Source organism: Bos mutus, chromosome X (genome assembly GCF_027580195.1).
Source record: "Bos mutus isolate GX-2022 chromosome X, NWIPB_WYAK_1.1, whole genome shotgun sequence".
Taxonomy (NCBI): Eukaryota; Metazoa; Chordata; class Mammalia; order Artiodactyla; family Bovidae; genus Bos; species Bos mutus.
Window position 1 is genome coordinate 131,734,748 of NC_091646.1, and position 124,629 is coordinate 131,859,376.

The 124,629-nt window shown below is 51.2% G+C and overlaps 2 protein-coding genes and 2 long non-coding RNA genes across 11 annotated transcripts; 2 read left to right on the forward strand and 2 right to left on the reverse strand.

Annotated features, from left to right (window-relative positions):
- Positions 1-4,106: 4,106 nt before the first annotated feature.
- XG (Xg glycoprotein (Xg blood group)) lies at positions 4,107-40,251 on the reverse strand. 4 transcript variants are annotated; one of them, XM_070365310.1, is made up of 17 exons: positions 39,989-40,249; positions 32,540-32,584; positions 32,126-32,149; positions 31,086-31,148; positions 29,444-29,500; positions 29,042-29,101; positions 26,924-26,965; positions 25,575-25,619; positions 23,350-23,391; positions 22,007-22,051; positions 19,788-19,829; positions 18,448-18,492; positions 16,230-16,271; positions 14,881-14,925; positions 12,653-12,688; positions 10,184-10,294; positions 4,107-9,034 (listed from the first exon to the last, which is right to left on the reverse strand). In XM_070365310.1, the coding sequence occupies exons 1-17, from the start codon at positions 40,047-40,049 to the stop codon at positions 9,018-9,020; spliced, it is 822 nt and encodes a 273-aa protein (XP_070221411.1). In that variant the 5' UTR covers positions 40,050-40,249; the 3' UTR covers positions 4,107-9,017. The 4 variants fall into 4 exon arrangements, with proteins under 4 accessions (XP_070221411.1, XP_070221414.1, XP_070221413.1 ...); XM_070365313.1 differs by lacking the exon at positions 14,881-14,925 and having other exon boundaries at positions 39,989-40,251; XM_070365312.1 differs by lacking the exon at positions 25,575-25,619 and having other exon boundaries at positions 39,989-40,250.
- A 5,622-nt stretch (positions 40,252-45,873) lies between these two features.
- On the reverse strand, positions 45,874-73,384 carry CD99 (CD99 molecule (Xg blood group)). 2 transcript variants are annotated; one of them, XM_070366025.1, is made up of 10 exons: positions 73,216-73,378; positions 61,941-61,970; positions 59,783-59,821; positions 58,054-58,101; positions 57,138-57,203; positions 55,730-55,777; positions 54,678-54,746; positions 52,044-52,157; positions 46,670-46,723; positions 45,874-46,474 (listed from the first exon to the last, which is right to left on the reverse strand). In XM_070366025.1, the coding sequence occupies exons 1-10, from the start codon at positions 73,280-73,282 to the stop codon at positions 46,449-46,451; spliced, it is 561 nt and encodes a 186-aa protein (XP_070222126.1). In that variant the 5' UTR covers positions 73,283-73,378; the 3' UTR covers positions 45,874-46,448. The 2 variants fall into 2 exon arrangements, with proteins under 2 accessions (XP_070222126.1, XP_070222127.1); XM_070366026.1 differs by lacking the exons at positions 45,874-46,474; positions 46,670-46,723 and adding an exon at positions 47,358-49,247 and having other exon boundaries at positions 73,216-73,384.
- On the forward strand, positions 63,862-71,429 carry LOC138986392 (uncharacterized). The gene is made up of 3 exons (XR_011463239.1): positions 63,862-64,147; positions 70,338-70,584; positions 71,278-71,429. It is a non-coding gene; the product is annotated as an uncharacterized lncRNA (long non-coding RNA).
- LOC138986391 (uncharacterized) lies at positions 72,282-88,671 on the forward strand. 4 transcript variants are annotated; one of them, XR_011463238.1, is made up of 3 exons: positions 72,282-72,999; positions 75,228-75,369; positions 82,146-86,162. It is a non-coding gene; the product is annotated as an uncharacterized lncRNA (long non-coding RNA). The 4 variants fall into 4 exon arrangements; XR_011463237.1 differs by lacking the exon at positions 82,146-86,162 and adding an exon at positions 86,175-86,394 and having other exon boundaries at positions 72,283-72,999; XR_011463236.1 differs by lacking the exon at positions 82,146-86,162 and adding an exon at positions 86,401-86,978 and having other exon boundaries at positions 72,284-72,999.
- Positions 88,672-124,629: the final 35,958 nt, after the last annotated feature.

Consider the following 124,629-nt stretch of genomic DNA (forward strand, 5'->3'; position numbering starts at 1 on the left):
GCAGATTGCTTTGGCCCAGAGGGAAAGAGAGGGTTAAAGAAGCCACATTCCGGGCTGGCGAAGGGGTTGCGGGGTGGTTCCTGGCACTTTCTCCTGCCTTGGGGGAGAAAATGAGACCCTTCCAGGCCAAATGCAAACGCAGTCCTGGAGAAGGCAGATTCCTTCCTGCCTCATCCCTGAACCCACCCTTTCATTACTGTTCAGAAAGCATCCTAGGAATTCCACGCTCTACCCAGCCCTCGGGAAGTCCAGGAAACACCACGAGGCGGGCTGATAGGTTTGGAGGAAGTAGATATCACCCCCTCCCACCCGCAGGAGCTGGACACCCTAACCTGTGCTGCACTCCAAGCCCTCCTCCCCCAGCTTTTGCTTCCACGGGTCACAGCATCTTCCAGGGCGTTCTGACAAACAGTCCCAGGTCTCGTTACACCCCTAGCCTCAGGAAACTGCGTGTTGGGGTCTTCCCTCTTGTACCAAGCTTCCCTCCCCCTGGTGGGTTCTGATTGCTGACTTGTGGGCTTGGGATGGCTGGAGCACCCTGTGGCTAGAGAGCGGGGGAAGTAGGTGGGAGCCAGAGAAGCAACTGAGGGAAACTGGAGAAATGTTTGTGTCTGTTCTTTTTTCCAGTTCTCATGTTTATTTCATATTACCTGCGAGTGTACTGAGTGGTTTCAGTCATGTCTGACTCTCTGCAACCCCGTGGACTGTAGCCCGCCAGGCTCCTCTGTCCATGGGATTCTCCAGGCAAGAATACTGGAGTGGGTTGCCATGCCCTCCTCCAAGGCATCTTCCTGACCCAGGGATGGAACCCCAGTCTCCAGCACTGGCAGGCGGGGTCTTTACCACGAGCGCCATGTGGGAAGCCCTTATTTCATAACTTCAAAAAAAAAAAAAAATGTAAGTCTCTGTTAGAGTATAATAGATGAAGGGCTTCCCTGATGGCTCAGTGATGAAGAATCTGCCTGCCAATGCAGGAAACAACCGATGTTCGGTCCCTGGATCGGGAACATCCCCTGGAGGAGGGCATGGCAACCCACTCCAGTATTCCTGCCTGGAGAATCCCATGGGCAGAGGAGCCTGGAGGGCTACAGTCCATGGGCTCACAGAAGAGGGGGAAATGGCTTAGCGTATAAACAGCAGCAACAACATGCTGTTTCAGGTGTACGGCAAAGTGATTCAGTCGCACATATACACGTGTCTATTTTGTTCATGGGTTCTCATTAGTTACCTATTTTATACATAGTGTAATAGCGTGTATGTGAAGTGAAAGTCGCTCAGTCGTGTCTGACTGTGACCCCATGGACTGTAGCCCACCAGGCTCCTCTGTCCACGGGATTCTTCAGGCGAGAATACTGGAGTGGGTTGCCATGCCCTCCTCCAGGGGATCTTCCTGACCCAGGGATTGAACCCCCGTTTCCTCCATGGCAGGCAGATTGTTTACCGTCTAAACCACCAGGGAAGCCCAGTGTGTAGAATCAATCTCAGTTTCACATTTTACCCCACTCTGGATTTCTGCTTTGCAAATATGTTCATCTCTGCCATTTTTCTGGATTCCACATATACGCATTAACATATGATATCTGTCTTTCTGACTTCACTCTGTATAGACCGTCTCTGGGTGCACCCACATCTCTGCAAATGGCACAATTTCATTCCTTATTATGGCGGAGGTATTTAGTCCATCCAAAAGGAAATTAACCCTGAATATTCACTGGAAGGACTGATGCTGAAGCTGAAGCTCCAATCCTTTGGCCATCTGATGGGAAGCACTGACTCACTGGATAAGACCCTGATGCTGGGAAAGATTGGGGGCAGGAGGAGAAGGGGACGACAGAGGATGCAATGGTTGGATGGCATCACCGACTCAATGGATATGAGTTTGAGTAAACTCCAGGAGTTGGTGATGGACAGGGAGGCCTGGCGTACTGTGGTTCATGGGGTCTCAAAGAGTCGGGCACGACTGAGCGACTGAACAACAACAGCAAACAGAGCCGAAGGCGGTCAGCCACAGGCCATCCTCCCGGATCTCCGGGCAAAAGCTAGGTCCATTTTTAAACCAAGAGCAGACATCCTGCCATGGGCGCAACTGGGTTCCTTTGGGGGTGGGGGGCGCTAGCCAGGAAGCCAGGTGACCTGTGGGCGCCGTGAGCCCAAGGCGGTCTCTGCTCTCGGGTGCCTCACAAAGGATGTTTGTCTATTGCAAAACTGAGCCTGCCTTCTCCCAAGACGTTGTTTGGAGAAAATGAGTCTTTGGTTGCTACATCAGATGCAATGTTGTTAGCAAGTTACAGGGCCCTTTGTGAGACATAGTTCAAGCCCACAAGCTAGAAAAGTATGCCAACCGGCTGGATTGCTTGCCACATTTTTGTGACTAAAGCCTCGTGAGGAATCTTGAAAGGCAAGCAAGACAATGAGAACAGATTCTGCAGTATATCTATAAATACATCCTTCTGTGTGCATCACGATTGCAATAATATATGCACGTTTTAGGGCTTCCCCGGTGGGTCAGCAGTAAAGAACCCACCCGCAATGCAGACTCAGGAGACGCAGGTTCAATCCCTGGGTCGGGAAGACCCCCTGGAGGAGGGCATGGCAACGCTCCAGTCTTCTTGCCTGGAGAATCCCATGGACAGAGGAGCCTGGCAGGGTTACAGTCCATGGGGTCGCAGAGATTCAGACTCGACTGAGCAACTTTCACTTCACTGCTGTTTGCCACTCATGGTTCTAGGAGTTACAGATACATCCATGTTTTTCCAAATGTATATTCTAGTCGGGGAGGTGGGGAGAAGCCAGGCAATAAACAATTGAAAGTCACACTTTATACGGTGTTGGAAGTGGATATGGGAGACAGAGAGAGAGAACAAAAGTCTGAGCAGAGGAGGTGGGCAAGAAAGTGCCCTTGGCTATGATTGCAATGGTCTCATCTCTAATTAATGCCCCTCTGGTTTATAGCCAAAGGTGAGAGAGCCAGCTGGTGCCCCCAGCCCTCCACTCCAGTGGCAAAATGTTCTCTGCTTGTCAGTCCAACTTGTTCAGTCGCTCAGTCGTGTACGTCTCTTTGAGACCCTACAGACTGCAGCCTGCCAGGCCTCCCTGTCCATCTCCAACTCCCGGAGTTTGCTCAAACTCAGGTCCATCGAGTCGGTGATGCCATCCAACCATCTCATCCTCTGTCGTCCCCTTCTCCTCCCGCCTTCAATCTTTCCCAGCATCAGGGTCTTATCCAATGAGTCAGCTCTTCCCATCAGGTGGCCAAAGGATTGGAACTTCAGCTTCAGCATCAGTCCTGCCAATGAATATTCAGGGTTGATCTCCTTTAGAATGGACTGATTGGATCTCCTTGCAGTCCAAGGGACTCTCTAGAGTCTTCTCCAACACCACGGTTCAAAAGCATCACATCCAAGCACTGCTTTTATTTTCGGCTGAGGGGAGTTTGGGGCATCTGTCCAACCATGGACCATTTATGGAGCCCCAGCTATTTGTGGACAGGCAGCTATCTTTGCCGCACACCTGTTCTAGAAGGGCAGGGAGGGAGGTGGCCAGGATAAAGGAGAGACGGCTGCAAAGCGCAGATGTGCTCACAGCTCTGCTGGATTCCGGGGAACGCGCTGCGTTTATATTTGGAACTCCTGGGGACAAGCCTCCGTTAGGAAGGCGGGGCTTGGGGGACGCCAACCCACACCCACTGAAGCCTGTCAACACCCAGGCCCAGAATAGTACGCGATATGAAATCAGTCAAGCTAATTCTACTATTCCCTCTGGAGTCTGATCTGCAAATAAGCACTCACGGGAGGGGACTGGCTCTTGGACACCTTGATCCTTTTTTCACTTTTCGCTGCATCTTCTGTGCTAGGAAATCTCGGGAGACTTTTCACCAGTGAGAGTGGGCTTCTTGTGGCTCAGACAGAACTTGCGTTTGAGCACATTGTGACTCCAAGAAAAGCAAAAGGGTTGCCCAGTGCTTAGCGATCTCTAATGGAGAGGACGCAGGTTCGATCCCTGGTCAGAGAACTAAGACGCTACATGCCGTGGAACAACCAGACGGCCCGAGTGCCACAGCTAGAGAAAGGCTGAGCACTGCAACAAAGACTCACAGCAGCCAAAAGTTGAAAAAATATATATTTTTTAATTTCAAAGAAACAAAGCAGAAAAGGCACTGAATTACCCCACCAAGACTAACGCTTATTCTAAAACCACATGGCAGGTGATGACTGTTTCCAGATGTATGGTCTTCCCAGGTGGCTCCGCGGTAAAGAATTTGCCTGCAATGTAGGAGACTCAGGAGACACAGGTTCGATCCCTGGGTCGGGATGATCCCCTGGAGGAGGAAACGGCAACCCACTCCAGTATTCTTGCCTGGAGAATCTCATGGACAGAGGAACCTGGCGGGCTACAGTCCATGGGGTCTCAAAGAGTCGAACACGACTGAATGGCTAATACTTTCACTTTCAAAGGAGTTTTTATAAGAAGCCAGACGGTTAATGCTGTTTGCAGTGAAATGGATGGGCCTAGAGAGTGTCATGCTGAGTGACGTGAGTCAGACAGAGAAGGAGAAACAGCATATGACATCCCTTACACGTGGAATCTGAAAAGATATGATACAAATGAACTTACTTAGAAAACAGAAACAGACTCAGAGACTTAGAGAGTGAACTTATGGTTGAGGCGTGGTAAGGATGGGGAAAGGGATAGTCAGGGAGTTTGGGGTGGACATGGACACACTGCTGTATTTAACATGGAGAACCAGCAAGGACCTGCTGGACAGCACAGGGAACTCTGCTCAATTTCATGTGGCAGCCGGGATGGGAGGGGAGTTTGGGGAGAATGGATACATGTATATGTATATAGTTGAGTCTCTTTGCTGTCCGCCTGAAACTATCACAACATTGTTTGTTAATTAGCTATACTCTAATACAAAAGTTTTTTTTTTTTTTTAAATAATGAAGCTAATGTTTTTTTTTGGAGGGGGGGATAAAAGAAGCTAGAGGGTACAAAGAAACAGAATTAAACAACAAAATGTTAAGAAACATTTGCTGAAAGTAAAGATAATTCTGCTACACATGGTGGCTCCTTCAATGTGAAATACCGAAGATGCTGGAAATCTTGAACGTGGATCACAAGAAGTTTAAAGGAAATTGACTTCTGAGCACAGATAAAGGAGTCCTCCAAACCTACGCAAGAAACAGCCACCAAATCTACACTAAATTACCCGAAGGAAGATAAAAGAACAGATGCACGCACATACCCTCTGAAACAGTCCTCGAAATGAACAAGACCCGCGGCAGTCAGAAGAAAACACAATTTGGAAGTGAGATTCTATCACGTCAGCAGAAACATATGGTCACTAAGACAGCTGCTCTGTCCCAGATATATACGTGTGTATACAATGTGCTGTCACAGAATATTCAATGTCTAGTGAATTTTCCGTGGAAAGAAAGAGGAAAGTCTCGCCAGAGCCACTGTATGGATCAACTATGCTCGTGGCATGCCACACGCCTACAGAATCCAAGCAAAAATACTCACAGAAAAATTCACAAAGAATTCTTCCCCCCAGCTTTACTGAGACATAATGTACACGTAGCATTGTAGAAGGTTAAGGTGTACATTGGGACGATGATACATTTCAGTAGGACGAGGATACATTTCAGTGGGATGATGATACATTTCAGTGGGATGACCATCGCAGCTATGCTTCAGTGGGATGACCATCGCAGCTATGCTTCAGTGGGATGACCGTGGCGGCTACTTTTCAGTGGGATGACCGTGGCGGCTACTTTTCAGTGGGATGATCACCGTAGCCTTGTCTGACGCCTCCACCGTGTGACATAATTCTTTCTTTCTGAGGTGAGACTATTTAAAATCTTTCAAAATATAGGATACAGTTCCTTGGTGGCTCCAGGGGTAAAGAATCCGCCTGCCCATGCAGGAGACTGCAGTTCAAATCCCTGGGTTGGGAAGATCCCCTGGAGAAGGAGATGGCAGCCCACTCCAGTGTTCTTGCCTGGAAATTTCAATGGACTGGGGCCCCTGGAGGGCTATAACCCATGGGGCTGCAAAGAGCTGCACACAACTTAGCGGCTGAACAACCACAGCCTCACCACTGTTTTGGAAGACAGATGCCAGAAGTCAGTTTCCTTGAAACTTCTTGTGATCCACGTTCAAGATTTCCAAAACACTCATTTTTCAGATGAGATGACGGACACCCAGAGAGGTTGCCCAACTTGCCTAGGGTCACACAGCTTGACCTGGAGAAGCCAGACTGTGATCTCACGCTTTGGGCCTGAGTCCAGAGTTTAATCATGCCTGGCTTCCCGTACCACCTGTACAGACAAGCTAGATGCATTCCTCATTCTCGCGTTTAAATTAGAAAAAAAAAAAAAACCCTCACCACTATGTACCCCAAATATATTCATCTCTGTATGACTTTTTAAGGATGCCTTTAACAGAATCCCACAAACTGGGCAGATGAAATAAGAAATATGTATCTTCTCCCAGTTTCAGAGTCTGGAAGTCCAAGTCCAAGGGATGGGCAGGCGGGCCCGCCCTCTGAAGGTTATACGGGGCTCTGTCCCGGCTTGCGATAGCTCTTTACCTTGTGGCTGGGCTGCTCCAAGCCACTCAGGTTCCTTTCCTGGTGTCTCTCTGTGTGTATCTGAATTTCCCCTCTTATACAGACACAGCTCATATTGCCTCAGAAGCCATCCTCCTGTTCTGACTCATCGTCTTAACTGATCACAACTGTCCCCGATCTTTTGACACATAAGGTTCCACTCTGAGATGCCAAGGGTCAGGACATCAGTGCATGAATTTTGATACCTGTGTGTGTGTGTGTATGAGAGAGAGAGAGACTTGCTTTCCCCGCATTAGGAGCTGGCGGCGGGTCAGCAGCCTTGCATACAGTGGTTTATCCTTGGAGAAACGGTGTTCTCTTCTCTCTTCTGTTTCACTGTAGCTGGTTTACAATGCTGTGTTTGTTTCCGGTGTCGTCTTCCCTGGTGGCTCAGTTGGTAAACAATCAAATGCCAATGCAAGAGACCCAGGTTCCATCACTGATCAGGAAGATCCCCCGGAGGAGGGCGTGGCAACCCACTCCAGTATTCTTGCCTGGGGAATCCCATGGACAGAGGAGCATGGTGGGCTACGTACGGTCCCTGAGGTCACAAAGAGCCCAATATGACTGACCGACTGACACATAAGGCAATTTCAGTTATTCATGGAGATATACATATATTCTTTTCCAGTATCATTTATTACCACATTTTGAGTAGAGATCCCTGTGCTATCAAGTAAGACCTTGCTGTTTATCTATTCTACATATGGTATCACGTATCTCTTCATCCCAAACTCCTAATTTATGCCTCCACGCTCTCCCCTTTGGTGACCAGGAGTTCGTTTTGTATGTCCATGAGTCTATCCCTGTTTTGTAAATAAGTTCATTTGTATCCGTTTTCTTAGATTCCACACGTCAGCGATATCATAGGGTATTTTGTGTTCTGCAGACTTACTTCACTTGCGGCAATACTCTCCAGGCCCACCCATGTTGCTGCAAATGGCATGGGTTCATTCTTGTTCACGGCCGAGTAATATTCCATCTGTACACACGTACCACATCGTCTTGAGCCATTCCTCCATCGATGGACTCTTAGGCGTCCCGTGCCTTGGCTACTGGAGATACTGCTGCAGTGAACACCGGGGTGCAGGTATCTAAGGGGGAGCACCCACACATGAATATCTAGGATTTCCGTGCATCATCTTTCTGCGTTCCAGACTCTAATGACCATCTTCCTCTCTGGTTCCGATACTCAAACCCTAAACGTTCTATCAGCGTTGATCTCAGTCCATCAGACTACACTAGTCTGCCCAAACTACCCATTCTCTCCTCTCCCCTAAAGAATGACTGAAACCCAAGCAAGCAGCTGGTCTACTTTTTAGATGCTGAGGGTAGACAGTTAGTCCAGGACAAAGAAAAGTATACACCAAGGAAAGCGCTGACATTGTGTTAAGAACTGGTACCCACAGAGGATCCAAGGCCAAAAATAATACAAAAAGGTCTCGACATTTCAAAATCTCTATCCCACGTTCTGAAAAAAAAAAAAAGTAGAACCATACAATTTCATGGCAAAAACAAAAAACACCCCAAGATCTCTCCCCAAGCAGGTTTCCACATCATGGGCCTTGCACTTAAATTTCCAGAAATCCAGCCTCATCCTCTGCAGGTGATAATACTTTTGTGAGCTGAGATAAAGTTAAATGCTGCCCCTAGGGTAGAAACACATTCATTCCTGATTCACAGGCGGTGGTGAACTGGTCCGGATTCCTGACGTTAACTAAAGGTGCTTAGTTTCCCCTGGTGGCTCAAATGGTAAAGCATGTGCCTGCAATGCGGGAGACCCAGGCTGGATCCCTGGGTCAGGAAAGATCCCCTGGAGGAGGGCATGGTAACCTACTCCAGGATTCTCACCCGGAGAATCCCCATGGACAGAGCAGCCTGGTGGGCTATAGTCCAGGGGGTCGCAAAGAGTCAGTTGCCACTGAGTGACTAACACTTTCACTTTTGCAAGGAAGCTGTAGCATGAGCTAAGCTTGTCTCCCCAGCTTGCTAGAAACCCAAGCAGCATCCATCCTTTGGAAGTCCTCCACGGCATCCCCACCCGAGACCCCCAGCTATTCTCCTGGCTCCTGTGTTCTCTGACCACGTCAGTGGCCCGTGGTCTCAGCAGGACATACTCCAGAGCTCAGACCAGAGTCGGAACCTCTCAGGCCGCATGGCTGATGGAACCCACAGATCAAGCAATCTCTTTACAATCCAAGATCCAGCTGTCCACCTCGTTCCCATGGGTGTATCTGAGGAATTAGGAACCCCCTTCTTTGTGGGGCAGCACGTCTATTGCAAACAGAAGAGAAGACCCTCCAGGGCAGCGAGTGAAGCCAAGAATGAAAAGGAACGTTCCACAGAATCGACAGGGTTGTCATCTGAAGAGAGGTTTTCTCAGAGTGGTGGGTGGATTTTGAAGACCTCAGATGGTCCGTGGTTCTGCAAGGAAACATTGAAAGCAAGACGTCATACTTATAAAAAAAACAACAACAAACCATACACACACTTCAGTGGATTGATCTTCAAGCACTGTTAATTTTTTTCACTGTACAGGCAGCAGAGGATGAGATGGTTGGATGGCATCACTGACTCAATGGACATGAGTCTCAGTAAACTCTGGGAGTTGGTGAAGGACAGGGAAGCCTGGCATGCTGCAGCCCACGGGGTCGCAAAGAGTCGGACACGACTGAGTGACTCAACAACAACATCTGTGATGAGGCATGTGGTCCAGAATGTAAGTGGTTTTATTTTTTTCAGAAACTCTTGCTTCCCCCCTCCCAAACTTTCAGGCTGGGGTGTTGTATAGACCCAGGCGCTTCCTGGCCAGGGTGTAAGTCAAAACCACCCAACCACCAGCAGAGGGAGGCAGAGGGCAGCTACTGAGATGTTGAAGTTTCCCAAATCCAGAACAAAAACACGATTGGTATAGACTTCTGTTTCATAGCTTCCCTCAGGGGCAGTGGAAACCTCACTCTGGCAAAACCCAGATAGATCCCGACATGAGTGGTCTCAGGACCAAAGCTTGAGAGAATCTAGATTAACGTCTGAGCTGTTGCTTCTTCTGCAAGAAAGCGTCTCTGCCCCAGCCACCTCTTTAGCGACGTCTCTAGGTATTTCCTGGATCAGCAGCCAGGATCTCTGCTCCCAAGGGCAGCTCCCTGCGCTTGTAATTCTGCAAACCCAGGAGCTTGGACCCAAAGTTGAAGCAGAAGCCCTACCTCGCCCCCCACCACCCGCTGCATAAACTCGTTTCCCTGGAGGTCGTGTGTGTGTGCGGGGTCGTTCAGTAACGTCTGACTCTTTGCGACCCCGTGGACTGCAGCCCAGCAGGCTCCTCTGTCCATGAGGTTTTCCAGGCAAGGAGACTGGAGTGGGTTCCCGTTTAGCTGGTTCTTTTTAATCCCCTCCCCTCCGTCTAACCGCTGCCCTCTACCATCTCCCCACTGGGAACGACTAACTTGTTGTCTGTATCTGTGAGTCTGCCTCTTTTTCATTCATTCACGTATCTATATATCTTTTTAAAATCGGGCTTTACCAGTTAAGGCAGACACAATTGGGGGCGGGGGCGGGGGCGGGGGGAGGACTTGCCGTTTGTCCTGAGAGAGTTTCTCCTCTGGTTATAGTACCTGACCGCCAGCCCGATCAGCGTCACCACCACCATGGAGACGATGGGAGATACAATTTTTGCTATCATGTTGCCTGTGGGAATGCAAGGGAACAAGACGGTCTCAGGAAAAACAGCGCCAGCGTGTATTCCCAGCAACTCCCCACTCACCTCCGCCCCTGGCCCTCCCCGCCCTCCTATTCACTGGAAAAAGATGGAATTCATCGAAGAAGCCCAAGGGAGGCATCCTGCTTTATGTAAGGGGCGCTTACTAACCACGTCTGATCAGTCTGGGGCATCCAACGGTTTTGTACAGAAAATATATATATATATTTAATTTAATGGGTGTGTTTGGATGAATTTGTATCTTTGGGGACAGAAAAGCTTGACTCATGTTCTTCAGTCGCTCAGTCGTATCCGACTCTGTGTGACCATGGACCGCAGCATGCAAGGCCTCCCTGTCCATCACCATCTCCCAGAGTTTGCTCAGACTCATGTCCACTGAGTGGGTGATGCCATCCAACCATCTCATCCTGTGTTGTCCCCTTCTCCTCCTGCCTTCCATCTTTCCCAGCATCAGGGTCTTTTCCAGTGAGTCAGCTCCTCGCATCAAGTGGCCAAACTATTGGAGTTTCAGCTTCAACATCAGTCCTTCCAATGAATATTCAGGACTGACTTCCTTTAGGATGGACTGGTTGGGTCTCCTTACAGTCCAGGGAAATGCATGTAGAAAGTTCAGAGCAGCCCAGGGGTCACCCGGTCAGTTACCCCTGTAGCCCCCACATCTGTTCCATTCCATACTCTGGCCCCACAGATAATACAGTTCCTGGGGCTCCGTTCAGTCAAAGCTAGCACAACACCTCTGTCTCCTGTCCTGCCCGATGCCCACACATCCGTAGACTGTGCCTTGGAGATGTCCCATCCAGGAGCAGTCATTCTGTCTTCCAGCCCACCCCAATCTTGGGTGAGTCCTCTGTCCTGGCGAAAGTGAAAAAGTCTTAGCCGCTTCATTTGTGTCCAACTCTTTGTGACCCTACGGACTGTAGCCCCACCAGGCTTCCTCTGTCCATGGGATTCTCCAGGCCAGAATACTGGAGTGGGTAGCCTTTCCCTTCTCCAACGGATCTTCCCAACAACGGAATCAAACCAGGGTCTCCTGCATTGCAGACAGATTCTTTACCAGCTAAGCCACCAGGAAAGACTGAGAATACCAGAGTGGGTAGCCCATGCCTTCTCCAGGGAATCTTCCCAACTCAGGAATCGAACTGGGGTCTCCTGTATTGCAGGCAGATTCTTTACTAACTGAGCTATCAGGGAAGCCCCCTGTCTTGCCACGGACTCCATGAATCTGTGTGTCAGACCTGAATCTTGTCTGGGGAGCACCTCTCCTCCTCTACCTCCAGTCCACGAGAAGGAAAGCACCCGTGGCCTTCACAAACGTCCCGTAAACACCCAGGCCCCTGGGAAATGGCAATACGTCCTGCAAACAGCGATACCATGGCCCCGCCCGGGTCCTAGGCCTGACGGGTTAGAAAGACAGCTCTGTCCCTTCTTTCTCCCCCAAAGCCTTGGGGTCGGCCGTGCGGCTCCAGCATCGCCCTGCACTCGTGTCAGCCTACAGATCCCCAAGAGGCTGGCCTCCGCCGTCCCAGCGACACACGGCATACCCTCGCTGGCCGGACCCCAGGCCTGCCCTGCGGACCCGTGACGGGGCGGGCGGGGCCCCGCTGGGGGCTTCTCAGGGAGTGAAGGCCGTGTTTGCTCTGCTGCTCTCCTTTGAGGCTTGAGGTCAGCTGTGGTCAACGAAACGGGCACCGGCGGTGGGCAGCAGGAGCTCCAAGCACCGCAGCCGCCCTCGCAGAGCCTCAGGCGTCTTTCAGCTCCGAGTTGGTCCCCAGAGCATCAGGCATCTGTCAGCTCCAAGTCGGTTGCCAGAGCCCCAGACATCTTTCAGCTCCAAGTTGGTCCCCACAGCCCCAGGCATCTTTCAGCTCTGAGTCGGTCCCCAGAGTATCAGGCATCTTGCAGCTCCAAGTTGGTCCCCACAGCTCCAGGCATCTTTCAGCTCTGAGTCGGTCCCCAGAGCATCAGGCATCTTGCAGCTCCGAGTCGGTCCCCAGACCCCCAGACATCTTTCAGCTCCAAGTTGGTCCCCAGAGCATCAGGCATCTTGCAGCTCCGAGTGAGTCCCCAGAGCATCAGGCATCTTGCAGCTCCGAGTGAGTCCCCAGAGCATCAGGCATCTTGCAGCTCCGAGTCAGTCCCCACGTCTCCTTCTCTGACCCCCGTGGGACAGACCCCGCCTGGAAGGAGCTTCTGAACGCCCACACACAGAGAGAAGGTGGTCCCTGAAAGCCCTCCGTGGAAACAATACCTCGCCTGCCGGGGCCCCTCTGCAGCCACGTGGGGAGCCCGCCCCTCAGAAGGCCGGGAGCCCCGCCCCCGGGCCGTACCTTGCTGGTTGCCGGCTGTGGAGTGGCCGGCTCCACCTGGAAGGGGACAAGCGCACAGTCACATGGTATTCGGAAGAGCTGGTCACGGGCTGCCTGCTGCTGGGAGGCGGGCATTACACGTCCAAGCAGGGGAGGGGACGGGGGTGAGGCTGTCACCTCAGGGTGTAGGGATACACACAAAGGCGTGCACAAGAAGCATGCGCACACACCCATATACACACATGCGCACACACACACCCACACCCACACCCATATACACACATGCACACACACACCCATATACACACATGCACACACACACACCCATATACACACACACGCACACACACCCATATACACACATGCACACACCCACCCATATACACACATGCACACACACACACCCATATATGCACACACACACACCCATATACACACATGCACACACACACCCATATACACACACGCGCACACACACCCATATACACACACGCGCACACACACCCATATACACACATGCACACACACCCACACACCCACCCCATATACACACACACGTGCACACACACACACACCCATATACACACACGCACACACACACACACCCATATACACACATGCGCACACACACCGATATACACACATGCACACACACACCCATATACACACACGTGCACACACACCCATATACACACATGCACACACACCCACACACACACCCCCATATACACACACGCGCACACACACACACACACCCATATACACACATGCACACACACACCCATATACACACACGCGCACACACACCCATATACACACATGCACACACACCCACACACCCACCCCCATATACACACACACACACCCATATACACACACGTGCACACACACCGATATACACACATGCACACACACACCCATATACACACACGTGCACACACACCGATATACACACATGCACACACACCCACACACCCACCCCCATATACACACATGCACACACACACACACACACATATACACACATGCGCGCACACACACACCCATATACACACATGTGCACACACACATCACACACACACACAATACACACCCATATACACATATGTGCACAAACATCCACACACACACACCCATATACACACATGCACACACACACATCACACACACACACCCATATACACACATGCACACACACAACATCCCACACACACAACACACACCCATATACATGTGTGTTCATACATGCAATACACATACATCCCATACACACACACACAACGCATTGACACACCCATATTCATGAATGTACATACATGCAACACCACACACAACACAACACACACCCATATACACACATGCACACATATCCCACATACAACACACTTATACACACATGCACACACCACACCCATATACACACATGTACATACACTCAACACACACAACACCCCACAACACACATCCATATGCATACACATACACACAGCCCACACACATGAACATACATGCAAACCCCACACACATACATGCACACACACAAAACACACCACCACACATGCAACAACCCACATACATACAGACACGCACATACAACACACGGACACACCCATATGCATACATGCACATCTGCGTATACACATATGCACACATGTACAACACAAGCACACGTCCACACACACACATCGGCACAGCCATGTGTGCACACAGGCAGGCGTGCACACTAGCATCACAGGCACTGTGCCTGTGTGGACATGACCGTGGACACACACGTGCATATCTCCACATGTGTGTGCGCAGTACACGCCCACACATGTACACATGAAGACACAAGAGCTGCACATATTTCCACATGCACACATCCGCCCTGACCCACACACCCACAGCACACACACAGGCACGTGTGTCTCAAATTCATACTCACATATGCACAGACACACAGCATGAAGGCACATGTGAACATATGTCCACATGTATAAAAGCAAGCGCCCTCCCAGCCACACGCACACACATGCATGTGCAGGGACACACACATGCCACATGCGTGTGCACAGGCAGTAACATGTGTGAGCGACCCTTCATTTCTTGGACGGATTGCAACCCGTGTCCCATGCAAACCCCTCCCCAGCTTCGGTGCGCAGTGAGGACGCCGATCAGAAACCCAGGCGGTCAGGCAGCGCCCACGCGGGGGTTAGCTCCTCAGCAGGAGAGCTTCTCCTGCTTTGGCTTTTATGAAAGACCTCCTTTACCATAATTAATGCCAGGGAAGGGGAGTCTGTTGCGCCCTCCTTGCCCTGCAGGAAAGAAAGGCCACGTGAAGAGGAAGGTAAGGCCCAGAAATGCCGGAGACATCCCCAAAGGAAGTTTCAAGAAAGACAGGACCCTGAAGCAGAGGCTGTGACATCCGGGCAAAAGCCCCACCCGGATCTTCCCGAGCCAGAGGAAGAGACAAGCGTATCCCGGGACATTCGCTGGCCGCACCGAGTCGGGCTGAGCTCACCTTGCAAGTTCAGCAGGTCTGCTAATGCCAGGGGCACGCTGACCCCCAGCTGCAGAGAGAGGGGGCTTGCCTGAGCTCAAAACCCCACTTCCTGGCGCTGCCAGGGAAAAGTCCAGTCCCCAAGGCCAGGAAGCATGCCCCACAGGCAGCAGACAGTCATCTCAGCGACTGAGAAATAACGGACCTTTCTCCACACCTTCTTATGTCCAGAGGGCAATTTGCTTTTGTTTTTGTTTTTGTTTTTTTCCTGTTTTTGGCTGCATGCAGGATATGCAGGATTTTAATTCCCTGACCAGGCACTGATCTCAGATCCTGCCAGTGAGAGCCCACCGTCCTAATGACTGGATCACCACGGACGTCCCCAGGGAGTAATTTTTAAAAAGCGATTCCCTGGGCACTCAACATGGTAAAGAATCCGCCTGCAATCGCGGGAGACCCGGGTTCGATCCCTGGGTCAGAAAGATTCCCCTGGAGGAGGGCATGGCAACCCACTCCAGTATTCTTGCCTGGAGAATCCCACGGACAGAGGAGCCTGGAGGGCTACAGTCCACGGGGCCGCAAAGAGTCAGAGACGACTTAGCGACTAAACAGCACCAACATCTATATTGACAAAGTATCACATGACTACTTTGTACAATGTTTCATGGGGATTCTATCTCAGTTTAGAAACATGGATCCAGTGCCTTTTGCTCTTCTGGCTCAATTAGCTCCCGAGTTCACTTTACAGCACCAGAGACCCTCTGGAGATTTCTAGATCCACCCCTCGCTTTGAGAAAAGCTCGGTATAGACAAGAATGGAGTTTATCCCAGGGTAAATTCCTTTCTTTCTTGGCATGATGTACTATCTACATAAAGAGTCCGCAATTCCTGGGCTGTTCTCTGCCTAATGAGCTTGCAGCCCGGGGCTCTGTGTCTTGTTTCCTGGACAGAGGGGTGTGGGGTCAGCCCCTGGACACCTGGACGAAACCAAGCTGATGGTCAGCAGTGAAGCGGCCCACACCCGAGACCCAGGAGGAAGCTCTAATGGGAGCCCCGGAAAAGCCCACCCAGCCCCGCCAGCCCCACGGGCCCCAGCGCTGCATGAAGCCAGCCTGTTACCGTAGCCGTCGTGCCCCGGCTGGAACCCGCCACCGCCGCCTCCTGCAGGAGAGAAGAGGGATGTGACAGCCATTCGCAGCGTGGACCTTGGGGTCCAGCAGGCATCCGCCCGGCTGGCACCAAAGCCGGACCCAATAGTCACCCCCAAAAGACTGCTTGTTGTCCAGTGGCTCAGTCGTGTCCGACTCTTTCGACCCCATGGACCGCAGCACGCCAGGCCTCCCTGTCCATCACCAACTCCCGGAGCTTGCTCAAACTCATGTCCATCGAGTTGGTGATGCCACCCACCCATCTCATCCCCTGTCGCCCCCTTCTCCTGCCCTCAATCTCTCCCAGCATCAGGGTCTTGTCCACTGAGTCGTCTGGAGCCCTATGTAGTGGAAAAGCTCAGGACCTTCCAGAAAATGCTCTAAGGAGTCCCTCCCCCAGAGGCATGGCTTCTGGATGGAAAAACTCATGCCACAGAGAGCCCTTCAGAAAGCGGTGTGTTTTCAGAGATTACTCATGCCCCCCACCTATGCCGATCTAGGGCTTCAAGGTAACACAGGCTTACCCCCACCTCAAGGGACGCAGTTCTATCATGCTAGAAGTCAACTGCATCACATTAAACATACATTTTGGGGGGGGAAGATACACAGAGACACTTCTGCAAAGGTTGGTATAGACACAACATCTGTGTAAAGATAGGTGTGTGTGCGTGACAGGCACTCATTCGTGTCCGACTCTCTGTGACCCCGTGGACTACAGCCTGGTAGGCTCCTCAGTCCGTGGGATTCTCCAGGCAAGAATCCTGGAGTGGGTGGTCATGTCCTCGTCCAGGGGATGTTCCCGACCCAGGGATGGAACTCAGGTCTACTGCACTGCAGGCGGATTCTCTACTCCTGAGCCCCCTGGGAAGCCCAAAGATAGCAACTTAGGACTATAGCTAGATATAGATAAAGATACAGATATGGATGCAGGTAGAGGAGTAGACAGATATAGATACAGAGATAGAGAAAGATACAGATATAGATGCTGGTATAGCTGTAGACAGATATCGATATACAAATAGGTACAGATATAGATATATAGGTGGGCTTCCTTGATAGCTAAGTTGGTAAAGAATCCGCCTGCAATGCAGGAGACCCCGGTTTGATTCGTGGATGGGAAGATCTGCTAGAGAAGGGATAGGCTACCCACTCCAGTATTCTTGGGCTTCTTGTGTGGCTCAGCTGGTGAAGAATCTGCCCGAAATGCGGGAGACCTGGGATCGATCCCTGGGTTAGGAAGATACCCTGGAGGAGGGCATGGCAACCCATTTCAGTATTTTTGTCTGGACAAGAAGGCTTGCCTGGGATACTCTGTCCAGCATCAAATGCACAGAGGAGCCTAGTGAGCTAGAGTTCATGGGGTCGCAAAGAGTTGGACACAACTGAGCGACTAACCACAGCACAGATATAGCTATAGATATGCATGTGCATATATACAGACATAGATGTACATATACCAATAGATAAACAGATATATAAATATATATTCAGAAATACATACAGGTAAACATAGATGTAAATCGCTGTACTTGTAGATATAGGTATAGATATAGATAGATATACATATGGCTATACATATAAATATATATACAGATATCGATATAGATATGCATATAGATAAACATAGATATAGATATAAATACATATAGATCCAGGTAACATATAGCTGTAGATACAAATATATATGCAGGTATGGATATATTTCTGCATATAGATAAATATAGATATAGGTACATATACATACAGATACACATGGATCGAGGTCTAGATACAGATATACACAGAGACACACATAGATACAGATATAGCTACGCCCTGACCCGCACATCCACAGCGCACACACACGTGCAAATTCATACTCACGCATGCACAGACAGACAGTGCAAAGGCACATGTGAACATATGTCCACATGTATAAAAGCAAGCGCCCTCCCAGCCACACACGCACACATCCACGTGCAGGCACACACACATGCCACACGCGTGTGCACAGGCAGTAATACGCATGAGCAAGCCTTCATTTCTTGGATGGATTGTGTCCCGCGTCCCATGCAAACCCCTCCCCAGCTTCGGTGCCCATTGAGGACGCCGATCAGAAACCCAGGCGGTCAGGCAGCGCCCACGCAGGGGGTTAGCTCCTCAGCAGGAGAGCTTCTCCTGCTTTGGCTTTTATGAAAGACCTCCATTACCATAATTAATGCCAGGTGAGCCGGGTATGTTGCGCCCTCCTCGCCCTGCAGGAAAGAAAGGCCACGTGAAGAGGAAGGGAAGGCCCAGAAATGCCGGACACATCCCCAAAGGAAGCTTCAAGAAAGACAGGACCCTGAAGCAGAGGCTGTGATATCCGGGCAAAAGCCCCACCCGGATTGTCCCCCAGCCAGAGGAAGAGACAAGCGTACCCCGGACATTCCCTGGCTGCACCGAGTCGGGCTGAGCTCACCTTGCAAGTTCAGCAGGTCTGCTAATGCCAGGGGCACGCTGACCCCCAGCTGCAGAGAGAGGGGGCTTGCCTGAGCTCAAAACCCCACTTCCTGGCGCTGCCAGGGAAAAGTCCAGTCCCCAAGGCCAGGAAGCATGCTCCACAGGCAGCAGACAGTCATCTCAGCGACTGAGAAATAAAGGACCTTTCTCCACACCTTCTTCTGTCCAGAGGGCAATTTGTTTGTTTGTTTGTTTTTCCTGTTTTTGGCTGCATGCAGGATATGCAGGATGTTAATTCCCTGACCAGGCACTGATCTCTGATCCTGCCAGTGAGAGCCCACCATCCTAATGACTGGATCACCAGGGAAGTCCCCAGGGAGTAATTTTTAAAAAGCGATTCCCTGGGCACTCAACATGGTAAAGAATCCGCCTGCAATTGCAGGAGACCGAGGTTCGATCCCTGGGTCAGAAAGATTCCCCTGGAGGAGGGCATGGCAACCCACTCCAGTATTCTTGCCTGGAGAATCCCACGGACAGAGGAGCCTGGAGGGCTACAGTCCACGGGGCCGCAAAGAGTCAGAGACGACTTAGCGACTAAACAGCACCAACATCTATATTGACAAAGTATCACATGACTACTTTGTACAATGTTTCATGGGGATTCTATCTCAGTTTAGAAACATGGATTCAGTGCCTTTTGCTTTGCTGGCTCAATTAGCTCCCAAGTTCACTTTACAGCACCAGAGACCCTCTGGAGATTTCTAGATCCAACCCTCGCTTTGAGAAAAGCTCGGTATAGACAAGAGTGGAGTTTATCCCAGGGTAAATTCCTTTCTTTCTTGGCATGATATACTATCTACATAAAGAATCCACAATTCCTGGGCTGTTCTCTGCTAATGAGCTTGTTGCCCGGGGCTCTGTGTCTTGCTTCCTGGACAGAGGGGTGTGGGGTCAGCCCCTGGACACCTGGATGAAACCAAGCTGATGGTCAGCAGTGAAGTGGCCCACACCCAAGACCCAGGAGGAAGCTCTAATGGGAGCCCCGGAAAAGCCCACCCAGCCCCGCCAGCCCCACGGGCCCCAGCACTGCATGAAGCGAGCCTGTTACCGTAGCCGTCGTGCCCCGGCTGGAACCCGCCACCGCCGCCTCCTGCAGGAGAGAAGAGGGATGTGACAGCCATTCGCAGCGTGGACCTTGGGGTCCAGCAGGCATCCGCCGGCTGCTGCACCAAAGCCGGACCCAATAGTCACCCCCAAAAGAGTGCTTGCTGTCCAGTGGCTCAGTCGTGTCCGACTCTTTCGACTCCATGGACCGCAGCACGCCAGGCTTCCCTGTCCATCACAAACTCCTGGAGCTTGCTCAAACTCATGTCCGTAGAGTCGGTGATGCCATCCAACCACCTCATCCCCTGTCACCCCCTTCTCCTCCTGCCCTCAATCTCTCCCAGCATCAGGGTCTTGTCCACTGAGTCGTCTGGAGCCCTATGTAGTGGAAAACCTCAGGACCTTTCAGAAAATGCTTTAAGGAGTCCCTCCCCCGGAGGCATGGCTTCTGGATGGAAAAACTAATGCCACAGAGAGCCCTTCAGAAAGCTGTGTGTTTTCAGAGATTACGATGCCCCCACCTATGCCGATCTAGGGCTTCAAGGTAACACAGGCTTATCCCCACCTCCAGGGACGCAGTTCTATCATGCTAGAAGTCAACTGCATCACATTAAACATACATTTTTTGGGGGGAAAATACACAGAGACGCTTCTGCAAAGGTTGGTATAGACACAACATCTGTGTAAAGATAGGTGTGTGTGCGTGACAGTCACTCATTCGTGTCCGACTCTCTGTGACCCCGTGGACTACAGCCTGGTAGGCTCCTCAGTCCGTGGGATTCTCCAGGCAAGAATCCTGGAGTGGGTGGTCATGTCCTCGTCCAGGGGATGTTCCCGACCCAGGGATGGAACTCAGGTCTACTGCACTGCAGGCGGATTCTCTACTCCTGAGCCCCCTGGGAAGCCCAAAGATAGCAACTTAGGACTATAGCTAGATGTAGATAAAGATACAGATATGGATGCAGGTAGAGGAGTAGACAGATATAGATACAGAGATAGAGAAAGATACAGATATAGATGCTGGTATAGCTGTAGACAGATAACGATATTCAAATAGGTACAGATATAGATATATAGCTGGGCTTCCTTGATAGCTCAGTTGGTAAAGAATCCGCCTGCAATGTAGGAGACCCCAGTTTGATTCTTGGTTCAGGAAGATCTGCTGGAGAAGGGATAGGCTACCCACTCCAGTATTCTTGGGCTTCCCTGGTGACTCAGCTGGTGAAGAATCTGCCTGCAATGCGGGAGACCTGGGATCGATCCCTGGGTTAGGAAGATCCCCTGGAGGAGGGCATGGCAACGCATTTCAGTATTTTTTCCTGGACAAGAATGCTTGCCTGGGATACTCTGTCCAGCATCAAATGGACAGAAAGGAGCCTAGTGGGCTAGAGTCCATGGGGTTGCTAAAAGAGTTGGACACAACTGAGTGACTGACCACAGCACAGATAAAGCTATAGATATGCGTGTGCATATATACAGACATAGATGTACATATACCTGTAGATAAACATATATATATAAATATATATTCAGATATACATACAGGTAAACATAGATGTAAATCGATGTACATGTAGATATAGGTATAGATATAGATAGATATACATATAAATAAATATATATACAGATATGGATATAGATATGCATATAGATAAACATAGATATAGATATAAATACATATAGATCCAGGTAACATATAGCTGTAGATAAAAATATATATGCAGGTATGGATATATTTCTGCATATAGATAAATATAGATATAGGTACATATACATACAGATACACATGGATCAACGTCTAGATACAGATATAGACAGAGATGCACATAGATACAGATATAGCTACGCCTGACCCGCACATCCACAGCGCACACACGTGCAAATTCATACTCACGCATGCACAGACAGACAGTGCAAAGGCACATGTGAACATATGTCCACATGTATAAAAGCAAGCGCCCTCCCAGCCACACACGCACACATCCACGTGCAGGCACACACACATGCCACACACGTGCGTGTGCACAGGCAGTAACACGCATGAGCAAGCCTTCATTTCTTGGACGGATTGTGTCCCACGTCCCATGCAAACCCCTCCCCAGCTTCGGTGCCCATTGAGGACGCTGATCAGAGACCCAGGCGGTCAGGCAGCGCCCACGCGGGGGTTAGCTCCTCAGCAGGAGAGCTTCTCCTGGTCTGGCTTTTATGAAAGACCTCCATTACCATAATTAATGCCAGGTGAGCCGGGTATGTTGCGCCCTCCTCGCCCTGCAGGAAAGAAAGGCCACGTGAAAGAGAGGAAGGTAAGGCCCGGAAACGCCGGAGACATCCCCAAAGGAAGCTTCAAGAAAGATAGGACCCCGAAGCAGAGGCTGTGATATCCGGGCAAAAGCCCCACCTGGATTGTCCCCGAGCCAGAGGAAGAGACAAGCGTACCCCGGACATTCGCTGGCCGCACCGAGTCGGGCTGAGCTCACCTTGCAAGTTCAGCAGGTCTGCTAATGCCAGGGGCACGCTGACCCCCAGCTGCAGAGAGAGGGGGCTTGCCTGAGCTCAAAACCCCACTTCCTGGCGCTGCCAGGGAAAAGTCCAGTCCCCAAGGCCAGGAAGCATGCCCCACAGGCAGCAGACAGTCATCTCAGCGACTGAGAAATAAAGGACCTTTCTCCACACCTTCTTCTGTCCAGAGGGCAATTTGTTTGTTTGTTTGTTTTTCCTGTTTTTGGCTGCATGCAGGATATGCAGGATGTTAATTCCCTGACCAGGCACTGATCTCTGATCCTGCCAGTGAGAGCCCACCATCCTAATGACTGGATCACCAGGGAAGTCCCCAGGGAGTAATTTTTAAAAAGCGATTCCCTGGGCACTCAACATGGTAAAGAATCCGCCTGCAATTGCAGGAGACCGAGGTTCGATCCCTGGGTCAGAAAGATTCCCCTGGAGGAGGGCATGGCAACCCACTCCAGTATTCTTGCCTGGAGAATCCCACGGACAGAGGAGCCTGGAGGGCTACAGTCCACGGGGCCGCAAAGAGTCAGAGACGACTTAGCGACTAAACAGCACCAACATCTATATTGACAAAGTATCACATGACTACTTTGTACAATGTTTCATGGGGATTCTATCTCAGTTTAGAAACATGGATTCAGTGCCTTTTGCTTTGCTGGCTCAATTAGCTCTCAAGTTCACTTTACAGCACCAGAGACCCCCTCTGGAGATTTCTAGATCCACCCCTCGCTTTGAGAAAAGCTCGGTATAGACAAGACTGGAGTTTATCCCTGTAAATTCCTTTCTTTCTTGGCATGATATACTATCTACATAAAGAATCCACAATTCCTGGGCTGTTCTCTGCTAATGAGCTTGTTGCCCGGGGCTCTGTGTCTTGCTTCCTGGACAGAGGGGTGTGGGGTCAGCCCCTGGACACCTGGATGAAACCAAGCTGATGGTCAGCAGTGAAGTGGCCCACACCCAAGACCCAGGAGGAAGCTCTAATGGGAGCCCCGGAAAAGCCCACCCAGCCCCGCCAGCCCCACGGGCCCCAGCACTGCATGAAGCGAGCCTGTTACCGTAGCCGTCGTGCCCCGGCTGGAACCCGCCACCGCCGCCTCCTGCAGGAGAGAAGAGGGATGTGACAGCCATTCGCAGCGTGGACCTTGGGGTCCAGCAGGCATCCGCCCGGCTGGCACCAAAGCCGGACCCAATAGTCACCCCCAAAAGAGTGCTTGCTGTCCAGTGGCTCAGTCGTGTCCGACTCTTTCGACTCCATGGACCGCAGCACGCCAGGCTTCCCTGTCCATCACAAACTCCTGGAGCTTGCTCAAACTCATGTCCGTAGAGTCGGTGATGCCATCCAACCACCTCATCCCCTGTCACCCCCTTCTCCTCCTGCCCTCAATCTCTCCCAGCATCAGGGTCTTGTCCACTGAGTCGTCTGGAGCCCTATGTAGTGGAAAACCTCAGGACCTTTCAGAAAATGCTTTAAGGAGTCCCTCCCCCGGAGGCATGGCTTCTGGATGGAAAAACTAATGCCACAGAGAGCCCTTCAGAAAGCTGTGTGTTTTCAGAGATTACGCATGCCCCCCGCCTATGCCGATATAGGGCTTCAAGGTAACACAGGCTTATCCCTACCTCCAGGGACGCAGTTCTATCATGCTAGAAGTCAACTGCATCACATTAAACATACATTTTTTGGGGGGAAAATACACAGAGACGCTTCTGCAAAGGTTGGTATAGACACAACATCTGTGTAAAGATAGGTGTGTGTGCGTGACAGTCACTCATTCGTGTCCGACTCTCTGTGACCCCGTGGACTACAGCCTGGTAGGCTCCTCAGTCCGTGGGATTCTCCAGGCAAGAATCCTGGAGTGGGTGGTCATGTCCTCGTCCAGGGGATGTTCCCGACCCAGGGATGGAACTCAGGTCTACTGCACTGCAGGCGGATTCTCTACTCCTGAGCCCCCTGGGAAGCCCAAAGATAGCAACTTAGGACTATAGCTAGATGTAGATAAAGATACAGATATGGATGCAGGTAGAGGAGTAGACAGATATAGATACAGAGATAGAGAAAGATACAGATATAGATGCTGGTATAGCTGTAGAAAGATACAGATAAGATGCGATATTCAAATAGGTACAGATATAGATATATAGCTGGGCTTCCTTGATAGCTCAGTTGGTAAAGAATCCGCCTGCAATGTAGGAGACCCCAGTTTGATTCTTGGTTCAGGAAGATCTGCTGGAGAAGGGATAGGCTACCCACTCCAGTATTCTTGGGCTTCCCTGGTGACTCAGCTGGTGAAGAATCTGCCTGCAATGCGGGAGACCTGGGATCGATCCCTGGGTTAGGAAGATCCCCTGGAGGAGGGCATGGCAACGCATTTCAGTATTTTTTCCTGGACAAGAATGCTTGCCTGGGATACTCTGTCCAGCATCAAATGGACAGAAAGGAGCCTGGTGGGCTAGAGTCCATGGGGTTGCTAAGAGTTGGACACGACTGAGTGACTGAGCACAGCACAGATAAAGCTATAGATATACGTGTGCATATATACAGACATAGATGTACATATACCTGTAGGCAAACATATATATATATAAATATGTATTCAGATATACATACAGGTAAACATAGAGATAGATCGATGTACATGTAGATATAGGTATAGATATAGATAGATATACATATAAATATATATACAGATATGGATATAGATATGCATATAGATAAACATAGATATAGATATAAATACATATAGATCCAGGTAACATATAGCTGTAGATACAAATATATATGCAGGTATGGATATATTTCTGCATATAGATAAATATAGATATAGGTACATATACATACAGATACACATGGATCAACGTCTAGATACAGATATAGACAGAGATGCACACAGATACAGATATAGCTACGCCCTGACCCGCACATCCACAGCGCACACACACGTGCAAATTCATACTCACGCATGCACAGACACACAGCATGAAGGCACATGTGAACATATGTCCACATGTATAAAAGCAAGCGCCCTCCCAGCCACACACGCACACATCCACGTGCAGGCACACACACATGCCACACACGTGTGCACAGGCAGTAACACGCATGAGCAAGCCTTCATTTCTTGGACGGATTGTGTCCCACGTCCCATGCAAACCCCTCCCCAGCTTCGGTGCCCATTGAGGACGCTGATCAGAGACCCAGGCGGTCAGGCAGCGCCCACGCGGGGGTTAGCTCCTCAGCAGGAGAGCTTCTCCTGCTTTGGCTTTTATGAAAGACCTCCTTTACCATAATTAATGCCAGGTAAGCCGGGTATGTTGCGCCCTCCTCGCCCTGCAGGAAAGAAAGGCCACGTGAAGAGGAAGGTAAGGCCCGGAAACGCCGGAGACATCCCCAAAGGAAGCTTCAAGAAAGATAGGACCCCGAAGCAGAGGCTGTGATATCCGGGCAAAAGCCCCACCTGGATTGTCCCCGAGCCAGAGGAAGAGACAAGCGTACCCCGGACATTCGCTGGCCGCACCGAGTCGGGCTGAGCTCACCTTGCAAGTTCAGCAGGTCTGCTAATGCCAGGGGCACGCTGACCCCCAGCTGCAGAGAGAGGGGGCTTGCCTGAGCTCAAAACCCCACTTCCTGGCGCTGCCAGGGAAAAGTCCAGTCCCCAAGGCCAGGAAGCATGCCCCACAGGCAGCAGACAGTCATCTCAGCGACTGAGAAATAAAGGACCTTTCTCCACACCTTCTTCTGTCCAGAGGGCAATTTGTTTGTTTGTTTGTTTTTTCGTGTTTTTGGCTGCATGCAGGATATGCAGGATGTTAATTCCCTGACCAGGCACTGATCTCAGATGCTGCCAGTGAGAGCCCACCATCCTAATGACTGGATCACCAGGGAAGTCCCCAGGGAGTAATTTTTAAAAAGTGATTCCCTGGGTGCTCAACATGGTAAAGAATCCTCCTGCAATGCAGGAGACCCAGGTTCGATCCCTGGGTCAGAAAGATTCCCCTGGAGGAGGGCATGGCAACCCACTCCAGTCTTCTTGCCTGGAGAATCCCATGGACAGAGGAGCCTGGAGGGCTACAGTCCACGGGGCAGCAAAGAGTTAGAGACGACTTAGCGACTAAACAGCACCAACATCTATATTGACAAAGTATCACATGACTACTTTGTACAATGTTTCATGTGGATTCTATCTCAGTTTAGAAACATGGATCCAGTGCCTTTTGCTTTTCTGGCCCAATTAGCTCTCAAGTTCACTTTACAGCACCAGAGACCGACCCTCTGGAGATTTCTAGATCCAACCCTCGCTTTGAGAAAAGCTCGGTATAGACAAGACTGAAGTTTCTTACTCCCGCTGTAAATTCCTTTCTTTCTTGGCATGATGTATTATCTACATAAAGAATCCGCAATTCCTGGGCTGTTCTCTGCCTAATGAGCTTGCAGCCCGGGGCTCTGTGTCTTGTTTCCTGGACAGAGGGGTGTGGGGTCAGCCCCTGGACACCTGGATGAAACCAAGCTGACAGTCAGAAGTAAAGCGGCCCACACCCGAGACCCAGGAGGAAGCTCTAATGGGAGCCCCGGAAAAGCCCACCCAGCCCCGCCAGCCCCACGGGCCCCAGCGCTGCATGAAGCGAGCCTGTTACCGTAGCTGTCGTGCCCCGGCTGGAACCCGCCACCGCCGCCTCCTGCAGGAGAGAAGAGGGATGTGACAGCCATTCGCAGCATGGACCTTGGGGTCCAGCAGGCATCTGCCCGGCTGGCACCAAAGCCGGACCCAACAGTCACCCCAAAAAGAGTGCTTGTTGTCCAGTGGCTCAGTCGTGTCCGACTCTTTGCTACCCCATGGACCGAAGCATGCCAGGCTTCCCTGTCCATCACCAACTCCCGGACCTTGCTCAAACTCATGTCCATCGAGTTGGTGATGCCACCCACCCATCTCATCCCCTGTCGCCCCCTTCTCCTGCCCTCAATCTCTCCCAGCATCAGGGTCTTGTCCACTGAGTCGTCTGGAGCCCTATGTAGTGGAAAAGCTCAGGACCTTCCAGAAAATGCTCTAAGGAGTCCCTCCCCTGGAGGCATGGCTTCTGGATGGAAAAAGTCATGCCACAGAGAGCCCTTCAGAAAGCTGTGTGTTTTCAGAGATTACGCATGCTTCCCCCCATGCCGATCTAGGGCTTCAAGGTAACACAGGCTTACCCCCACCTCAAGGGACCCAGGTCTATCATGCTAGACCTCAAGTGGATCACATTAAATATACATTTTGCAGGGGTGGGGGGGAAGATACACAGAGACACTTCTGCAAAGGTGTGTATAGACACAACATCTGTGTAAAGATAGGTGTGTTGCGTGACAGTCACTCATTCATGTCCGACTCTCTGTGACCCCGTGGACTACAGCCTGGTAGGCTCCTCAGTCTGTGGGATTCTCCTGGCAAGTATCCTGGAGTGGGTTGTCATGTCCTCGTCCAGGGGATCTTCCCCACCCAGGGATGGAACTCAGGTCTACTGCACTGCAGGCGGATTCTCTACTCCTGAGCCCCCTGGGAAGCCCAAAGATAGCAACTTAGGACTATAGCTAGATGTAGATAAAGATACAGATATGGATGCAGGTAGAGGAGTAGACAGATATAGATACAGATATAGATACAAATACAGATATGGATGCAGGTATAGCTGTAGACAGATATAGATACAGAAATAGAGAAAGATACAGATATAGATGCTGGTATAGCTGTAGACAGATATCGATATACAAATAGGTACAGATATAGATATATAGGTGGGCTTCCTTGATATCTCAATTGGTAAAGGATCCGCCTGCAATGTAGGAGACCCCGGTTTGATTCTTGGTTCGGGAAGATCCGCTGGAGAAGGGATAGGCTACCCACTCCAGTATTCTTGGGCTTCCCTGGTGGCTCAGCTGGTGAAGAATCTGCCCGCAATGCGGGAGACCTGGGTTCGATCCCTGGGTTGGGAAGATCCCCTGGAGGAGGGCATGGCAACACATTTCAGTATTTTTTCCTGGACAAGAATGCTTTCCTGGGATACTCTGTCCAGCATCAAATGGACAGAAAGGAGCCTGGTGGGCTAGAGTCCATGGGGTTGCAAAGAGTTGGACACGACTGAGTGACTGAGCACAGCACAGATATAGCTATAGATATACGTGTGCCTATATACAGACATAGATGTACATATACCTGTAGGCAAACATATATATATAAATATATATTCAGATATACATACAGGTAAACATAGAGACAGATCGATGTACATGTAGGTATAGATAAAGATAGATATGCATACAGCTATAGATATAAATATATATAGACATAGATATACGTATACATAGAGATCAACATAGGTATAGATACAGATACATATAGATACACATGGATAAAGTTATAGATACAGATATAGATAGATGTGCATCTAGATACAAATATAGCTATACATAGAGATATGTGTCTACAGATAGACACCTGTACACAGACATGTACATAAGTCCGCATGTCAGTGGAGGTGTGTGTATGTGTATACACAGATGCACACACACACATATTTACATGGAGACGACCCCCACTTCTAAGCAGCATCGGCCCTATGGCCGGTTCCGTCCACCTTCCAGACCGCAGGAGTGGAAAGCTTCAGGGATGCGCCTCCCTCCCGCCCCCCAGAGGTTGGAGGGGAGAGTCCACAGCCCACCACCTTCCTCGCGGGGTCTGGGGCGGGGTCTGGGGCGGGGTCATAGAAGCCCGCACGTACCTGCAGGAGGCCTGGGCGGGTAGCGGCCGCCGTCGATGAGGTCCGAGTCGCTCAGGAAGCCTGTGGACAGAGCAGAGGGCGGTCAGAGCCTGCGGTCTGGGGAGACCCCTGCACACCCAAGCCCACGCATCAGGGGCGCATGGACAGCTTATGCAGAGGGGGGGTTCCACAATTGGAGAACCTGTGCCGAAAGATCCACGAGCGGAAACCAAGGCCTGATACAGCCAACATAAAAATAAATATAGGATTCTAAAAAGAATTGCTAAAAAAAAAAGGTTCTGCATATTTTAAATGCAACCCGTCTTTCACCATCGAGGACCAAATTCTCCAAAACATATTCCGGAAGGCATTTCAGTCCTTCCAAAGATGCTTCTGAAAGTCATCTTACTCCTGAGGACTCACCTCCACTGTTACCAGGCTGCGGGCGAGGAGGCGGTGGCTTTGTCCTTGGGTAGATATCTGTCGGGAAACACGTGATTTTAGGAAAAGAGGGACAGCTTCCAGCGACAAACCATTCACACAACACAAGAGGCCGGTATACAAAACGATGTTCTGGCTAATTCATGTTTGCTGTTTATCGCTTCCACGGAATCTCTGGTGCTCAGAATCCCCAAGCATAAAGCTCTTTTTAAGCATTAGTTTTTATTGGAGTATAATTGCATCCCTGGTGGCTCAGACAGTAAAGCATATGCCTGCAATGAAGGAGACCCAGGTTTGATCCCTGGGCTGGGAAGATCTCCTGGATGAGGGCATGGCAACCCACTCCAGTATTCTGGCCTGGGGAATCCCATGGACGGAGGAGCCTGCCAGGCTACACTCCACGGGGTCACAGAGAGTCGGACACGACTGAGCGACGAACACACACACACACAGTTACTTCACCGTGTTGAGCTCGTTTCTGCTGTATGGCAAAATGAATCTACTATGCATATGTGCTAAATCCTTTCAGTCATGTCCGACTCTTTGAGACCCCGTGGACTGTAGCCCCACCAGGCTCCTCTGTCCTTGGATTCTCCAGGCAGGAATACTAGAGTGGGTTGCCATGCCCTCCTCCAGGGGATCGTTCCGGACCCAGGGATCAAACCCTCATCTCTTAAGTCTCCTGTGTTGGCAGGCGGGTTCTTTACCTGCCTGGGAAGCCCATGTAACTTACAGGAAATAGAAATTCATTACTCAGGGCCACCACCATCATTTTAAAGGCACGAGATTCTAGCAGGCTTTAAAAACAAAAGCCGGAAAGCAACCTTCCTCTGTTCTGAAATGTGCCAGCCGCTGGAGTCCTGAATCACACACCCCCAAGCCTGAGGCTGGCCCCCGCATGCTGCCGGGTAGATGAGTCTCCTGGGCAGTGACTCATCTTACGGGATGGCCGGCATCTATGATTCTCTGGGGCCCACAGGCGGGAAGCCCATGAAAATATGTTCAACTCATGTTTCCCAAAAACACTGGAGCAAGAAACATCCCCCCACTAGACAAGCAGAGACATCACTTTGCCGACAAAGGTCTATATACTCAAAGCTCTGGTTCTTCTAATGGTCATGTAAGGGTGTGAGAGTTGGACCATAAAGAAGGCTGAGCGCCAATGAATTGATGCTTTTGAACTGTGGTGCTGGAGAAGACTCTTGAGAGTCCCTTGGACTGCAAGGAGATCCAACCAGTCCATCCTAAAGGAGATCGGTCCTGAATAGTCATTGGAAGGACTGATGCTGAAGCTGAAACTCCAATACTTTGTCCACCTGATGCAAAGAGCTGACTCGTTGGAAAAGACCCTGATGCTGGGAAAGATTGAGGACAGGAGGAGAAGGGGACGACAGAGGATGAGATAGTTGGATGGCATCACCGACTCAACGGACATGAGTTTGAGGAAGCTCCAGGAGTTGGTGATGGACAGGGAGGCCTGGCGTGCTGCAGTCCTCGGGGTTGCAAAGGGTCAGACACAATTTAGCAACAGAACAATGACAAAGGCTTCATTCAGCCTCCATGACCTTCCCTGAGTTCCAGTGGGCAGGTTCAAAGCTGTTTTGAAATGAATGACCATTCTTACTTCCACCGTTGTTGGGATTTCCAGGCTGTGGCTGGTTGGGGGGCCTCGGGTTGGGGTAGATACCTATTGGGGAAAACGACATTGCATGTTAAGAAGAGAAAAATGTCCTTCCATCAGAAGCAGCTTATAAAACAAGAATATAAGCTTGACAATAGATTTTATATTTTATTCACAGTTGGTACTCATGAAATAATTATCATTGATCAGCTTAAAACGACTTAGACACTAGAAGCTGAACCTGAACATTTAGAAGTTGAAAAGACTACATACACACACTTACAAAACTGTCTAGCATTGATAAGGTATGTAAAAAGCAAACAAAAACTGCTTATTCCTTGAAGGCTTGGGTTTGATCCCTGAGTTGGGAAGGTCCCCTAGAGGAGGAAATGGCAGCCCACTCCAGTATTCTTGCCTGGAGACTCCCATGGACAGAGGAGTCTGGTGGGCTACAGTACATGCTGTCGCAAAGAGTTGGACATGACGACTAGCACACACACAGGGAAATTCTACGTGCAGCTTTCTGAGGAAATGCAAGACTGTTTTCTGTGGAGGCTGCACAATTTTCTATCCCTACTGGGAACATGTAAACGTTCCAAAGTCCCCACACCGCCATCAACACTTGTTATCATCCATATTTCGATTTTAGCCATCCTAAGGGGAATAACAGCTCACTGTGATTTTGCGATCCATTTCGTGAAGGACTTGGGCTTTAAACATCTGTCCATCAGTCACACCCTCCACGACCCTATCGTTGCTGTGGTTTAGTCGCTCAGTCCGACCCTTTGCAACACTATAGACTGTAGCCCGCCAGGCTCCTCCGTCCATGGGATTCTCCAGGCCAGAACACTGGAGTGGGTTGCCGTTTCCTCATCCAGGGCATCTTCCCGACCCTGGGGGTGGAACTCTCGTCTCCTGCACTGGCAGGCGGATTCTTCACCACGGAGCATCCTGGGAAGACGTGATAAACTCCTTCCAAAACCTCAGCTTGCGGTGGGGCAGCCTGGTTTCTGTCCACTCACCTGAATCAGGTAGTCACTCACCTGAGCTTGGCTTCTTGGTGGGCTCTGTGGAAAGAGAACATATGTGCAATAAGCCCTGAGGGGTTTTGTGAGGCTCAAAGAAACAATCATTAAAGTCCCAATTAAAAAAAAAAAAACACGAAAATCTCAAGGCACTAACAAAGATAGGATCAGTTCACTTCAGTCGCACAGTCGTGTCCGACTCTTTGCGACCCCACGCCAGGTACCAACACAAATTCCATTCCGTGTTCGAGGGGGAGGGGGACTCAAAGGACAAAAGGTCGCTTCACATGCAAGCCCAGCATTGGCCCCTGGAGCAAATGCAAGCCCACCAGTGTTCCTTTTCTCGTTAGGAAGTTGTCCTTAGGAAGGAATTCCGGCCCTACCCAACCCGGAGCCTTCCAGTAGCTGAGGCAGGCTGCCAGAAGCACTTACTGGGGTCATCGAGAGCATCAGCCAAATCAAAGTCCCCATTCTCACCTGCAAGAACACACAGGGGATCAGTCACAGCGGGATGGAACCGGCCACCCGGCTTTCCTTTGCCCCAGCTGCCCAGATATCTCCCCCCTGACCAACCCCACTCCCACCACCCCGAGCTCAGCAGAGAAGAAGAGTTACACCCCTCTCTCCAGCTCCCCAGTAGTGTGTCTGTCCAAACAACTTCTTATTCCTAGCTTTCCCGGCAGGCTCTGCCCACAGCAAAAGAGATCCGTGAAGGAAGATAACTGTACCCTCATCCTTTTTTAAATCAAACTATAGTTGATTTCTGGGCTTCCCTGGTAGCTCAGCTGGTAAAGAATCTGCCTGAGATGAAGGAGACCTCGGTTTGATCCCTGGGTCCAGAAGATTCCCCCGGAGAAGGAAACAGCAACCCACTCCAGTATTCTAGCCTGGAGAACCCCATGGACAGAGAAACCTGGTGGGCTACGGTCCACGGGGTCGCAAAGACTTGGACCCAACTGAGTAACTGAACTGAACCGAACTGAACTGAGTGACTAATACTTTCACAGTTGATTTACAATGTTGTTAGCTTCCCTGGTGGCTCGGATGGTAAAGAGGCAGCCTGCGAGGCAGCAGACCTGGGTTTGATCCCTGGGGACAGTGTACAGAAAACTGATTCAGTTATACATATATATATAAATTATTTTTCTATACACATACATGCATCTGTTCTTTTTTCACACACTGTTCAATTATAGGTTATTGAAGTGAAAGTGTTAGTCCCTCGGTTGTGTCTGACTCTTTACAACCCCATAGACTATAGCCCACCAGGTTCCTCTGTCCATGGGGATTCTCCAGGCAAGAATATTGGAGTGGGTGGTCATGCCCTTCTCCAGGGGATCTTCCAGACCGAGGGACCAAACCCAGTCTCCTGCCTTGCAGGCTGTCTCTTTACCATCTGAGCCACCAAGGAAGCCCATGCAATCAGCCCCTGACAGCTTATAAGCGTCTCTCACCAGGCTCGTCCCTGAAGCTCGAGGCAAACCCCTCAACAATCTTCTCAAACCGGAGCGTCCAGCCACTCCCTGTTCTGAGCCTCTGCTACTTATCTCGTCCTAGTCTCTCCCTAATCCATTGCACAACAGACTGGGCAGCACCTGGGCATTTTCCAAAAAGGGCATCTGGGTGCCTCTGGGGACTAGAAGCCTCCAGAGCCAGGCTGCTGGCAGTAGGAAGCCAGGGTGCGCCCCCTCTCCCACTGGCTCTGGAAACAAACCAACTGCCCCACCCCATTCCGTGTCCACTTCTCATTCCAGTGATCTCCTTCCATTTGCAGATGTTTCTCATGATAAACAATGCTGAGTGCCAAAGAACAGATGCTTTTCAACTGTGGTGTTGGAGACGACTCCTGAGAGTCCCTTGGTCAGCAAGGAGATCCAACCAGTCCATCCTAAGGGATATCAGTCCTGGGTGTTCAATGGAAGGAGTGATGTTGAAGCTGAAACTCCAATATTTTGGCCACCTGAGGCGAAGAACTGACTCACTGGAAAAGACACTGATGCTGGGAAAGATTGAAGGCGGGAGGAGAAGGGGACGACAGAGGATGAGATGGTTGGATGGCATCACCAACTCAATGGACATGAGTTTGAGTGAACTCTGGGAGTTGATGATGGACAGGGAGGCCTGGTGTGCTGCAGTCCACGGGGTCGCAGAGAGTCGGACAGGACTGAGCGAACGAATAACATCTGAGGATGACTCAAGGTCACGGGGGAAGTGGCCTCTGGTTGTCATGGGTGAGGCGCTCTTTGCAGAGCCCTGCGTGTGACTCACAGACAAGGCGGATTCCACCCAGGGGCCCCCCGCCCCCTTGGCGTGGAGCCGATCGTGTCCTGCAGGCCTGGCTGGAGTCTACCATCCTCCCTCTGGTCTCTGGAGGGGCGGCAGCCAAGAACCTACCTCCTCGACCCGCTGCCGAGCGCCTCGCGGTCTAGCCCCGCCCCGTCACGATCTAGTCCCGCCCCTACCACGGTCTAGCCCGGTCCCACTGTGGTTTAGCCCCACCCCCGCCATTGTGTAGCCCCGCCTCCACCACTTTCTAGCCCCGCCCCGTCACAGTCTAGCCCCGCCCGGTACGTCCTAGCCCTGCCCCTGCCACGTTCTAGTCCCGCCCTGTCACGTTCTAGTCCCACCCCGTCACAGTCTAACCCCACCCCATCCTGGTCTAGCCCCTCCCATCACGGTCTAGCCCCACCCCTGCCATTGTGTAGCCCCGCCTTCACATCTTTCTAGCCCCGCCCCGTCACAGTCTAGCCCCGCCCCTGCCACGTTCTAGTCCCGCCCCATCACGGTCTGTCCAAGGTCTAGGCCTGCCCCCGCCACTCTATAGCCCCGCCCCATTACTATAGCTCCGCCCTCCAAGGTTCACGTCACTCCAAAGATACCGATTCCAGGGGCTCAATGTCAGGGGGGATGGGGTGTGGAGACGCAGCTCTCCTGGAGCAGTTATTTCCACCAGCTTTGTTTTTCCCCTCAGAGCCTGAGGACGGGGCTTGGAACACAAGATCTGTTTCCCATCTGGTTCCTTTAGAAGGCCCGGCAGTTTCTAATCAACCCCACATGTGCTCTGGGCTTACCACGCGGGTCCCCATGGCTGACCTCCTGGAAACCTGGGTTTAAAAGGACTCGGGCTGGTGGGTGGGAGGTCTTAGCGTCAAACCCCCTACCCTCTTACCCTCCGAAAAGAGCTATTTAGGACGGATTTAATATATATATATATGTGTATATTTTTATTTATGGCTGTGCCAGATAGTTGGCACATGGGATCTAGTTCTCTGACCAGGGATGGGACTGGGGCCCCTTGCATTGGCAGCTTAGAGTCTTAGCCACTGGACCGCCAGGGACGTCCCAGAGGGATTTTCAAGACAAAACTAGCCTGGGTTGGGAAAAATCCCCTGGGAAAAGTGGGTGGCTCCCCACTTTAGTATTTTTGCCTGGGCAACCACATTGACAGAGGAGTCTGGCGGGCTACGGTCCATAGCCCGTAGTCACAAAGAGTCTGAAGAAGTCTCAAAGAGTCAGACACAACTGAGAGACTTAGCATGCAACAGATGGATAGATAATCGATGATAATTCGATTCATGGATCATAGGGAATAGATGATAATTAGAAAGATGAGAGATACACTTAGATGTTAGAAAAATAGGTATAGGATTGATAATAATTATATAGAGAAATAGAAGATAGGATATGTAGAAATAGATGATAGATACAGTGACAGATACACTGCTAAGCTGACAAGAGCATTGACAGATACACGGACAGATACGACAGGTACACAGGTAAATGCCGTCTCTAGCGCTCAGGCAGGATTTCTCAACCTCAGCAGTGGTGACATTTGAACCTGGATGACAGTCAGCCTGCTCTGTAGGGTGTCTGGTGTATCAGAAAACACTGAGCTGCATCCCTTCTCCAGGGGATCTTCCCAACCCAGGGATTGAACCCAGGTCTCCCCACATTGCAGGCGGATCTTTCACCGTCTGAGCCACCAGGGAAGCCCAAGAATACTGGAGTGGGCAGCCTATCCCTTCTCCAGCAGATCTTTCCAACCCAGGAATCGAACCCAGGTCTCCCGCGCTGCAGGCGGATTCTTTACCAACTGAGCTATGGGGGAAGCCCAAGGCCCCAGTGGTGACAACCAAAAATGACTCGAGACAGGGCCAAGTGTTGCCCAGGGGGCAGTGTCACCATGGTTGAGTATGGCTGGCCGCATGAAGCAACACCTGGAGCTGTGATTTCTGCACCTCCTGGGTGAGAGACGCGTCAGTACTACGGGAACCACAGAACAGACATTCTCCCTCTGGCAGAGATCCTTGAGGCTCAACCCAACGGTTAATCAGATGGCCGGGGGCTCAAACATCACCTCTCAAAGGGCATCCTGACTCCATGAGCATGGCCAGGGTGTTTCCCACAATGCAGCTGCCCTGTCATGGTTTGTCCAGTAGTCACGTAGAGACGTGAGAATTGGACTATAAAGCAAGCTGAGCGCTTGAATCGATGCTTTCGAACTGTGGTGTTGGAGAAAACTCTTGAGAGTCCCTTGGACTGCATGGAGATCCAACCAGTCCATCCTAAAGGAGATCAACCCTGAATATTCATGGGAAGGACTGACGCTGAAGCTGAAGCGCCAATCCTTTGGCCACCTGATGCAAAAAACTGACTCACTGGAAAAGCCCCTGATGTTGGCAAAGATGGAAGGCGGGAGAAGGGGACGACAGAGGATGAGGTGGTTGGATGGCATCACCGACTCGATGGACATGGGTTTGGGTGAACTCTGAGAGTTGGTGATGGACGGGGAGGCCTGGCGTGCCGCAGTCCACAGACTCTCAAAGAGTCGGACACGACTGAAAACAACAAGAACCACAGTCACTCCAGCGCCCCACCCACCTACCTAATGAAGCTCTTGCACAGCTGCAATTGGAGTGGTGCCTTCATTTATTTCTCTTTGGCTACCCCGAAGAGCTTCAAGATCTCAGTTCCATGACCAGAGATTGAACCGTGAGCCGCGGCAGTGAAAACCCGGAATTCTAACCCCTGAGCCACGTGACGAGCTAAAGGCATCTGCCATCCAGTGACTCCCGACAGATCAGACCAACTGGGCCGGTTAGGAGGCTGAGTCGCCTGTAGCCGCAGGTGAGCCCAGAGTTTGGTGTCACTGCCAAGGGAATAAAGGCTCAGACAGGTTTTGCTGGCTCCGCTGCTGGGCGGGACTGCAGAAAGACAGAGCGTGGCCTCAACGCTCTTCCTTTAGCCATGGTGTCGGTTCACAGAGAACTCACATCTCCCTGCACACAAAAGCTCCTGACCTCGTTTCTGCATGCCCCACGTGCGGGAAGACGCTCAGACCATGTGGATTTGTGGGAGGGTCTCCAGGAAGACCTTGGGCTCTGGGTGCCGGGATGGCTCACAAAACCACACCTGTTTCTAAATACCCGTCCTCAAACAGGTCACACAGGATGTGCCACAAGAGTTACATCCAAACCAAATCTCTGCACTCCTAACCTAGTCATTTATGCACGGGAGAGTCGGACGGTAAAGAAGGCTGAGCGCCGAAGAATTGATGCTTTTGAACGGTGGTGTTGGAGTGGCGGGAGCCACCACGGGACATCCCACCCATGACAAAGGTCATGCAGAAGACACCTGACAGGCAAAGGCGGATCAGGCCTCAAGGGACCCCCTGAATCTGCTCGAGCACCCACCCCAAAACCAAAGTCTGTCTTACTATTTTGTGCCTCTCACCAACTCTTCTGACATTAACAGGGGGCTATCTCCGACCACCTTTCTCTGGAAAAAGTCAACTTAGGGCTTTAGTTAATGGGCATGAAAGGAATATTTCTATTTTAACCCCTCCGATGGCTTTCTAGCTTGCCCGACGGGTTTATCTGTACTCTTGCAATTAACACACATGATTGTTCACAACTCCCCAACCTTGAAAGGCACGGGAAGCCAAAGCATTCTAAAGGTCCTAATGAGCATAAAGTCCTTTAAGGGATGAGAAAGTATTAGGGTAGTACTGGTAAAGGGCTTCATTGTTGAGCCAATGCTTGCTGCCAAGTGCCCGTGTCCCTTATCCACTGTTCACCTGGGAGTGCATTGGTTAACATAGTTGGAATGTAAGAAAACCAAGCAGCAGCCTTGGAATTAACCACCTCAGACCTTTGAGCTAATTGGTTCTTTCTTTATTGTGACTCACTGCACCTTTGCTCCGTGAGAATGTAACTGTGTTTAGTACTTTCTGAGCCTGGGAGAAACAAAGAAGAAACACTTTAAGGGAAATTAACTTTTCTGGCTGAGCAGCCTTTATCAAAAAAGGGTCATAAAATGTCCACAGGCCTCCAAGGCCAGAAGATAACGTACACAACATTGTTTGTGGGAAAGCTATGCAGGAAAAATCCTGGTTTCGATAAAGACAAAAGAGATGTAATGTTTGGGCTGACTCTGTGTGACTTGGCATCTTTCATTTCCCACTATGTACAAGTCAAGGTATAAAAGTTCCTTTTGAAAATAGTTATGGGCCTCGCTCACCGAAGCTTGGTCTCCCCGTGTCGTTCTTTTTTCCTTTTCCTTCCTTTTCTCTCTCTGTTCTTCTTTCAGGATGACTCCTTGGAACACAGGAGCTTTATTGGCTTTCTGTGTTTATCAAGGAAGATCAAGCCCTGCTCTCCGCTTTGTTATCCTTATCGCCTAAGCCGTCATCCTGAGGGTACCCCTGGATCCTGCTGGGGCTGGACCCCGGTAAGAAGACTCTTGAGAGTCCCTTGGACTGCAAGGAGATCCAACCAGTCCATCCTAAAGGAGATCAGTCCTGGGTGTTCATTGGAAGGACTGATGTTGAAGCTGAAGCTCCAATCCTTTGGCTCCTGATGCAAAGAACTGACTCATTGGAAAAGATCCTGATGCTGGGAAAGATTGAAGGCGGGAGGACAAGGGGACGACAGAGGATGAGATGGTTGGATGGCATCATCGACTCAATGGACATGAGTCTCAGCAAACTCGGGGAGTTTGTGATGGACAGGGAGGCCTGGTTTGCTGCAGTCCATGGGGTCAAAAAAGACTCAGACACCACTGAGCAATCGAACAGCAATGAGTGACATTGAAAGAAAATCTTTTAATTTCTAACCTACAACACTACTTACTCTTCAGCCCCTCCCAATCCTCAATGCCTTAGAATTTCAATATCCAAAGGACCAAATATGTGTCTCCAGTTGCTATTAAATCTTGCCCTTCATGGGTTAATTATAGTTTCCTGCGTGAGGCCCCTCCCTGCCTCTGCTCCTCAACATGCCAAGATGGGGAAAAGCCTGTATTGGAGTTTCGGGCGTAAACAACTCGCATGCTTTTAATTTGCCAACCGGAGGGCTGACATTGAGGAAAAACATATCTAAAAAATGTGAACCGAGGCTGTCCCTGCAAAACCCCGTCTCTGGCGACAGTGACTCGTCCCACTGAACCCAGCCGCATCTCCGCTCCTTGGTCGCCCTACAGAACTACACGAGCCACTCGGACTGTTGATAGAAAGCGCAGAAGTAAAGAAAATCTCAACCCGCCCCAGGGACACGGATCACTTTTTCCATGCGTGCCACACCCAGAGATCAAAATCCGAGAACCGGGAAAAAAAACAAAAAACAAACCACAGCTGGCTTCTAAGTGTGTTCCCAGCCCTACAGATCTGGGTCCGTGCCCCCAGAACCCCGAACGTGGTACCCGGTCCCCTGGTTTGCTGTCCAGTGCCATCAGATCGGAGTCTGTTTTTCTTTTCTACACTCTGGCAGTTTGCAGCCGTTTCCTGGGAGGAAGTGGTTTGGGACGGAGTGTTTATTTTTTTCAGCAAGCAGATAGAAATGCACACCCGAGCACCTCTTTCTCTGGGAGCCAGCCCTCCCTTACCTCGGACATGCAGCAGAACACACAGGAGCGTGAGGCAGGAGAGACCCCGCCATGCCTCCATCCTTGGTCTCCAGCGAGTGGGCAGGTGGGCGGGCTGGGCGATCTGGCCACCCTACCCTCGACAGGCGATGCCGTGCTGACTTCTGTTGTCAAGAGGAAAACAGGAAAGAAAAGAAAAAAAAGGATGAACCAGCCTCTCTGCCTCTACAGCCTCTCTGCGGGCTAGTGATGAGCAGGGCGGTGCCGAACCTCCCAGCCGGAAGCCCGCCCGTGGGGACCAGCTCTTACATGCCTGCTGCGGGGAAGGCACCTCCCTCAGCTACGCCGGCCAAACACCCTACGAAGGTGGGGAAATAGGCGACCGCCTGATGCCACTGGGCATCTTGGGTTGTAGGGAAGCTGGCACACCGGCTTGGCAGCTCTGCGCCCTGCAGGCGTGGGAAGAGCCCCAGGATCAAAGGTGCCAAGCTCGTGTGTAAGCAAGAGCTGCCTCGCCCCACGGACAGGGGTCATTCCCAAGACCCTCGTGCAGGGAGACGCCAGACCCAGAGCCTAGAGCAGCGCAGAGACTGAGACATGTGTCTTAGTCGCTCAGCCGTGTCCAACGGTAGCCCGCCAGGCTCCTCTGTCCTTGGGGATTCTCCAGGCAAGAATACAGGAGTGGGTCGTCTTGCCCTCCTCCAGGGGATCTTCCCAATCTGGGAATCGAACTCAGGTCTCCCTCATTGCAAGCAGATTCTTTACCGTCTGAGCCACCAGGGAAGCCCCCGTTTAATCTCTGCATTTTTTTTTTTTTGCAACTTGCAGACCCTGTGCCCTTAAAGAGTCACACTGCGCCCCTGAATCTCAGTTATTGATGCAGGTGGAGGGGCAGTGAGGGTCAGCAGCGGGGATGATGGGGGGCCAGACAACCCGACTTCATTTGCTCTGTCCCCTGATCAGTGGTAAAGAACGAACCTGCCATGCAGGAGACGTGGGTTCAATCCCTGGGTCGGGAAGATCCCCTGGAGAAGGACATAGCAAGCCACTCCAGTTTTCTTGCCTGGAGAATCTCATGGACAGAGGAGCCTGGAGGGGCTGCAGTCCATGGTGTAGCAGAGAATCAGACACGACTGAGCTACTGAAGGACAACAAAACCCACTGTGGGCCTTGGAGGTGGTTATAGACGGGGGCAAATTCCTTCTTTTTTTTCTTCAGTTGAAGTATAGAGTTGGTTGACAATGTGGTTTTAATTTCAGGCGTGCAGCAAACTGATTCAGTTATACAAGTATGTTTATATTCTTTACCAGATTCTTTCCCATCCTACGTTATTTTAGTGAATGTAGTTCCTTGTGGTCTGTATTAGGACCTTGTCGCTGACCTGCAGGGGGGAAAAAAGAAAAATGCACTGTCTTTGAGAGCGACTCTGGGAACCCAAAACCAGGTAGTCTGGTGGTCACGGAGAGGCAGACGATTTTGAGGATTTTCAAGTCGAAGCACGGGCATCAGATGAGGTGAACACGGCCGTCACTGTTGCGTTACCTCGGAAGAGCGACTCAATGGGTCTCGGACGTGGTTTGGCAAAGAATTAACTGCTCTGCCCCGCCTGCCTGCCCAGGTGGAAGTGAAGTGAAGTCGCTCAGTCGTGTCCGACTCTTTGTGACCCTATGGACTGTAGCCCGCCAGGTTCCTCCGTCCATAGGATTTTCCAGGCAAGCGTACTGGAGTGGGTTGCCATTTCCTCCTCCAGGAGATCTTCCCGACCAAGGGATTGAACCCAGGTCTCCTGCCTTGCAGGCAGACGCTTTACCGTCTAAGCCACCCGTCTGGCAATGCAGAAAACATATAAGAGACGCGGGTTCAATCCCTGGGTGTGGAAGATGCCCCTGGAGAAGGCCATGGCAACCTACTCCAGTATTCTTGCCTGGAGCATCCTCCGGGCTTCAGAAGAAATTCCTTCAAACCAGACAGAGGCCCTGGTTGCACGACACTGCAAAAGCCATCAGACGGGAGACCGACAAGCCAGCTCTGGCTTCGAGGTTGGGCTTGGCCAGCGCACCACGTGGCAGGGAGGACTCCCCCACCACCACGCTCCCACCCACCACTGTCCCACCCCAAGTATGTCGGAGGAGGACCCACATCCACCGAGGGGTGTGCAGAGCAGCATCAGGCCCCATGAAGTGGGCTGGAAGGAGGGACAGCAGGGGGAATTTAAAATTAAAAAAAATTCCCCAAACGCATCTGCTGCAAGCCCCCTCCAGGCTGACCTGGAGGAAGCGCGGGGTCTCAGATGGGAAAGATATGCTGGGTTAAGGGGGGAGGTGCTGTGTATGCCAGGAGGTTCGGGGACTTCCTGACGTGCTAGCACCCCCGAGACCTGGAAGCCCCCTGGTGGAGACGGGGCACGTTAGGGAGCTCCCAGGAGCCGCCAGGGTGTGACGTGGGCAGGGGAGCATCCCCAGATTAACTTGCTGCCAGTAGAGCCCAGGGCGTGCTCGGGAGAAGGTGGGTCATAAGGAGGGACAGGGGCCTAGGGTGACGTGTGATGAGAGCAGGAGACTCAGCAGCAGGTGGCCCTTGGTCCCCAGGAGGGCCTGCCTAAGCCCAGAGCCGAGCCTGACCGTGAGTGCACAACGGTGCGTCCGGCCGTTCCTGGGGAATCTCGCAGGCAAGAGAATGTCGGATGCAGGAACCAGTTCTCAGGTCTGGGCGGCAGGAGAGGAAAGCGTTGAGCTGAGACAGGACTCATGGGAAATCCTTGAGGATGGAAGTGCAAGTCACTCAGTCGTGTGCGACTCTGTACAACCCTATGGACTGCAGCTCACCAGGCTCCTCTGTCCATGGGATGCTCCAGGCAAGGACACTGGTGAGTGGGTTGCCATTTCCTCCTCCAGGGGATCTTCCTGACCCAGGGATGAAACCCAGGTCTCTTATGTCTCCTGCATTGGCAAGTGGGTTCTTTACCACTCGCGCCACCTGGGAAGCCCTAATATCAGTATGGTTGGTGCTTTTTCTAGGTATGACTACAAGCCCAGAAACTAAGTTCACTACACAAAAATAATAAATGTGAATGGGGGAAAATATCACTTCAGAGTTAAAAGGTGAGGCATAAAGTGAAAAAGCACATTTGCTACTTATGTCAAGTCAAATCTTTAATATGTGAAGAGTTCCTACAAATCAATAACAAAATAACACATACGGGCAAACAGCATATTCATTTCCTTCAAAAACAGAACGTCAATGGGTCTCCCGCACACAGATTCTCAATCTCACTTGTGTTAAGATAAATGCAGCATAAATACACTTGACGGGATATCATTCTTCAGACACTGGCACCGATCGGAAAGCTTGCTCAGCAGTGAGGAAACAAATCTGACATCACTGGGGTGTATCGTGAATTTGCAGAACTTCTATAGGGGGTATTTGGGCAATGTCCATAAAAATTAAATATACACATGCTTTTTTTTTCCCCCCTCACAAAGCCAACTCAGGCATTAATGCAACACACACATTGCACTTCCATGGAGCCACAAAACTCTGCTTCCAAAGCTATTCACTGCAGCATCTCATAGCAAAACCTTGACCACAGTTTACATGGGTTGATCAAATCCATTATGACCAAGACTTGTAACAAATCCTTTGCTGGTATGTCCTCAAATAAAATCTTGACATCAATTTCAAAACCTGTTGGACTGCGATTTCTTTATACAGGACTTCCTAAATGAGTTTTAAAAGCAATCATTACGCCAAGCATTTAATCATCAAACCACCCAATTTAAACTCAATTTTTCAAAAGGCCCCACCTTTGATAAAGTCCTATTTTAATCTCAACAAGACATTGAGCTGAATCTACAACCATGTACATACACCGTCCATAATAAAAGCCTAGGTGACTTCTTTCTTACAGGTAGAGGTTCAGGAATGAGTCACAATTTCCTAAACCTAACCACTTCACCAGTCTGTTGTTTAATGAGACGTTTATGCTTATCCTATGATTGTGATGCTTACAAAAATGTTGACATTATTCATAGAGTTACAAAAAGACTTTACACATTTTTTTTACAAAGCAAATCAAAGCACAGACTCTGATGACTCATTGGGGGTGAATGTGGACACTCTCTGCTCCCTTTGTAACCCGGTGACCTAAGCTAGTTAGCAAGAGGACCCGAGCATATTGATTAATCCAGGCCTCAGCTCTTGACAACTGGTCGACCCCTTCCATTGACTGAAGACATTTATTTGTGTTCTGTCCTGTAGAACCGAGATGTCATGTCCACCCTTATACACACCCGGGCCACAGGTATTCCTCATATGAAGTGATGAATGGATATGATAAATACTTAATCTTCATTTTTTAAAATCATTTCATACATGCAAAAATTATCATAGTGTCCAAGACAGAGCAAGTTCAATAGACTGGTGGCGGTCTCTGGTAATACCTTGAGAAGGAAACTCCCAATGCTTTTCAACAATGACGGGAGGAGGGGTCGTGGAGAGAGGGGGGTTGAGCCTTCAATAGGGAGATGGCTCAGTTGCAAACCACCCCACAGAACAACTGCAAGAGTCTCTCTGAGCTTCCAAGCCGGAAAGACCCAGAATTCATGACCGATATGGGGTTGGCCAAAAAGTCAATTCTGAACTTTTCGTGAGATGTTTCAGAAAAACCCAAAGGAACTTTTGGACGGAGAAGGAAATGGCAACCCACTCCAGGATTCTTGCCTGGAGAATCCCATGGACTGAGGAGCCTGGTGGGGCTACAGTCCATGGGGTTGCAGAGAGTCGGACGCGACAAGAGTGACCAGTCAATACCTTGATGGCAGCCGCTTCCCAGGTCGGGTGGTTTGTGAGGGCCGCCCGCACAGGTGTGCTGACATCATACCTTTGAATCCACGTTGACCGATGTGGGGCACACAACGGTTCTTCACACCATCATCAGTAATGAGATTACGTCTTCACTCGGGTAAATGCTGCTACCCTGGATAACTACCCTAAGAGCTTTATGTGAGCAGGCCTGCGCTACAAGAAAATTAGGGAAACAACCTCATATTTCTGGAGAGGGAAGTCTATGGGTGGGATCCAGCCCATCTGCAACATCAAGGCTTCCACGCTTTCCGAGATAAACACAAAAACCCAAGCAAAGCCCTTGTATGGGGTTGGCCAAAAGGTTCGTTCAACGAACACGTTGCTCCCTACAGCTGCAGATGAAAACGAACATGTCTTTTATTTTTACTTAAAACCAAATGAACGTTTTGGCCAACTCAGCACATAAAAGCCTGTATTTTGGAAGCCGTGCGGCGTATGCCTTGTTGTGAGTGGAGGAACTGCTTTTAAAGGTGGAGAAGTTATTGCTAATAGCCAAGAGAAGAGCAAGCACTCAGTCCACACTCTAAGATGTTAGAAAATATAGGAGACTGTCTCTCACAAAAACAGTGTGGCCCCCCCAGTTAAACCAAGCTCTCCCGTGGAGGCTGATAAATGTGTTACAAAGATCATAAAAAACAAATTCCTGGCCATTTACCTACACGGAAGACGCAGGAAAGAATCTGACGCAGGGCAGAAGGGCTGCTAACAAGTATTTTCCCCACGATGTCATCAACTGGAGGAGGAAATGGCAACCCACTCTGGTATTCTTGCCTGCGAAATCCCACGGACAGAGGAGCCTGGCGGGCTACAGTCCACGGGGCCGCAAAGAGTCGGACGTGACTTAGCAAGTAAAGCGCCACCACCAATGTGAGCAAAGAAGGGAAAGAAAAGACAAAAGCAAATGCCAGAAATAAGAGCTAGTGCTTAGGGTGATCTCCGTCTTACAGAAAAGGGAATTGGGAATCCACGTCACTACTGTCAGTAAATTTCCAACAGCCTTCTTTAAAAGGCACCTCCCGGCAAGACATTTACGTAAATAGGACTTGATTTCTAAAATTTCTTTTTATTAGTCTGGTGTGGGGAAAAAAAAATTCACTAGAAATGAAAGAACTCTTGAGGAAACTCGCTTGAGGCTTAACGCCCACTGCGTTAAAGAGTCAATGGTCAGGAGAGGTTTCAGACACATTCCATTTACAGGCAGTTTGTAAACGGTCCAGAGTTTCTGCTCGGGGAACCTCGGTGGCATAGGAACGATGATGGTTGGGAACTTGGCAACTTGGATGGGACTTGGCGTTTCAGTCGGTCGGACGTTCCTGCACTCATGGGAAAACCCCCTCAGGGTCGTGGAGAAGGCGAGTGTGATTTCCCGCTCCCGTGGATGGAAAACTCACCACAAGTCAAGTTTCACCTGCCCAGCACGGCGGAGGGGGTCGTGGTGGAGAGGGGAGTGGGGAATAAAGCATCCCAGCGTTAAAACGAGGAATCCAACTTGAGGGAAGGCACGGACAAGCCGGGGCGAGGTCCCAGTGGGTCGTCTCTGCTCCTCCAGCCCATCTCTGGAGCGGCTCGGCAGGCAAGCTTGCAAGCCCGCTGCGAGTTACTTGGCTGCCAAAGGTCTTTATTTCTCCAGAAGAGTCTGTTGAACTGCAGAGAACAAAGACACAAGAACAGATTTTTTTTTTTTTCTTTTCAAGGCGTCTCCAGGCACCCTCCCCTCCCCAACACCCTCTGAGTGGGAGGGCAGGGCAGCAGTTGGAAGAGGTGAAATAGCCATGGTCGGGACGCAGGTGGGCATGACAGTTGGTGATGATGGCGGATGACACTCCCAGCCTGTCTCACCTGCTGGCTCAGCGGTGGTGCGATGGTTCTCCATATTCACCTGTCCTTCTTCGGCTGAAAGCAAGAACAAAACGGGCCCGAGTTGGGGCGGGGGGCGGCAGTGAATACAAAGACAACACACCCCGTCATCATTCTCAGGGTGAATCGGCATCGCCCCACTCAGCTGCCTACCCAGCCCCTCCCGGAAAGCAGAGGAACAGCCCCGGTCATCAGGGTGTGAAGGGCTTCATTGGGGTCCTGCCTGTTTGCTCCTTTGCTTTTCTGAGTCTGTCTTTTTATTTCCAAATTTCTATTCCTCGATTTCGCACACACACATCGACACCAAGAGGATCAACACGCTTGCCACCCACCCCCAACCGTCCCCAGAAAGGATCTGTGAGCATAGCATCCTTTGAATTCAAGTGTGAGGAGACAGAATTCGAAATACAGGAGAGGGAGAGGGGATGGAGAAGGGACAGCCTGGGAGTTTGAGGTCAGCAGATGCCAACTCTTATATACAAGATGAATGAAGAACAAAGTCAGACTATAGAGCCCAGGGAGCGTCTATTGAATACCGTGGGATAAAGCAGCACCAAAAAATAAAATATAACAGAGGAACGTACATATGACTGAGTCACTTGGCAACACAACACTGTCAATCAACGATGCTTCGATATAATGCAAAGCGAACAAAAAAACACACATGATATTCCCAGCCAAAACACATTTATTTGTATCAGAGTCAGTTCAAATGAGGTGGATGAACTCTGCCATACAGAGTGAAGTAAGTCAGAAAGAGAAAGCTAACTACCGTATATTAATGCACATAGTGTTAGTTGCTCAGTCGAGTCTGACTCTTTGCGACCCCATGGACTGTAGTCCTGCCAAGGCTCCTCTGTCCATGGGATTCTCCAGGTAAGAATACTGGAGTGGTTGCCATTTCCTTCTCCAGGGGGGATCTTCCCCACCCAGGGATTGAACCCAGGTCTCCCGCATTGCAGGCAGATTCTTTACCATCTGAGCCACCAGGGAAGCCTTTGTTGATGTACAGCAGAGAGCAACGCAGTATTGTAAGGCAATTATCCTCCAACTAAAAATAAACTCTTTAAAATAGTTAAGGTGGAAGAAAGTGAATAATAACAATAAAGCTTGTTTAAGTCGAATGCAATGCAGGAGATGTGGGTTTGATCCGTAGGTCAGGAAGATCCCCTGGAGGAGGAAAAGGCAACCCACTCCAGTATTGTCGCCTGGAGAATCCCCATGGATAGACGAGCCTGGTGGGTTACAGTTGATGAGGTCACAAAGAGTTGGACACAGCTGAACAACAGATCGTGCGTGCATGCTAACTAGGACGCAGGCTTCATTTCATCAAAACCAAGATTACTCCCTTCAAAGACACAGATGGCCACGGGAGTGACCAGGGTGAAAGCCATCAGGGTGACTGGTAGAGGGTGACGGGCCTACGGCAAGAGCATTGAGAGACACCCCGTTGCGGGGTTCTCAAGCCACCCCCCGTTACTAATCCCAAATCCTGCAACTCGGCCTCCAGACCAGTACCGGCCGTACCACCCTGGGAAAGGACACGACCCTGACCCTCAGCACGAGGTTGGAAAAAGAAAACTCATATTTACACGCAAGAAGGAGATGGTCTGATGCGAAAAAAGGGAAAGAAAGATCCGGCATTGACTTCCGTGTTTATGGAGGGGTGCGAGGATGCACGAATTCTAGGCGGTCATAGACCCTGTCCGTCGTGGACTTCTGCACTGACATTTCAGAAATTTTAAGTCGGGGTTGGGAAGGAGGTTAAGGGGAGGGTGTGAGGGAGCCTCAAGAGGGAGGCAATATATGTATACATATGGCTGATTCACACTGCTGTACAGCAGATACTAGCATCGCAAATGTAAAGCGATTATCTTCCAATTAAAAATAATTAAAAAAAAATCAATTGAAGATGGTGAGATTTTTGAGGTTATTCCTAAGCATGTGGGTTCTCCTTTTTTCACTGAGAACTGCGAAATTCATGTAATTGGCAAAAACCAATTAGAGAAAGAGTTGGGGGAAAAAAAAAAACACTTCATGGAAATGGGCTGTAAAAATCCAGGCGCTACGGAGTCATAAAGTTACAAATTCCATCATTAGTGTGAAAGATCATATCCTATGCCTTAGGGCTGGCTTTGCCCCGGGGAGGGGAGGGGGGTCTCTGCAGACAGGATGGTCCACCCAACGGGCAAGGATGGAAGGTGATTGACAAAGCCGTTTTTGTTCACGGAAGCCCCCCGGCCCCGTTGGTCGGTTTCCACTTTAAAAGGGACCACGTCTGCATTTGTCTTCACTTCTACATTCGAAGGCAAACTGCGCCTTCGAATATAGCATCCCAAGCTTCTGTGCCATGTCGAAACATGGCAGAAAACATACAGACTTCACAGTACAGCCAGCGGGGTCACGGAGAAACATCCCTGGGGAAACGTCTTAGTAGCAAGGAGGAAAAAAAAAAAAGGGACAGACAAGGTTTGCTTTTCGAGACAGATGCAGATCAGAAAGGATCATCTCCACGCCCCTGCCCAGGATTCTCCACGCGTCCCCTAGATCTTCGACTCATCTGCAAAGGAAGACCGGAAAAGGACAATGAAAAAAAAAAAATAAAAAGAAAATCAGAATCAACCGGAAATAAATGTCTGAGAGCTTGGCTTCGGGTGCAAGAGCCCACAGGTGCATGTAGCAGCAAGCTGTTAAGAGATACGCCTGTCTGCTGGGCTCAGAAGTTAAGGAGACGGGTTGATACGGCAAGAGCATCACTGGAGTGGATGCTGGGGTTAAGGGGGAGGGGGATGGTGGGGGGACGGGGAGGGGAGGCAGGAAAAGAAAGAAAGAAAAAGGAAGACAGACCAAGAGGAAGGGAGAAAGGGAGAGACAGAAAGGAAGCAATGCAGAGAAAGAAGAAAGGACGGATCGGTAGGCAGACAGAGGAAGGCTGGAAGGAGGAGGCCAGGACAAGAGGGGAGAATGGGGGGGCACGTGCCCATGGCTCATTGTCACCCAAGCCTCCAGAATCCCCTGCTACCAGGGGCACCAAGGGAGCAGCCAGGAGATGCGCCGTGAGCAAACAAGCTGTCAGCCACCCACCACGTCCAGCAACAGAACAGCCACACACCGGGGCCCACCGTGGTGGCCACGTCCTTCCGAAACTACACAGACTCGCAGCTCCACGTGGGTGCCACACGACTCACAAGGAACACCCCAGAAAAGACAACTCTCCTAGAACGGCCCCGTGTGCAGAGAACGCCGGAAAAGGGTCCCCTGGGGTCTTCCCAAGCCCGATGGACCGGGTTTCGACGTTTCCATACCATCACGGTTCATGAAAAACACGTAACTTGGTAACAGACAGTAAACTCGTTCTGGAAGGCCTGTGTTCCACGCGGAGCGTCTTACCCACCGAGCCAGAAAGATGCCTCACCGCTCTGCATTCGACTCTGGTGTTCATATGAGAATGTGTGTGTGCCAGTTGCTCACATACATTCCATTTTTTTTTTTTTTTCAGAAAAGCCTGGGGCTCGTACCCCAGTGCTCACTTTCCCTGTGGAGCGACTTCCTCGTCTCCCCGCTTGAGTGCCAAGCTCTGAGTTTAAGCGTCTTCAGACAAGGGGAAAATGTAATTAAAAGAGAAACACCGGGGCTTCCCTGGTGGTCTCATGGCCAAGACCCTGCCCTCCCAATGCAGGGCGCCTGGGTTCAATCCCTGACCAGGGAATTAGATCCTACACGCCAAACCACGACCTCCTACAGCCAAGTAAAATAAAAAAGTAAGAGGAAACACTGTTTCGCTTCCATCGAAGGCTTCCTCTTCGAAGCTCTTTTTGCTAGTTCTAGGAGAAGGAAATGGCAACCCACTCCAGTGTCTTGCCTGGAGAATCCCAGGGATGGGGAAGCCTGGTGGGCTGCCGTCTATGGGGTCGCACAGAGTCGGACACGACTGAAGCGACTTAGCAGCAGCAGCAGCGGCGGGAGAAACAAAAGAAAAAAATATATATATCTATATATTTGGCTTCTGTTCCCCTCTAGCCTCACCTAGATTCTAACTGTAGATCTTTTACCAGTATCTCCTGGAACTCGGTCATCTGTCCATTTGGGCTTTGCTGGATGCTCACCCTTCTGCCAATGTAGCACACCTTCCTGAGAGCGGCCAGATGGAGGGCTCCCACTCCCACATGGGAAATAAGATGCCCTCAGGTAGCCCTTACCCTCCTCTGGCAAACAGAGGGCTATAAAAAGAGCCGCTTACTTTAGATTTCCGCATCCAAACGCCCGCATCGGACTGTCAATTTCGGGCTACAAACCGTGTCTGCGGGCCTGAAATGCTGGAAGACGGAGGGTCAAACCCCAACCCTCGGGGGTGACTGTGCCTCCGTCAGCATCAACTCAAGTCTCCTTGGGAGTTTCCCAAGATCCCTCAGGAGGCAGGCCCTTAGGCAGACAACATCAGTTGGCAGACGGCTGAGTAAGGACTCAGGATCTTACACAGGATGAGAAGTTCAAATACCTCAAGTCTCCTCCCGGGAAGAGGGGTAACCACAGCCCACGGGGCTGCCCACAAACCATATCACGACCCGCTCCTCTAGTGGTTCTGAAACAAGACCTAGACAAGAACCTTCCAGAGACCCACAAAGGTCAGTTGTGTTCAAAGCAGTAGAGTTCGCTGATATCAACAGAAATCCCAAGTTAACAGGACTTGAGGACAAGGGCCCAAATGCCGGTGATGGAGTTCCCATCACCACACCGCTGGCTGTGGCATTCTCCACATTCCCGCTACAAACTGTCTGGGCCGTCCAACTGTTTTGAGTACCCCCTGGTACCAGGTTCCAGCAAAAAGGGGACCACTTGCCCGGTGTTTCCACTGTGATTCCCTTGGGCTGAGAAAATAATATGGTGGCCCCATGGCTATGGCTGTTATCCTAAAGACGACGAGGTGTGTGAGTCGCTCAGTCGCGTCCGATTCTCTGTGACCCCATGCTCCAGTCCCTGGGGATTCTCCAGGCAAGAATACTGGAGTGGGTTGCCATTCCCTTCTCTGGGATCTTCCCAACCCAGGGATCAAACCCGCCCAGGTGACCTGGGCATCACCAAAAGTCTAAAGCACAGACCATCGCCTCTCCTGTCCTCGTTACATAAAAACCTCCCAAAGTGGCATGGTTAGTAACTTGCACAAGCTCACACGGCTAGACGCAGGAAGCGCCCAAATCGAAGCGGCAAAGTCAGATCCTGGTTTTCTAGCATGTTAGGAACTCTCAGCCACTGTCCCCACGGTTCGTGCCAACCGGAGCTCTGCTTCTCTTTTAGCTTTTTTTTAATATATGGTACCCAGACCCCAAGGAAAGGAGGTGGCGGTGAGCGCCCTCACCGTTCTCTTTGAAGCACAGCTTCTTCTTCTGGTAGGCGATGAAGCTGGAGATGGCTCCTCCCAAGGCCACCACGATAGCACCCACGATCCCCGGGATCACGCCTGGAGATTCTTCTGTGGGGAGAAGCACAGAGCGCTGCGATGGGCAGGAGGGAACACCCACAGGGGAGACCACGGAGTGAGGGTAGAGGGGCGGGCTGGTGGCCCCGCCTAGAGGAAGCCAAACCAAAGTAATGAAAGTAATTTATAAATCAATTAGGCCCCGAGGACTGAGCCAGAATATCAGCTTCGGCCTACAGGGCATTTGTTGCCTCTGACTGTGCAACGTATAACCATACTCTCCCACGCTGCCGGCAACTTCCGAGATGTGGGTGTTACAAACCCCGTCGTGCTGGACAGAAACGATGCGACCACTGCTGATGGTTTCAGAGGCTGCCTTCTTCGTTTTAAGGACGCTTTTTCAAGTTCCAGCAACAGCTAGCAGAGCTTGTGATGTATCCACCCACCCGGCTAATAGGAGTCCCTAGCGGGAAACATTGTTGCTGCGGTACAAATTCCACAGCTTGATTTACACAACATCCTCTGGGCAAGCTGCCCAAAGCAGAGGGATTCCAGGACTGGGCGACGCCCAGTTTGGGTGGGAAAGCGGGGAATACGGAAAGAACACATGGAGAAGGCTCTCTGGAAGGCTGCCACCGACAGCAACAGACTTGATCATCACATGCAGGTTTTTCCAGCTAACGGGTGTGTGCACGCTCGTGTGTGTGTACGGATATGCACGTGTACATGTCTGTGTGTGCATCCCAGAGCATGCACACTGCAGAGGGGAACACTGCACCAGTGCCCAGAGGTGCGTGAGTGCACACATGTTCAGTGTGCTAGTGCACGAGTGGTGCGGGCACGTGTTCACGAGTGCACACGTGTGTGTCTGCGTGCATGAGTATGTACTGAACGAGCACTGCGCAGGTACGTGGGCGTGTGTGCCTTGCATCTGAGCCTGAGTGTGTGTGCACAGTCTGTCTGCTTTGAGCTCTGTGTCCAGGTACCCCCCAGCCTGGTTGATTCTCCCCCATCACGTGGGCTCTTCGGCAGTGCTGAGCGCCCCCAGCCCACCCCACCCTCCTAAGAGGCCGCCTCCTACCCCCAGGCTGACCCCCTGGGACCCACATTCCAAACTATCATAAACTAGCAGACCCATCATTCTAAACAATCAGAAGACACACACCATCTTCAGAATTAGGCATCAGGTGTGATCCTATCTAACTGCCAAGAAAATGCATACGATTAAAACTTGTAAATAACATCAGAAAATGCTTCTGGAACTAGTTAGGGAAAAGTCTGACGATATGGAAGGAAGGCTGTGACAAGCTTAAGCAGCGTATTAAAAAGCAAACATCACTTTGCCGACAAAGATCTGTATACTCAAAGCCATGGTTTTTCCAGTGGTCATGTATGGATGTGAGAGTTGGACCATCAAGAAAGCTGAGCACCGAAGAATGGATGCTTTTGAACTGTGGTGCTGCAGAAGACTCTTGACAGTCCCTTGGACTGCAAGGAGTTCCAACCAGTCCATTCTAAAGGAGATCAGTCCTGGGTGTTCATTGCAAGGACTGATGCTAAAGCTGAAACTCCAATACTTTGGCCACCTGATACAAAGACCCAACTAACTGGAAAAGACCCTGATGCTGGGAAACACTGAATGCAGGAGGAGAAGGGAACGACAGAGGATGAGATGGCTGGATGGCATCACCGATTCGATGGACATGAGTTTGAGCAAGCTCTGGGAGTCGGTGATGGACAGGGAGGCCTGGCGTGCTGCAGTCCATGGGGTCACGGAGAGCGGGACACGACTTGGAGGCTGAACAACATTACGACACAGTATGACTTAAAGACTGACAGTTTCACTTCACATTGCTTGCATTTAAACTGATATAAAATACTATAGAATAATCACCTTCACTGTGTTAGAAGATGGACGCTATTCCTATTTTTCTGTGTTAAAAATTAAACAAATAAATCAGTTCAGCCAGTCACTCAGTCTTGACTGACTCTTTGCGACCCCACGGACTGCACCACGCCAGGCCTCCCTGTCCATCACCATCTCCCAGAGTTTGCTCAAACTCAACATCCACTGAGTCGGTGATGCCATCAAACAAATACATAAATGTGCAAAATATACAAACAAATAATGTATTTCAATGAACAAAAAAAGTCCACTCAAAATGGGAAGTTTCAACAGCTCTTCAACTCAGAAAACTGATGGCAGTCTAATGACTCTGAGAACACGAAGATGGGTGAGAAAAAGCAGAAAGCATCAAGGAAAAAAAAAGAGCTTTTACTGAACCTCATCTTTCTCCAGATTGATTCTCGGTATTAAAAATCCCATTGAATACTTCTGAGCTTTCATTAAAACCTGATAAGTCAAGTCAGCAAACTAAACATCAAATCCAAAACAAAACAAAACAAAAATATCTTTTTGCATACTGCTTTCCAGGACTGGAAAACTGGAATTCCCTTGCACAGAGCGTTCACTGTACGATCACGCCACCCCTGGAATGACCTCCTTTCAGCCGACACAGGGATCACCGAAGCCTGAAACACACATAAGGAACCACAGGAGCCCCAGGGTCTCACCGTTAGACTCAGGCTGATTGGGGTCTGGCTGAGGTTTTGACTTTGGTGAGTCGGGTGACGCTCCGCCACCTGCGAAAGAGGACAGTTGCACTTGTGAGCACTCTGAGGTCAAGAAAGCAGAACATGTGTTTGCACGTGTGGGTGCTGAGTCACTCAGTCGTGTCCGACTCTTCTGCGACCCCGTGGACTGTAGCCCCGCCAGGCTCCTCTGTCCAGGGGATTCTCCGGGCAAGAATACTGGAGTGGCTTGCCATGCCCTCCTCCAGGGGATCTTCCCGACCCGGAGATCAAACCCACGTCTCTTATGTCTGCTGCCTTGGCAGGCAGATTTGCTTTTTTTTTTTTTTTTTTACCACTAGCACGACCTTCGAAGCAGCTGCATACAGATAGTTAAGTGGGAAATGCAAGTGTGCCCTTTGTCACGGCCGGGGACACCTCGTCGTGCTGGGGATCCCCGTACACACAGCCACCTGTGGATTTCTGTCCGTCGGCATCCAGCTATAATCCTTCACTTCGTGTATCTCCCATAGATAATAAAGCAGATGGCTGGGCCAGCTGCAGAACGTGTGGGGGTCCAGTGCGAAGTGAAAAATGCATTTTGCATGTCCTTGCTCCTCCCACAGAAAATAAAGCAGATGGCTGGGCCAGCTGCAGAACATGTGGGGATCCAGTGCGAAGTGAAAAATCCATTTTGCATGTCCTTGCTCCAGACTGTACCAGGAATTACCGTGAGCAATGAAAGCGTGGCCTCTGTTTGTTCAAACCAAAATGCAGGCCCTTGTAAGCATGGGGTCCTGTGTGTTCACACATGCCTGTGAGGCCCAGCCCTACCAATGGTATTCAAAGTGCCTTATACACCCCAAAGACTCTAAGAGTTCTAAAACAAAAGTAGGCGTACAGATAAAAGCCAAAAACTCAACCACACAAACCATACACCTATTCCTCAGGGTTTCCTGGCGAAAACTAATTCGACGTCTTTAAGACAGACGCACTCCTTTGAAATGATAAATAATCAATTCAGACAGGTAGGACATTTAAGACAGCCTACTTACCATTTCCTCCACCATCAAGGGCATCGTTTAAATCCCAGTTCTCATTCCCTAAAGGAGAAAGATAGTGAATGAATACTGAAGTTCTGCGTGAAATCAAGACCAGAAATGACTTTCTATACAGACAGTATCGAGTATCACTCTGACCAAAGACTCAATAGGAAAACCAAACTCCGACCGTTTTCACATTCTTCTTCTCGGGTCAAGAAGAAAAATAAAAGGAAAAACTAAATCAAAATAATGAAAGCAACTTATAAATCCATTATGCCCCGTGGGCCGAGTTGGAATTCCACATTCTGCCTGCACACAATTCTTTCCCATTGACTGTCCACCCTATAACCAACCCTCCCAAGTTGCCAACGACTTCCGCAATACAGATGTTACAATGTAAGCACGGATATCTGTGGCCAAATCTGGGCTAGTGCCCACTGAAAGAGGGATTCAACTGACCCATCTGTGCTCCATAAAATGATGTTTTATGCCCATAAAATAAAAGACTCCTGATGGTTTCAGATGCTGCCTTCTTAAAGACTCTTTTTCGAGTCCCAGACACATCTGGGAGAGCTTGTGTATCTACCCAACTTACTGAGTTATTATGAGATGCTAGTGGGGAAGTGTTCCTGCCCCAGGGAGCCCGTGATGATACAAATTCCATTGTTCAAATTATCCACCATCCTCTGGGCAAGCTGCCCGAAACAGAAAGGGGTTTCCATGACTGGACCATGCAGAGTTTCAGTGGGAAATGGGGAATACGAAAAGAACACGTGGAGAAGGCTCTCTGGAATGTTGCCAGCAACAGCAGCAGACTTGATCGTCTTTCCATTGATGTGTATGCATGCTCGTGTGTGTGTACGGATGAGTGGCTCCTCTGTCCGTGGGATTCTCCACGCAAGAATACTAGAGTGGACTGCCACGCCCTCCTCCGGGGGATCGTGCCGACCAAGTAATGGAACCCAGGTCTCCCGCATTACAGGCAGATTCTTCACCATCGGAGCCACCAGGGAACCCCAGGAATACTGGAGGTGGGTAGCCTATCCCTTCTCTAGGGGATCTTTAAGATCCAGTAATCGAACTGGGGTCTCTTGCATTGCAGACAGATTCTTTACCAGCTGAGCTTCTAGGGAAGCCCATGTTTTCCCATATTGATTCTCTATATTTAAAATCTTACAGTGTTTTTCTCATTTTTATTTCCATTGCAATCTTGGAAGTAAAATCAGCAAACTACACATCAGATCCAAAAAAAGAAAAATCTTTTTGAATACTGCTTTCCAGGACTGGAAAACTGGAATTCCCTTGCACAGAGCGTTCACTGTAGGATCACGTTAACTCTGGAATGACCTCCTTTCAGCTGACACAAAGGTCACCGAACTCTGAAACACATACAGGAGCCACAGGAGCCCCACGGTCTTACCAGAAGTGCCAGGCTGCTTGGGCTTTGGCTGAGGTTTTGGCTTCGGTGGGTTGGGTGACACTCGGTCTGTGAAAGAGGACAGTTGCAGTTATGAGCACTTTGAGGTCAAAAAAACAGAACATGCGTTTGCACGAGTGGGTGCTAAGTCACTCCAGTCGTGTCCAACTCTCTGCGACCCCATGGACTGGGGCCCGCCAGCCTCCTCTGTCCGTGCGATTCTCCAAGCAAGGACACTGGAGTGGGGTGCCACGCCCTCCTCCAGTGAATCTCCCAGACCCGGGGATCAAACCCCCGTCTCTTGTGTCTGCTGCACAGGCAGGCGGGTTCTTTACCACTAAGTACCATCTGGGAAGAACTCGCACACAGATGGTTAACTGGACTGTGGGAAATGGAAGTGTGCCCTTTGTCAGAGCCGGGGACACCTTGTCATGGCGGGGATACGTACGCGCAGCCAGCTGCGGATTTCTGTCCGTCAGCATCCAGCTGTAATACTTAACTTCCAGCAGCAAAAAAGGAGATGGCTGGGCCCGCTACAGAATTTGTGGGGTCCAGTCCAAAGTGAGAATGCATTTTGCATGTCCTTGCTCAAACTATGCTACCATTTTCAGCGGCCACACAGCATTCGTTCGACCAAGGATTGAAGACCTACTCGGCGTGACCCCACGAACCCACGAGGCCAGCCCTGCCAAGGGTGTTTTCATTTTGTCTCATGTCACCTCAGACACCATCAGAGGTCTAAATCAAAAGAAGACATGCAGACAAAAGCCAAAAGCTCAAAACCAACAAACAATAACACCGTTTCCTTAGGCTTTTCCGGGTGCAAACCCATTTGATTTAGTTAGAAGAGAAAAAGCCTCCTTGAAATGATAAAATAACCAGGTTACACCCACAGGAGATTAAAGACAAGACTACTTACCGTTTCCTCCACCACCAATCGCATCGTTTAAATCGAAGCCATCGTTCCCTAAAGGAGAAAAAAACTGTGTCAACAGAACTTAAAATGCATGAAATGAAGAGCAGAAAATGGCTTTCGACACAGATAGTACAGAGTATCAGTCTGTATCAACCGCAATACCAAACTCCTGACCGTTTTCACCCTTCTTCTCTTCAAGGAAAAGAACAAAAGGAAAGATCAAAATCATGAAGGGTATCTATAAATCAATTATGGCCCCCATGGACCGAGCTGGAATTCTGACTTCTGTCTGCAGACGATTCTTTCCCTGTTGACTGTCCACCGTGAAACCAACTCTCCCAAGATGCCCGTGACTTCGGCAACGTAGATGTTATAATACAACAGCAGAAACCTGTGGCTTGATTCGGGTTCACACCCAGTGAAAAAGTGATTCGGCTGACTCAGGCGTGTTCGATAAAATGATGTGACGTTTTAGAGGGTTGGAGATTTTAGAGGTGGCCTTCTCTGTCTTAAGGACTCAAGTCCCAGAGACACACCCAGGACAGCTTCTGTGCCCACCCAACACAAGGTTCGGAGCCATCGTGAGTCATAAGTAGGAAACACCATCAACGTTCCAGGGAGCTCGTGATGGTACACATTTCTGCTGTTCAACAGTGACTCAGCCAGCGTGTTCTGCACACGCGGGTGGATCCAACACAGTTATATGAGCAACACTATCCTTTACTCAACAACGCTTCCCTGGTAGCTCAGATGGTAAAGAAGTGGCCTGCAGTGCGGGAGACCCGGGTCAGGAAGATCCCCTGGAGAAGGCAATGGCAACCCGCTCCAGCATTCTTGCGTGGACAGTCCCACGGATGGAGGAGCCTGGCGGGCTACACAGTTCACGGGCTTGCAGAGAGCCAGACACGACGGAGCAACTAACACTTTCACCTTTTCAGGTGAGAAGCCCAATAATTAAACTGAGCTATTATATATACATATATATATTAAAATAGGCGATAAGAGCTCGGTTAACTTAGGGCATTGATTGCATGCTGGGTGGCTAACTCCCAGTGAATCTATGCGTGCGTGCGTGCGTGCGTGCGTGCGTGCACTAAGTCACTTCAGTTGTGTCCACCTCCCTGCGACCCCAAGGACTGTACCCTACCAGGCTCCTGTGTCCGTGGGATTCTCCAGGCAAGAATTCTGGACTGGAGTGGGTTGCCATGCCCTCCACCATGGGATCTTCCCGACCCAGGGCTCGAACCTGCGTCTGGCAGGCGGGTTCTTTACCGCCAGCGCCACTTGGGAAGCCGCCCCCACACCCCACTGTATCTGATCCTTACGCGGTTCTCTCATTGTCTCATTGGTCTGAATCTTGAGATTTTTCCAGAAAGGGTGAGCGACATCAGGTATGCTCCTCGTGGACACTGAGATCTGACTCTGCTCACGGGTTAAAAGAGGGTCCCAGCTTCTAAAATTGCTCCTCCCGAGAGATGAGTATTGAAATCCAGTAAGAGACACTCGGCATAAAGAGACGCTTCCCACGGGACCCCCAGAGCACCTCGCCAAAGTGTCAGCGTCTGCTCGCTTACGGCCACTGCTGGACGTGAGACATCACAGCATGGTTCAAATAAAAACCAGGCCGTATCCATTGCGGGCATCTAGCCGTCTGCATCTCCCCCAGATCCTGGCGAAAGTGGGGTGCACGACTGTGCTGTGTTTATGGACGCTGAGCACCTCTGCTTCTTACCGGGTGCCGGTTTTGGTGTAACAGTGGGTTTCTTGTCATCTGCGGAAGAGAAAAGACATTTCAGTCAGAAATCTGGCGGCTGGGAAACACACTCAGCCCTCCACGCACTCCTGTTTCCTTAAAAAGAGCCAGAGAGGGGGGTCTTCTGTTGGTGGATCCAGGGCTTAAGGATCCCCCTGCTAACGCAGGGGACACGGATTCAACCCCTGATCCGGGAAGATCCCACAAGGCCAGTAAGCCCACGCTCCCACAACTCTTGAATCAATTCAAGATCCAACTCTTGAATCCTGCATGGCCGAGAGCCCTTCCTCTGTAACAAGCGGAGCCTCCACAATGCGAAGCCCGTGTACCCCAGTGAGAGAGTAACCCCCACTCGCCAAAACTAGACAAAGTCCACGCTCAGCCACAAGGACCCAGAGGGGCCAAATAAATACATTTAAGAGAAGAAAAAAAAAAAAGAGTCAGAAAATGTCTGAAGCATCATGTTTTCCAGACAGCTCAGCCAGCAGCCAAGGAGTAAAAGAGGAAGCCCGGAGAACAGCTGTTTAGCAGCAGAACACGGGTCAGAGCTCGGGGCCTTTGCAGGAGCAGGGGAGCAGCCTTTAGCAACCCCTGGCTAAAAGGCTGTTCGGGTTTCTTAGGTGGAGCAATCTTTTGGCCACCTGGGACTCCCACCGAGGCTGACCCTCTGGGCACCAAGGCAGAGTGGGGCTGAGATCATCTGGACCATGGACACCTCCAGGGCATCTCTTCCCAGCACCAAGCAGGAGAAGGCTTCTACCGTCAAGAATAAGACTATCCCCCCACCCACAACCGTTGGCTTTTGGGAACGCTGCTGCTCTCGTGGGTTTCACTGAGGCCTCTGCATCGGACCCCAGGAGTTAAAAAAAGATGTCCTGGGATGGATCCTGGGCCCCCAAATTCAACGGGAGCCTCAGAATCTGACCTTCTTTACAAACAGGGTCTTTGCAAGTAACGTTGGTGGTGGGGGGTGGTCACAGTGCATTAGCACAGACCCTTATAGATGAGGGCCCTTAGGAAAAGGAGACTGGGAGACACAGAGGTGCTGACGTCAAGTGGCCGCATGAGAGGAGACAGGGAGATCAGGGAGATGCAGCCACAGGATGAGATACGGAGTCAGTGTGACCCTGGGGGAGCAGCCCACGGGGGACCAGCCCACAGGAGACCAGACCACAGAAGACCAGCCCACAAGAAACCAGCTCACAAAAGTCCAGCCCACAAGGGATCAGGCCATGGGCAACCACCAGGACAGATCAGCCTATAGGAGACCAGTTGATGGGAAATCAGCCCATGAGAAATCATCCCACAGAGGACCAGCCCCCAGGAAACCAGCCCACGAGGGACAAGCCCACGGGAGACCAGCCCACAGGGAACCAGTCACTGGAAAACCAGCCCACGAGGGACCAGTCCACAGGAAACCAGCCCATGGGGGACAAGCCCACAGAAAACCAGCCCACGGGGGACAAGCTCACGGGAAACCAGCCCACGAGGGACCAGTCCACAGGAAACCAGCCCACGGGGGACAAGCCCACAGAAAATCAGCCCACGAGGGACCAGCCCACAGGAGACCAGTCCACGGAAAACCAGCCCACAAAGGACAAGCCCACAGGAAACAGCCCACGGAAAACCAGCCCACGGGGGACCAGTCCACGGAAAACCAGCCCACAAGGGACAAGCCCACAGGAGACCAGCCCACGGGGGTCCAGTCCACGGAAAACCACCCACGAGGGACCAGCCCCCAGGAGACCAGTCCACGGAAAACCAGCCCACAAAGGACAAGCCCACAGGAAACAAGCCCACGGAAAACCAGCCCATGAGGGACCAGCCACCAGGAAACCAGCCCACGGTGGGGCCAGTCCACAGGGAATCAGCCCATGAGAGATCAGTCCACAGGAAATCAGCTCAGCGAGGACCAGCCCACGGGGGACCACCCACTTCTCCAAGCGCCTGGCAATCCTGTGTGGGCTCCTGACCTCCACGGAGTATGGAAGTTATTCCACCAAAAAAAGGATTAACGTGTCCCGATGAGAGCATCTCCATTTTCCTCAACAATTGTGAGTCTGGTGATCGCCATTAAGACGTGTTTCAAAAGATTTACTATGTTCCAAGTCTATAAAATGCTTGCAATATTACTTACCATCAAGGGCGTGTGATAAATCGAAATCCTCTGGAAAAAAAAAAAAAGAGTCCAGTTAGTTACTAAAAATTAAATTGGGAATTTAAGAAAACAATAAAAAAAGGGGCATGGTTTTGGAAGGTGGATCACGTGTTGAGTTCTGTTTTGCAATATTCACCCTCAAGCCTAAAAGTAAGAACATGTCAGCTTATCTTTTAGACTGTCGACGATCTCAGTGTTTAGCAACAACTAAACTAGCAGGAAACCAGGATAATTCTGCACGTGAGTTTTTCTAAAAAAAGCAGGTCTTTTGAAATCGACAAGGAACAACTTCCAGCACTGAGCTGGGTACCCATTCCCTTCTCCAGGGGGTTCTTCACGCCCCAGGGATCCAACCCGCGTCTCCTGAATTGGCAGGTGGATTCTTCACCGTCTGAGTTACCGGAGAAGCCCAGTTTCCAACACACGACGGAGAAAACGTGGAGAGGAAAACCCTTCGAATAGCAACCTATCCATAACTAAACAACCCAAACGTACTTCCTGTAGAAACACCAGACGATCCAGGAAAGCATAACTTTTCCTTTTCTTTCTTAACTGCTGCCGAGAAGGCGGAAACTGCCTTTATTCCACGGTTCTTCGATCCAGTTGCTGACTGCTTTATTGAAACGACGTCAATACTATTTCTATTCCCAATTAATGATGAATTGAAGAAAAGCAAAGGGAATTCTGCTGAGTGTCCGGTCAGCAGAAAGGAGAATGGTGGCCGACTAAAGGATCACTGTTCCGCTCAGTCCAGTCGCTCAGTCGTGTCCAACTCTTTGCGACCCCATGGACGGCAGCACGCCAGGCCTCCCTGTCCATCACCAACTGCCGGAGTTTACCCAAACTCATGTCCATCGCGTCGGTGATGCCATCCAACCATCTCATCCTCCGTCGCCCCCTTCTCCTCCTGCCTTCAATCTTTCCCAGCATCAGGGTCTTTGCAAATGTGCGCAAATCAAAGATGACACGAAGCTCCCCCAACCTCAGGAACTGCCGGGCATCTAACAAGCTGCCTTCATCCCCGGGAAGCTCCAGACGGTCACGATATGCTCTGTCCTGCGGAATGTCACACAGAAAGACTAGAACCCCCTTCCTCTCTTGTGTGTATGTGGACGGGCGTGCAGCTGTGTGTGTTGAGTGACTGAGTGTGTGTGTGTGTGTGTGTGTGTGTGTGTCTGTGCCCATTTACAGAGTGGCTTGGGCTTCCCTGGTGGCTCAGATGGTAAAGAATCTGCCTGCAATGCAGGAGACCTGGGTTCCATCACTGTATCAGGAAGAGGGCATGGCAACACTCCAGTATTCTTGCCTGGAGAATCCCACGGACGGAGGAGCCTGGCGGGACTACAGTCCATGGGGTCGCAAAGAGTCAGACACGACTGAGCGACTTTCACTCACTCGGGACCCAGGGGGGTTGGTGTGTAGGTGTGTGGTTTGGGCTGTTTGCATGTGTGTATGCGTACAGGTATGTGTGCTTGCCTTGTGCGTGTGCCCAAGTGTGCGTCTAAGTGCAGTGTGGGTGTGTGGATGTGTGGTGTGTGTACAGGCGGGGTTTCCTCTGCCGATGTGTGCAGTTTGGGTGTGTGCACATGTGCAAGTGTAGAGTTTGGGGCAATGTGTCTCTGTGTGTGATTTTTCTTCCCACACGAACAGGCAGGCAGATCCTATTTGTAAAAAAAGAACGCAATAATGCCATTTGCGGCCACATGAGTGGACCTGGAGACGATTATACTCAGTGAAGTCAGTCAGACAGAGAAAGCCAGATATCATGTATCACTGACGTGTAGGATGTAAAAAAATATTATACCAGTGAGGCTATTTATAAAACCAAAAGAGGTTCAGAGACACAGAAAAGAAACCCGTGGTTCCCAAAAGGCAGAAGTGGTGATGGGGCAATGAATAAGGAGTTTAAGACTCAGACGCACACACGCCTACATCTGGGGCTTGCCAGGCGGCTCGGACGGTAAAGAACCCGCCTGCCAACGTAGGCGACGCAGGCTCGATCCCTGGGTCGGGAAGACCCCCCTGGAGGAGGGCAGGGCGACCCACTCCAGTGTTCCTGCCTGGAGAATCCCACGGACAGAGGAGCCTGGCAGGGTTACAGTCCACGGGGTCGCAGAGAGCAGGACACAACTGAGCGACAGATGCATATGTGTGCATGTGTGTGCTCTGCAGGTACACTCTCACGGGTGCGTATATGTGTGTGTCTGTGCCCGCGCGTGAATACGTATTGAACAAGTGCTGTGTGTGTGTGTGTGTGAATACGTATTGAACCAGTGCACGCGCTTTCTGTCTGAGTGGCTGTGCACACACTGCCTCCCTGCTTAGCGGTCCTCACTGCAGACTCTGGTACCCACCCAGCCGGGATGGTTCTCTACCCATCACCTGGGCGGCGTCTCCACACTGACCAGGCCCCCGCTCTCCCCAGAGGCTGCCTCCTGTGTCCGCACCCCGACTTCGAGAAGCTGACGGCTCCCCTGAGTGCCTCCCACCTTGGCGGGGAGTTCGGGGGGTGCCCACACACAGACCCACCCCCAGCCCACCCCAGCGGTCGTGGAGGCGGGGTGGACTGTCCACACGGCCAGAAGCCGAGTGCCCGCTGCAGACCTCGGAGGCAGAGACCTTCAAGGCGGTTCGCTCGCTGCAGAGCGTGGCAGGACCCCAGCCCCTGGGCCGGAAGCCTTCGGTGCGTCTGTGGTTTGCAGGCGGTGCCCCCTCAAGTCTCCAGATGTGTTGGAGGAAGGGACGGGGGGGAACCCCGTGACTCAGATGGGGCGAGGCGGGCCCCAGAGGGGACATGGGCCATGAATCATCACCCAGCATCCTCCCCATCGCGCTCGGCCAGCTGGTCTCCTTCCTTCCGTCATCCCATCCTCCCGAGACCCCGGGCGTCCCCAAGGCCTGCGCGCTGGGCTCCTCGTGGGGGGCACCATCTGGGGTTTCACCTGCCGCAGAAACCACGAGTCCGTGCCTCTAATAACCACCGAGCCTCCGGGTGCCCAGCACCGAGCTCGAGGCCATGGTCCAGCTTCCCTGGAGTCCCACCAGGGTGATACTTGGACACGCCCCAACGGGAGGACGGGAAGACCACAAACACCGAGTCACAGCAATGATCAGTCTCCCCGTGGGCGCGGGACACCGAACCACCTCCATGGCGGCATCTCCTGGCTGTCCGAGGGACCCCTCTTAGAGAGCCCTTCTCTAGCAGCACCATGGTCAAGTTTTGTTCTCCGGCGCTCAGCCCTCTTTCTGCATGGTGTAGACGCCGCGGGCGTGATTACAATGGATTAGATCCATCAGTGGTTACAAAGGTGAAGCGGAAGCTGGAGAGAAGTTTTGGGGGGGCAGGTGAGATCTCGGGGGAAGCCAGCATCAGCCTTCGCAGAGGCGGACAGGAAAGCTTGCTTCCTGCAGCCGGACAGAGTGCACAGTCCACACCCCAGGCAACGCTCACCTTCTTCCCCAGCCCTGAGTCCCCTTATCTTGTAGGAATGCAGAGATGACAAGCCACGGCCTGGTGATAGGCTTATAAGGAGTCTGACTGGTCTATTCACCTTATGTATAATCTATGTATCATTTATGTGTGATCATTCATCTAAGATCTATCCCCTGCAGAAGGGAAAGGCTACCCACTCCCAGGATTCTGGCCTGGGGAGTTCCTTGGACTGAAAAGTCCATGGGGGTCCCAAAGAGGCGGACACGACTGAGCGGCTTTCACTTTCAAGATCTCAGTTTAGTTCTTTGCGACCCCATGGACTGCAGCACGCCAGGCCTCCCTGTCCATCACCAACTCCCGGAGTCTACTCAAACTCATGTCCATCGAGTCACAGATGCCATCCAGCTATCTCATCCTCTGTTGTCCCCTTCTTATCCCACCTTCAATCTTTCCCAGCATCAGGGTCTTTTCCAATGAGTCAACTCTTCGCATGAGGTGGCCAAAGTACTGGAGTTTCGGCTTTAGCATCAGTCCTTCCAAAAGAGACCCAGGGCTGATCTCCTTTAGAATGGACTGGTTGGATCTCCTTGCAGTCCAAGGGGCTCTCAAGAGTCTTCTCCAACACCACAGTTCAAAAGCATCAATTCTTCGGTGCTCAGCTTTCTCTATAGTCCAACTCTCACATCCATACATGACCACTGGAAAACTTCAAGATCTATCCATCTATATTCATCCATCCATCCAACCGTCCAATCCTTACATCCATCCATCTAACTGCATAATCATTCCATCTACCGGCCTTATCTATTATCTATCATGTGTCTAGCTAGGCATGCATCCTGTCCATCATCTATAAATCTATAACCCATCGTCCATCCATCAATCATCAATCCCATCTACCAAGGGCTGGCTCAGTCCAGCCAGGCCCTGAGTGCTGTGCTAAGTCGTTCTAGTGGTGTCCAACTTTTTGCAACCCCGTGGACTGTAGCCCGCCAGGCTCCTCTGTCAATGGGGATTCTCCAGGCAAGAAGACTGGAGTGGGTTGCCATGCCCTCCTCCAGGGGATCTTCCTGACCCAGGGATTGAACCCGGGTCTCCCGCATTGCAGGCAGATTCTTTACCAGCTGAGCCACCAGGGAAGCCCCAATCAGGCCAGTGGTCCTTAACTCAGTCCTCAGCACAGTGGCAGGGGTGGGGTGGGGTCGGGGCTGCCCTCATGGGTCAGGCAAGCGTCCCATCCCCGTGACCTCACCCCCTATGACCCTCCCGCCCAGTCTCAGATCCACCCAGGCCCTTTCTCTTCCTCCTACATCGTGTGACCCCTTGTTCGAGCACTGAAGCCTTCACCTCCCTGGCTCCCTTTGTCCAGCAAGGCTTCATTCTGTGCCCAAGATGAGGGCATCTTGATCCTCCATGGAGCACTGACCCCTAAGACAAGATAGCCGGCCACAGCAGATGGTGACGGGCAACACTGGAATTCTCGACCTGCAGAGAGAAATCTGCACACCTCCCCGCCCGCCCCAGAGGCAGCAGCATCTGCTTGCTGTCTGTCTATCCCTGATGAGGTTCACCGCGCCCTTGCGGTCACACCACCACGAGGCTTCTGGTCGGTTTGCAAAGGGGTAGAGTGCGATCAGACAAGGCTGGGGGTGGGGTGGGGGTGTGGGGTATGGGTGGTGGGTGGGAGAAGGGGAGGGACGCTGAGAAAAAGAAGTGGTCACAATGTTCTGGCTACACGGTCTGGGGATGACTAATACCTTCCAAGCTCTGGAATGCAACCCTCCTGACTTTAGCCGCGTGCTCAAGGAAGGGCGGTGAACAAGCGGAATTCACCCTAACTCTCTGCAGACACTGGAAAATCAGTGATTGACATGCGTATGTTCCTCCTGGCGGATTCTTCATCGTTCTGGGTCGGGTTTTTTGTAGGTCTTTCCTCCCTCCTGTGGGTACTGCCCTATGGAAGTCCCTTTAGTATTTGCTGGAAAGCTGGTTTGCTGGTGGTTAAACTCTTTTTAGTGTCTGCTTATCTGTAAACCTTTTGATTTCAGCGTTGAATGGGATCCTTGCCAGGTAATCTTGGTTGTAGATTACTTTTTTTTACTTCAGTACTTTAAAGATATCCTGCCATTCCCTTCTGGCCTGCAGAGTTTCTGCTGAAAGATTAGCTGTTAGACAAACTCAGAGGTGGGATTCAAGAGTCAGGGGACATGTATGCCTGTGCGTGCTAAGTTGTGTCCGAATCTTTGTGACCCCACTGGACTGTAGCCCACCAGGCTCCTCTGTCCATGGGATTCTGCAGGCTAGGATACTGGAGTGGGTTGCCATCCCCTCCTCCAGGGGATCTTCCCCACCCAGGTACTGAACCCAGGTCTGTTAACATTTGGCAGGTGGGTTTGTTTTTTTTTTTCACCACTAGCATCACCTGGGGAATCCCAGACATTTGTACGCTTATTGGGACGACAGAGGATGAGATGGTTGGATGGCATCACTGATTCAATGGACATGAGTTTGGGTGAACTCTGGGAGTTGGTGATGGACAGGGAGAGCTGGCGTGCTGCAGTGCATGGGGTCGCAAAGAGTCGAACACGAATGAGCGACTGAACTGAAGTGATGGTTAATTCATGTTGCTGCATGACAGAAATCAAGCCAATATTGTAAAGCAATCATCAATTAAAAATATATTTTTTTAAGTAATCTTTTTTCCTCTCAAAAGCACCCTAAGGAGTCATTACTTGACTCTTTGAAAAGTCGCTGACGTCCTAACTGGCTCTTCTGGAAAATAAAGAGATTCTATCAAACACTTTCACAGGCAGAACGCAGAGCGGAAAGAACAGAGGCTTCAGACTGGCAAATGCATGTCAAAGTCCCCAGCCTGCGACCCTCAGGAACAAACAGGTTTCACTAGGAAGCCAGGTCCACCCAGAGGCACAAACAGGCCTGAAACCACACCGGGGCTTACTTAGCAATGCGTGGGCAGAAGCAAGCTGCTGTTTGCTCCTCTGACTTGTTTGATGATTTTCTTCTTTGATTGCTCTCAACTCACAGCACATCGGAGGTCTCGAACCCCCCACCCCACCACCCCATGGAGAAACACTGGGGAATTAAAAAAAAAAAAAAAAAGAACTTTTTGGTTTCCTGTTTACAGGACTTTAAAAAAAATAATTTGAGTTAGCCAAACGGTGGGGGCACCGAGTCATTCTAAGACAAAGCTGAAACTCACACACCCATACGGCAACTCCCAAAACTGTTATACGAACTTGGCAAAGAATAAGAACAGGAAATTGAAAAAAAAAAAAAGGAACTGCTGTTTCCCTACATGAAGAGATACAACTTCAGCTGTCAAAGGCACGGGCAGATCTGGTTTTCCTGTGTTTTCCTTTACACTTATTTATTTTAACAAATGAAGGGTTTGGGGCAATCCCGCTCCAACGCCACCAAATTTACAGGCTCTGTTTTCACCATAACTTGGGCTCACTTCCTGTCTGTGTGCCATATTTTGCTGATTCCTGCGACCTTTCAAACTTTTTCATTATGATTATATGTGCAGTCATGTCACCTAGTCCCAACCCTTCATAGAAAATAGATGGGGAAACAATGGAAAGAGTCAGAGACTTTCTCTTAGGTGCGGGGCGGAGGGGGGGGGTGGGCTCCAAAATCACAGCAGACGGTGACAGCGGCCATGAAATTAAGAGACGCTTGCTTCTTGGAAGAAAAGCTGTGACCCACCTAGACAGCATATTAAAAAGCAGAGACATTACTTTGCCAACAAAGGTCCGTCTAGTCAAAGCTATGGTTTTTCCAGTGGGCATGTACGGATGTGAGAGTTGGACCATAAAGAAGGCTGAGAACCGAAGAATTGATGCTTTGGAACTGTGGTGTTGGAGAAGACTCTTGAGAGTCCCTTGGACTGCAAGGAGATCCAACCAGTCCATCCCAAAGGAGATGAGCCCTGGGTGTTCAATGGAAGGACTGATGCTGAAGCTGGAACTCTAGTACTTTGGCCACCTCATGCGAAGAGTTGACTCATTGGAAAAGACCCTGATGCTCGGAGGGATTGGGGGCAGGAGGAGAAGGGGACGACAGAGGATGAGATGGTTGGATGGCATCACCCACTCAATGGACATGAGCTTGAGCAAGCTCTGGGAGTTGGCGATGGACAGGGAGGCCTGGGGTGCCATGCTCCATGGGGTCGCAGCGAGTCAGACACAACACACCATTTTCGTGTCCCGTACAACCAGGCCATTCTCCCAGGAGGACACGCGCATAAAAAACTACTCACAACTGTTGAGTGTGCTAGAAGCTTGTGTGTGTGTGTGTGTGTGTGTGTGTGTCTTTGTCCCATATGGTTTTAAGGGTGATTATAAATTAGGACTGGGACTTCCTTGGTGGTTCAGTGGTTAAGAATCCACCTGTCAATTCAGGAGAACAGAGGTTCGATCCCCGGTCGGGGAAGATCCCAAATGTGTCAGAGCAACCAAGTCCATGCACTGCAGCTACCGAGCCTGGACTCCAGATTCCGGGAGCCGCAGTCCGGGAAGCCCCATGCCCAGACCCACTGCTCTGCAACTGGAGAGTAACCCACACTCGCCACATCAAGAGACAGACCCTTTGCGAGTATGCTCAGTCCTCTCTGACTCTTGGCGACCCTGTGGACTGCAGCCCCCCGGGCTCCTCTGTCCATGGGATTCTCCAGGCAAGAAGACTGGAGTGGGTTGCCATGTCCTTCTCCAGGGGATCTTCCCGACCCAGGGATCGAACCCAGGTCTCTTGCGTCTCTTGCACTGGTAGGTGGATTCTTTACGGCTGAGCCATCCGGGAAGTCTAACAAAGACCCAGTGCAGCCAAAAAGAAAATTAAAAAAAAAAAAAAAATCCACAAAGCTCCGTTGGAAACAGGTATAGACGTCTCTTCCCTCACTCTTTTCATTATGATTACACATGCAGTCATGGCATCCGGTCCCAACCCTTCCCAGCAAACAGATGGGGAAAAATGGAAACAGTGACAGACTTCGTTTTCTTGGGCTCCAAAATCACGGCGGACGGTGACTGCAGCCATGAAATTAAAAGACACTCGCTCCTTGGAAGAAAAGCTATGACCAACCTAGACAGCGTATTGAAAAGCAGAGACGTTACTTTGCCAACAAAGGTCTGTCTAGTCAAGGCCAAAGTCCTTTCTCTGCCCTTTTCAAAGGTGGGTAAATATTTTGCATGGCTAAAGGAACCTGTTTTGACAACCTGTACAGAAGGGATGACATTCACTTAGTTGCTTTTACTTTTTTTATATATATATATATTTTTATTTGGCGACACCAGGTGCTTGCTGGGGCTCCCCCGGTGACTCAGAGGGTAAAGACTTTGCCTGCAGTTCAGGAGACCCGGGTTTGATCCCTGGGTCTTCTTTGCAGCATGCGGAAATAATTCCCCGACTAGGAATCTAAACCAAGCCCTCTGTATTGGCAGCTCAAAGTCTTAGCCACTGGGCCACCAGGGAAGTCCATGAAGGGTTAGTTGCTCAGTCGTGTCCGACTCTTCTGTGACCCCATAAACTGTAGCCCTCCAGGTTCCTCCATCCATGTGATTCTCCAGGCAAGAATACTGGAGTGGGTTGCCATGCCCTCCTCCAGGGGATCTATCTGGCCCAGGAATCGAACCCGGGTCTCTTGCATTGGCAGGCAGATGGACTCTTTACCATCTGAGCCCCTAGGGAAGCCTGTTATATACCCACAAAAGGACTTCCGGAGATCCATAAACACACAATGCCTTATTAATCATAAGAATTGGTGCAGGAAAAGACTTGCCTGGCCGTCTGGGGGGTTAAGACTCTAGGCTTCCGTGTATGTGGAATCTAGGAAAAAATGGTAGAGACGCACCCCTCTCTCTGCAGGGCAGGAACAGAGAAGCAGATGTGGAGGAAGGATTGGGCGGACAGAACGGGGGAAGGAGAAGGCGGGATGAACGAGCAGAGCAGCTCGGACATGTGCATACTACCACAGGTAGGAGAGAGAGCTGGTGGGCAGATGCCGTATGCGGGGTTCTCCGGCGGCTCACTGCAGTGCAGCCTCATGGGGGCTAGAAAAACTCTCGCGAGCAGGTGTGACTCACACAGCAACAGACAGCAAAACGCTTTCACGAAGAACTTTTTACTGAAGCAAACCAAGCAGGTTTTAAGGCAGGAAAGAGAGAAACAGGAAATCCAATCCGGGCCCTCCCCACCAAGCTATCAAGTATTCCAACAAGTCCCCACGGATCAGGCTGAATGTCTTCTAAAGCCTCCCCGCGAAAAGCACAAGCTCTTGAACGTGTTTTCAACTGAAAGCCGCTTTTGCGACGCCTTGGGGTGCAGCCCACCAGGCTCCTCTGTCCATGGGATTCTCCAGGCCAGAGTACCGGAGTGGGTTGCCATGCCCTCCTCCAGGGGAATCTTCTCGACCCAGGGATCCAAACGGGGTCTCCTGCATGGCATGCGGATTCTTTAGCAGCTGAGCCGCCAGGGAAGGCACACAGTTTAAAAGTTCACACATTAATTAGCAAACCCTCCCTAAACCAAACAGCAGTCGGGAGCCAGGGCTTAAAAAATGCAACCTTCATAGCCTGAGCTGGAAATTTCCACATCAACATTTTTTTAGGTCCTTGGGGTGCCGAAGTCTGGTTCCTAAACCGTGCCTACCACCGATGCAACCAGTCCTGAAGACTGGACACAGCCCACGTCTCTGTCTCCTTAAAAAACAACCATATATAAAGGAGAGAAAGCAACCGTTAATTGGACAAACAGGTTTTTTTTTTTTAAGCCACACCCAGCAACTTTCCTTTTAAAAGGACAGATTAGACTGGAAACCAGGATCTCAACTTCCATTTTAAGACGAGAAAGAAAAATGCAGGCAACAGGCAGGCAGGCTGGGTGTGGAGGGTGGTCGGCCTGGGCGTCCTTTATTTTATTATTTTTTTCCAGGGTTTTTGCCAATTATCTCCTGGGCCACATGGCTGATCAGTTCGCATCTCTTGGATGCGGAGCCCTCCACCCGAGCGGCGCGCTCATCAAGTCCCCGCGGCCCTAAGACACACACACACACACACAACGCTTGATGGTTTCCAGGCCTCCGAGTTCTTCCTGCCTCCCTCCCCCTCTCCCGGGTTTCAGGCTCCCGGGCCGACTCCAAATTTAGGCCGGGGCCGTAGGGCGTGGCTCCGGGGAAGCGGCCGTCACCAGGCCGGGCCCGCGAGCAGCCGGGCCCGGGGGCGGCCGCAGGGGCGCACCGGTGCGCCCCGGAACGAAAGGGGAACCCGGACGGGGCGGGAGGTGGGGTCTCGGGGAGGGGGTCTGAGGCCGCCGCCAATGCCCATTGGGTGCCTCCAACTTGAAGACTTTGTGGATTTGAAAGCAAACAAACAACAACAACAACAAAAACTTGGAGAGGGTCCGCCTCCAAAGGCGCACCGGGAGAAAGCGAGCGGAAAGAGGGAGCCTGCCTCCTTGGGGCGTCCGGCCACCGCTGGCACGGCGGATCCTTGTCGTGGGGAGGAGAGCCCCGCGCGCCCCGCTCCAGCCACACAAAGTAAGCCTCCCACCGAGGCGCGTCTCCAGGCATCGTGCGCCCCCACCAGGCAGGTGAGCCCAGACACCGCCGCCCCCAGGTAACCCTCCCCAAGTGCGCCCCCCAAAGTGCGTGCCAAACGATGCCCAGCCCCCACGGACCGCCTCTTAAGGTTCGCCGCCCCCGCCCCCCTTTCCTGGCGTCCCAACGCGGGTCGCCAAGTCCGATCCGCGCGCCTGGTCCTGGTCGGGTGGGGGTTGGTGGGTGCCCACCGGCCGGCGCTCACTCACCCTGGGTGGACACCAGGCTTCCAAGCAGGGCGAAGAGGAGCAGCGTTAGGGCGGCCCGACGCGCCATGGTGCGCCCCTAGCCGCGCAGGGAGCGTCCCGGGAGTGTCGCGCGCGCGGGCTGGGGCGCGGGCGGCGGCGGGTGGGCAGGACAACCCCACCCGCCCCCACCCCCGGGGCGGGGCGGGCAGGCGGGCGGAACCCGGGTGGGGTGCAGCGCGATCGCCCCGCCCCGGCCTGAACTCTCCCCGCCCGCGGGCGCCACCCCAAACCCTGGGCCCCCGGGGAGCGAGCCGCCGGGGAGGGGCGCGCGGGCTGGAACCCAACCCTCTCCGGCTCGGGCCGCGTCTCCCCGCCCCGCTTCCACTCCTCTCTTCCTGGGAACCCCTAGACAGACTCCATTCTCCTCCCCTTCTCTGTTAATTGTGCTCCTCTCTGCCTTGGACGCCGCAGCCCGCGGGCCCGAGTCCAGCCTGGACCAGCACACTGCAGAGCGTGGGTGAGGCTTTTAAGGGCGCAGGGCGAGGCCCCTGGGGCTTCCCAGGTGGCCTTAGCGGTAAAGAACCCGCCTACCTCTGCAGGAGACGTGGGTTCGATCCCTGGGTCGGGAAGATCCCTTGGAGGAGGGCATGGCAACCCACTCCAGTGTTTTTGCCTGGAGAATCCCATGGACAGAGGAGCCTGGTGGGGCTACAGCCCATGGGGTCACAAAGAGTCGGACACGACTTGATGCTTACTTCCCGGACTGGCCAAGAACCTCCTTTGCAGGTTCTTTGCACTCCTAAACATCTTCTCCCCAAAGGCAGGAATGGGGAGGTGCAGGCCACCGCGACTTCTTACCCATTCGAGGCAGCTGGCTGGCGCCCAGGTTGGGGGTGGGGAGCGACCTTTCTGGGGACAGTCGCCAGCCACAGCCGCAGCGTGGCCCTTTGGCCCTGTCCCAGGCTTAGGTGGGTGCTAAGAAGCTTCAGTCGTGTCCGACTCTCTGCCACCCCATGGACTGTGGCCCGCCAGGCTCCCCTGCCCATGGGATGCTCCTGGCAAGGATACTGGAGTGGGTGGCCATGCCCTCCTCCAGGGGAATCTTCCCGACCCAGGGATCGAACCCACGTCTCCTGCATTGGTAGGTTCTTTACCACTGGCATCACCCGGGGAAGTGAAGCTCTGAGCTTAAAATGCTCTCTGCCTGCCTTCAGGGCCCTGGAACAGCGGGTTAGACCGAGAAATAGCCCTGAGTCACAGTTCCATCATTCCACCCTGCCCCCCGGCTCAGACCATCCCCATCACACGCCTTTCCACTCAGGATGACTCAGAACCCTCCTCCCATTCCACCCCACCCTACACACACACACACACACACACACACACACACACACACACACACGCACGCACACCGCTGCCTGCTGCTACCTTTTGCCCGCAGTACACACAGCGGACATGTGTTCCCCTGGGTGGGACACACACCTGGCTGGAGAGATGCAGTGACCCACACACACCCCAGGGCTCCTCGACAGCTAGACAAACACTTCCAAGGGGTGGAGAACGGTGGTTCTTTTTTCTTGGCCAATGGAAACTCCAACACACACAAGATTGCAAGTAACATAATATAATCATGTTGGGGGTGGGGAGGGGACAGAAAAACAGAAAAACGGCCTGTGAAAGTGTTACTTTTGTGGATTGACTGCTCCCCCCACCCCCGCCCCCCGCCTCCCCTCTCCTGCAATGCATGCATGCTAAGTCCCTTCAGTCTTGTCTGACTGCGACCCCAGGGACTGCTGCTGCTGTTAAGTCCCTTCAGCCCACCAGACTTCTCTGTTCATGGGACTCTCCAGGCAAGAATACTGGAGTGGGTTGCCATGCCCTTCTCCAGGGCATCTTCCCGACCCAGGCATCGAACCTGCCTCTCCTACGTTGGCAGGCGAGTTCTTTACCACTGAGCCACCTGGGAAGGCCAGAGAGACCCGCACCTCCTTGCAAACTTCTCTCTGCATCTTTTTCCGCCTCTCACTTTTCAGGCTTTTCACTCTGCCAGTTATCGCAGTCTTGAGGCCAGTAGAGGGTGTGCACCTTGGGCAGTTGTAAATAAGAGGACTTCTGGGACCCTTCTTAGGGAGGAAACGGATGCTGGAGCTGCTGCAGCCATTTTGGCACCTTGAGGTAAGTCAGACTCTCAGTGAAGAAACCATGGGCTTCCTGCCAAATTCCAAAGACCCTTCCCTGGGAACTTTCCACTTCATCCCATGTACCTTCAAAAGAAACACCCTACCTGGCAAATCTCCAACCTCTGACAACTGCACTGCACCATGGCTGACATGTTTCTCTTTTTGGAAGCTTCTGGAAGCTGGGCACATTTGATCACTGAGCGACTGAGTCCCCATCCTCAGCCATCGTCTTTGGCAGCATTGCTCTTTGGATGGCAGGCTTGGAGTTTTTTTTTTCTTTATGTCTCTCCAGAGAGACATTCTGAAGACTTCTCTGATTCATTATGATGACTTTGCTTTTCTTTTTCCAGTGCTGCTTTCCTTGGTTCCAAACAAAAAAATTTCCATAACATCATGCAGATGCTTTGGCTCCAAGAGGCCCTAACTTCCAGAATGAAAATTAAGTTAGTTGAAAAATCTTCCTGACTTGTATCCAAACACCACGGAACTGGAGTGAAGTTCATTAGCCAGACCGGGAGTGGGACCAAGCACATTTGGGAACAGGCGAGCAACGGGTCTCATCAGGTCAATGCATTCAGCTAACGCTGTCCTTCAGTTGCTAAGTCTTTGACTACATGTATTGCTTGAAGCTTCAGCTTCAGCAACAGTCCTTCCAATGAATATTCAGGACTGATCTCCTTTAGGACGGACTGGTTGGAACTCCTTGCAGTCCAAGGGACTCTCAAGAGGCTTCTCCAACACCACAGTTCAAAAGCATCAATTCTTCATTGCTCAGCTGTCTTTATCATCCAACTCCTGTGAATAATCTCTTTCTCTGCTGCAGATCTCAGCACTGCGGTGTTTGCTTTTGCTGATCGTGTTCAGGATCTAAGTCGTGTTCAGTTCTTTGTGACCTCATGGACTATAGCCTGTGAGGGTCATCGGTCCTTGACTTTCTCCCGGAGTTTGCTTCCAATTCATGTCCACTGAGTCAGTGATGCCATCCAGCCATCTCATCCTCTGTCATCCCCTTCTCCTCCCGCCTTCAGTCTTTCCCAGCATCTGGGTTTTTTTTTTTCCAATGAGTCGGCTCTTTGCATCAGGTGCCCAAAGTATTGGCTCTTCAGTTTCAGTCCTTCCGGTGAGTATTCAGGGTTGATTTCCTTTAGGACTGACTGCTTGCTGGGTGTCAAGCAAATGAAGCTACTCCAGTAACAGCTTCGATATATACATACCGGTCGAACCACAGGACGTGACCAAGGTTGGACCATTTTTGATGGATACAAAAGGCAATTCTACATTTTACTGTTACCCTCGGTGTCTCCTAGTCTTATTCTGGGACCTAATCTATTTCTTCAGTTTTTTAACGGCTAGTTCATCTGACTTTGGTCCATTTGTAATCGGCCGTCCCAGCCAGACCTTTGTGTATATGTTTGCATGTTAAGTGACTTCAGTCGTGTCCGACTTTTTGCAACCCCATGGACTGTAACCCACCAGGCTCCTCTGTCCATGGGATTCTCCAGGCAAGAACACTGGAGTCGGTTGCCATGCCCTCCTCCAGGGGATCTTTGCAACCCAGGGATGAAACCTGGGTCTCTTTTGTCTCTTCCTTTGGCAGGCGGGTTCTTTACCACTAGCGCCGCCTGGGAAGCCCATATATATATATATAAACTGTAAAACACACGTGTGCACACAGGTTAAACAACAGACGCTTATTCCCACAGCCCTGGAGGCTGGAAGTCTGAGATCTCGCAGTGGGCAGATTCTGTGTCCGGTGGGGCCAGCTTCCTGGCTTGTGGGTGACCACCTTCCTTCTGTGACCTCACCTGTTGGAGACACAGCTCTGGTGTCTCTTCAATTCAGTTCAGTTCAGTTGCTCAGTCGTGCCCGACTCTGTGTGACCCCGTGGACTGCAGCACGCCAGGCCTCCCTGTCCATCACCAACTCCCGGAGTTCACTAAACCTCACATCCATCGAGTCGGTGTTGCCATCCAACCATCTCATCCTCTGTTGTCCCCTTCTCCCGCCTTCAATCTTTCCCAGCATCAGGGTCTTTTCAAATGAGGCAGCTCTTTGCATCAGGTGGACAAAGGATTGGAGTTTCAGCTTCAACATCAGTCCTTCCAATGAACATCCAGGACTGATCTCCTTTAAAATGGACTGGTTGCATCTCCTTGCAGTCCAAGGGACTCTCAAGAGTCTTCCCAAACACCACAGTCCCAAAGCATCAATTCTTTGGCGCTCAGCTTTCTTTATAGTCCAACTCTCACATCCATACATGGCTACTGGAAAAACCATAGCCTTGACTAGGCAGACCTTTGTTGGCAAATTAACGTCTCTGCTTTTTAATATGCTGTCTAGGTTGGTCATAACTTTTCTCCCAAGGAGTAAGCGTCTCTTAATTTCTTGGCTGCAGTCACCATCTGCAGTGATTTTGGAGCCCAAGTAAATGAAGTCAGCCACCGGATGCCATAATCTTAGTTTTCTGAATGTTGAGCTTTAAGCCAGCTTTTTCACTCTCCTCTTTCACTTTCAAGAGGCTCTTTAGTTCTTCATTTTCTGCCATAAGGGTGGTGTCATCTGCATTTCTGAGGTTATTGATATTTCTTCTGGCAATCTTGATTCCAGCTTGTGCTTCCTGCAGTCCAGCGTTTCTCATGATGTACTCTGCATAGAAGTTAAATAAGCAGGGTGACAATATACAGTCTTGACGTGCTCCTTTTCCTATTTGGAACCAGTCTGTTGTTCCATGTCCGTTCTGTTACTTCCTGACCTGCATGCAGGTTTCTCAACAGGCGGGTCAGGTGGCCTGGTATTCCCATCTCTTTCAGAATTTTCCATAGTTTATTGTGATCCACACTCTCAAAGGTCACTCTTCCTCTTATAAGGACATTAATCCTATCCCGGGGACCGGCCTATAATCTCCTTAAACCCCGCCTCCTCGTCTAACCCCGCCTCCTCGTCTAACCCCGCCTCCTCATCTAACCCCGCCTCCTCGTCTAACCCCGCCTCCTCGTCTAACTACACCTCCTAATACGGTCACCTTTGGAATCAGGGCTTTCATATGTGAATTCTGGGAAAGACACACACTCATTCACTCCATGACAACCTCCATCTATCGAGAGTATTCTTCACAACAGCAGAATAGTAAAAAGATAAAAACAGACACACACACACACAAAGCAGCTATCGGAACTGCAGGAAATCAGTCTATACTTGGAAACTGCAGCCGTTTGAAAGCTTCTCAGAAGATCGTTTAATGGTTTGCAAATACTCGTAAATCCCTAAAGGCACAGCCTAAGCCAATGCATATTCTACAGAAACTCTCCCGAGAGGACGGAGAGAAAATAGCGAAGGCAAATGAAACCTTTCCTTGATTAGTTAGTATATGCTGAGAAAGGTTTTAGTATCTGTTTTCTAAATTTTCTGCACTGTATTATTTTTGAACAGGATGTAAACATATTACAGGCTTCCCTCATAGCTGAGTAGGCAAAGAATCTGCCTGCAAATGCAGGAGGCCTGGGTTCCATCCGTAGGTCGGGAAGATCCCCTGGAGGAGGAAATGGCAACCCACTCCAGTATTGTTGTCTGGAGAATCCCATGGACGGAGGAGCCTGGTGGGCTACAGTCCACGGGGTCCCAGAGAGTCGGACACGACTTAGTGACTAAACAACAATAGAATAGAATTAAATAAAACGAAATAAAGTACAGCATTAGTAGAACAACAGAATAGAATAGAATAAATAGAATAAAACAGCATTAATAGAAGAGAAACGTTAAAAACTAGAAAAATAAAGTGTATAAAATAGGTTCTTTGTTTCCCGAGACAAAGAGAACCTAATCTGTCAATGTCTGCAGCAGACAGCTGGCTGGGAAGCGTTCCTTAATAGTCACACATGGAGATCTCTCTCCGTATTTGTCCTGAAATTCCCTTTCCCAACTCAACATCCCCTGGCCTGAGAACAATCAGGAGGCTCCCACACATCTTTGAAGGGTCCCCAAGTTGCAACCAACTGATGACTTAAGAAAGCGAATCCCACAAAAGTGAGAACGACAGCTGTAGACTTTTTCATTTTCCAAGGGATGGATTAGATTAAAAAAAAACACACACACACGAAACAAACATGGATCGTTCAGCATCTGGAAGACATTTGGAGTCACCAGTCACGTCAAAATCACGAGTCCTTCATCGTCTGGAGCTAGTCTGCCTGCTCTGATCAGGACGTCCCTGGGCAGTGACACCTTCAAGGGAAAAAAAAAAACCACCAGCCAAGTCAAGGACTTGGGAGGACGGGGCTGGGGGACTTCAAGATTTAGTTTATCCACAGTGAGGGCAAATGTGGAGAAGGGTGTGGCAACCCACTGCAGCTTTCTCACCTGGAGAATCCCCAGGACAGAGGAGCCTGGAGGGCCAAAGTCCACAGGGTCACAAAGAGTCGGACACGACCGAGTGACTGAACTCAACAGCAAGGAGGGGTCTCGGGAACCTCAGACCCAGTAGCTGCTCAGTCGGAAGCCCCGGCGTCCGCTGGGACTTGCTCTGAGATCAGGAGTTAGGGGGACTGTCTTGTAGGACCCGGCCGACCATCAGCTTGGCTCCTGCAGCTCTCCTGGGCTCCCTTCCGCATTTTCCAGCTCCGGCGTCTGGGTGCCTCACTTGGGAGACCCTGGCGACTGCTCCCAGAGGCTGGCGTTGCTGGAACACTGCATCCTTCTGGGCAGTCAGCTGGACGGGCCTGAACGCCCTGTGAACTGCCGTCACCTTGGCGGCCGTGGCCATGTCTGCTGACCTCCCCAGGAGTGACTCATCACCCAGAAGTCCCCACCGGCAGGTCCTGACCCCACACGTAGTCCTCCCTGGAGATCGAGCCTCAGTGTCTGCTTCTGGGGGGTGTCTGACCCCACACACCCCCTGTCTTCCTCGCTTGGAGAACCCTGATGTTTTTGTTGTACATATTTATTGACATCTCAAACGGGGTTAGGTACGATATTTTTTTTTTTTCAATTTTAGTTTTAATTGGAGTCTAATTACTTTACAGGATCCTGCGGGCTTCTGCTGTCGCGGCTGTTCAGTTGCTCAGTCGTGTCCGGCTCTTTGCGGCCCCATGGACTGTAGCCCGCCAGGCTCCTCTGTCCGTGGGATTCTTCAGGCAAGAATTCTAGAGTGCCGTTCCCTTCTCCAGGGGATCTTCCTGACTCTGGGATGGAACCCGGGTCTCCCTCATTGCAGGCAGAGTCTTTACCGTCTGAGCCACCAGGGAAGGTGTGAAAGTTGAAAGTCGCTCAGTTGTGTCCGACTCTCTGCGACCCCGTCGACTATACAGTCCATGGAATTCTCCAGACCAGAACACTGGAGTGGGTAGCCTTTCCCTCCTCCAAGGGATCTTCCCAACCCAAGGATAGAACCCAAGTCTCCTGCGTTGCAGGTGCATTCTTTACCAGCTGAGCCACCAGGGAAGCCCATCCTTCACTATATATAGAAAATAATCAACAAGGACCTAATGTGGGCTTTCCAGGTGGTACGAGCAATAAAGAACCCGCCTGCCAACTGAGGAGACGTAAGAGACTCGGGTTTGATCCCTGGGTTGGGAAGATCCCCTGGAGAAGGGCATGTCAACCCACTCCAGTATTCTTGCCTGGAGAATCCCCTGGACAGAGGAGCCTGCCGTCTACAGTCCATGGGGTCACAGAGAGTCGGACACAGCTGAAGCGACTGAGCACGTACGCAAGGAGCTACTGTATATCACAGGCACGTCGAGTCAATGATCTGTAATAAGCTACATGGTAAAAGAATCTTAAAAAAAAAAAAAGATTCATGTGTACCTATAACTGAGTCACTTTTCTGTACAGCAGAAACTAACAGCATTGTCAATCAACTACACTCCAATAGACTATAAATATTTTTTTAAGGAAAGTTTAAAACTGTAAATTAAGTCAGCGTGCCTCAGGGGAAAATGCTAGTTTCATCACTCCGATCCTGGCATGAAAATAACATATTGATTGCTCTAAGAGGAACACCCTTCTCTTAGGGTCGGGACAAATGGAGATTATAGTGCAGGGCTTTGTTTGCTTCAGAACCAAGTGGAAAGCAAAACAAAGCTTACAAAAGCAGCAGAGAGACAAACAAACAAAAAAGAAGGTAAAAAAGGACACGCCCAGCGGCCTCCCCACCACCCCCACCCTGGCAGACACCCAGTATCTGCGCGTGGCTCAGCAGCGAGACTGACTGCTGAGTCCTCTGGTTTGAGCTGTTTTGTTTTCGCCTTCTCCATGGAGACTTCCTGCGGCCCTAAATCTGGCTTTTCTGTAACCGCAAAGAACAAAGTCTTGAAGATCAGTTAAGATTTCCGGCACTGCAGCAAGTTCTGTAAAGTGAGGGGATGGCACTCAAACAGCTTAGATCGGGTAGCACATTCATATTGTGAAAGCTACTTGTCATTGCCATGGATATTTTGAAAAAACACAACACACGCCCCGGAGATGAAAAATAATATGTGTGTTCCGCCCTCTGTAGCAGTTCTGTCTCTCTCTATCATACCGTCTTTTAAGTCTCTGCCCACCACAGAGACATGTATCTGTAGCTACAGGTTTCCCAAATAGATGAGATGTTGTTGTTCAGTCACTCAGTCGTGTCCGACTCTTTGCAACCCCATGGACCACAGCACACCAGGCCTCCCTGTCCATCACCAACTCCTGGAGTCCACCCAAAATCATGTCCATTGAGTCGCTGATGCCATCCAACCATCTCATCCTCTGTCATCCCCTTCTCCTCCTGCCTTCCATCTTTCCCAGCATCAGGATCTTTTCCAGTGAGTCGGCTCTTCCCATCAGGTGGCCAAAGTATTGGAGTTTCAGCTTCAGCAACAGTCCTTCCAATGAATATTCAGGACTGATCTCCTTTAGGATGGACTGGTTGGATGTCCTTGCAAGCCAAGGGACTCTCAAGAGTCTTCTCCAGTTCAAAAGTCTCTCATCATTCAAAAGCATGACTTCTTTATGGTCCAACTCTCACATCCATATGTGAGCACTGGAAAAAGGGTATCTTTGAGTCTACAGACCTTGGTCGGCAAAGTGATGTCTCTGCTTTTGAATCTGCTATCCTGGTCATAGCTTTCCTTCCAAGGAGCAAACAGTCTGTGATTATAACTGCTGACCTATCTACAAGCAAACTCAATAGTGCTGTGTTCTGTGGCTTGTGTCTCTAAGTTAACGGGCACCATGGGGAAAAAGAGAATACACACGCTTTTCTGAAAAAGTGGGTCCCCTGGCCTGTGGACTGTCTCTCTTTGTTCATGGTGGGGTGATACCCTGGGGACAGACTAGAGGCCAACACACCCCTGTGTCCACTGGATGATGGAAAAAAGAGCTTCGACACTCCAGAACTAGGGCATGAAAATGCAGTTTCCCGGGGCAGGGGCAATGCCATCCCAGCCCGTCCCCTTTCAACTCTCCCAGAGCCTCCTGGCGTCGGTGGCCCATTCAGCTGCCCTGCCAGCCACTGGGCAAACTCAGTGGGCACGGCTCCAAATGCTCAGCTTCTAGGAGACACCAAACTCTTTGAATTCTTTTTCAGGGACAGTTAGGGCATGTCTGTGGGCATCCTGAGGGCAGCATAGACAACCAGCTCCCCACCACCACACCCACCCCACTTCGGCAATCAAAGGTCGAGAAGTCGTGTGCCCGGTGGCTGGGTTGGGGTTTGGAAGGGAATGTACAAGTGTGTGTTTGCAGACAGGAATGTAAAGGCCCAGGAATTTGAGTGACTCGTGCAAAAATGTCATGCCGTAGGCTGAGCCCGGCAGGGTGGGAGGGGGAAACCCCACGCAGGAGACAGCGCCTCATCAGCAAGGCGAGGATCTGTGTCTCAGGAAGTGGTTGCAGCCGGCAGGGGTGACTCACTGGCAGGAAGAAGAGAATGCAATGGGCGATGACCCGGGAGGCATTTGCGTGGTGGTTCGGCTCCCCTGGTGGCTCAGCTGGTTAAGAATCTGTCTGCAGTGTGGGAGACCTGGGTTCCATTCCTGGGTTGGGAAGATCTGCTGGAAAAGGGAAAGGCTATCCATTCCAGTATTGTTGGGCTTCCTGGTGGCTCAGCTGCTAAAGAATCTGCCTGCAATGTGGGAGACCTGGGTTCGATCCCTGGGTTGGGAAGATCCCCTGGAGGAGGAAATGGCAACCCACTCCTGTATTCTTGTCTGGAGAATCTCATGGACAGAGGAGCCTGGCGGGCTGCAGTCCTCGGGGTCGCAGAGAGTCAGAGATGACCGAGCGGATAACAGTTCCATCTCTGATTCTTCAAGGACCTTTTAAACTGTGTGTGTGGGGGGGCGCTCCCCACACAGCCCTGACAGAGGAACCTGAGCCCTTTCCGGAGTTTTTCAGTGTCAACCAAAGAGGCAGAGCGGGGCCGCGGGCAGGAAGGGGCTCCCAAGGAGACTCAGGCTGCCCTAGTGGACGCCGACGGGACACAGAGGAGGGGGACCCCACAAGCTGCTGGTTGATAAAGGGAAGGGAGGTAGAACTGAGTAGATCCGTTCACAGATCTGGGGAAGGTCACCCCACATAAGAGACCGCTGGGCTCAGTGCCCAGGGCTGCTTTACATCAGGACTAGATTTTTTTCTGGACACAGCGGGGACTTCGAATCCCGTGGAAGAGACAGCAGAGGACCAAATCTTCAAAAGAATATAAGGCATCTCTGTGTGGTGAGCTTTCTCTACAGTCCAACTCTCACATCCATACATGACTCCTGGAAAAACCAGAGCTTTGACTAGAAGGACCTTTGTCGGCTAAGTGATGTCTCTGCTTTTTAATATGCTGTCTAGCTTGGTCATAGCTTTTCTTCTAAGGAGCAACTGAAAGCTGAATGCCAAAGAATGGATGCTTTTGAACTGTTGTGTTGAAGACTCTTGAGAGTCCCTTGGACTGCAAGGAGATCCAACCCGTCCACCTTAAAGGAAATCAGTCCTGAATATTCGTTGGAAGGACTGATGCTGAAGGTGAAACTTCAGTATTTTGGCCACCTGATGCAAAGAGCTGACTCATTTGAAAAGACCCTGATGCTGGGAAAGATTGAGGGCAGGAGAAGAAGGGGACGACAGAGGATGAGATGGTTGGATGGCATCACTGACTTGACGGACACAAGTTTGAGCAAGCTCCGGGAGTTGGTGATGGACAGGGAGGCCTGGCGTGCTGCCGTCCATGGGGTCGCAAAGAGTCGGACACGACTGAGCGGCTGAACTGAACTGATGTGACGAGCACTTGTTGAGCTGTCAAGGGCTCTGTTTGCTTCCTGGGGGCTCCGGCAGAGGCCCAGGTGTTGATCCAAGCCGTTCCCCAGAGGGGAAGTGAGGGTTTGCATTGACCATTGAAGAGGAAGCAGGATTCATGGCTCAAAGAGGGTGCACGTGTGTTAGACGATCGGTCGTGTCTGACTCTCTGTGACCCCAGGGACTAGCCCGCCAGGCTCCTCTGTACATGGGATTCTCCAGGCCAGGATACTGGAGTGGGTTGCCATTTCCTCCTCCAGGGGGTCTTCCTAACCCAGAGATGGAACCTAGGTCTCCTGCGTTGCAGGCAGATTCTTTACTAGCTGAGCTGCCAGGGAAGCCCTCAAGAGGATGCTGTGTGTTGTGACCAGCTCAGGGTGCAGAAAAAGAGGAAATGAGGTCTTGGGTGGGGCCCGGCGAGCAGAGTGAGCTCACAGGCGGTCCCAGTCCCCAAAGCAGCCCTGGAGTGTCCCCAGGCATCACGCTTCCGTTCTCCTCTTCTGGTGACCCCCTCAGAGGCTTGCTCCCCGAGGCATCCCCCTCCTTGCCCCGGGCCTGCCGCCGCCCTGTGCCCTGGGCTTGCACTCTTTTATAAAAAGATTATTTTTGGATGGACGGGGTCTTGGCTGCTGCAAGCAGGCATCCTCGCGTTGTGGTGGGTGAGGGCCGCTCTGCAGCCGTGGTCTTTGGGCTGCTCCTTGCCGTGGCTTCTCTTGCAGAGCACGGGCCCCCGGGGACCCGTGGCGTCTTCCCTATGCAGGGATTGAACCCAGGTCTCCCACACTGCGGGCAGGTTCTTTTCCACCTGAGCCACCAGGGAAGCCCCGCCAGGCTGTGGTAGGCGGTTTCTTCTCCACTTGACCACATGGGAAGTCCCAGGCTTTGCTCTTAAGCTGCTTCTACTGGGGGTCACCTTACTAACAGCCTTTCTGCAGGCATCAAAGTGCAAAGGTCTTTTCTCCATCTTAAAAGCAGTCTGCTCATTACAAGCAGAAAAACTAAAAGAATACAGGAAAAGGAAAAGAAAACACGGTTGCCCTTGAAGGAAAGCAGAGGTCTTTCTCACAGTCATCTTCTTGAGCCTAAACTTCCCCATGCTCGCAGAATTAGATAAGACCCTATTGTCATTAAAAGATTTGCATAGAATGTCTTGGCTAGAGTGGACTTGCTGATAGTTCGTCCTTCCTTGGGTGTCCCCGGTGGCTCAGATGGTAAAGACTCTGCCTGCAAATGCAGAAGACCTGGGTTCGATCCCTGGGTGGGGAAGATCCCCTGGAGGAGGAAACGGCAACCCACTCCAGTCTTCTCGCCTGGAGGATCCCATGCGCAGAGGAGCCTGGCGGGCTGCAGTCCGTGGGGTCACAAAGAGTTCGACATGACTGAGCACGCAGGTGGTCCCGTGAGGCCAGTCAGCTTTGGCCCTGAGTATAGCCAAGAGTTCCGTCTCCAAGTTTCACACATTCCAGCCCTGAGCTTGCAATGCAGAGGCTGTTGCAGTGAAAAGGAGATTTAAAAAAAAGGAATGAGTTTTTTTTTTTTTTTCTCTTTCCTAAGAGCAAAGAAGTGAAAGAAAACTGAGGAGGCCTGGACATTTCTAGTATCGGGTTCTTTGGTTGCTGTTGTTACTTAGCTGCTCCTAAGTCTGTACATCTGTAACTAAGTTTCCTTTTGTGCCCTCTGAGTCTGCAGCTCCTACACCTCACATGTAGTTTTCCTTTGACTCTGTGCTAAGTACTTCCTGTATCTGGTGTTTACCCTTAAAACACCCTTCCCCTTGCAGTTATACAGCAGAAAGAGGGCGGCAGGGTCAGCGGACTGCCGGAGTCAATTAGCAGGTTACTGATGCCAGCTTATGACTGTCTTGGCGAGAACGCAAAGAGGAAGAAATGAAGACCTTTGTTCCTCATCACCGACTCCTGACTGCAAGCCCTTGTCTTGTATAAGCCCCTAGACACCTCATCTGTCCTAAAGGAAATCAGTCCTGATGCTGATGCTGAAGCTGAAACTTCAATCCTTTGGCCACCTGATGCGAAGAACTGTCTCACTGGAAAAGACCCTGATGCTGGGAAAGACTGAAGGCGGGAAGAGAAGGGGACGACAGAGGATGAGATGGCTGGATGGCATCACTGACTCGATGGACATGAGTCTGAGTGAACTCTGGGAGTTGGTGAAGGACAGGGAGGCCTGGTGTGCTGCAGTCCATGGGGTCACAGAGAGTTGGACACGACTGAGCGACTGAACAAGACTCCCCATCAAGGGTCAGGGAACAGTCCTTGAGGCATGAGTTTATTGGGTTCCCCTGTCTGCCAGCTGAGAATAAAAGCCCCCTTTCCATTTCTTCCAACCTCTGTCTCCGTATTTTTCATTCGGCTTCAGTGGGCAGAGAAAGTGAAGATTCTGGCCAGCAGTGAAGCTTGTACAAGACCCCCGGACACATCAGAATTTCAGGGCAGGAGGAGACCTCTGACTTTGGTGAGTTGTTTTTTTTTTTTTTCTTTTTTCAGATCCTTGGATCACGCAGACAGGGCTGGGAGCCACCTCGGCCAGGGTGAGTCCTCAAAAATCATTGTCAGATCTGCAAGATGAATGGAAGCCGATGGAGCGCTCAGCTGTGCCTTCCGAACACGCCCTGCTCCTTCCCAGAAGTGCCTGTGTCATTTGGTTTTTAAGAAAGAAGAAGACTCCCCGGGTGCCCGGCCCAGGGCCTTCCGGTTTCGTTGGGAGCTACCTGACAATCCAATCAATGCAGACTATGTGGACATGTCCATGCCAGACTCCCTGACTATCCTTTCCCCCATCCTTCCCCCTGCTGACCATAAGGTGATTACAGAGTATTGAGCAGAGTTCCCTGCGCTGGACAGCAGGTCCTTGCAGTGTGTCCATGTCCATCCCAGACTCCCTGACTATCCCTTCCCCCTAGTAACCCTAATTTCTTTCTCTAAGTCTGTGAGTCTCTTTGTGTTTTGCAAGGAAGTTCATTTGTATCGTTTATTTTTAGATTCCACATATAAAGGGAAAGTGAAAGCAAAAGTTGCTCACTCGATTCTAGCTCTTTGCGATCCCATGGACAATAGCCCACCAGGCTCCTCTGTCCATGGGATTCTCCAGGCAGGAATACTGGAGTGAGTTGCCATGCCCTCCTCCAGGGGATCTTCACCACCCAGGGGTTGAACCCACATCTCCTGCATTGCAGGGGGATTCTTCACCGTTTAAGCCGTCAGGGAAGCCCAGATTCCACATATAAGTGGTGTTCTACAATATTTTTCTTAGAAGAGCATTTTTAAAGCCCTTAAATGAGTGTGCGGTCTTTTACCCAGCTCCTCCACAAAGTTGAAGCATCCGTGTCAAAATTTAATTCTACGTTAAGGGAATAAGGAAGCTCTCTGAGGTCTCTTTGGATTTTCAGCTACCCCTTGGTAGAGAGGTGTCCTATTTCAATTGCATATTTCACTGGTAAGAGAAAACTTTTCTGAAACACTTCAAGCCCCTGAAGCCACCGCTGAATCTGAGTCTTAGCACTCAGTTAAAAGTATGATCTGAAGAATTAAAGAATACAGTGAGATCAGATTGCGACAGCAATCATGTCTGGTCGTGGGAAGGGTGGCAAAGGCCTCGGCAAGGGGGCTGCTAAGCGCCATCGAAAAAAAAAAAAAAGAATACAATGAGATCAATAGCGAGCCATCTTGACCACAGGTAAGCTAAGCCTTCTTCTCTGTCTCTCTCTGCTCCCCGACTATCAGTATGTATTCCAAGTTTGCATTTTTAATATCACAGAAATCACCATGATATTTTCAAGGGGCTAATGGGAAGTGATGTATGACTTTATGTATGGATGACATTATGTATGGATGGGAGAGTTGGACTGTGAAGAAAGCTGAGTACCAAAGAATTGATGCTTTTGAACTGTGGTGTTGGAGAAGACTCTTGAGAGTCCCTTGGACTGCAAGGAGATCCAACCAGTCCATTCTGAAGGAGATCGGTCCCAGGTGTTCTTTGGAAGGAATGATGCTAAAGCTGAAACTCCAATACTTTGGCCACCTCATGCGAAGAGTTGACTCATTGGAAAAGACTCTGATGCTGGGAGGGATTGGGGATAGGAGGAGAAGGGGACGACAGAGGATGAGATGGCTGGATGGCATCACCGACTCGATGGACGTGAGTCTGAGTGAACTCCGGGAGTTGGTGATGGACAGGGATGCCTGGCGTGCTGCGATTCATGGGGTCGCAAAGAGTCAGATACGACTGAGCGACTGAACTGAACTGAATGAGAAGTCAAGGGGTTCTTTATGTTTAATATAAAAGAGAGCTTTGTCTGCCTCCCCAGGGAACGTAATTAGCAGGAACCTGGGCGAATTAAAGAGTCACGTTTCCTTTCCATTTTCCTTTGGATTCTCCTGTTTGTGTGGAGCACTGACTGATTAAAATATTTAAAGCCCTGGTCATAGAGAGATTCACTTTCCCGGAAAAAAAAAAAAAAAAAAAGTGAAAAAGCTAAAGCACACACGGAGGAGGAAGGCTGCTCCTGGGCACATATGCAGAGAATAAGGATTTTCCTGGTGGTGAGGGAAGACTCTGAGGTCCGAACGCCCGGGTTCCGTCTCTGGTCAGGGAACTGGTTCGCGTGGGCCGCAACTCACCCCTGGTGCAGTGAAATGAACATGTACATATTTAAAAGCACTTGAATGTAAACGTTCTGAGAGTCCGCCAACCTCTTCCGGGGACCCAGTCTCTGATTTACGTGGCTCTCCGAAGCCCACCTCTTCAAAGCATCTTAGAGAAAACTTAGTTGCTGGGTCCTGTCCAACTCTCTGCAACCCCGTGGACTGTAGCCCGCCAGGCTCCTCTGTCCATGGGACGCTCCAGGCAGGAATACTGGAGGGGGTTGCCATTTCCTCCTCCAGGGGGTCTTCCCGACCCAGGGATGGAAACCAGGTCTCCTGCATTGCAGGCAGATTCTTTACCACTTGACCCTCTAACGGCCATAAAGCCACCGCCTCCACTGTCATAACTTTCCGTACCAATTAATTTCATCTACCACGACCACATGCTAAATGCCAGTTTTCGTTCCTGATCGCCAAGTCTCACCCACAACGCATGATCTGTGCAACATCACCAGTTACTGTGTCTTTCTCCCCTGTGAAAACGCTTCTTGAAAAATAAGCGAGCAGTTCTTTGAAACTCATCACGAGAGAGGCCACACTTCGAAAACGTCCTTTTTCACCCCCTCCTGCTCCCCTCACCCCACCACCCAGGCTGGGCTAGAGCCAGTTTGGACGTGTGGGAGGCCGTTGATGACTTTCTACCATTTTGCTGTAATTGACAGCGAGCCCGATTTTCCTAGTTGATGGGCACACAGAACTTGGACGATGCAGCGGTCGGGGGTGAAAAGTGCAAGGGTCAGTCGCTCAGTCGGCTCTGACTCTTTGCGACCCCAGGGACTGTAGCCCACCAGCCTCCTCTGTCCATGGGATTCTCCAGGCAAGAAGACTGGAGTGGGTTGTCATTTCCTTCTCCAGGGTATCTTCCCCACCCAGGGGATCAAACCCCGGTCTCCTGCATTGGCAGGCGGATTTGTTACCACTGAGCCACCAGGGAAGCCTGCGTTTGGGGGTGGGGGGAACTTTCTCTGGAAAACCCACGCTAGATCCTCCGTGATCCTAGACAGATCCAGGCAACAGCCATCACGGTTGAAGGCATTCTGGGTTTTGACAGGGGCACCATTTCCCTCCCTGGGACTCTATAAATGAAGAAAGAGACTCTTCACCCTGCGGTTGGAGGTAGGCGAAGGACAAGGTGTGGGACTAAAGTGGTCCTGCTGACAAAGCTCCACCACTTGCTTCTCACGATGTGCCCACTTCCAGCCACTGCTGCTGTTGTTCAGCTGCTAAGTTGTGAGTGTCTGCTCTTTGCAAACCTGTCCATTCACCCATCCATACATCCATCCATCACCCATCCATGCATCCATCCACTCATCCACCCATCCACCCATGGACACTTAGCTTGCCTCCACAGTTACAGCGCTCGCCCACAGTTCTTCTATAAACACCAACCACACCAGTGCACACATCTTCACGTGGACACGTTTTCACGGCTCCTGTGTGTCTGCAGCTAGGAGAGGCGTTGCCGGGTCCCATGGTAAGCCTAGCTGAATCTTCCGAGGAGCTGCCAAGCTGCTGCATATCAGCCCCCCTTTCACTTCAACTTAAGTGCCCTTAAATCCCACTCCTGGACTCAGCCACCCTGGGACTTGTAACCCCGCAAATTACCGTGGTGCCCTCACTCCTGGGAGGCTCGCCAGAATGTGGGTCATGCTCTGCTTCGGACGACTTGAAAAGTGGGCCGTCCGAGCCTGCCCTCTGAGCGTCACCTTCCTAGCCCCCTACATACGCTGCCAGCATCCCTGGTGATGAGTGTGGGATGCTGGAAATCTGTGCCAAGACCGGGAAGCAGGGAAACCCAGAGGCCATGCTGGGACACGGGCACTGGGGGGTCTTCCCAGCTGTCGCTAGTGGTGAAGAACCCGCTTCCCAATGCAGGAAACATCGATGCAGGTTCGATCCCTGGGTCAGGAAGATCCCCTGGAGAAGGGAACGGCTACCTATTCCAGTATTCTTGCCTGGAGAATCCCATGGACAGAGAAGCCTGGAGGAGCTACAGTCCATGGGGTCGCAAAGAGTCGGATACGACTGAGCAACTAAACAGCAGCAAAATGAGATGAGCAATCTCAAAACCCCCAACAGAATGGGAACATCCTGCACTTCAGTCTCCCCGGGCTCCCAGGACAGCAGGTGCCCAGCATCCCAGGGCCAGCTCGTCCTGTGGAGCCAGGGCTGGACCAGGCTTTGGGAAACTGGGTGGAAATTGACCAGGAAGGCAGTGCAATGCCCCAATCTGGCCACTAGGTGGTGTCATAAGACCGTGTCGCTGCTGTGGTTCGGTTCTAGGTCGTGTCCGACTCTGCGACCTCCTGGACTGCAGCACGCCAGGCCTCCCTGTCCATCACCAACTCCCGGAGCTTGCTCAAACTCATGTCCATCAAGTCGGTGATGCCATCCAACCATCCCATCGTCTTTTGTCCCCTTCTCTTCCTGCCTTCAATCTTTCCCTGCATCAGGGTCTTTCCCAATGTAGTCAGGTCTTTGCATCAAGTGGCCAAAGGATTGGAGCTTCAGCATCAGTCCTTCAGGCCTGATCTCCTTTAGGATGGACTGGTTGGATCTCCTTGCAGTCCAAGGGACTCTCAAGAGTCTTCTCCCCAACCAGGACCACCGCCATCCCCAGAGGCAGCCCAGCAGGGTTGTCACACGCCAGCCCCAGCCAAACCCTGGGAGGCGGGCGTCCCACAAGGTCACAGGGTATTTCAAGAATAACAAAATCTAACATAGACTCACAGACGTGGAAAACAGGAAAATGAAGGAGAGATAAATTAAGAGAGAAATTAAGAGTGGCTCAGTGGTAAAGAGTCCGCCTGCCAATGCAGGAGACCTGGGTTCAATCCCTGGGTGGGGAAGATCCCCTCGAGAAGGGAATGGCAACCCACTCCAGTATTCTGGCCTGGAGAATCCCCATGGACAGAGGAGCGAGGCAGGGCTACAGTCCACGGGTCGCAAAGCGTAGACACTAAACAATAGTAAAATGAGATGAGCACTCTCGAAAACCCCAACAGAACTGGCAGTTTCAGTCTCCCAGGGGGTCCCAGGACGGTAGGTGACACGCGCCCAGCATCCCAGGGCCAGGTCGTCCTGTAAACCCAGGGCTGGACCAGGCTTTGGGAAACTGTGGATAGAAATTGACCAGGAGGGCAGTGCAATACCCGATGTGACCACTAGGTGGCGCCGTAAGACCGCATCATTGTTGCTGTTCACTCCTAGGTCGTGTCCGACTCTGCGACCCCATGGACTGCAGCGCGCCAGGCCTCCCTGTCCATCACCAACTCCCGGAGTTTACTCAGACTCATGTCCATCGAGTTGGTGATGCCATCCAACCATCTCCTCCTTGTCACCCCCTTCTCCTCCTGCCCTCAATCTTTGCCAGCATCAGGGTCTTTTCCAGTGAGTCAGCTCTTCCCATCAGGTGGCCAAAGCATTGGAGTTTCAGCTTCAGCATCCGTCCTTCCAATGAATATTCAGGACTGATGTCCTGTAAGATTCATAATCTGACGCAGCCATAGTCCAAGGACCATTGCTGTCCCCAGAGGAAATCTAGCCAGGCTGTCAAAAGCCAGCCTGAGCCCAAGCCTGGGAGGCGGGTGTCCCACAAAGTCAGAGGGGGATTAAACACTGAAATATCTGAACTAGACTCCCAGACATGGAGAGCGGCAAAGTGGAGGAGATATCCCTTAAGAGTTTGGGATTAACGTGTACACACTACTGGTAAAGAATCTCTCTGCAACGCAATAGATGCAGGAGACCTGGGTTCGATCCCTGGGTCAGGAAGATCCCCTGGAGGAGGGCATGGCAACCCACGCCAGTACTCTTGCCTGGAGAATCCCATGGACAGAGGAGCCTGGTGGGGCTACAGTCCATGGGGTCACAAAGAGTTGGACACGACTGAGCCACTAAACCACCAGCACCAGGATCCCTCCATGTGTGAGCTCAGACCATCTCTTAGCCAAGCTGATTTTACCAAAGAGGCCTGTGGGTAGCCTGGCATTAATTTTGCATCACTCCCTGTTGATCTCCAAAAGACTTCTTTATGCACGTGTGGTCAGAGAGGGGTCTCCTGACTTAAGAGAAGGAGAAATCAGGGACCTGGCCTGGCCCCAGCCTCCTGCCTTCATTGTTCTGCTGGTCTCATCTTGGAGTCTATATCTGCAGGGAGTGAGTCTCCAGCTGTTTTATCCTGGGATGGGAGAGGAGGGTCCCATCTGTTTCCTGCCTCGCTCTGTGCTTCTAGGCTTCCTCCGTCTCTTTGGAATGATGGAGGTGATGGTGGTGAGCTTGTCTCACATGTGAGCCTTTTCTTACAAGCCATCTAACTTTGCTAGGACTTCCCCCAGTTTTCAGTCTGCTGGAGAACTACTGCATATATCTATTGTAGGAATTAATGGATTCCACCCCCTCACACACACCTGGAACAGGAGGAGAAGGGGCCGACAGAGGATGAGATGGCTGGATGGCATCACAGACTCGACGGACAGGAGTTTGAGCAAACTCCGGGAGTTGGTGATGGACAGGGAGGCCTGGCGTGCTGCAGTCCACGGGGTCACAAAGAGTCGGATACGACTGAGCGACTGAACTGAACTGAACATCTGGGACCCATGAATCCCCCAGGTCCTGCCAAGACACACAGAGATTTCATCACTTCCTCCCCCAACTGATAAACAGACCCTCATGTATTTTTTAAGGTTTTTTTTTCTTTTGATGTAGCTCATTTTTAAAGTCTTTATTGAATTTGCTACTATATCGCTTCTGCTTCACGTTTTCATTTATTGGACTGCAAAGCACATAGGATCTTACCTCCCAGACCAGGGATCGAACCCGCACTCCCTGCATCAGAAGATGAAGTCTTAACCACTGGATGGGCAGGGAAGTACCGAGACCATCAATTTTTATCAAGCCCCACCGTGCAGGGAGCAAGGACTTCTGCCTCTACACAGAGGGCATCAATACAGGTTGAACTCGGGTCTCAGCATCTCCTAGCTGAGCAGGGTTTCAAACGTCAGTTGGAAGCCTCAGGTCTGCAAGCCACTTATCAGAGTCCACATTTCATCAGCAGTCCCCTGATGCAGGAATTAGGTGAAATTTTATCCACCTGAATCGACACTTTTTTTTAAAAAAATGAAGACTTATAAACCCAACCATTCAAAAATACAATGTTTCTTTTCCTGTGGTTCCTGTAGTCCTGTCATCGGCTGACAGTTGCTGCAACAAAGGTTTTTGAAAGTGCAAAAGTCTCAACTCCTCCTGGGAGCTGTGTTTGTTACTTTATTGCCTGATGACCATCTTTCCAAAAGCGCTGAAGTGAACGCGGCTGTCTTTTGGATCAAAGAAGTTATCCCAGGAATGTCAGCAATGTTTCCTTGTAAAGTGACCCCCTTCTAAGAGGCAGGCAGACCACAGCTTCTGATCTTTCCATGCAAGTCTTTTAGTATCAGTGCTTCTGTTCAGACAGAAATGCAGCGTGCTCTGTGCTTAGTCACTCAGTCGTGTGTGACTCTCTGTGACCCCACGGAATGTAGCTCTCCAGGCTCCTCTGTCCATGGGGATTCTCCAGGCAAGAAGACTGGAGTGGGTTGCCATGCCCTCCTCCAGGGTATCTTCCAGACCCCGGTCTCCTGCATTGCAGGCGGATACCTGACCGTCTGAGCCAGCAGGCAAGCCCAGAAATTCAGTACGTCTAAAATATTAGTTTAAATTTATTAGGATCATCCACAGGAAAACCTTACCTATTTTCCACTGAGGTTACCCATACGAAACTTTGAAAGCATCTGGATAAATTAGAAAAAGGCACACCCTAAAGATAAGCACCAGGCAATCCTAGAGGAAATCAACGCTTAATATTCATTGGAAGGACTGAAGCTGAAGCTCCAATGCTTGGGCCACCTGATACGAAGGACTGACTCATTGGAAAAGACCCTGATGCTGGGAAAGATTGAAGGCGGGAGGAGAAGGGGACGACAGAGGATGAGATGGTTGGATGGCGTCACCGACTCGATGGACGTGAATCTGAGCAAACTCCCGGGAGATAATGAAGGACAGAGGAGCCCTTCGTGCTGCAGTCCACGGGGTTGCCAAGGGTCAGACACGACTGAGCGACCGAACAGCCACAACCATAAGAAAGCTGAGAGAGCAAAGCAAGAAACCACCCACTGAAAAGACGAAATGCCAGCCGGGTCCTAAGGCGACACCTTGCTACTCTGGAAACTTCCCGTTTTAGTTCGTTGGCTCTTCTCGCTTTTTATCCTTTGCTTTATGTTTTTTTTTGGCCCCCCCAAATGAGCAATTCTGTTTGCTCATAGACTAACACGTGGGCTCAACCTATAATCACAGGAACCTACCAAGAAGGATACTTACGCGAACTTCAACATCACCCAAAGACACACACACACTGAAAACCACGCTCAACCAGCTGCCACAGACCCAGACAGCAAACGGACGGTTTTTCAGATCGGCTTTTCTGAGCAAGAATTCTGGGATCCAGGAACGGGACCTGTGACCAAGCTTCAGGGCTTTTGAACACTTGTGACTTCACATGCAGCTCCGGGAGACGGGGCCCCCAGATCCATCACCGTCCGCAGGAGATAGACGTGGTCGGGGGAGAGAGGGGGCGCGTTCAGGTGAGCTCCCTATGATAAAAACGCACATTCGGGCGTTCAATGATAAAAACACATGTTCGGGCGTTCAAAGGGATGTCGAGGTGGCGGGCAGTGAGTGTTGAAGTCATTCAGGCAACTGAGTCAAGCCAGAGAAAGACAGCGTCCAAAAACTCCCAAGAAGGATGCTCTGTCTTGTATTATGAAACGCTGGCCGGCTTCCAGCTTGCTCTAGGATTACCGCCCCACCACCACCCCCGAAGATCTGCAGCGCGTTTAGAAAGCCATGCACACACACACCTGTTCCACAAGCCCATGTAGACACAGAGCAGCTTGCCAGGACATCCACGGCGTCTCTGGTTGGACCACGGCCAAATGCTTTGCTCAGACACGTGAAGCCAGATGACGAGGAAGGAGAGACTTGGATGCTTCATTCTGTTAGTCACCTGGGAGCCCTGCATCACAGGGTCGGGGGGACCCTTCCTGGTCTCGGCCACCTGCCCCAAGCCCCTGGGGCTGTCCTCGCCCCTGACTTCCCAAATGCTACTGCCAGCTCCAGTGAGAACCCACCCAGGGGACGCGCCTGTCGCTTAAAGGATGTCCACTCATCACTTTGCTTGTCAAGAATCTTTGGAGGGATGTAGTGGGGATTTGGGGTTCGTACATGCAAATTAATATATGCACGCGTGCTAAGTCGCTTTAGTTGTGTCTGACTCTTTGTGACCTCATGGACTGTAGCCCGCCAGGCTCCTCTGTCTTTGGGATTCTCCAGGCAAGAATACTGGGGTGGGTTGCCATGCCCTCCTCCAGGGGAATCTTCCCAACCCAGGGATGGAATCCACATTTCTTACGTACCGTGCATTGGCAGGCGGATTCTCCACTAGTAGAAGCCCAGACTAATAAATTTAGGATTCATAAACAAGGTTCTACTGCAGAGGAAAGGAAGCTGTATTTAGTACCCTGTGGCCAACCATCATGAAAGGAATATGAAGAGCTATATAGACATATAACTGCGTCCTTTTCCTCTATAGCAGAAAGGAACATGATATTGTAAATCAACTATAGCTCAATAAGAGTAAAAAAAAAAAAAGTTGTTTTTTTTTTTTAACTTTGCATCTAAACTCCTCAGCTAGTCATTTCAGCATCTTTCAACGCCCCCATCCAGGGGGTGAAAAAGTGAACGTGTTAGCCGGTCAGCTGTGCCTGACTCTTTGTGACCCCATAGACTGAAGTCTGGCAGGCTCCTCTGTCCGTGGGGTTCTCCAGACAAGCACTGGAGTGGGTTGCCATTCCCTTCTCCAGGGGATCTTCCCAACCCAGGGATTGAACCCTGGTCTCTTGCATTGGAAGGGAGATTCTTTACCATGTAAGCCTTTAGCCTGTTTGACATATAATCTGCTTCACCAGCCAGCATGTGTGTGCATGTGCACACAAACACACACACACACACATTAGAGTTTCCTCACAAGGTGGCTGCTCACTGCAGGTGGCGCCTTCTGCCGTATTATAACCCACCGGATTTCTTAAGGATGCCCATCGCATCCACCCAGTCGAACTCAGGACCATGTCAGCAGTGGCGACCTGCAGTTTGAAAACCATCGAAGCAAAGCCAGGAGGAGGGCATGTCTGTCCACTCATGATTTCCTTCTAAACTTCAAGTTTCCCTCCAGGGAGGCTCTGGCCAGGATTTCCAGATTGGATTTTACACTCGGGGGCAAGAAAAGGTGTTAGGCAAACGTACGCAGATGGAGACGGTTGGATGGCATCGCTGACTCGATGGACGTGAGTCTGAGAGAGCTCTGGGAATTGGTGATGGACAGGGAGGCCTGGTGTGCTGCAGTCCATGGGGTCGCAGACAGTTGGACACGACTGAGCGACTGAATGACAACAACAAATTCCTGCTCACCGGATCCTTCCTGGGGGCGACTGTGTGTACAGATACTTAGTATTCCTCCTTCCAGGTGGGCTTGAGACGTCCCCCTACTTGTAAATCCTGCCCATCCAGGTGCGCCCATCTCCTACTTCCTGCACAGACGGCAGACCCATCCTGGCCTCCCGGAGCCATCATCGAGGGCTCCGTCTTTGGCTCCAGCAGGCACCCTCTGCCCCCCACCTTATATCGTCCTGATGGGGAGACCGTAGTGGGAGAGGCGTGGCTTCAGCAAGGGGTCCAGGGTCTCTCTGCAATCCACAGGGGAGTCTTTCCTGCCCTGGGTTCACACCAGACCAGAGCCTCGCCGTGCAGTCACCCCACACGTCCTGCCTGCATCCCCACTAAGGTCTCATCACAGGAGATGCTGCTCCTGGAGAGGTCAGGTCCTGCGTCCTGCCCGCCAGGCTCTGGAGGCCACGGCTGCCTGTCGCTTCAGTCACGTCCGACTCCCTGTGACTGTATGGACTGCAGCACGCCAGGCCTCCCTGTCCATCACCAACTCCCAGAGTTCACCCAAACTCACGTCCATCGAGTCAGTGATGCCATCCAGCCATCTCATCCTCTGTCGGCCCCTTCTCCTCCTGCCTTAGTGAATTCCTTCTCCTTTCCTTGGGCCTGCCCCTTGTGGCCTAAAGAAAGGGGTGTGTGTGTGTTCCGGGACAGCATCCGGTTCCTCACCCACACGGCGCCCAGGAGGCTGGGAGACACACGTCTATGGAGGGAGGTTTCCAGCCCGGCAGGGCAAAACCCACATGGCTATTCCAAGAGCTGCAGCCCGTGCAGTGTGCTCCCCACCCCACCACCCTCTATGTAAGGACGCTCTGGTCGAACCCAAAGCCCCCCACCCCAGTTCAACCACAGGCGAGAAAAGAGGAGGAAGGGGCTGTCTTTCTCCATCAGCTGACCCTCCCCCTACCCCGGACACAACCCTGAATCCCACATTCCTGTCATTACAGCTCAGGGCACCAGCTGTCAGTGTCGGATGGGGCAGGGGGCCTGGTGGAGAGTTAGGGGTTTGGGACGGAGAGAATTAAGGACGGAGGGGTCACGCGGAGAGGTGTGGACTCGGGGAAGACACATAGAAAGACGGGGGAGGGGGGAGGCCACGCGGAGACGCAAGATGGGGAGACAGCCAAGGCCGAGACAGCGCGCTAGGAGACCAGAGCGCACAGGCGCAAGGGGCGCGAGGGGGCACGTGTGCGGGGGGTGCGCGAGACTTGGGTGCCGCGGCCTCCCATCTCCGGGTCTGCGGCGGGCGCTCCCCCTCACCACATCACCCCACCCTGCGGAGAGGCAAGCAGAGGGAGTTCGCCAAGGCTGAGACCGCGGGCGCGAGGTGACCGGGGCGCACAGGCACCAGGGGCGCGCGGGAGCGCGCGTGCGCGGGGGCGCTGGGCAAGGGACGCGGCAGGCGTCGCCCCCCGACTACCCCCCCGACCACCCCCCACCCCGCTCCGCAGCCCCTCCCGCGAGCGCGCCCCCGCGCGCCCCGCACGGCCGCGCGCTGCGCCCCGCGAGGGGCCGGGCTTCCATCCACCTGTCAGTGCGCGCCCGCCGCCGCCGCCGCCGCCCAACTTTGCGGGGACTTGCCGGGGCGCGCCGCCTCCTCGCGGCCGTCCGCGTCCTCGCCCATGGCCGCGGCCCCCGCCCGCCCGCCGCCCGCCCAGCCCGGTGGACGCCGGGCGCGGTGAGCGCAGGGCCGAGCCCGGGGTGGGCGCTGCGGGGTGGGGGTCTCCCCGCGCGCAGCCGCCCCGGGAGCTGCCGCGGCCGAGCGGCGGGGGCCCTGCCTCGCTGCCGCCGGCCGCCCCCCCGCCGGAGCCCCGGCACGGAGCATTGCGGATGCGGCGCGGGGCCGGCGCGGGGCTCCGGGCGCGCTCGGGGGTCGTGAGCGCCGCGCCCCGCGCCCCCGCCCGCGCGCCCCGCCGGGGCCATGCAGTCGCTCATCTCGCCCGTGACCAAGGCCATCCTGGTGGCGCTGTTCATCTTCGCCATTCTGCTCATCCTGTACGTGATCCTCTGGTACATCTGCCGCGATGTGGACTGCGACCACGGCATCTGAGCGCCGCCGGCCCTGTGCCCCGCCGCGCTGAAGGGCGCCCGGGCGCCCGGCATGGGGGCCGCGGGGCCAGCCGGCGCGCGCCCCCACCCCGGCCCCGGGCCCCGCCGCGCGGCGCCCGCCGCCCGCGCCCCCTGCCCGTGACCTTCACGACGGACCGGACGGAGCGGGTGAGCGCGCTCGGGCGGCCGCCCTGTGGGGCCAGCCAGGGGCGGGGGTTGGCGGCGGCGGAGGTGTTGGGGGGGTACGGAGAGGAGCCACAACTTCGCGCAGGGCGCGGGAGCCGGGCGCGGGACCGTCCCCGGTGGGGCGCTGCGCCCCGGGACTCGCCGGCCAGCGGGAGGCGCTAGGCGGGGAACGCGCTGGGGCGCCTTGGGTCCCTCCGAGAGGCTGGGCGCTCCCGCCATCGGTCACCCCCTGCGCAGCGGCCCGGTCCGAGCGGTACCGAGCGCCCGGGGTCCCCCCTCCCCCAGCCCGTGGCTCGCGGGAAAAGCGCTCGAAAGCCCGCGGAGCGCCCTCCTCGCGTTCCCGGGCACTCCCAAGGTGGGTGCCACCCCGCTGGCTCGGGGCTTCCTCCCGCGTCCACCTCCCTACCCCCACCCCAGAGGAGACGGAGAGAAGGGAAAGCTTTGCCCCACACCAGGGCTCCGGGAGCAAGTTTGTGACTTAAATAAAGATCTTGTTAGCAAGAACATTACAAAAAAAAAAAAAAGATAGCATTCCTCCGGAGCGTTCCTCTACAAAAAGAACGTGTGAGCAAAAACACCCAGCTGAAATAGACTGCCAATTTATGCATCCGCAGAGAGCTAGGTCGTCTTCCTGGGGTAATCAGGGCAGGAATGGGGGCGGCGGCGGGGGGATGAGCCGCGGGTGGGGGGAAACGTTTTGGGTCCTGGCGGTCATGTGCGAGCTGCCTCAACCCTCAACCAGTTCTGCTCTGTGCAATTCGCGCTCCGGGGTGTTTCTCTGCCTCTAAGCCGTTTCCAGCCCCCTGAGGGTTAAGGAGACCGAAAAAGCAGACAGTGTCTCCTGCTCCCCAGGAATGGTTGGACAAACCCCCCGAGAGGAGCCAGAGCGTCTGGTTTGGGGCCATCAGCCGTGTGCTGTGCGTTCTCTCCTGGGTCCTCTGGGTTTTCTCCTGTGGTTAAAATTGGTGTCACCCTAGTCCAGCGTCTAGCGCTCTGCGGCTTTTCACGCTGTGTATCCGCCAGGATCCAGTATCTGGGCCCCAGGAGGGAGAGGAAGGGAGACCCATTTTTAAGTAAACAAAAGCACTGTTGGGTTTTGGGTGGGGGAGGACTCAAGAAAGACCCCAGGAAACCCAGCCTCCCCTCCCCAAACACACACACTCACACCTTGTAAAGCCGTCCTAAAGGCGTTCCGTGGAGCTGGCTCGGGGAACCTGTCTACTAAGATGTCACTGTTTATCTCCTACACCCGTAAATGGCCTGTCCCAGCTTCCCAAGACCCCCAGCCCCTTCCCCTGCCCGCCCCCCGCCCCCACAACGTCCCCAGCTCAAGAACCAAAGCCTAGGACAGACTCTAAACAGACCAGGCTAATACTTGTCAATGTCTGAAGCAGCATGTCAATTTCTGAAGCTCTCCGGTGCTCTAGCTATCAGGTGACATGAGCTGGGCAGAAACAGGATGAAAAGGTGTCCGGATACCTTGAAAAACTATTCCTCCCCCTCCTCATCATCGGAGAAAGGACCTCACACGTCCGAGCCTCACACACTGCACACGGCTCAAATGATAACAAACACACGCTCTGCAGGAGGTCACAGTGGGACAAGCAGAGATACTCCAACATCTAGACGTCGTTCAGACGCCTAAATTCTAAAATCTAAATCTAAGGGGAAAAAGAAAAAAAAGAAAAAAAAAAGATTAGATACCCGAATCTGAGACGAGCCTGGAGAAGGTTGCTGGGATTGAGGGGCGTCCCTCGTGGGAAGCCCCCCCTCCTTTCTGGGAGGAAAACACAGTCGATGGGGAAAAGAGCCCAAATTATGTAACCATGACCATCCTTGGGGGGGTTTCCTGATGGTGGAGTGTCGGTCCCCGCGGCCACGCACGCACCCCAGAGCCCTGGGGCCCCGTTCCCATCTGGTTGATACACTGTCGGCCTCTCTGTGGGTTCTTTTCCTCTCAGGCCTCTTCAATCCCAGCAGATGGCTGTCCCTTCCGTTTCCCAGAAAAGCCTTCCCATCCACCTGCATGTCACCTCCACGACCCAGGAGACGTGTCTCCTGCACTGCCGTCCCCGAGTGTCTGCAGAGCGGGGCACGGCAAAAATCAGGGCAGGAACCCAGGATTCAGACAGGCTGGCGGGTATAAAGGCAGCTGCCCCGTGGTGGCTTGGCGGGTGAGAGGGAGGTCAGAGGAAGGGGGCATGTGCAGAGGTTCAGAGCTCATTCCCTTTGTGGTACAGCAGAAATTAGCACACTGTGGTAAAGCCACGCTGCCCCCGATAAAGTAAATGCTCTTGCTGTCAGATAGGAATTGTCACAGTACATAGACACCTCTCCCTTCCAAATTAAAAAAAAAAAAAAAAAGACCAGGGTACAAGGACAGCACTTTAGACAAAATGAAACCTTGGCCCTCCTGTTCGCCGTGGCCTCTGTGATCTACAGAAGACCTTCCCAAATGGGCTTCGGGATCGCTGCCAAGAGCCCCATTTCAGGTACAGAAAGCAAGGTGGTTTGCCGCCCAAGGTCACAGGGCTGGGAAGTTCGGAGTCCCCGGCAAAGGACAGAGTCACCCTGGCAGCAGACGGGGTCCACTCGGGAGACCTGTCCCCTGCTACATCCATCAGTATATCTGTCCACTCCTCCACCCCTTCTCCACGGGAGCTCTGAGACCTGGAGGTGGAGCTCTGCGGACCCTGTGGCTGTAGTCTGTCTAAAGAAAATGCAGCCTCTGCCAAGGATCGTTCTCGGGGGGTCCAGACAGATGAATCGCAAGCCCACCCAGGTTGCTGGTCTGCAAGGGCTGGGGAGAGAGTGTGACAGGGTGCCCTGTCTCCTTCTGAACTTTCTCCGGGGTGGGCAAGGAATGCAGAGTGCTTGCCAGAAAGAAAAGAAAAAAAAAAAAAGAATGTGGATTCCTATAAATAGCACTTGCATCTAATAGTCCCCGAGAGCGTGTTACAAAGTTCCAGACAGTGAAGAAGGATTATTATTTACATCGCGTTTTATGCTCCTGACAGTAACATGAGCCCAATGATTATCTCAATTACACAGAACAGAAGAAAGAAAAAAAAAAAGAGACAGGCTAAAAAGAAAATGGTTACGTAACTTTCCTAAGATCACAAGGAAAACAGGATCAGTCACCAACAGTCTCCACGCTCTTCTCCCCGAGGACCTGCGTGCACACTCACCTGTGTTTGTAAACAAAAGCTGTGTCGGTCCTGAGTGACGGGAGTCAGACAGAGAAGGAAAAATATCCTGTGACATCCCTTAAGTGCGGAATCTTGAAATGATGCACACGAACTTATTTGCAAAACAGAGACTCACAGACTTAGGGAACAAACTTATGGGAGGGATAGTCAGGGAGTTGGGGATGGACGTGGACGCACTGCTGTATTTAACACGGAGAACCAGCAAGGACCTGCTGTCCAGCACACGGAAGTCTGCTCAATACTCTGTAATCAGCTTATGGTTCCCAGGGGGAAGAATCGGGGAAGGGATAGTCAGGGAGTCTGGGATGGACATGGACACACTGCTGTATTTCAGATGGAGAACCAGCAAGGACCTGCTGGACAGCCCACGGAACTCTGCTCAGTGTCATGTGGCAGCCTGGGTGGGAGGGGAGTTTGGGGGAGAATGGATACATGTACATGTCTGGCTGAGTCCCTTTGCTGTCCACCAGAAACCATCACATCATTGTTAATCAGCTATTCCCCAGTACAAAATGTTTTTTGTTGTTTAAAAAAAGCCAAAACCTGCATTGGTTGCATTTCCATTCAAAACAGTTTTAAATTGTGTTTCTATCTTAACCTATTCCTTACGGTTTAAGAATAATATTGTTCTGTTACGGTTTTTTTTTTGGATACACTACAAATTAACTGCTTAATGCATATTTCTAGGTGCTGTTTTTCAGTCTCTTAAGTTGTGTCGGACTCTTTGTGATCCTATGGACTGTAGCCCGCCAGGCTCCTCTGTCCATGGGATTCTCCAGGCAAAAACGCTGGACTGGGTCGCCATCTTCTCCTCCAGGGATCGAACCCAGTTTTCCCGAACTGCAGACAAGATTCTTAACGGTTTCGATCCACCAGAGATTGTGTTAAGACACCTCCAGACTTCCCATCTGCAGCTTCTCTCCCCCCATTCCTCAAACTGGAGGGTCTCCACAGAGGCAAAGAGAAATCTCAGCTTCTTTCGAAGATCAGTTAGCTGTTGGAAGTGAGCTCCTTGAGTCTGCAGATAAGCGTCACAGAAAACAGAAACAGAGCCTGCAGGACCTACAAGCAGGGCGTGTCGATGACACGGATAAGGAGGCGGTTTGTCAATCAGAGAGGAAAGAACTTTCTGGGACTTCCTTGCAGGCTCAGATCGAGGTTCGATCCCCGGGTTGGGAAGATCCCCTGCAGGAGGGCCTGGCAACCCACTCCAGTCTTCTTGCCTGGAGAATCCCACGGACAGAGGAGCCTGGCGGGCTGCAGTCCACGGGGTCGAGAAGGGTCAGACACGACTGAGCAACTAACTCATTCCTGGGACTTCCCTGGGAATCCAGAGGTAAAGAATCAGCCGGCCAATGCAGGAAACAGACGTTCAGTCCCGGGTCTGGTCAGGGAGCTAAGATCCCATATGCCACAGGGCTCTCACGCTGCCAACTATAAAAATAGATTTTCTTTAAGAAAAAGAAAGAGCTTCCTAACACTTAAGCTCAAGCAGCACAGGAGCAGACAGGCCCAGAAGTGGCTAGAGGTCTTTGTTTTATTGTTGGCGTTCAGTTGCTAAGCTGTGCTCAACTTTTTCGGTGGTTTTTTTTTTTTTTCCGTCTGGGCGGTTACGTTTGCTCAGGATGTGTGACCCAGGGTGTGGGGGGCGGGGGCGTGGTCTCAGCTAAAAACTTTGGCTGCAGGGGTTTCATACCCCATTAGCTGGGCCACACACCAGCCGGCCTCCCACGGCATGCCGTATCCCTGAAAATCTAGAGTCTATGTGAGAAGTAAGCATGTCATAACTCCAGATAAGTGACTTCGGGGCAGGAAAGAATTGGGTATGGAATCTGATTCTTGCTCCTCAAGCTATTTTCAGCTTAAAAAAAAAAACAAAGGAGGCAGAGAATGTTTGTCAAACCATCACGATGCCTCGTACCGTAGCTGTGGTTCCCATTTTTGCTTCACTTCACAGATGTTCACCCTTAAAATGGTCTGAGTTGCAGATGCTCCTAAAATACGTGGGCACGAAGAGGTAATACTTGGCAGGTAATGAAGATACTCAGTCCTAAAGGAAATCAGTCCTGAATATTCATTGGAGGATTGATGCTGAAACTCCAATAACTTTGGCCACCTGATGCAAAGATCTGACTCATCGGAAAGGACCCCAATGCTGGGAAAGATTGAGGGTGGGAGGAGAAGGGGACGACAGAGGATGAGATGGTTGGATGGCATCATCGACTCAGTGGACATGGGTTTGGGTGAACTCCCGGAGTTGGTGATGGACAGGGAGGCCTGGCGTGCTGCAGTCCATGGGGTCGCAAAGAGTCAGACACGACTGAACGACTGAACAAAAACAAATGAAGATAAGAACATCTCACCTGTAAGTTTCAAGACGCCGTATTCTCTGTGTGTCAGCCTACACTGAGATTGCGGAGTGAAATGGATCCGAACCTGGAAGGTGCAGGGGAGAGTTCTCGTCGGGGGCGGAGGCCACATGGCTGGTGGGGCCCCGAATCAGTGTCTGAAGCCCGCAGTCCAGGCTCAGATGCTGGGCTGTGCACACAGGGATAAGACAGTTCATTCGAAGAGGTGAACAGCCCCGTGGAATGTCCCGGGACTCCCCGAGTGGCTCAGATGGTAAACAATCCACCTGCAATGGGGGAGACCCAGGTTCAATCCCTGGGTCGGGAAGATCCCCTGGAGGAGGGCATGGCAACCCACTCCAGTATTCTTGCATGGAGAATCCCATGGACAGAGGAGCCTGGCAGGGTTACAGTCCATGGAATCACACAGAGTCGAACACGACTGAACCAACTTAGCATGCGTGGAAGGTTCTAGACCCCTACTGTGCCTTTGGAATCAATTTGTCTCTAAAAGGCAGTGTTTCCATAAGTCACACCCCTCCCCCACCTCCAACGCCAACACAGGCTGAGTCTGTGCATCCCAAATGGAATCTAAAACTTGACCTACGGCCGCACAGGGTCTACACCCTTCCCCGTTTCTCGCTGGGAGGGGTGTCTTTTCCCCAAAACCCACGTCCCCACCCTGATTCGACAGACATCGACCCTCCACTGTTCTTTCCAGCAACGCCCAGCCTGCCCTCGACTCCCCCCACAACCAGGACTTTTGGAGAAGAGCTCAGCTTTCTTCCGGAGCCAATCCAGGGAAATGACTCTGGACGCCAATTTGGCAAATGCGGATTTTAGCTCAAAATAGCGAGAGCAGAAGGTGACGGCTGGATGGGCCCCTCGGAGGCAATTCCATAAGGATGCCCCAAATAGTCCAAAGCAGACAGGAGCCTTCTCCGCTGGTGGGGCGAGGGGTCAGACGTATGTGTGTGAAGTCCGGTACACTGGTTGTTCTCAGCGAGGCATTCACACCTTCTCTCCCCAGTTGGAATTTTTTTCTTTTTAATTAACGTATTTCCTTATTTCTGGCTGCACTGGGGGTCTTGGTTGCTGAGCCCGTTGTTTGTCTAATTGCGGTGATTGGGGACTCCTCTCTTGAGTTGGAATGTTTGTATTTTCATTGCGGTGGCTTCTCTGGCTGGGGCTCCCGGAGTCCAGAACGCAGGTCCTGCGGTTACGGAGCATGGCCTTAGTTGGTCTGGGGCCTGTGGGATATCGGGGGCGACAGAGGATGAGATGGTTGGACGGCATCACCGACTTGATGGACGTGAGTGTGAGCAAGCTCTGGGAGTTGGTGATGGACACGGAAGCCTGGCGTGCTGAAGTCCACGGGGTCGCAAAGAGCCGGACACGACTGAGCGACTGAACTGAACTGATATGGAATCTGCCCGGACCAGGATCGAACCCATGGCGTCTGCATTTGCACTCATAGTCTTAACCACTTAAGACCACCTGGGAAGTTCCTCCCCACCACCGATTGGCTTTTAAGGGGCTGAGAGCAGGGATCACAATTCATTAAGCATCTCCTGTAGGTTTAAGGTTGGTTCATGTGCTCCTTACAAATCCCTGGGAGGTGCTGTTGGGTTTTCCTCTGCGTGGTGAAAACGAGAGTCCAGGCACGTGGTCTGTGGGAATCTGAAGGGCAGCCTGCCAGGGTCAGCAGTGGCTGAGGAAGGGCCATCTGGGTCTCAGTCTGCATGGGACCAGATGAAAGCCTGTCCCCCCCCCTCATTTGCCTCCCGGTGGCTCCTTCGATGCCTGAGCATGCCCGCAGGTGCTGGTGTTTGCGTGAGTGTGAGGACGGTTGAAGACCTGGGTTGACCAGTCGCCCGGGTGTCCATGGCCAGCATAGGGTGATAACATTAATAAAAGGTCAAATGCACCCTTGACTCTATCTGTTCAGGACACTCTGAGCAGCTTGCTGTGTCACACCTTACGCTTTCCTACAATTTTTACTGAAACATACTTTGTTCACAGTGTTAACAATAGTTTCAGGCATACGGCAGAATGATTCAGTTATAAACACGTGCGTGCGTGCTAAGTCGCTGCAGTCGTGTCCGACTCTTTGCGACCCCGTGGACTGTAGCCCGCCAGGCTTCTCTGTCCGTGGGGTTTCCCAGGTGAGAATTCCATTCTTCCCTCTCTCTCTCTCTCTCTTGTCATCCTTGTTTTTTGATGTGTGCATGACAAAGCCCTCAAGTGTTACCACTTGAGGTAACTTGATCATCTCGAAATCTCCTGAAATCCTTTGATTTTTATCAGCACTGTGATTTGGCCAGCACCGCGATTTTGAGAGACGTGGGTCACCTCATCGAAGAACCGACTGTCCTTAAGCCTTCCTTGTGTTTTAGTTTTTATTAACTTAAAAAAAAAAATGTGGCCACATTGCAAGGCACGTGGGATCTTTCTTCCCCGACCAGGGATCAAATCCACATATCCTGCATTTAACCACAGCACCACCAGGGAAATCCCTTTATTGACTTACTTTGAAATTTCCCGTGACTTCTTCAGGCAGGTTGGAAAGAGTTTGGGATCCATCTGCTCGTGAAAAGTAAAATTTCACTGTGTGTTTTTTTTTTTTTTTTTTAAGGAACAAGCATCCTAAAGTTTTACTCTGTCTGAAGTTCATTTTGTTCTCTGTCATCTTTTTCTTTTTTTTTTCCTTGAAATGTTTCTAGAGTGAAAGTCTCTGAGTCCTGTCCAACTCTTTGCAACCCCACGGACCGAAGCCCACCAGGCTCCTCTGTCCATGGGATTCTCCAGGCAAGAGTACTGGAGTGGGTTGTCATTCCCTTGTCCAGGGGATCTTCCCAATCCAGGGATCGAACCCTGGTCTCCTGCATTGGCAGGCAGATTCTTTACTGTCTGACTCACCAGGGAAGACCTGTTTCTTTCTTTGTTTCTTTTTTTTTTTTTTTAAATAAAAACAACCAAAGGAATTCTATTTAGGAAATAATTATTCGTCTCCTGGAATGAAAGCCTCTCCCCTGTCTCTTCTTCAGTGCTCAGGGCTTTATTTAGTCTGCTGAGCTATAAAGAGAGGCCACTTTCTGCCAGAGCTGGGTGACCTGTTTCAGGGCCTATATTTGCCCGTCCTGTTTGGCGTGCCCAGCCAGCCTCCTCTCTGTAAGAGAATGAGGTGAAACCAGGGGAGGCCCGGAGTTGGCCTGGAAACCAGGATGTCAGCTTCCATCACTAGCACAAAGTCCCAGGCTTCTGAATTGCTGTGGTGCAATCGCTCAGTCATGTCCAACTCTTTGCGACCCCATGAACTGCAGCATGCCAGGCCTCCCTGTCCATCACCAACTCCCAGAGTTCACCCAGACTCACGTCCATCGAGTCAGTGATGCGATCCAATCATCTCATCCTCTGTCATCCACTTCTCCTCCCGCCTTCAATCTTCCCCAGCATCAGGGTCTTTTCCAATGTGTCAGCTCTTCGCATCAGGTGGCCAAAGGATTGGAGTCTCAGCTTCAGCATCGGTCCTTGCAGTGAATGTATGTGGTTGCTCAGAGTCGTGTCTGACTCTTTGTGACCCCAGGGACTGCAGCCCACCAGGCTCCTCTGTCCATGGGATTCTTCAGGCAAGAACACTCCAGTGGGTTGCCATGCCCTCCTGCAGGGGATCTTCCTGACCCAGGGATCGAACCCACGTCTCTTGCCCTGCAGGCAGATTCTTTACCGTCAGAGCCACCAGGGAAGCTGGACTTTACGGGGTTGTGAATGGTGGAGTGTCTGGTTGGGACTGACAGGTGAGCCTCCTTGCAAAAGCTGAAGTAAGCAGTGCTGTGTCTGGGGCAGCGGCGGAGCTCAAAACCTCAGAAACGTGTCCCTCTTGCGGCCCTGGAGGCTGGGTGCCCCCAGGCGTCTTCTGGCAATGAGGTGAAGGCGCTGGTGGGAGCGCTGATAAGGGCTCCTTCCCGGCCTGCTCGACGGGGCCCGCTCGGCTCCCCAGCCTCGAGTGCACAGCGGCACTGCCTCTGCTGGGTCCCCAGCCCCGCCTCCTTCGTGGGAGGAGCTTTGCGATGCCTCCTACGCGACCCGATGCCCCGCGTGGTCTCCCGGGCTGCAGATCCTTCCCTGCCTCCCGTCTCAGGGGTCCCTTCTGGAAGCAGCGTCGGGGGAGTCGGGACCTCACACCCCCCGTGGGGCAGGGACCCGGCCGACCGCAGCCTCCACGTTCCCGGAGGCTCGTGTTCACCGGGCCGCAGAGCTGAGACGGGCGCCCGACCCGGCCCTGGGACGCGCTCGCTGTCTGTCTGTCTGTCTGCCTCTCTGTTTCTCCTTGTCTGTCTGGCTCTCTGGCTCTCTGTCTGTCCATCTTTGTCTATTTGTCTCTGTCTCTCTCTCTCCCTGTCTGTCTCTTCCTGTCTGTCTGGCTGGCTCTCTGTCTCTGCTTGTCTGTCTCCCTGGCTCTTTCCAGGCCTCTCTCTCTGTGATTCTCTGTCTGTTTCTTTCTCTCCGTCTCTCCTTGTCTGTCTCCGTCTGTCTGTCTCTCTGTATCTCCTCGTCTGCCTGTCTCTGTGGCTCTTTCTCTCTGTCTCTATCTCTGTCCTCCTGTTTCTCTCGCTGTCGTTTTTTCCCCATGGCCCTGTTTCCCGTCACTCTGTCTCCCTGTCTGGCTCTTCCCCCGTGTCTCTCCTTCGCTGACTGTCTGTCTATCTGTCTCTCTTTCTCTCACATCATCCACTCCCTTCCATCAGGCCTGTAGCATCAATGCTTTAGAGTCCCTAGAACTGCAAGGAGATCCAACCAGTCCATCCTAAAGGAGATCAGTCCTGAATGTTCATTTGGAGAACTGATGCTGAAGCTGAAACTCCAGTCCTTTGGTCACCCGATGCGAAGAGCTGACTCATTGGAAGAGACCCTGATGCTGGCAAAGATTGAGGGCAGGAGGAGAAGGGGACGACAGAGGATGAGATGGTTGGATGGCATCACCAACTCAATGGACATGAGTTTGAGCAAGCTCCAGGAGTTGGTGATGGACAGGGAGGCCTGGCGTGCTGCAGTCCATGGGGTTGCAAAGAGTCGGACACGACTGAATGAGTGAGCAATGACATTCTGAAGGCTGGAGTCTGAGAGCCAGGTGTGGTCAGGGCCGTTTCCTCCTGAGGCCTCTCTCCGGGCGTGTGGACGCCCGTCTCCTCCCTGAGTCCTCACATGGTCCTCCCTGTGTGTGTCTGTGTCCCAACCTCCTCTTCTCATGAGGACGCCAGTCCTACGGGATCAGGACCAGCCTAGTGACCTCATTTTACCTTCATTCTCTCTTTAAGGACCGTCTCCAAACACAGCCCCATCCTGAGGTCCTTGGGTGACAGTTGCAACGTCTGAGTTTTGGGGAAGACTTAGTTCAGCCCAAGCTTTCCAGCTGGAAGCAGACGATAAAGCATCTGCCTGCAATGCAGGAGATGCAGGTTTGATCCCTGGATCAGAACGATCCTGTGGAGAAAGAAATGGCAACCCATGCCAGTCTTCTTGCCTGGAGAATCCCATGGATGGAGGAGCCTGGCGGGCTGCAGTCCATGGAGTCGCAAAGAGTCAGACATGCCCAAGCACGCGTGCAAACTGACGGGTCAGCCCATAGTGCTCAGCAAAGACAACTTCCTGGAGCTCCCTCACGACCCCCGGAGGCTGCAGTCTTTGCTGGCCGTGGCTGGTACCGGCTCTGAGTGTAAACCCTTGGCTGGGGAGATGGCAAGGTGATTGGATGAAGGGACAGCCTGGTCTGTGCTGGATCAGACGTCTGGGCAAGGAGCCAGGAAATATGTGGAACTGCTGTGTGGGGCTGGGGAGCCTTCTCGGGGACCCTTGCCCGAGGTCTCAAGGAAAAAGAGGAGTTCTCCAGAGACGGCTAGGGAGATAGTACACACACACGCATGCACAGAATTGCTGGGGTGCCTGGCACCCCATTTCTGCATTTTTCCCCTGGAAACCCCATATTTACAGGATCTAGAACAGGGCTGTCCAAAGGAAAAACAAATACGAGCCACCGAAGTCGTTTGCAATTTTCTGGCAGCCGGTGAGGTCCAAACTTCCAGTTGAAAAATCAATAAGTTGAAAAATAAATAAGTACTAAGGATTTTATGCAAACACGATAAAGATTATAATATGACTTATACGGAAGCCGTTAAGAGGAAATCCTGAGAGTCCTCTTCCCAAGAAAGACATTTGTATCCGTTTCTTTAATTTTGTATTTGTACAAGATGATGGATGTTGACGAAACGTGTGGTCATCATTTCATGATGTATGTGAATCAGACCTTTATTGTGGACATCTTATACTATCCTGTGTGCCAACTGTATCAATAAATGTGGAAGAGAAACATTGGTGTGCTAAGAAACATTTGTCTGGTAGCCATGAAAAAGAAACTAGAATGGTAATGATGAAGTCAATTGAAACAATGTATTTGACCTGATCTCTATATCAAAATAGTATCATTATACACACACACACACACACACACGCATGTGTGTGTAGGTATACAAAAACAAACATGTCAATTTACATAGTAGTAGAGGTATGTGTTTCTATTTTTTAACACACAACATTTATAGAAATTTATGAAAGCATCTATATTCTTTGGGTTTCCCAGGTGGCATGGTGGTAAAAAACTTGCCTGCCAATGCAGGAGACCGAGGAGACGTGGGTTCGATCCCTGGGTCAGGAAGATGCCCTGGAGAAGGACATGGCAACCCACTCCAGTATTCTTGCCTGGAGAATCCCACAGACAAAGGAGCCTGGCAGGCTACCGTTCATGGGGTCACAGAGAGTCAGACACATACATAGACTGTGAAGTATAAATTTTATAGGCATGTACGTACCTTCCGTATGTAATTTACTAAAGCTATATTTTAAAATTCTGTAGTTATGTACATGCACTTAGAATTGTCTAACCATCATGTACAAGTAATATCCAGACATACATAATTTACTAGAGTTATATTTTGAAATTCCATACTTCTGTACGTGCACTTAGAACTCTCCGCCTAACCATCAGTAAGAAGCTCAGCATCCTGTCTTCTTTCTTCGTTTTTATCATTACCAAAAAAAAAAAAAAAAAAAAAAAAAAAGTGCCTGCTGTGTTAAATGTTAGTTGGTTTGATCACCCCAGGATCAGACCCGCATCTCCTGCATCGGAAGGTGGCGTCTTTACAGCGGAGCTACCAGGGAAGCCCTTGCCTCACGCTTGTTGGGAAGATCCCCTAGAGAAGGAACTGGCAACCCACTCGGGTACTCTTGCCTGGAAAATCTCATGGACGGAGGAGAAGCCTGGTGGGCTCCAGTCCGTGGGGTTGCAAAGAGTCGGACAGGACTGAGCGACTTCACTTTCTCTTCTTTCTTTTCTCTTCACAACCCCCTTAGGGCCTCCGAAGGGACAGAGAAACCCTGGTCGTCCTGGACTCTTCCGTTCCTGCTGTCTTCCAAGTAGAAGACAAGATGCCGTGAGCAGATTCCCTGCGTGGACCACGGGCGTGGCCGCCACTCTGATGTGGCTGGAAGCAAGATCCAATGCCTGAGGGTCCCTGGATGGGCCCTCCTTTGCGAAACCGGCATGCCATCCCAGGGGTGCAGGGTGGGGGGGGACCCCCTGCGAGGATCCAGCCCATCTCCCCATCACCCGTCTTGCGAAGCCATCACGAGGCGGTCAGGACCCACGAGCCGGTGTCAACCTTCCCCCGGGGCGGGGGGCCATGCTGGCATCTACAACCTCCATCCACCCCCCCAGGGGTGGGGGCGTTCCCACCCCAGCCCCGCCCACCTGGCCCCGTGCCTCCTGGGGAGTTTCCATCCGCCTCGCCCCCGCGCGCAGTGATAACTCTCCGGGTGGGGACCCTGCCGCCCAGCGGGGCCTCCCACGGGAAGGCTCTCCGCTTATTCCCGGCTTGACGCGTCCGGAGGACAAGCAGCTTCAGATCGCACCATCACCGTTTACGGCAGGCGCCGCTGCGGTCCGACCCTCCTCACGTCTCAGATGCAGCCCCGTTCGTCTTGACAAACGCGCCCGCGCGCCCGGAGCTCTTCGGCTTCGTCCCGTACGTGCAGGAGAAAGACGCCCAAGGGATCCCAGCTGCTCTCCTTGCCGACGCTCCCCACTCTGAGGGGTTTCTAACCCGTCTGCCGCGAGAAGACACCCGGATGGGGAAGAAAAGAGAGTGACCCTGGAAAATACAAGATGCTGGGGACTTTGCAACCGGGACAAGAGGGTTCTGGGACCTCCCCCAAAACGCACCCGGTAGCGTCGTCTCTCTCTGGGACTCTCAAGGATGCCGCAGTGATCTTTTCGACGTTGCACCATGGATAAGACTTGTGGGAGCCCTTCCAGGCAGCCACGGAGGACTCTGGAGCATTTATTGTTAATATTTTTTTTCCTGTCTGCTCTGTTTAAACCGAGAGGGATCCAGGTTGACGGTGGAGGTGGGCCCCCCGCCCTGGGGGGTGCGTGTGTGTCTGTGAATGTCCCCGCCGATGCCGACCCCCAGCCCCCACTGACCCGTTCTCAAGCTGCTGATGAGCGTTTTCTACGTCTACCCCCCACCCACCCCCCGCTCCCCAAGCGCTCCGTCTTTCTGTCCCGCGGGTGTGGTCTGTGGCGCCTCTGTTTTATCTCGTCTCGTGGCTTCTGCCTGCCCCCTGCGTGGAGACGGGCAATAAAGAGAAAAGCTATTCCAGACATTATGGCTATTCCAGAAAATAAAATATTTTTGAAACCGCACATCAGGGCTATGGCTCTTTTGTCTCGTGGTGGGCTAGTGGGCTGCTAACCCTTGGAAGATGCATGGAGAATTCATTTATTCTGTAGACGATTAAGGGAAGGTGTTTCTTTTCTCCCCCCGTCCCCAAACTTTAAAATTTTCATCTTGTATTAGGGTTGTTGTTGTTCGGTCAATCAGTCATGTCCAACTCTTTGCAACCCCATGGACTGCAGCACGCCAGGCTTCCCTGTCCATCACCAACTCCCGGAGTTCGCTCAAACTCATGTCCATGGAGCTGGTGCTGCCGTCCAACCATCTCATCCTCTGTCATCCCCTTCTCCTCCCACCTTCAAACTTTCCCAGCATCAGGGTCTTTTCAACTGAGTCAGCTCTTCACATCAGGTGGCCAGAGGATTGGGGCTTCAGCATCAGTTCTTCCAAGAAATATTGCTAGGGTTTAGCCAGTTTACAATGTTGTGATGATTTCAGGTGAATAGCAAAGCAACTCAGCCATTCCCCCTCAAACAGCCCTCCCATCCCGTGGAAGTCGCTCAGTCCTGTCTGACTCTTTGCAACCCTATGGACTGTAGCCCGCCAGGCTCCTCTGTCCACGGGACTCTCCAGGCAAGAATACTGGAGTGGGTTGCCATGCCCTCCTGCAGGGGATCTTCCCGATCCAGGGATGGAACCCCCGTCTCCTGCATTGCAGGCAGATTCTTTGCACTCGGAGCCGCCAGCCTGCCAAATAACCTTGAGAACGAACCTTTTTGAGAGCAAAGGGGGCTGCTGCTGCTGCTGCTGCTCAGTTGCTTCAGTCGTGTCCGACTCTGTGCAACCCCATAGACGCAGGATTGTCTAATTAAGTCGCAGCCTGTCCGTTTATCCTGGAAGGCTAGTGAAGAAGATAAGAATTTACACTGTTCTTTCAAACATTATTATGTTGAAAAAAAAAAAAATGATCTTGCCCCTCTTGGGGAACTCTGCACAGCGGCTGTAAAGAGTTGGTTATAGGTCGGAGTTGTGTGTCCTGGGGCGGCGCTGATAAGGCGGCAAGACAGTCGTCTTTCACGGTCCCGTGAAAAGTCTGGACATGAATGGAAAACACAGGCTCTCATACCCAACCCAGTGCTGCACAGGTTATCAAAGGGACTGGCAGAAACCGCATCCTCATCCACAAACAGCCCCAGTGAGAAACTCTGTATTTTGGGGACACCCACATCCACGTGAATCCAGCATCCTCACTATTCTTGCTAAAAGTCTCAGTCCAGAGAAAAAAAAACATTATTAAGATGATTATTGATAAGTGTTTGTTGCTCATAGTGGTTCAGTTCAGTTTGGTCGCTCAGTCCTGTCTGGCTCTTTGCGACCCCATGGACTGCAGCACGCCAGGCCTCCCTGTCCATCACCAACTCCCCGAGTTTGCTGCATCGAGTCGATGATGCCATCCAACCATCTCATCCTCTGTCGTCCCCTTCTCCCACCTTCAATCTTTCCCAGCATCAGGGTCTTTTCCAGTGAGTCAGTTCTTCGCATGAGGTGGCGCATATTGGTAGTTTGGAGGAAAAAAAGGTATTAGATCAGGAATATTCATACGTTTTGAAAGATCGTGGTGTTGTGGGGAAACATAAGAGAAAACATAAGGAATGATAAGGTCCTATTCAATATCCTGTGATAAATGGAAAAGAATACAAAAAAAGAATATACATTACACACACACATATATACATATATATATATATACAATGTAACAATTCATTTGCTGTATAGCAGAAATTAATACAACATTGTATTAAGCAACTGTACTTTAATGAAAACAATTTCTCACTGTTGGAGACTAATCAGATGGTCCAGTGGTTAAGATTTCACCTGCCAACTGAGGGGCCAAGGGTTCAATCCCTGGTTTGGGAGCTAAGATCTCACATACACTGTAGCCAGAAAATAAAATATAAACCAGCAGCAGTATAACAAATTCAATAAAGACCTAAAAAACAAAACAGGAAGAAATTATAAAATATGTGAACACGGTTCTCACTGGTTTAAAAGAAATGCGCCAGCCTAACCCACGGTGTACTTTGGATGTGAAACCTGCGTGTGTTGTATATACACAATTATGTCTCTGCCGGAAGTGGAAGCATTTAAATCAGCTGAGATAACTGGGATACAAACACACATGCGTACGTATAGACATTCCTGGATCGCATCGCTGACTCAAAGGACGTGAATTTGAGCAAATTCTGGGAGACGGTGAAGGATGGGGAAGCCTGGCGTGCTGCAGCCCACGGGGTTGCAAAGAGTCAGACACGACTGAGCGACTGAACAACAGGTCATAGACGCACGATTATGCCTTTGCATGTAATAATAACAAAGACACTTATGTATCATCCATTATATGCTGGGCAGGGAGGAGGACTCAGAAACACAACTCTGAAGTCAGATTCACTCATGTAGAGTTGCTGTGTAGGAGAAATGCAGACAACAGCGTCAATTAACTAACGTCTTTTTTTTTTTTTTTTGAAATAACAAACATCGACTCTAGTTTCTACAGTAGAGTAGACATCTCCTTCTCCTCCCGCCTTCAGTCTTTCCCAGCATCAGCGTCTTTTCCAATGAGTCAGTTCTTCACGTCAGGAGGCCAAAGGATTGGAGTTTCAGCTTCAGCATCAGTCCTTCCAATGAATATTCAGGACTGATCTCCTTTAGGATGGACTGGTTGGATCTCCTTGCAGTCCAAGCGACTCTCAAGAGCCTGCTCCAGCAGCCGTCTACTCTAGAAGCTGGTGTATGTTTATGTATTTGGCTGCCTCCGGGCCTTAGTAGTCATACCTGTGATCTTTAGCTGCAGTGTGAAGAATCTAGTTTCCCGACTAGAATCAAACCCTGGGCCCCTGCATTGGGAGTCCAGAGTCTTAGCCACTGGACCACCAGGCAAGTCCCAACTAGACATCAGTTAAAAAAACAATAGTATGAACACGTCGGGAAGAAGGAGACGGAGCCGCTTTCTGGGATCGATTGTAATAGAGGAAACAGGGCATGCATCTGGCCCCGCGTTTGCTATCACCACAGCGTCTGTTGTTGCAGAAAGTGAAAGCGAAAATGCATCACCCGAGTCACGGCGCCGGCTCAGCCCTGCCAGCCGGGAAGAGATACCGCTGATCTTTTATAGATTGGGAGCTGATATATGAAGAAGATAAGAATTTACACTGTTCTTTCAAACATTATTATGTTGAAAAAAAAAAAAATGATCTTGCCCCTCTTGGGGAACTCTGCACAGCGGCTGTAAAGAGTTGGTTATAGGTCGGAGTTGTGTGTCCTGGGGCGGCGCTGATAAGGCGGCAAGACAGTCGTCTTTCACGGTCCCGTGAAAAGTCTGGACATGAATGGAAAACACAGGCTCTCATACCCAACCCAGTGCTGCACAGGTTATCAAAGGGACTGGCAGAAACCGCATCCTCATCCACAAACAGCCCCAGTGAGAAACTCTGTATTTTGGGGACACCCACATCCACGTGAATCCAGCATCCTCACTATTCTTGCTAAAAGTCTCAGTCCAGAGAAAAAAAAACATTATTAAGATGATTATTGATAAGTGTTTGTTGCTCATAGTGGTTCAGTTCAGTTTGGTCGCTCAGTCCTGTCTGGCTCTTTGCGACCCCATGGACTGCAGCACGCCAGGCCTCCCTGTCCATCACCAACTCCCCGAGTTTGCTGCATCGAGTCGATGATGCCATCCAACCATCTCATCCTCTGTCGCCCCTTTCTCCCACCTTCAATCTTTCCCAGCATCAGGTCTTTTCCAGTGAGTCAGTTCTTTCGCATGAGGTGGCGATATTGGTAGTTTGGAGGAAAAAAAAGGTATTAGATCAGGAATATTCATACGCTTTTTGAAAGATCGTGGTGTTGTGGGGAAACATAAGAGAAAAAAACATAAGGAATGATAAGGTCCTATTCAATATCCTGTGATAAATGGAAAAGAATACAAAAAAAGAATATACATTACACACACACATATATATACATATATATATATATACAATGTAACAATTCATTTGCTGTATAGTAGAAATTAATACAACATTGTATTAAGCAACTGTACTTTAATGAAAACAATTTCTCACTGTTGGAGACTAATCAGATGGTCCAGTGGTTAAGATTTCACCTGCCAACTGAGGGGCCAAGGGTTCAATCCTGGTTTGGGAGCTAAGATCTCACATACACTGTAGCCAGAAAATAAAATATAAACCAGCAGCAGTATAACAAATTCAATAAAGACCTAAAAACAAAACAGGAAGAAATTATAAAATATGTGAACACGGTTCTCACTGGTTTAAAAGAAATGCGCCAGCCTAACCCACGTGTACTTTGGATGTGAAACCTGCGTGTGTTGTATATACACAATTATGTCTCTGCCGGAAGTGGAAGCATTTAAATCAGCTGAGATAACTGGGATACAAACACACATGCGTACGTATAGACATTCCTGGATCGCATCGCTGACTCAAAGGACGTGAATTTGAGCAAATTCTGGGAGACGGTGAAGGATGGGGAAGCCTGGCGTGCTGCAGCCCACGGGGTTGCAAAGAGTCAGACACGACTGAGCGACTGAACAACAGGTCATAGACGCACGATTATGCCTTTGCATGTAATAATAACAAAGACACTTATGTATCATCCATTATATGCTGGGCAGGGAGGAGGACTCAGAAACACAACTCTGAAGTCAGATTCACTCATGTAGAGTTGCTGTGTAGGAGAAATGCAGACAACAGCGTCAATTAACTAACGTCTTTTTTTTTTTTTTTTGAAATAACAAACATCGACTCTAGTTTCTACAGTAGAGTAGACATCTCCTTCTCCTCCCGCCTTCAGTCTTTCCCAGCATCAGCGTCTTTTCCAATGAGTCAGTTCTTCACGTCAGGAGGCCAAAGGATTGGAGTTTCAGCTTCAGCATCAGTCCTTCCAATGAATATTCAGGACTGATCTCCTTTAGGATGGACTGGTTGGATCTCCTTGCAGTCCAAGCGACTCTCAAGAGCCTGCTCCAGCAGCCGTCTACTCTAGAAGCTGGTGTATGTTTATGTATTTGGCTGCCTCCGGGGCCTTAGTAGTCATACCTGTGATCTTTAGCTGCAGTGTGAAGAATCTAGTTTCCCGACTAGGAATCAAACCCTGGGCCCCTGCATTGGGAGTCCAGAGTCTTAGCCACTGGACCACCAGGCAAGTCCCAACTAGACATCAGTTAAAAAAAAAACAATAGTATGAACACGTCGGGAAGAAGGAGACGGAGCCGCTTTCTGGGATCGATTGTAATAGAGGAAACAGGGCATGCATCTGGCCCCCGCGTTTGCTATCACCACAGCGTCTGTTGTTGCAGAAAGTGAAAGCGAAAATGCATCACCCGAGTCACGGCGCCGGCTCAGCCCTGCCAGCCGGGAAGAGATGCCGCTGATCTTTTATAGATTGGGGAGCTGATATATGTGAGCCATTTGGCCCCGTTATCACAAGCCAGGAGCCAGCCCCACTCAAGCTCCACGTGTCCGAACCGCTGGGCCCATGCATTAATCCCCAGACACTCTCACTTGCTTATTTGGCTCCTTCTCTTCATCCATGTCAGTGGGGACAGCTCACGGTTCTTCTCGTGTGTGAAATGGGGCTATTTATCTTCCTCACTGGGGGTCACGCAGGGTAGGAAAAGTGTCCTACCAGTCCAACTCAGCCCCAGTCTGAGTTGATGTCACGTCCATCGAGTCGGTGATGCCACCCAACCATCTCATCCTCTGTCGTCCCCTCCCGCCTTCAGTCTTTCCCAGCGTCGGGGTGTCTTATGAGTCAGCGCTTCCCATCAGGTGGCCGTAGTGGAGTTTCAGCTTTAGCATCAGTCCTTCCGATGAATATTCAGCACTGATGTCCTTTACTATGGACTGGTTGGATCTCCTTGCAGTCCAGGGGGCTCTCGAGAGTCTTCTCCAGCACCCGTCAGCTCTAGAAGCTGGAAAAAATGCAGGACTAACATGTATTCCCCACCGTGTGGACAAGTGGTTGGAATGCGGATGGAATGCCTGAAGGTCCACACGTTGCTCATTTCCTAACGCCCAGAAGGCCCACGTCTTTCCCTCCCTCTTTTATTTTTTAAATCAAAGGCACCTCTCCAGCACAACATGTTTGTTTTTGGAATCTCCACCTCCGTGTATCTCTGAGCAGGGCCAGCCAGATAAGTTTAAATAGCCAATTATCCGGGATTAAATGAATCGTTCCGCACCAGCGGAGCAGAGAGACAATGAAAGCTGGCCTTGTAGCATCTAGACTCTAGAGAATTCCATCTTCCGCCGAGTAGTCTGGGCGAGCGCACACCTCTTCACTCCCCTTTTTAAAGCACAGCCCTGAGCACCGCCCCGCCCCCAGGAAAATGCACTTTGCTCAGTGTAGGATAAAGCTCGGAAATCTTTTTGTTTTTTTAAGGGAGTCCACAGGGAGCTCCCCCTGTGCAGACTTGGCCTCTTTCAACAGTGAATTCTAAAAGCATGCATGTCGCAAGACTCATTTTTAAAACTTAATGAAAAAAATTTATTATTTATTTTAAATCCCTTTCAATCTTCATTTGCTCTGTACCCAATAAATGACTCTTTAAAACCGACTGGGGAGTTCCCTGCTGGTCCAGTGGCTAAGGGTCTGCCTCCCACTGTCGGGCGACCTGGGTTTGATCCCTGGTCACTCCAGTATTCTTGCCTGGAGAATCCCAGGGGCAGAGGAGCCTAGTGGGCTGCCGTCTACGGGGTCACACAGAGTCGGACACGACTGAAACGACTTAGCAGCAGCAGCAGCAGCAGCAGCAGGGAACTTAAAAGAAAGCTGAGCGCCGAAGAATTGATGCTTTTGAACTATGGTGCTGGAGGAGACTCTTGAGAATCCCTCGGACTGCAAGGAGATCCAACCAAGTCCATCCTAAAGGAAATCAGTCCTGAATATTCGTATACATGTCCCCTCCCTCTTGAACCTCCCTCCCACCCCTCTAGGTTGTCCCAGAGCACCCACCCCCGGCCCCCACCGAACTTGAGCTCCCTGGGAAGACAAACAGATTGTGCCAAAACAAAACGCTCAGTTTTTGCAGACCAGAGTTTCCTACATGTTTTGATCCCCAGAGACCCTGTTCCTGCGGTGAGTGTCCTGACTTACATTTCTCTTGGAAGGAATTGCTTGGCATAGTTGAGAAAGCACTTAAGAACGCAGAGAGAAGAATGTGATGGTTCGTGTGAGCAATGAAGCCAGCTTTCTGCTTCTGACTGTGCTTCGGTCTCACAGACCCCTTGCCTCACCCTGACCTCTGTATGGTGAGAAGACTCCTACACCTGCATTCTATAAATATTTGCTGTTTCATTTTCTGAAGTTGTCTGCCACTGATGCCAGGTAAATATATGTTAAAACATTTAATTGATCAACATCCTTTTAAAAAAAAAAATCACCCTTAGCCTGAGTTTCAGCGTATCTCTCCTTTCCCAAGCCCACGACCTGCTTTTCTCAGACCCGTGCAAAAGCGATTTATTTTCTGCATTTATTATTTTTTTTTTCTGCAATCTGGCAGTCTCTGAATCTCCCAATCAAAATAAGTGCTGTCTTTTTTTTTTTTTTAATTCTTGCCCAAACATTCCCCGTGTCTCTACAATAAAAAGCAATTTCTGTTTTGACAGCATCTTCTCACATAATTAGCTTATTCATCTGGTTGACCAGATATACACATTATAGACTTTTTCAAAAAAAATGGCATTTTCTGGCAGGGAGAAGAGCTTTCCAAGGGAGCTGCTGATGACTTGTATGGGGTCCAGGCACCGACTGTACAGCGATAGTTAGTGATGAAGCTTGTCTGTGAGTTTTGGTTGAAGGTGGACCCCGTGCGAGACCAACCAGGATCCTCAGACCCCGCTGCTAAATTTCACTGTTGTCGTTGTTTGGTCACTAAGTCACGTCCAACTCTTTGTGACCCCTGGACTGCAGCATGCCAGGCTTCCCTGTCCTTCGCCAACTCCCGGAGCTCGCTCAAACTCATGTCCGTCGAGTCGGTGATGCCATCCAACCATCTCATCCTCTGTCGTCCCCTTCTCCTCCTGCCCTCAATCTTTCCCAGCATCAGGGTCTTTTCCAAAGAGTGAGGTCTTCGCATCAGGTGGCCAGAGTATTGGAGCTTCAGCTTCAGCATCCGTCCTTCTAATGAATATTCAGAGTTGATTTCCTTCAAGATGGACTGGTTTCATCTCAAGACTCTTTTCCAGCACCACAGTTCAAAAGCATCAGTTTCAGTGAAGCCGGCTCAGGTGGTAAAGAATTCAGCAACTTATGGAGACAGGTCAGGTCCACTTGCAGACTTTCCACGGAATCCCCCATCTCGGCGGGTTTTCAGGGAGGCCCCCCCCAGTGCTATCAGCAGACACTCTAGGATCTGCAGGTGTGCCGCATCCAGGCATCTTTCAAAAGAGAGCGTTCCCACGCTCAGAAATGTCATGCTGGCTCAGGTGCCAAATATCCCATCTCCGAAAGGCTAGAGAGTATTCTGCAAACACCTGAATGCCTTATCAAGCTGGAGCACAACTTTGGCAGTGCGTGGGTTGGTCTATTTCCAAAAGAAAAAAAAATTTATTTTTGGCCACCAAAAAGTCTTTCCACTAAAAATGAATGCATTTGATTAAAACATGTGGAGTAAAATGCACAATTTGGATTTCAAAATATTTGGAGGAGGTGGGGGAGGGTGGAGCTATGGACGTTTCACAGAGAGGTTATTTAGTGCAGGTGAAAGTCACTCAGTCATGTCCAGCTCTTTGTGACCCATGGACTGTAGCCCACCAGGCTCCTCTGTGCATGAGATTCTCCAGGAAAGGAGACTGGAGTGGGTTTAAGTTTGACACAATGTGGCATCGAGTGTTATAAATTTATTTCAAAATATAGCTTAGGGGATTAAAAAAAAGGGCTGAGTTAGAAACGTGGCTGGGAGGATATTTTTAAATGTTGGAAAAAGCAAGTACGCTGACTATAAATGCCCATACACTGAAGTATGGGTCCCATGGGTTGATTTTTATCGATCCTCTATCTGAAGGAACATGAGGAGGTTGTATAATTAATTGGCGGTGATTAACCACCCATTGGTAAACAGGCAGATGTAATAAAATAAACCAGTTTGGGGAACGATCATTCCCCAATGAAATTGTCGCTCCAATAAACCCAGAAACATGGGAAAATGTTATAGCTGGGTAGCTTAGAAAGTGGACCACGAGCTTCCCAAGTGGTTCAGTGGCTAAGACGCTGCACTCTCAGTACAGGGAACTTGAGTTCCATCCCTGGGTTCGGGGGTGGGGGGCGGGTGTGAGTTAGATCCCATATGTTGCAGGTAAGAGTTCACATCCACAACTGAAAATTCTGTGTGCCCCAGTTAAGGTCTGGCAATAGCCAAGTAAATAAATTTTTAAAAGCAAAACTGGGCCAGTGTACAGAATTATCGGATCACTGCACTGTACACCAAGAACTCAGTGTTGTTGGTCAGTTATACTTCAAAAGCAAGCAATAACTTAGGGGGAAAAAAAAGAAAAGATCAGATTGGTGGGCACAGAGGCGAGGGACGAAGGGGAAGGGGTCATTGCAGGATGATCGTCCAAAGATGCAAACATCCAGTTATAAGATAGATAAGTCCTAGGGGACACTCCAATCTTTGGCCACCTGATTCAAAGAATTGACTCATTGGGAAAGACCCTGATGCTGGGAAAGATTGAAGGCAGGAGGCGAAGGGGACGACAGAGGATGAGATGGCTGGATGGCATCACCGACTTGATGGACATGAGTTTGAGTGAACTCTGGAAGTTGGTGATGGACAGGGAGGGCTGGCGTGCTGCCGTCCACGGGGTCACAAAGAGTCAGACACGACTGAGCGACTGAACTGAACTGAACTGAGAGGATATTCTGTACAACATGATAAAGATAATCAACACTGCCTTGCATTATATACAAAACTTGTTAAGAGAGTAAACCCTAAGAGTTTTCATCACAAGAAAATTTAAGAAAAATTTTTTTCTCTTTCTTTTCTTTGGTATGTATCTGAAGCGATGGATGGTGAGCCAAGGTATCATGGCCATCATTTCATGACACATGTAAGTGAAGCCTTATCCTGAGCTGTATCCTTGAAGCTTGGACAGCGCTGCCCGTCAATTCTATCTTAGAAAAACTGAAAGAAGGAAAACAAGGGAGGATTCTAGGTGGGAAAAATATGATGGAAAAATCCTTTATCATCGCAGCTTCACTTTCAATGA

Bases quoted from the DNA above. Each gene is read 5' to 3' on its own strand.
- CD99 (XM_070366025.1), bottom strand. From the start codon at position 73,282: ATGGCGCGTCGGGCCGCCCTAACGCTGCTCCTCTTCGCCCTGCTTGGA. The intron at 61,971-73,215 runs GTGAGTGAGCGC...TTTTTTTTCCAG, and splicing joins AAGCCTGGTGTCCACCCAGG to AGGATTTCGATTTATCACAC. The intron at 46,724-52,043 runs GTGAGGGCGCTC...TCTTGCTTTCAG, and splicing joins GCTGTGCTTCAAAGAGAACG to CCGAAGAAGGACAGGTGAAT.
- XG (XM_070365310.1), bottom strand. From the start codon at position 40,049: ATGGAGGCATGGCGGGGTCTCTCCTGCCTCACGCTCCTGTGTGTTCTG. The intron at 25,620-26,923 runs GTAACAGGCTCG...TCTTTCCTGCAG, and splicing joins GCCGGGGCACGACAGCTACG to GGCGAGGAGGGCGCAACATA. The intron at 14,926-16,229 runs GTAACAGGCTGG...TCTTTCCTGCAG, and splicing joins GCCGGGGCACGACGGCTACG to GGCAAGGAGGGCGCAACAGA.